Source organism: Vipera berus (assembly GCF_964194415.1).
Source record: "Vipera berus genome assembly, chromosome: 1".
NCBI lineage: Eukaryota > Metazoa > Chordata > Lepidosauria > Squamata > Viperidae > Vipera > Vipera berus.
Window position 1 is genome coordinate 77,010,719 of NC_138202.1, and position 144,179 is coordinate 77,154,897.

The following is a 144,179-nucleotide window of genomic DNA, read 5'->3' on the forward strand; positions in this document are numbered from 1 at the left end:
TTTTGTTTTTTTGATATTGTATGTCACTGAGAATCCTTTGGGATCGGGATGAATTCTAAGTACTGCCAAACATAAATTTATATACACAAACCAATGAGCAAAATACAGGTTCCACATTAATAAGCATGTCTGGTTTCTTAGTATATTTTGGGAGTGACTGTTGATTACAGAATCAAAATATTACTAGCTTTAGCCAGTGAAATAACAGCAAACAAGAGAGGAATATCTTGAACTTCAAGGGCATGGATCAGCTTGAAAGTTTAATGTTGCCATTCATGATTTGGATTGGAGATGCCATTTCAGTGCTCTTGAAATGTCAAGTTCACTTCTCTCCAATCCGCCCTCTAACTTCTAGATCTAAACTGAGTGGAAGTAAAAAACACAGATAAACTGCCTGGCAACCAGGACCCCATCACCATTTCAACTGGCATGTAAGTGGGAGGGAAATTGTTCCAGTGCTCCATCACAGTCACATTGCTTTTTAAAGAGGAAAATGAGTTAAAAATTAGAGGATTAGTCAAAAAAGATCAGAAATGGAATTGTTAGGAGGATTAGTTCTCTTCAACTGCAACAAAGATTTATTATACACTAGGGTTATGAATGTATTCTGAGTTAAAAGTTAAGGAAAGCAATTGCTTGAAGAGTGGAAAATTTACTTATTTGATTTCCCATTTGCTTTTTTAAAAAAGTTAGAAGAATAAAATACATGAATTGGGGTGGCGAGTTTGCTGGGTGACAGGAACCCAGTGATATCACAAATTATGTAGCCTGGCTCTGGCCAAAATGTTTAAAAACTAACAGAAACATCAAAAGGGGCTAATTCATCCTTTAAGCACCTCTTTTTCTTCTAATCTATCCTTCATTCTGCTGGTTGGGCACCAACATACGCCCTTTTCTTCTCTGTTCCCTCTTTTATTTATTGTACTATTCCAAAACATTAAATATGTACACCTGTTCCAAGCACACACCCCTCAAAGATTAAACACACATTTAAGAAAGTTTAATGAGGTAGAATGGTGGTGCCAAATAATCTTAGTTCTCCCACCCACCTTTAAGGTCAAACACAATCTATTGCTAAGTTTTGAAATGGAAGCTAAATTGCACAATGAATTCATCAGAGGTAAAGTGGGTTGGCTGTGCCCACCATGGGCAATAACATTTGAACTGTATTCAACACCTAAGAGCTGTGAGGTAAGGGATATGATTATCTGTTCCCAGCTTTCAGCATTCTGCAGCATATAAGAAGTCAGACAGAACAGGATTGTCAAGCACCATTCCAAAAAACTTAGGAAGCTAAGAATAAAAATGTCTTAATGCAACAAAAGAACAGTGCAAAGTGAAGGCGACAAGCCGAGTTATTGTGGAGCTAAGTAAGCACACAGAAAATTACTGCAGCTATATGATGTTCATTACCAAAAATTTTAAAAAAAATTGCCAACTGATCAAAAGAAAATCACCTGGCCTGCTTCTATGTCTTTAAGAGCAATATAATTTCTTTCTAGGGTAGGATGTGAAAATTTATCTGTGCTGATCCCTGAAAATTAAAGATACTGGAGCCAAATTCTTTTCAGTCAGTTGGTAATTCCTCTGCAGGAACCTAGCTGGAGTTGGAGGAGGAGCAGCAAAAAAAGTAAAGTATGATTTTGTGTGTTTTCATTTATTTATTTATTAATGGGATTTATATCCCGCCCTATCTCCTGAGGGACTCAGGGCGGCTAACAACAAAACATATAATAAGTACAGAAATTAAGATAAAAATAAAATTAAAATCATCTGTGCAATAAATTAAAATTAAAAATTAAAAATAAATTAAAAATTGTAAATATAATTAAAATGCCTGTCAGTCCAGGTCAGCCAGTTGGAAAAGGAGTGTTTTGAGGCCGCGGCGAAAGGACTGGAGATTTTGGGCCATCCGAAGTTCAGGGGGGAGCTGATTCCATAGGACTGGCGCTCCCACAGAGAAGGCTCTTCCCCTGGGGGTCGCCAGCCGACATTGCCTAGATGACGGTACCCTGAGGAGGCCTTCTCTGTTTTCATCCTGCAACCTTTATATTTCTCAGGAACGAGGAAGACAAAGTGGTGTCATGAGCAAAGAAGTTAAGCGTTGAGAGGGAAGTGAAATAAAACTGCCCTTCCATCTGCTCCCATAAGACAATGTAAACACAAATCTTTGGCAGGATGAGAAGCCCTGCTCAGAATGTGAAACTCCCAGCTGACAAGGCAGTCACCAGACAACCTTTGAGCCCTGCCCTCGTGACAGCTGAAATCCTAATTGGGGAGATAATCACCAGATCATTCACAGGTGTGGGAGTTTGGCTTTGAAGGAGAAGCTGGCAAAAAGATCTTCCAAATTTTCACTTGACTGCTGAAAATTGTTTCCCCCCCAAAGCCAGGTAATGTTTGCCCCGTGGCTTCTCCACAAGAAACCATATCTGCAAAATAGGATGGGTTTTCTTTTTACCACACTAAATATTGCAAGTATGAGGCACGTACTTCATATCTAGTAGGCGGTGCTAGAAACGTAATGATCGGTGGTCATGTATTTATGGGCAGCAGCTGATGCTAGGCTGTTGTGACTTTTCTTAGCCAGTTTTTGATTTGTGAATCGGGTGTATGCTAATTTTGTTCCTCTAGTATATTAGATGAAGGTTGAAAACCCCAAAACAGTTCTGTTCAGGAAACTAAGATTTAAGGCCCCTTCCTGCTATTTTCTCCTTGATCCTTTTTTTAAAAAAAATTGTGATCTACTTTTCACCTTTTTATCCATGGAATACTCATGGGGATGAACAATAAAGTAACATATAAACATTTAAACTCCCATATAAGGTTCATGTTAAAACAGATAGTTCTTTAGCTATTCTGACATAAAGTCCTTCCACATGCTCCAGTTTAAAGCCATAAATTATGTTCAATAAACAATTAGCAATAAGCGTAGTCCTTTCAACCTGGATACAACATGTTCCTAGTATCAAGCTTTGTTTGTTTTCTGGTGAACTTCATAAATCAACCTGATCCACAAACCAGCTTTTATTCTTCCTCTAGTAAATTTTGAGATGCCTGTAGAAACAATCCAACTTTGCCTATTGTGGAACTTTCCCTTAGCAGCACCTATAAATAAATGTGAGAATATTGCCTCTCCAAAACTCATTGTCTAGGTTTGTGTGACATAAATTGGCCAATCACAATTTGCATTGTGAAAATACAGCTTATGTAAATAATGTTCAGTGTGTCACATAAGCTTGAAGAATTGAGTTCATTAAACCACAGTTACTGTAAGCACATCATTCAACCACCAACACTATATGCAGCAGCACATGGAAACTGTAATGGCTCAAAAAACCCAACTCTGGATGAGGGTTTTTTTTAAAAAAAACAACCAAATAGCACTTGAATAGTGAATTGGAGCGTTTGCATGTGAATTCTAGGAATGAGAACTGTTTGGATCTAACATTTGGGTGCAGGTAATAAGGGAATTGTAATGTGGCCTAGTGTTGACATTTCTCTCTATATTACCTGAGATACTGGAGACTTTAACCAATGTAAATTTAAATTAATATGAGAGTGGTTAAGGTACCTGGCTAGAAATTGGAAAACCATAAGTTCTAATACCGCCTTAGCCATGAAAGCCAGCTGGGTGATCACCTCATAGGGTTGTTGTTGTGGGGACAATGAAAAGGAGGAGTATTATATATGTTCACTGTCTTGAGTTATTTATAAAAATAATAAAGGGATATAAAATAAATTTCTAGCAAGCAACTTAGCTAAACATATAAGACACAACTAAATAACAAATGGAGGACAATTGTACTTTAAAACTACAGGTACTATAACAACATTTGTAAATGGAATAGATTGCCTTCAGAGGTTGTGGGAGCTTCATTACTGGAAGCTTTCAAGAAGAGACTGGACTGGTGTAGAAATGGTGTAGGGTCTCCTGCTTGGGTGTGGGGGCAGGACTAGATGACTTACAAGGTCTATTCTATTCTATTTTGTTTTGTTCTGTTCTGTTCTGTTCTGTTCTGCTCTGCTCTGCTCTGCTTTGCTCTACTCTAAATATGAAAGTCTATGTTTAATTTTGGAATACCATTGGTGAAGTTTACAGTTTACACTAAACCATGGTTTTTTGAAGCACATTCCTGTTCATCCATTACACTAAAAAATAAATTTGTTTACAAACAATAAGGATTGAATTCACTGCAAACTTATCTATTGCCTGGCAGTTTGTGACTATAACCTGTGTTAGTATGGGTTTATAAGGGATATATTAACCGGTTGACACAGTGATTTGGTTCATCTGATAAATCATACTATAGTTTGGTTTTGTATTAGTATACAGTGGTACCTTAGTACTTGTCATTAATTGGTTCTGGGAGGTGTGACGAGTACCAAAACCAATAACTGCCAAACAATTTTTTCCCAGAAGAAATAACGTATTAATCACAAGGCAACTGACACTGACATGATCTAGCTTGCACATCAAATACCAAACGACAAGTATTAGGCCAAAATGTATATATAAATTAAATTTATATATATATTAAAGTACAGTGGCCTTTATCAATTCTTTGTTCTTGACAAAAACCTTCCCCAAAACTGTATATATTGCACTGAAATATGAATTAACATATGTCCAGCACATATGACCAGTACACCCTGTTTTCTGCAAGGTAAACTATGAATGTAACATCCCATAAAGATTGTACCTGCAGAGGTCTCAATGGTACAGAGCTAATAGAGGAAAGGGGCTCATCAGAAGGACAAATCCTCCTTAACAGTATTTAAATGCTGTAGTGCCACCTGATTTATACCTATTGTAGTAACTCTTCTGCTGAAAGCTCATGGTAATCAAACATTTATGAAGCCAAATTAAAAATGCAGAACAGATCTTATCAAAATGATTAGGGGGCTGGAAGCTAAAATGTATGAAAAGCGGTTGGCTATGTCTAGTCTATTGGTATGTCTAGTCTAATGAAAAGGACTAGGAGGGACATGATAGCACTGCTCCAATATTTGAGGGGCTCCTACAAAGACAAGGAGGTCAAACTACGGTACTTTCCAAAGCACCAATAAGCAAGACAAAAAACAATGGTTGGAAACTAACAAAGGAGAGAAGCAATCTAGAACTAAGGAGAAATTTCCTAATGGTGAGAACAATTAACCAATGGAATAACTTCCCTTCAGAAGTTGTGGATGCTCCATCACTGAAGGCTTTCAAAAAGAGACTGAAATGTTATTCTATTCTATTCTATTCTATTCTATTCTATTCTATTCTATTCTATTCTATTCTATTCTATTCTATTCTATTCTGTTCTGTTCTGTTCTGTTCTGTTCTGTTCTGTTCTGTTCTGTTCTGTTCTATTCCTACTCCTATTCTTACTCCTATTCCATTCTATATTGTTTCAAAAATGAAAGTGTCCCCAGTTTCCATGGCATGACCAAAGTTGATCTAAAGACATAAGAAAAAGTTACATTGTCCATGGGAAGCCAGCATGCTAAGTTCTCTCCCCAGTTTACACTTGCGTTTTGAGATGTGAAGAACATTTTCTATTTTAAGAGAGCAAAAATTCAAAATATTTCTGCTGGAGACTGAGGGCCAATGTAGCCCAGCATCTTGGATTAGATCTGGAATTCTGTGGGGTTTCAAATGAAAGTTTCTAATTACTTGTGGTTCTTAATTCTGTGTGTTTTCATATCCCCGCAGACAAAGGGCTCTGACATGTATGACTATGTGCAGTTCTGTGAATGTTGTTCATGTTAAAATTTATAAAGAGGAAGAGTGCCATTTAAAAAAAGAGTATTCATTATCATTACCAAAGCTTCCTTTTTCATTTGAGCTTGAAATGGAAGAAATTAAAAATATGAACACCAGGTTATCATGCAACTTGTGAAAACAATCTTCATATGTACTCTGATTGCAAGGATTTGCTCACATTTTATGATGGAAAAAGCTGGCAGCATCCTCGAGGCTGTGATATTTTTAGATTAGTGGGTGTTTGGTGCTGAAAGATTATTTGAATATTTTGAAGCAGAATCTGCAAGTCTTTATTTGCAGGCCGAGCTTCTTAATTCAATATTACTAAGATTGCTGTGGTGTTGTACCTTCAGAGAACAGCTCAAAAGATTTTCTAGTCTACTTTTCCACACTGAACTTTATAGAGCTATTAGACACATTTGATTTCTTGAGAGATAATCTGTTATTAGTTATACGCCCACTTCTTCCTCCCAGGTCATGCTGCTATCACCAATGGGAAGCCAGTATTAATTGGAATTGCTGGGACAATGGGGTGAAATCCTATTTATGGGCCTTGATAGAGCAGTTCCCAGAGGCAGTACCTGTTGACAACCCCTTTACCTCTTGTGACGTTTTCTAGACATAAAAAATGTTGTTTTTTTTAAAGCAAGCTACTCTGAAGTTTATACATATTATTATCTGTAGCTCAGAGTTGAATTGTGGAGTATTGTATAGTCCCCAAAAGAACAAAACAGAATCAAAACAAGATTTTGCCTTCTTCCATTGCAAAGCAGAGCTAGTGCCAAAAAGATTTTCTGTTGTTGTTGCTTTCCCAGTGACTAGAAAACATATTTTTGTTTGTTTTAGAAAGCAAATATCCTTTGAACATAAGACTGAAATTAAGTCCCCTGCAATATGACTTCTTCCATCCATTATATACAATATTATAGCTTATTATTACCAGGCTGTGGCTGCAGGACTGGAAAAACAGATTGAAGTGAGGAGCTGCTGTCATAATTTCTCAGTAATGCAAATTCTGTACAAGCCCCCAGAGAAGCCCTTTTAGCTCGGGTAGAAGACCTCTGCTCACGATGGGAGGGCATAGCTGTCACCATTCAGAGATAGATAGTGGGGCTACACAAACATTTACTAAACTAATAACCTCTCAGTTAAATAATGAACAATCTGAAAAACAGAGCTGATGCTGCATCTTTTTTTAATTTTGCTGCTTGAAAGCGATTGCAGAGCCAAGAGAAGAAGGAAAGAGTGATATATTAGAAACAAACAGGGCAAACATCAGTTGCCAGACTGAATGGAAACAGTATGTTGCAAAGAGAGGAAATCCACAGATGCAAAGCCCGCAATAACTCTTAATAAAATACAATACAGAAAATAGGACTTAAGGATCTCCAAAATACATTATCTTAAGAGTTGGCAATAATACAAAATAAAATTCATTATGTACAAACAATTTCTGCTTTTGGTCTCTGTACAACAATATGAATTTGAGGCACATGTGGACAATTCACAGAAGTTATGACTAATGGCAAGGATGTCAAAGATACACACTTTCTGAGAAGTGGTTCTTTATGCTGGTTTCAGATTTTTGAAGAAGTGGATACCTAGAAAGTTGTGGTGTTTGTCCTAGTGGACTTTAATGAAGAATTGCTGGGGAAAATTTCTGTATGTTGACTATTGAAATGGAAATCATTGTTGAACTATGCTGATCTATCTGTCCCAAATGCATATATATGTATACTGTGGGGGGTGGGAGACATTGAGATGCCCACTATCTTTGGTTGAGGAGAAACATTTGTAGACATGGTCAAACAAAATTTCTTAGTCAATATAGAGACTGGTCCAGATGGCAATCTCATTTTTTAAAGGGAACAGTGTAAGATAAAGAAGGAACTCATTGAAATGGGCTGCTATTGGACTATTTGAAAGAAAAGCCAAAATTTAAAAAAACATTTAAAAAATATTAAAGATCACAATGAATTTTTGAAAAGCTCCTTATTCTTATTCTTCAGACTGTGGTTCCAATCATCAGATAAAAAGACTGATTTTATTGATTATGATTTCTGTTCATGAGAAACATTTTTTAGAAGACTATTTTTTTTTCTTATCTGGACATAAATGTGATATGGTCATGTGGTAATGTCATATTTGATCAGCAAAAGAGTATCTTTTTGAAATATCCTCTTAATTGGATATTTAATTGTAAAGTACACAACTATGTAAAAAACTGAGCTAATCAGTAGCTAAACAGGAATGTTTCTGCTGACATAGAAACAAAAATGATTTGGGAACGATGCAATTGTGTGACAGACTTCAGTCCAGGCAAAAGTGGCTATGGGAATCACAAGTGAGAATACATTAGAGGGTTGAGGTGCTATCCCTGATTATGGAAAATGTTGTGAAGCCTGACAGAAAGATCAGTATTGATACCGGGGCCTAAGTATGAGGGAATAAGTGACTCAAGGCCAGCTTGGAGATGTCTAGGTAGGGCATCTCCTTCCACAGTGCAAGCCTGTTCATTTTACTCAGAAATAATTCCCACCAGGTTGTATTTATGAGTCTGTTAGTTTAGACCTGTAATGCAACCCCCCCCCAAAAAAATCTTGCAATCTTAGCCATGCTTACTTAGAATTAAGAATGATGCTTACTTCTAAGTAAGCATGCAGAGGATTGCAATGCCAGTCATATCACTAGAAAAGGATCCTGCATCCAGATGGAAGAGGCCCGGAGAATTTGCAGCTGCTACAAATATTCAGCTGTGTCACTGGAGGTTCCATCTCTGCAGAAAAATAAAACCAAAACATTAGCCATTTATTTTGTCAACTCTAATTCCCTCTTCACATCAGTCAAAGACCTTTGAGTGGATTTTCCCTCCGCCTTGGTTGGATTCTTTGGCAGATTCTTTCAGTTCCTCAGAATACCTTGATCTCTTCCTTATTTTCCATTGTCCTAGTCTCACATGTAGTGTCAGATATAATATTTGCTACAGTCTGTCACAAATTGAATAGCAAAGGTTGTCTTTCAGTGCTATAACTGAACATATGTGTCTGCAAGGAGCCCCTAGCTCAATTCCTGGCAATGGTTAAAAAAGGGATAATTAGCAGGTGGCAGGAATAATAGAGGCTAGAGTTGGCTAGTAATTCCAGAGATTCTTTGGAGAAGGCCAATCTAATCAATCTGACATATATTTAAATCATACACAACATGTGTCTATTCTGATTTTTAACATATTTTTGATAGACATTGAAAATTGTTCTCTGTTAATTGAGGTTTCCATACTCTATAGAGCTTCCTAGCCTGAGATTTTGGGGCGAATCAGATAATTTACAGTTGTAGAAAAAGAACAAAAAAGAAATCATTCATTCTAGTTTGAGATTTTGTGGTACAGAGCTTGCCATAATGCATGTACTCAAAGTACCACGCAACTCCTTAACTGTTTCCGCTGCGGCAGATCAATAGTGCTACCCTGCTGGAAATTGAGAGTGAGAAAGTCCAGCCTGTTCTTTATCTTTAATAGTAGACTGATTGGCAGAAGAAATAAGCAATGAAGGTTTTGATAAAAACAAGCATGATTAGCTGCTGGGGTTTGCAATCACTGCAATCACACATGCCTAAGTATAGGGATTGGTTAAAAATGAGACAAATGTATTTGAGGCCTAGATAGGAATGAAAGTCTTGATACAAACAATCCCAACATTGCTTACCTCTCATGGAAACCTTCCTTGGAAGGAGTAAGAGCTGAGCTGGTCTGGTTCTGATTTGGACCTGTAAGATGGGTTTTGTTCAGATACTTGACTGTTTCACGAGCCACAGCCAGGGCACTGTGCACATCCGCTTGTGGCTGTTTCTCTTCTTCCCCGTTTTTTTCAGCTTCCCACTCTTCAGGATGCTCCACAGAAATGAAGGAGCTGTAGGTCTCCTCTAAGGAGCCCCTGTGCTCATCATAGAACAGCAGGCTCCGTGATTGGACTGCAGAAAAGAAGAGCTTCATTAAGCAGGAAAAACATGTTGCCCGTTTATTTGCTATGTCTTTATACCAATAAATGTCACTCTTGTAATTTCTGCCTGTCATGAAACTATATAAGAGTCAAGCTGCCAAATAATTGCCTAAGATCTAATCCAGTTTGGCTTATTTCCATTTTCTACTATATTAACATAAGGCTGTTCTATGAGATCCCTTCATGGATTACTGCCGCCTTCATGGATTACTACCCCTTCATGGATTACTGCCTTGTCGTGGCGAAGGGGCTTGCGTAATTCAATGAAGCTATGAGCTATGCCGTGCAGGGCCACCCAAGACGGACAGGTCATAGCTGAGAGTTCTGACAAAACGTGATCCACTGGAGAAGGAAATGGCAACCCACTCTAGTATCTTTGCCATGAAAACCCCATGGACAGTACCAAAAGGAAAAACAATATGACGCTGGAAGATGAGCCCCTCAGGTCGGAAGGCGTCCAATATGCTACTGGGGAAGAGCAGAGGGCTAGTACTAGTAGCATCAGAAAGAACGAAGCGACTGGGCCAAAGCCGAAAGGACGCTCAGCTGTGGATGTGTCTGGTGTGAAAGGAAAGTCCGATGCTGTAAAGATTTTTTCTCCATAGGAACCTGGAATGTAAGATCAATGAATCAAGGAAAGCTGGACGTGGTCAAACAAGAGATGACAAGACTGAACATCGACATCTTAGGAATCAGCGAACTAAAATGGACAGGAATGGGTGAATTTAATTCAGATGACCATCAGGTATACTACTGAGGGCAAGAATCCCTCAGAAGAAATGGAGTAGCCTTCATAGTCAATAAAAGAGTAGGAAAAGCAATACTGGGATACAATCCCCAAAATGACAAAATGATGTCAATTCGAATCCAAGGCAAACCATTCAATATCACAGTAGTCCAGGTCTATGCCCCAACCACTGGTGCTGAAGAGGATGAAACTGACTGGTTCTATGAAGCCCTACAGCATCTTATAGAACTAACACCAAAAAACGATGTCCTTATCATCATGGGGGATTGAAATGCTAAAGTAGGAAGCCAAAAGATAACCGGAATAATAGGCAAGTTTGGCCTTGGAGTACAAAATGAAGCAGGGCACAGGTTGACAGAATTTTGTCAAGAGAATACGATGGTCATCGCAAACACTCTTTTTCAACAACCCAAGAGATGGCTCTATACATGGACATCACCAGATGCTCAAAACAGAAATCAGATTGACTATCTGCTCTGCAGCCAAAGATGGAGAAGCTCTATACAGTCAGTAAAAACAAGACCAGGAGCTGACTATGGCTCAGACCATGAGCTTCTTGTTGCAAAATTTAGGCTTAAACTGAAGAAAGTAGGGAAAAGCGCTAGGCCACTCAGATATGAACTAAATCATATCCCTGATAAATGCACAGTAGAGGTGATGAATAGATTTAAGGAATTAGATCTATAGACAGAGTGCTTGAAGAACTATGGACGGAGGTTTGCAACACTGTACAAGAGGTAGCAACTAAAGCCATCACAAAGAAAAAGAAATGCAAGAAAGCAAAATGGCTGTCTGGGGAAGCTTTGCAAATCGCTGAGGAAAGGAGGGAAGCGAAAGGCAAGGGAGAAAAAGAAAGATATGCCCAACTGAATGCAGAATTCCAGAGAATACTTAGAAGAGATAAGAATGCCTTCTTAAATGAACAGTGCAAAGAAATAGAAGAAAACAATAGAATAGGGAGGACCAGAGATCTTTTCAAGAAAATTGGAGAGATGAAGGGAACGTTTCATGCAAAAATGGGCATGATAAAGGACCAAAATGGCAGGGACCTAACAGAGGCAGAAGAGATTAAGAAGAGGTGGGAAAATTACACGGAAGAACTATACAGGAACGAACTTAACGTCCCTGATAACCACGATGAGGTGGTCACTGACCTCGAGCCAGACATCCTAGAATGTGAAGTGAAGTGGGCCTTAGGAAAGCTGAGCAACAACAAAGCTAGTGGAGGTGACAGTATTCCAGCTGAGCTATTCAAAATCTTAAAAGACGATGCAGTAAAAGTGCTACACTCAATTTGCCAGCAAATTTGGAAAACTCAACAGTGGCCACAGGATTGGAAAAGATCAGTTTACATTCCAATTCCAAAGAAAGGCAGTGCCAAAGAATGTTCAAACTATCGCACCATTGCACTCATTTCTCATGCTAGTAAAGTTATGCTTAAAATCCTACAAGCTAGACTCCAGCAGTATGTGGATCGAGAACTACCAGAAGTACAGGCAGGATTTCGAAGAGGCAGAGGAACCAGAGATCAAATTGCCAACATACGCTGGATCATGGAGAAAGCTAGGGAGTTCCAGAAAAACATCTACGTCTGCTTCATTGACTATGCTAAAGCATTTCATTGTGTCGATCACAACAAACTGCGGCAAATTCTTAAGGAGATGGGAGTACCAGACCATCTTATTTGTCTCTTGAGAAATCTATATGCGGGTCAAGAAGCAACAGTGAGAACTGGACACGGAACCACTGATTGGTTCAAAATTGGGAAAGGAGTCCAGCAAGGCTGTATACTATCGCCCTGCCTATTTAACATATATGCAGAGCACATTATGAGAAAGGCAGGGCTAGATGAATCAAAAGTTGGAATTAAGATTGCCGGGAGAAATATCAACAACCTAAGATATGCAGATGATACCACTCTAATGGCAGAAAGTGAAGAGGAACTAAAGAGCCTCTTGTTGCGGGTGAAGAAGGAGAGTGCAAAAGTTGGGTTGAAACTTAACATAAAGAAAACCAAGATCATGGCATCCGGCCCTCTCAATTCCTGGCAAATAGATGGGGAAGAAATGGAGGTAGTGACAGATTTTATTTTCCTGGGCTCCAAGATCACTGCAGATGGGGACTGCAGCCAAGAAATTAAAAGACGCTTGCTCCTGGGGAGGAAAGCAATGGCAAATCTAGACAGCACACTAAAAAGCAGAGACATCACCCTGCCAACAAAAGTGTGTATAGTCAAGGCTATGGTCTTCCCAGTTGCAATGTATGGCTGTGAAAGTTGGACCTAAGAAAGACTGAGTGCCAAAGAATTGAGACCTTTGAACTATGGTGCTGGAGAAGACTCCTGCGAGTTCCTTGGACTGCAAGGTGATCAAACCAGTCAGTCCTAGAGGAGATCAACCCTGACAGCTCTTTAGAAGGCCAGATACTGAAGTTGAAACTCAATTTTTTTTTAACAACAAAAATACTTTGGCCACCTAATGAGAAGGAAGGACTCACAGGAGAAGAGCCTAATGCTGGGAAAGACTGAGGGCAAGAGAAGAAGGGGACAACAGAGAATGAGGTGGCTGGATTGAGTCACTGAAGCAGTAGGCGTGAGCTTAAATGGACTCCAGAAGATGGTAGAGGACAGGAAGGCCTGGAGGAATGTTGTCCACATGGTCGCAATGGGTCGGACACGACTTCGCAACTAACAACAACAATGAGGTCTCATCATTTGGCTTCAAAAAGCAAACCGCAAAAAGCAAGTCTCTTCCCCAAACCCCTTATTCAGGTGCAAAGTTTAATTCTGACCGTTAGTCTTCAAAAGGCATAACTGATAGCACAATTTGTAATAAAATGCTTTTTCTTTTTCTTTTTTACAACCCTTTAATCCCTTAATTCAGGATAGAGTTGGGGTGACAAAATGCAACTGAGCATTTACTGGCCGGATATCCTTCCTGATGCCTACGTGGAGTTCACAGCAGGTATTTTCTCTTTACGTCCTGACAGAGAAACACCTGCCACTACCTAGCATTGAACTCTCAACTTCCGAGTGGAAGGTGAGCATCTTCACCACTAGGCCACCCCACTGCTTTATAATAAAATGCTTTATAATTATTTTTTAAAAATACAGATGATTTAATACAGTTTTCAGACAACTGATGGACTCAGTGCCAGTAGAAGTGGTGCCAGTGTACAGTGAAAATATATATGTATTAATTGCAGGTTTTACATTATATAATACTTACGTAAACAACATCCATGTTTTCAGATTATAGTCATAATCTGCAGTACTATATACACAAGGCTATTTGCTTGGTACTATAAGGAGAATATCTATACCAACATCAGAGGTTTCTAGCATCTGATAAAAGTTATGCCTATACTATGGAAGAGCTATTTATTTAGCTCAGCAATACAATCAACTTTAACAAGAGTGCATAAGACAGACAGGGCTGGCTCTGCTGCTTCCATTTCTGAGATTGATATATAAGATTAGAATGAGGGGTTTTATTTTCCTTTACTCAGTGGTGGGATTCAGCCGGTTCGCACCAGTTCGGCAGAACCAGTAGCTAATTTTTTGTTGCCCAGACCCAAAATGGACTTCTGGAAGTGGCATCCTTACAGAGAACCGGTTGTTCACATATTTGAAGCCCACCATTGCCTTTACTTAAACATGAGTTTTTATAGAATATAAATGTATAAATGAAATGGTCATGTACACTGTTAGTTCATTTTGGTTAATCATTAGTATTACGGTGAACCAGATTCTTGGAAGAAAGTTAAAGTTTGAAGATGTTAATATTTTATTTTATTATACCACCCAAATACGGAATTTGCCAATCAAGGACAATGAGCTCTGGACATAGCATGCCTCTGCCTCAGATTGATAAATTTTATGATAAAGTCCAATCTGACATTGACAGGACATGCCAGAAATGTGCTGCTTATGGTTAGAAACTAGAATACCAAAACTGGAAATATTGAAGAAAGTTTAATTGGACTGTATGGTCCCAGAAAATGAATGAAGTAAGACTTTCCAATTTCTGTCAATCCAGTAATAGGACATATATGGATATACATAGAAATCACTGGACAGAATACATACATAGAAACCAATGTACAAGGAGGTGGAAGAGTTGGGTTATAACAGCAGATACGTAGCCAGGGGCTGACTGCGTAAGAGATCACAAACTGCTCATGTTCGAGTTCCATGTCAACCTAAAGTAAAGTAAGAAAGCTAAACTAAAAGAAGCAAGCCAACCATTGTCCATGATAATGATCTTTTAAGGAAAACATCAGGAATTGCTTTGGAATCCTGAAACTCATTGATAGGGAACCAGAGAAAAACTGTGGAATTAGATCAATGTAATTGTTAAGGATGAAAAAGAAACTGCTGCAGCAGTTAGAACAGAGAAAATGCCAAGAAAACAAGCCAAAGGCAAGAAAGACAATAATCTCAGGAAGGTCCTTAGTTCTAACCAAACTGTGCCAGCAAACCTAGAATACAAACCAGTGTCTAGCAGATGGGAAGAGGTCTGTCTAAAAACCGATACTAAAGAAAAGAGGCTTCATAGAGTGTGAAAACAATCATAAATATCTTATGATGACATGCTAGCAAAATAATGCTTAAGATCATTCAGTGCAGATAAGAATTGTACATGGGAATGGAATTGCCAGAAATTCAAGCTAGCTTTAGAAGAGGCCAGGGAGCAAAAAGCATTATTGCTGATGCAGATTGAATAACTGAGACACAAAAACATTAAGAAGAAATTAATATATGCTTCACTGTATGTAGAAAGGCCTTCAATTGTGTCATCTATGTTAAGATCTGGAATGTGCTTTGGAGAATGTGAATCCCAACACATCTTGTGATCTTATGCAGAACCTGTACCCTTCCCCATAAGGCCAAACAGACTAGGTCTGGGTTGACAAAGGAGTAAGACAAGGCTATGTACTCTCCCTTTATTTATTCAGGTATATGCCAAATGTACTGTATATGGAGGGTAACTGAATTGGAAGACAATTAGAAAATTTAAAATTGGAGGAACGAATATCAATAAACTGCGTGATAAAGTTGTTCTGCAATATGCTCAACGTGTGGCTACCTTGAATAGAAATCACAACTGAGGCAAAATATGGCTACTATTTGGTATAGGTTATAGAGGTCATAGGTGTCTATACTGGAAAATCTGTACAAGATGTCAGTTGCCTGTCAGACACAATTTGAACCCCTGGTATTGATCTTTAAAATTCTAAAGAGCTTAAGATGGTATCTGTGTGTATCATCTCCATCTGCAAACCTCCTGAGTTGCTTACATCCACTGAAGAAGCCCTTCTGAAGATATCCTAGCTGCCAAAATTTAGCTGTCAGTTATGTTGGAGGGGGCCTTCTCTTGAGTGACTTCCAGGCCACAGAAAGTTCTCCCTTTCACACTCCCATTATTTAGGAAAATGTTAAGAATCCATCATTTAACTATTTGTTTTAATTGTTAATCTATTTTAATGATGCTAATTTTAACTCTACTGATTTTAGCATTCTGCATTTTGATTAATTGGTAGAAGCCACTTCAAGCACTACTATCTAATAGTAAGTAGAAAAGTAGATACGAATTTAATAATAAACAAAACAAGATAAGTTGATGTTTGAGAAAAATAAATGAAAAATTGGAACTTCATCACACACTCCAGACATGGATGAATGACTCTGAAAAAAATAATTTGGAACCAAAACCTCTGAAGGATAAGTTACCTCAAAATCTAATTATCCCAGTACTGGGCAAATTACAGTCCATTGGCCAGAAATGGCTCAGGATTTACATTTTTCCATTGTTCCCTGAAATCACACTGCTGAAATTTGGAGCACAATGGTCCACTTTGAGGGCTGCAATTCATGTGTGTAAGTTAAATAAGATTGGGAATAGGAATGGGAAGCTCTAGGACAGGGGTGTCAAACTGCCGGTCCGTGGGCTGGATGCGTCATCCTGAAGCCGTGCCCACCCCATTGCCGGCAATGGCAAAACCATCCCAATACGTTGCACGTTGTCATGTGACGTCGCGAGTTTGACATGTCTGCTCTAGGTTCCATATCTAATTCCCACTCCTAAACACCCCAAACCACCCAAAGTATTGGAATTGATGGAATGGCTGATGTTGATATGTTTTTCTGTAAAAAGTTAAAGGTCAGGTATGAGATCTGGGGGTGGGAGCAAACTGCTGTTATTCTTGCCCTCTTCAACACTGTCTCTAAATTGCCCTCCCCAATTATTTCAGGTGATTATTCAAGTTATAGATTTTTTAAGGGTTGAAATAGGGGTGCTTTGCCTTACAAAGGCTTCCCTTCCCATTTGTATCCTTAAACAAAGGAACAGGAAGCAAAAAAAGGCTTTACACTCTTAATAATATTGTTGGGCCACCAAATGTCCTTAGAAATTAGAAGAGCAAACTTATCCAAATTAAGTCTTATAATCATTTCATTTCAGTATATTTCTGTTTTCCCTGAATGTTTAATTCGCTGCTTCCGTCTATAGGAGGGTGGGGCAAAGATCCCCTTCCTTCTCACTTTTGGAGGCTTTTTGCTTCACCCCCCAGGAAATCAATTTTTAAGTAGAAGAGAGAAAATCACTGTTCTTACCCAGTTCCAAACACGTTGTTTACAGTCGGCTTAAAGTAGTGCTTTCGGGCTTCGGCTGCTTGTAGCTTGGGCTAGACTCTGATGGTAGCTAGCCTTTCTCCTGCCAGTTTCTGGAGGGCTTTTCCCAAACCGATCGGATTGACCACCATCTCTCACTTCCTTCCTTCTTTGCTACCTCTATGGGGCAACTTCAGGCCTATTTAGGGTCCCCTAGCAGGCAGAAATCAGCTGTAGGGTGCGGAGCCCCGTGATCCCTCAGCTGCTCACTACTGCGCAAAACCCTGGAGTGGGGGAGGCTCTGACAGGCCTAGTGCAGGAACAGGTCCACACTGCACCACTTCCCTAGCTCTCACATGACCTGTGGGGGAGGCATGGCACCAGGCAGCCTCTGGAGATCCAAAAATCATGTTGGGGAAGGAGAGCAGACCATTCTGCCCCTAAATCTGGATAAGTTTGAAATTGGTGGAATCTGTTAAGATTTTCCTTTTAAATCATGAAAATAGAAATAAACAATTGTCTATTACTGAAAAATGGAAAAAAAATGAACTGGTGCTGACATCTAGTGATGGATGAAAATATACAACAGCAGTTGCTCTATTACAGGGATTGGCAAAGCCCAGGAAGAGATACCTGGTTTCTGGTGACCTTCAATGTCTTAATAACAGAGAACAGCTGTGACAAAAAAAGAAAGAAAGGAAACATTTTGGGCTATCTACAAAGTGAGAATCATAAACTCTAAAAAAATTGACCTTTCTGGATTACAAATACTAACTCAACTGTGATTCTAAAGCTGTCTGCAGAGAAAGGAAAACCCTGACTTTTGGCTATCATGGAAAATCAGAGATCTGCAGAAAGAATGTACCAAGAAAAAACAAATACTTTCCAAAAGGAAATCTATGCTATATTGCAACTAATTCAAAAACAATGATCTCAAACCACGAGGAAATTAAAAATAACTATAAATAAATATAAATAAATATAAATGAACACATCTCTAATTTAACTTTACAACACAAAAATTCTCAGAAAATAAAAATAAAGAGTGAGCAGAAAAAACAGACAATTGAATATGAGACTCCTCTGTCTCGTATTCAATGAGATTTTAAGATGGAATTTAACAATAGAAGGAAGTATGATTTAACCCAGAAGGAAAAAAATTTACAGGAAGTACTGGACATGGAAAAGATGACTTACACTCTAAGACAGGGGTAGGGAACCTTGGCTCTTTTATGACTTGTGGACTTCAATACCCAGAATTCCTGAACCAGCCATGCTGAGTCAGGAATTATGGGAGCTGAAGTCCACAAGTCATAAAAGAGCCAAGGTTCCCTACCCCTGCTCTAAGATTACAAAATAAGTTTGAGGACAAGAAAAAAGGTTTGACAAAATGGATTCTTCCAGGAGAACTAGAGAGACAAAAAATGATAAATAAAATAAAGAAAGAAAAGAAAAGATTCTCAATGAATACGAAGGGGTGAAACCTTCCTATAAAAACCTCTTACATGTTTTGCCTTTTGTACTTGCAACATTCTCAAGATTACGGGAAGATTCTTTGATTCAGCGAAACATACTGATCAGGAAAGATGTTTGGCAAAAAAAAGGCTAAAGTGAAAATTTAGAAACTAGATGATGGGATTTACCAGAGGGAATATTTAAAAATTAAACATTTGTTTGAATATGGTTAAAGAAATAAAAAGATTTTAGATATAAATGAAGATTACTTTAAGAGGGATGAACCCCTCAAGTAACATAATATTTTTTCTTTCTTTTTTCTTTTGTGTTTTGTTTTTTGACATGAGAAATATAAAAATGTTGGGATGGTTTATATAAAAGAAATATTTTCTCTGTTTTTCTTTTTCTTTTTTTAAGATATGAGAAATGTAAAAGTGTTGGAATGAATTGTATGACAAAAAAGACTTAAATACTTAACTGTAACTAATTTTGAGAAAATCTTAACCAGTAAGAATGCTCTGAATATTGTGGGGGGAAACAAATTTAAATAAGAACTTTGTAAACAGGATCAATGATGAGGCTACCAAGATGATCAATTAGAAAAGAAAATTTATATTGCTGTGGTTATTATTTGCAGAAACATGAGCAAAATGTTTATATTTAATTGTCATTTATTCAAATAATAAGAACTGTATTAATTTAAGTTGGCAAAAGAAAATATTATTGGAAGAAGAGAAAACCAAGCAAAGCCATAATATGGACTATAGAATTATAGAAATTAATTGTCATTGATTGTTTTTTAAATACTAACCCAGACAACACACTGTTTACCAAATATTAAGGTGATTATGTTAAAAATCAATAAAACATTTTTTTAAAAAAAATTAGAAGAGCAGAGGGCCCATAGCTCAAACTTCCAAACTTTACCTGTTCCTGCAATACCATGATATATCTCTATGGACAAAATGAACCATGATCCCTGGAAAAGAAGGGTTAAAGAAGCTTTTAGTAATGAAGGAAATGTCCACATTTGACTCACTTTTACTTGTCGTGTAAATATCTGGCGTCGGAGCTGCTTTTACTGTTTGTGATGTTGAGAATTCTGGGAGACATGGCATCATGGAGCCCAAAACCAGAACAAAGCACAGCACCAGGACCTATGGGGAAAAGACATAGTAGAAGTATTGAGCACACTGACTAAATAGAAAGGACATTTGAAGAGATTAATATTAAGAAAGAGAAGAGCTGGAAATCATCAAAACAACTTTGTAATGGAGAAGTGACTATAACAAGGAAAACCCAGTCTCACCTCTCTATTGAGCCATAAAGCTTACTGATTATTTCCTATGGGAAAGATGAGCTATAGATCTAATAAATGAAATATATTTATGGAAATCGATAAATTTCCAGTTTATGGATACATTTTTAAAAATTTAGATATTTGTGTTTACAAGAATTCTAAGAACAGATTTAAATTTGTAATCATTCCAGTCTATTTATCATGTGTGTGTGTGTGTGTGTGTGTGTGTGTGTGTGTGTGTGTGTGTGTGTAAATACATTCATAGGCTTTTCAAAATCATACCAGGCTTCCAAGAATCCTTGGTCAGCATATACAGCATATTTTTCATCCAGCCCTATAAGCTACATGCTATAGGTCAGAGTTCAGGAATAGTCCACACTCAGCCTGCCACTAAGTAGGAACTGAACATTGCATCATTTGGTCCACGCTACAAACTCATCTTTAGGTAAGAATAGGAGGAATAGTATTAAAGACCTACTGAAAGCAATATTCTTTTTCTGCTCATCTAGAATTGATATTCTCTCACCAGCAAGTGATATAGAGATGAAAAAAGTTTCATCTACTGAATTTTTGCCTATCAGGAAGATGTTATTTACAAGCCCAGAAAAATTTAACAGAAAAAGGAGAAAACTTTAAAGTTGTATTGAAAGGGGGTGGGGGAAAAGTGGGAGGGGGATTTTGGTTCGATTCAACGAGCCATAATCTTTTATTTGGTCACTTTGAATCTGCAGCACAGAGTATGCTTATTTGAAGCTGCCTTTATTTTTTCCAGAATGGAACAAAAGTAAATGATATTTTAAGCTTATTCAACTTTCATTTAAAACTGATAGAAAAATTGTACCATTATGTCTTTTTTACAATTAAATTTTCCTGTGACAGCTATAAAATGGATGTCAGCTTTTGCTATTTTTATATCAGAGGTAAGAGCCCATTAGCATTCATTAGAAAAATTCCTTGGTTTGGAGTGGGAAGCGGGGAGGATGAACCACACATTTATCTGATGGTTACAGGAAGGAACATTACTCATTCTTTTTTTTTTATTAAAGACTTTTACAAAAACAAAGTTTTACAATATATCCCCAAATCCCCCCCACCCCAAACCCGCCCACTTCCCCCCCCCACTTCCCAGAGCTAAATACAGGATTATAGTTATAGTAATCATATTCTAAATAAAAATTATGCATAATATACAATTAACCAAATTCATAATGTGCTTTAACTCCCCTTTAACATAACTACAAACAAAGTACCAATAACAATATCCCACTAAAATCTACTCATAAGCTAAATGGAACTTTTTAGTCCCATATTTGTTCTGAATATAATCTATCCATCTCCTCCAAACTGAAATATATCTTTCCTGTGAATGATCTTTCAAATAAGCAGAAATCTTAGACATTTCTATGAAGTTTGCAATCTAACTCCACATATGCAGAAACACCATAATTCAAGCTACATTTGGGGATTCAAAAATAAATATATAAATTCTCCTGACGTCTAACAAAACTTTATTCAAAGTGAGGATTACAGGAAGAGGAAGCAGGTTGATCAGACTACCATCTAAACAAGTAAGCTCAAAATATTCATCCTTACTGTTCTCACACTATAATATTGACTTTACAATACTAAGGGCAATTTCACACTGCAGTCTATGTTGTTTGTCTCATGTAATGTCCTAGCTGTTTCTTAAGCCTTCGCAACGTGACTGAACTGATGCTTAGTCCAAATTGCAGCCAGGTGTTACCCTTTCAAGGCAATCCAAACACAAGAAGCACAACCATGAGTAGTAATTTTATCTTTATTGTAAGGTTGAATGAAAGGGCTTCCTGACTGAGCAGGGGATTGGATTAGATGACCTCCAAAGTCCCTTCCAACTTTATTTTTATTATTACTATAGCCTTCACCACCATCCCTTTCCCACATTATGCCCTTGGACACTAACCCTTTCCATTCTTTTTTCCCCTTCAGATACCAAGATTTATAACCTCGGGATTATAAAAATTAGTCATTATCAACCAGCAGAGGTCAGAATCTGAGAGCTTAGGAGGAAATGGCCACCCTGGACACCAACCAGCCACTGGGAAAGAGGGGGCATAATAGATATTGCAGCCAATCAGAGTGGAGGCTGTTACTAGAACGGAACAAACTTTCAGAAACCATCTACTCTGAAGGGCTTCAGATTCCCAGGTCAGAAAACAGCTGGTTTGATTTGAAGCTGGAAATATGGGTGAGGTGTACATTTGCAATGGACCAGGAATGGGAAGACAACATCCTTTTCTGCCTTCAGGAAGTGATGAACATCCTTTACTGCAATGGGCCAAACAGCAAGTGGGTAATCTGCCCTTAATTTTCCAAAATTTCAAAGACAAGATCACTGTGAATGAAAAATGATATGTCTACAAAGAAAGTTTAAAAAGGATACTATGTAGACCTTACCATCAGGCATGTTCCTGTCTGTGTAGAGGCCATTTTGTATGGCCTGGAAACCTTCCCTGCAACCAGAGATTGTAGCTTTTGTAACTGCTGCAGAAGAGTCCTAGAAATTAATTTTAAAAAATAACTTTTTCGTCATCAGAAGAAAACACATTAAAAAATTAAGAACTCTAAAAGTAGCATGTTTATGTCCTTCTGTAAGAAAATAATAATTATTTATTTATAATAATTATTATTTCTTTCTTTAATAGGTTTATATGGTTGTCTACCTCACAAAAGTGACTTTGGGAGACTAACAATGTGTTACAATAATTAAAAACTACTTAGTAATTAAAATAGTCTAAATACTTGAAATGAGCAATTAGTACAATAACCTATACAGCTGAAAACCATATATTATATATTTATTATTGAATACAGGAAAACCCTGGGTTACAGCTACTCATTTAGCAATTGTTCAAATTTACAAAGTTGCAGCATTGCAGTGTCCCTGCAATCATGTGACCATGATTTGGGCACTTGGAAACCAGCTTGCAATTATTATTATTATTATTATTATTATTATTATTATTATTATTATTATTATTATTATTATTATTATTATTATTATTATTATTATTTTTATTTATTTATTTATTTATTTATTTATTTATTTATTTATTTATTTATTTGACTTATATACCGCCCTATTCCCATAGGACTCAGGGCGGTTTACAGGGCAATTAAAACCATACATATGACAGTTGCAGTATCCTGCAGTCACATGATTGCCAATTAGGCTCTTCCCTGCCATTTTCAAATTCAGTGGAGAAGCTGGTAGGAGGTTACAAGTCACTCCCACAAGTCGCTCCCACTTCCACTGTTTTTTCCCCCAAGGCGACCCTGGGTGACATGGGCACCTCCACCCACACTCTCTACTCCCTGCCCATGGCATCCATTTGCATGTAGCTCTTGCCAATCCGCTATAGGTCTTGCCTGCCAGGCTGCTTGCCTTCAGTCCCTCTTAAGATGTTGTGATCACATGAGATCCTTGCTTAATGATCTGCATGGTCTTCATTTATCAACAGCAACTGGAATTGCTGGGATTGCCATCACTAAGTGATGTGGTTGCACAACATTGTGCTTTATGACCATATCTCTCAGCAACATAAATTCCAGTCCATACTGTGCTTTTGTTGTAGAAGAATCTACTAATAATTCACATAGATAGGCTATCTCTCTCTTTTGGTTCTTTTGAGTTAATGTTAATACCTGACAACTGCCTAGGCTATTCTCTGCAAGGTTATTGTTTTTTGGCTTTATTTTTTTCCTAGGACTGAGAGAGTGACTGGCCTAAAGTCAGCCAGTTGATTCTGTACCTATGGTGGGATTAGAACTCAAGGCCCCCTATTTTTTAGCCTTAACCACTATTTCAAATTGGCTCAACTAGATGGGGACTTTGGGAATTCCCAAAATGGAGACTTCTGGTCCAAATAGTTGATTTTTTTCCTGCCACAACTACCAATAGGAAGATTGGACTTGATTAAGGTTATGGTGTGCTCTTGGTAGAGAGATGTCTCCTTTGAGGTTTAATGATTAAATGATTTAAAAATGGTTTCACTGGCTGTAATCTGAATAATTCATCTAATAATGAATCATGGAATACAGTAATTTGAATGGGAAAGCTGGATACAATTTCAGAAGAATTACGCTGGGTCATGCAAAGAATATTCTAAGTGGAAGAAAAAATACAAGAGACAAAGATTTGGGATTCTGAATGGAGCAGAGAGAGAGTCCAGAATTGGTGGGAGAATCAGAGAAGGTAATTACTTGTCCAGTAGATGGCAGTCATCAGCTATCAACAAAGTTATCAAACCTACTGAAAAGCACAGAACCTTTGTAAAACAGAATATCCTTCAAGCTTCCAGAGTCCTAGTATACTGTATCTAACTATAAAGTAGGACCAGAACCTGTTGAGCATAAGAGAAAAGCATTTACAAGAGCCACTGAATGAGGGCAGAAAGCACAAATGGAGTGGAAAAGCTCAAGCACAAATCAAGATTATCAGAGGGGGCAGATTCTGGATAAAAAAGTCAGAGTGCATCTAAAATTGTATCTGTAGCACATTAAGCAAAACCAAGTTCACACTTGGTTTATTATTCACACTTTTATTTACTGATAGCATTTATATGGCCACTGAATCCAAACAATAAACTGACACAAACTCTGTGCAATGAGCAATTTTTTTCCCAACAACGCTATAAACAACAATTAATCAGTTATCAAAGACTTAAATTTATTGCACTCTTTCAGATAGGAACTCTCATCATCCTGACTCAAACACCTGAATAAGCCAAGATTACACAGCTTTTCTAAAGGCCTGCAGGACTGGACCATGTGTTAGGGAGGTGTATGTGTGGGTGGAAGAGATTGTTCCAGAGGGCAATTGAGGTATGAGATGGGTAGACAGCTTTTGAGTAAAGGTGCTCCTGTAAATAACCCACTCCTGTATCATGTAGGACTTTATATGGAATAACCAGCACCCTAAATTGCATCAGAAACCTTCAGGAAGCCAATGTAAGATCACAAGGTGGTGTGCCATTGCATTGGTCGCACTGGTGAATGATCTCTGGCGGGCTCGGGACAGGGGTTGCTCCTCTGTCCTAGTCCTATTAGACCTCTCAGCAGCTTTTGATACCATCGACCATGGTATCCTACTGCGGCGCCTCAGGGGGTTGGGAGTGGGTGGCACTGTCTTACAGTGGTTCTCCTCCTACCTCCTGGGTCGTTCGCAGTCAGTGTTGGCAGGGGGGCAGAGGTCGGCCTCGAGGCCTCTCGTTTGTGGAGTCCCTCAGGGGTGAGATCATTCGTGGTTTTGGGGTGGGTTATCATCAGTACGCTGATGATACCCAGCTTTTTATTTCCACCCCAGATCAACCCGGTGATGCCCTCGACGTGATGTCCCGTTGCCTGGAGGCGGTGAGGGTCTGGATGGGGAGGAACAGGCTTCGTCTAAATCCCGACAAGACCGAGTGGCTGTGCACACCAGCATCTCGGGTTGTCCATTCTATTCCATTTTTATCTATAGGGGGTGAGGTGTTACCCCCCGTAGATAGGGCTTGCAACTTGGGTGTCCTCCTTGACTCACAGCTCAGTTTAGAAGATCATATAGGAGCTGTGACCAGGGGGGCTTTTGCCCAGGTCCGCCTGGTGCGCCAGTTGCGGCCCTATTTGGACCGTGATGCCCTACGCACAGTCACTCATGCACTCGTGACCTCTCGGATAGACTACTGCAATGCTCTCTACATGGGGCTGCCCTTGAATACCACTCAGAGGCTCCAGCTGGTGCAGAATGCGGCCGCGCGAGTTGTGATGGGGGTCTCCCAATAACTCCCATGTAACATCTCTGCTCCGCGAGCTGCATTGGCTTCCAGTTGTCTTCCGGGTGAGATTCAAGGTGCTGGTGATGACCTATAAAGCCCTAAATGGCATGGGCCCAGATTATTTACGGGAGTACCTTTTGCCGGCGTTAACTTCCCATTGTCCTGTGCGCTCCCACAGAGAGGGCCTCCTCAGGGTGCCGTCGGTCAGGGAATGTCGACTGGCGGCCCCCAGGGGGAGAGCGTTCTCTGTGGGTGCGCCTGCCCTCTGGAGTCAGCTCCCTGTTGAGCTCCGGATGGCTCCCGACCTTTGTTCTTTCCGCCGCGACCTGAAGACTTGGCTATTCGAACTTGCCGGCCTGGACTGAGGGACTGGGATTTTAGATTTAAAATTTAAAATTTTACATTTTAGAATGTGTTTTATTGTTTAGGGCTACTTGGTTTAATTTATTTTAATTTTTGTATATTATGTGTTGTATATAGTGTTTTAATTGCCCTGTACACCGCCCGAGTCCTTCAGGAGAGGGGCGGTATATAAATCCAAATAATAAATAAATAAATAAATAAATAAATAAATAAACAAACAAACTGTAGATTCTGGATAGTCTCCAAGGGCAGCATCATGTAAAGTAAAAGTAAAGATAAAGATTTCCCCCGTCTAGTAGTCTGTCTGGAGTGGGTGGTGGTCATCTCCATTCTTAGGCAAGGGAGCCAGCATTGTCTAAAGACATTTATGTAGTCATGTGGCCAGTATGACTATATACTGAAGTGCCCAGAACACTGTTACCTTGCCACCGAAGTGGTACCTGTTTATCTACTCACATTTGCATACTTTTGAACTGCTAGGTAAGCAGGAGTTGGGGCAAGCAACAGGAGCTCACCCCACTGCGTACTGCCTAGGTCTCGAACCCGGGCTGTCAGCTTTCCAGCTGACAAGCTCAGCATCACATGGGTCCCCCACATAGGGTACATTACAATATCAAACTGGGAATGTCTACACTTTGAGTGACAGAGAACAGAGCTTACCAGTCCAAAAACAGATACAACTGATGCAAAAAAAATAGAATTCTGCAAATATTCCCTCTGAAGCAGGAGTTGTGAATCTAGGAAGACTCCCAAATTGTATTATACTCCCAAATGAAACTATATCACATTTACCTATTGTCAGTAGGAGATTGTGTAGATGTTTTTCTGTATTTTATAAGCTATTACATGGTTTCATTTTCACCTTTCATTGGTGGCTAAGCCAATTCTGAGGAATCTTGGTATTTCCCCCCATTTTTACATGAAGTAGATATCTGAGTTCCCTGCATGCCTCTTAGTCCAAGCAAATTCCTTGGGCTGAGATGTTGTTATGTAGGACACTGTGCCTGTGCAAGCAAAGACCAATTCTAGGGAAGATAAAGTACATAGATTTCTCCTTTCCAGTCCTTACGATTTGTAAGATGGATTGCACGGGCAAAAACAATAACCGGTGAGAGACACCCCCCACCAACACCTTGGGTTAAGAAAGATGACAAATTTATAAGGGGTCTCTCTTGATTCAGACTCAACTCCTGGCAACTAGATGGTCCCAACACTGTTATTTTTGTGGCAACACAAGTTCCTTGCCATTACCTTCTTCTGAAATGGCTTTCAACTTCCAATATAGTCTATAGTCCAGAGAACTTTGTGATCTCTCATCTAAGTACTAATCAGTTTTGATCTCACTTAGCTCTTTCAAACTTGCCAAGCTTGACTAGATGCTGTCATTTGCAGTGGCTTATCTTCTGCTAATATACATCTTCCCCCCAAAAAACCTGTCAGCAATTGATTCCCCAAATGGGACTATGCCCTTTTCTTGGCTGTCTGTGCTACGCAACCAGAGAACAAGTTCTCAACCAGCAGTCAGTTAACAAGGTCTAGGAAGGAATAGCACTTCCTCACAAGCCTCTAAATCTACAAGGATTTCTCTGTTTCCAGTGGACTCAGGATTCAACTGGTTGTCAACTCTCTCTTATTGACAACCTTTCCAAACTACTATTAAAGCAGAAGTTCAGACCCTAATAAGTAAAATGAATAATAAAGGAGGAGCCAGATGCAACAGGAGTGCCTTACCATATTTTAAACTAAGAAAAGAAACACTTCCCTCTAAGTAAACCACCACCCTCTCCTAATATGACAGTTAGGTCTGGAAACTAAAACTGCCTAATAGCTGTGCTGGACTCTTCCAAGAAATGAGCTTTAGCAAGGGAATCAGGGCACATTGCCTTCCTGACATTTTTTCCTGTGTCCTTCAAATCTTGTTCTCCTTATCTGTTTTGTGCTCTTGGCTATAAGTTATGTATAGGGTAGGAGCAGTAGTTCTGCAGGTACCACCAGGTGGCGCTGTGCTGTGGCTTGATTAGCTGTAGAGTTTCGGCGGGAGATTCGGATGGATGGATTGGCCGGAGTGATACCTGGCTAGGTATATAAGGGGTCTTGGTAACCCCCTTTGTTCAGTACGCGCCTACCACTAATAAAGAGCTGTCATGCGGTACTCATCTGTTCCTTCCTTGCCATGCGGTCCAGAACCCACTACACAATATAAGTGGAGGCTGCATAAGATTGCAGGTGTTGTGTGCACGTACATATGCAGTGTCTGACCACCAAACTATATTTCAATACTACTGGCAGAAGAGCATCCTCTGTATACCAAAGCCAGCTGGACAGTTTAAAGAGAGCAGAACAGTTCTGACTTTGGGTGCAATGCAGTAATGTGGCTTGGTGCAATGGAAGGCAGTCTCCTGCCTCAGTACTGAAATATGGTTGGACTCCTAATTATTTTGTGAATCTAGACTTGAGGAAGGAGCCACTTTGTCCTTCTGTTATGTAGAAAAAGGGGTTGAGTCAGTCTGACAGAGACAAATGCCTAAAGATGCACTTTCTACTTGGCCCATCACCAATAAGGGCCACTTACCACTTGCTGAGTACAGGAATTGTTGATGCCCTATATCTCCCACTCTCAGCCAATCATAAATAAATCTCACCCCCGTGTTTCCCAGTTTCAGTTCAAAACTGCTATATTCTGACCTAAGCCATCTTGAGCCATTCAGAATAGATGGTTTGCTTCTCTTTTCCATTCCACTAGCAGCCCCAGCTCAAGTTGGTGGCAGTGTCTGAGGTGCCTCTTTCTGCCCCACTGGCTGGTTGCTGCCTGGACAGCCATCTCATCTTAGGCTTTCAGTCTGCTCCGATCTTTGCTGGTTGGCAGTAGTTGAATTTTGATAATATTATGGTTGCTTCGCTGATTATTAAGTCAATGAGCTATCTTCCCCATTAGAAATTCCATTCAGGCCCTACATCTTCCAGTGAGTACTCTTTTACTCTCTGCCCAGGCTGGATGAAGCATGTTCCCCTTACTTACCTGATCCCTGTCCAGTGCTCTCAGTACAGCAAAACTTTGTTTTGCTTCACTTCTGTCTCCTTTACTTTTTTTTTAAAAAAAAACTTGTTTAAATGGCAGCATAGAAACAGGGCTTCCTTGCTTCTATGAAACTGGGGACTACCAGTTCTATCCTGGACCCACACAGGGGAAAGGAAGGGAAGAACAACCTGTGGCCCCTTGCTTTGGTTTTTATAGCAGCAGAGTTACGATGGTACCACAAAGGATTATTGTTGATGATGTTGTTTTAAAAAAGAGTCTGCTTTAGTATCAAGGGAGATAATGTGGAAAGAGAGATGAAGGCATCCATGGGTGCAATCATCTGGGTCTGGGAAAGCAAAGAGAAGGCACAGTAACTTGTGAGGAAGGAGTAATCACTAAAAGGAAGAGGCAGGTATTGTTAGACTGGTCCACACAGGTAGCCAGGTTTACCTTCCCTGCAAGGATGGTAAGAGCGACAGATGAGGTCTTGCCATAATTCCAATTCCAGTTCAGGCTGGAATTTCTGTAGTTGCCCTGAGAAAAGGCTGGAGGCAGCACACGTGAGAAACAGCGGCTGCAGGATATAATTGCCCTTAAGAGGAAACTGTCAGCTTAAGAATTGGTCTGGAAAGACATTTGTAGCAGAATTTCAGTACAGTATTAGGGTTGGAATACACTCAGGAAATGTGCCTATTTTTCTCTCCCCCTGCTCCAATTTTTCAAAAAAGCAAATAAACCACAAAAGTTCAGTCCTGGCTGTCTCAACACAAAAATTCCTAAAACTTACTAACCAAATGCAGCTGATTCATTGCTGGGGGAAAAGAAAACTAGAACAGAAGAAAACCAAAATCTGTTCCTGCAGCGTATTCTAATATCTGTCAAAAAGTAGATATGTAAAAGAAATATATATTGCAGATTCATCTGCTAGACAAATCAAAGAATGCATTAAATGGAATATCTTGTAGCAGGAGTGGGTAGTGAATCTTGTAATATTCAACTTGAAATACTTCTGGCCCTGCAAACTATGTGGCAGATATAAATGCAAGTATAGGAGAGGTTATATGGACATATGGCTATACTTGGTAAAACTGCATATCAACATGCATGTACAAGGAAAAATTAGATGTACATGTGTGAATATTTAAGAAAAGTAGGTAAAGACAATATGCAGATTTTAAGACTGCTGTTACAATTACTTTCAGAAAACCTGGATGCAAGCACTACTGGTGTGGATTTAAGATAATCTGTATATATCATGAAGAAAGTGGGGGAGCTAAGTGATCTTTCTTCTCCTTTCTTCTGCATTCTCCCAACCCTTTTTCTCAACAGGACCTTTTGGTAAAGATAGGAACATTTGGGTTCTCCTCACCTGTTTGCATTTTCTAATGTCTCCACCTTTTTCCACAATTCATTATTCTCAGATGTATACGTTTCAACTCTGGAGAAGTAAAACAAAATCATGAATATGATGTACACCCACTCTACTCCAGATTCTAGTTCCTAAGGACTCAAAACCAAATAGGATATTACTTGTGTGAAAGCAATTAAAGTGCACCCATTTTGTCCTGTAAATAGAAACTTTGGGAAAGCCTGAGCAGGCTAGAGATTGTGGTGGGTGCGCATGGAGAGAATGGAGGATTTTAACCTGTTCTTTTCTCTGCCACAATTCTGACAAAACTGGTCTTTCTATTTACAATTCAAGGAAAGCCTCTATCAGACATGTGGTAACGGTTGTACATATCAGACTGTCTCAAAAGACTCCGCAATAATTATTACATTTCACTTAGAAAACCCTGAAGAGAAAACATGCAATTTTTTTTAAAAGGGCAGTTTAAATAAAATTAATTCTAAATTACCAGTCTGCCTAGGCCCGGGCCCATTTTGGCCCCTGAAGAAATTACACAGCACAACCGCTGACATGAATTCCTCTTGCAAACCTGAAGGATTTTCTTCCAGGCCTTGCACATGGCCTGCTCATGGGAGGCCTTGTGGCTTACTTCTCAGCAAGACAACACCCACCATTTGCACCATTTGAAACTAAAACAGCAATTCTGGAGTGGTCATTTTGTTGGGAGTTTGGCAAACAGAGAAAAACCTAAACTTCTGTTCTACCCTCCCTCATAATCCCAAAGCTGTTCAGGCTTCCTTGGGACTCCTTGGGACTGCTAACATTTCTATAAAGAATTTGTGCGGATTAATTTCAACTGTGTGGGTAATATGATATCCAACTTGGTTTTAAGCATCTCTGTGATTGCTCCATGCCAGGAAACAGGCTCTATCTGATAAACGATTTGAAGCAGCTTAGCACTCTGACTAAAATACAGAAATCAGGGATGAGTAAGACCAAGTCATAAATCCTGGGTTTGTTCTAAGGACTGATACGTTGCCCTACAATTAGGAAACATTCAGGATGGTTAAAAATTGTATTAAAGATGACAATAAATAAAACAGCCAAAGATAAATGTAATTACACAAAGTCATGATGTCCCACTGTACACCATATGTAGAAAGAAAAGCAAAATTACTATTATTGACTGCAGTACATTTTTGACGCCTTCAAAATTATTCACAATGTTTATTATATTTATCTTTATTATACGTCAGAAAAGAGACAATAATGATTAGTCAAAAGCCATTCAAGGAGTAAATAACACTCCTCCAAAGCCTTTCACCAAGAGAAGCACCCAATAGTAGAATAAAATCAATTCAAAGGCTCAAAAATGAATTTAATTCATAGGAACAAAAAAAAGACATTCAGCAGAAACTTTCACTGAGGTAGAAACAGACTTGAGTATAAATAGAGATGTGCCTTTTGATTATCCCCCCCTTTTCTTTGTTCCATGTTATTAAATGAAGAAAGGGGAAAAGATTAAACATAACACAATAAACTAATGGCCATAGACTGTATTAACTTCTAGCTCTGTGTTAATCAGGCTGCATTTGGAAGGCTGTGTCCAGTTCTGGCTTCCCCATTTTAAAATGGACTTTAGAATGCATTCAGAGAAAATCAGTTATGATGGTGAATAGGCTGAAAACCAAATTCTATGAACTACAGCTAGTAGATTTGCACAGGTTTAGCTTGGAAAAGAAAACGTTTAAAGCAAAATATAATCGCAGACCTCAAATATCTGAATATCTGTCATGCAAAAGATGGAACAGATTATTTCTTTCTCCAGGCCTGGAACAAGTGAATAGAAATTCCAAGGAGGCAAATTTCAGTTAAGCTTTAGAATAAATTTACTGAAAGAGCTGTTTGGCAGCAGAAGTGGCTGACCTGGGAGGTGGTGGACTCTTCTTTGCTGGAAGGAATGAAATGGAGTCTGAATAGCCATCTGTTGGGGATGCAGCAATAGCATCTTGCACTGCTGACCTTGCATTGAGCAAGGAGTTGGATGACATGATGTTCAAGGTCTTTTCCAGCACTATGATTCCATGGATGTGAGCTGTAAACATCTTGGCTTCTTTCCCCCCTTTACTCAGCTATTTGTGTTGCTTGGGAAACTACATGCTAAATTCAAGGATTTTTGAAGAGGCCCAAGGAGAGTTCTTTATTCTCCATTTTCCTATCGATTCATTTGCATAATGTTACACAGTGAACTTACTGCTTTAAACTGTATTCTGAAACACACATCACATTGCTTTATTATTTATTAGATGCCTTTAATAAATAAAGCTGTTAAATTTATTAGTTTACGAAACTGGTGTACATTGTATATAACAATGACAACAAAGCAAACATGAATCATCACCAAAGAGGTAAAGGACAGAAAGGCTAGACATAATCTCAAGATGTTTATGTGACTAACCATAAATAAGTTCTGATTATTCCATGGCTGATGAGTTGCATAAATCATCGTTATGCTCTGATACAGCCTCTGAAATGTATGATACTTGGTAACATTGGGTGGGTGGCAGAATAGTTTCCAATCTTCAATGGAAGCAAAAAGAAAATAGAGATGTACAAATGAATAAATATGCTTGTGGGAAAATAAAATTATTTAAAATTATTTATTTTAAATAAAATAAAATTTATGAGGAGATTCAGAAAGGGTTTGAGCTTGAGATTTCTCAGACTGGGAATTATAACAAGAGTGAATATTTTCTAATAAGTTGCGGTAATCTTTTCATATTTTAACCTACAACTTATTGTTGCTTATTAAATTAAGAATTATAGAATCATAAGGCTGGAAGGGACCTCAGAAGTCTTCTAGTCCAACCCCATGCTTAAGGCAGGAGCCTTATGTTAGCCCAATCCAATGGTTGTCCAGTCTATTGTTGAAAACCTTCAGCGATGGAGCACCCACAACCCCAGGAAACAAGCTATTCCATCGCTTAATTGTTCTCACTGAAGAAAATTTCTTCTACCTTGGGGTCGGATCTCTCTTTGACAAGCTTTCACCCATTACTTCTTGTCCTGCTTTCTGATGCCTTAGAGAACAAGTCAATCCTTTTTTTTTTGTAACAGTCCATCAAGTACTCAGAGACAGTTATCATGACCCCCAGATCCTTCTCTTTGATAGGCTAGATCAGGGGTAGGCAACCTCGGCTCTTTTATGACTCATGGACTTCAACTCCCAGGATTCCTGAGCCAGCTACGCTGGCTCAGGAATTCTGGGAGTTGAAGTCCATGAGTCATAAAAGAGCCGAGGTTGCCTACCCCTGGGCTAGTTATACCTAGCTCCCTCAACCATTTGTCATAAAATTTAGCTTCCAGACCCTTTATCATCTTTGCTGCTCTTCTCTAAATACTTTGCAAGGCCTCAACATCTTTTTTGTATAATGGTGATCAGAACTGGACACAGTATTCCAAGTGTGGACTCACCAGTGTGGTGTAAAAGTGGCACTATCACTTCTTGTTGTCTTGATGCTATCCCTCTGTTGATGCAGCCTAGGAATGCATTGCCTTTTTTTGGCAGCTGCAGCACAATGCTGACTCATACTTAAGCAGTGGTCCACTAGGACACCTGGATGCCTCTCAAAGTTACTACTGTTGAGCAGTTTACTAATAGAATATTTTGGAAATCAATAAAGGGAGAGATGTCCTGAAGAGTTTTGCATTACAAGCTTGATTTGGAGGAGAAAATGAATACAAAGAAATTAATTAATGGGGAATAATATGGAGATGAAAGAAGATCTGCCCGCCGACATTTGTTCTGAGTCAACCTAATGTCTTTTGATGCCATCCCCTTTCTGAATTCACAAGACTGATTGCAGCCCTTCATTCAAATAAATTTGTGTATTTTAGAAAAACTAAATCCTAGCAACATTTATTTAGTTGAACTTCAATGGTCCTTAATCTGAAGTCTTTATCTGTTTTTAAAGGATCCAGGTTAATGCGATATGGGATCCATGATCAAGAACTCCTATACTTTTTGTGCTTTTGTTCATGGAATTCTTTGAAACGGGAGAAGTGCTAATAGATTGGAGGGGAGGAATTTCAGTGGAAAAAAATGACATTCAAGTAATGGCAGGCCAAGCCCAAGCAATGCTTCATTATTATTTTTAAATACCATGTGAGCTTTGTTAGATTTTTATCTTACCTTTATTTCTGGTGAAGTAAAGGTGTTGTACACACCTAATGCCCTGGCCTGCTTTTTTCTTCACAACAATCCTGTGAAGTGAGTTGGACTAAGAGAGAGTGGCCCCAAATCAACCAGCCAAGTCCTGTAGGAGTCCTATAACTACCGTAATGGTCTCCTGGTTTCTAGTCCAGTACCTTAGCTACCACACCAAACTGGCTCTCTAATTAGGCTTTCTAATTAGTCTCCCTTTTATTTTTATTCAGAAAGATTGATCACTCATGACACATTTGCTTTGGCTCAAAAAACTAATCTGTTTTTAGAAAGTTGTTTCTAATATATAATTTTAATCTTTTTGGCTCAAGTTTAAACCTATTACTTTTTACATCCAAACCAGAAAAAAACCCCATATCCTTTATTTTTTTTCTTAAGGCAAACTTTACATGGTGCATTAGGCACAACATATAATTTTGTCCCTGATTGCCAAACTGCCCTTTTAGTACACAGCTGGCTGCTATAGGTCATATAGCAATAGCACTTAGACTTATACACCATTTCATAGTGCTTTACAGCCCTCTCTAAGTGGTTTACAGAGTCAGCATATTGCCCCCAATAATCTGGGTCCTCATTTTATTCACCTTGGAAGGATGGAAGGCTGAGTCAACCTTGAGCCATTTAGAATCATATTCCTGGAGTGAGCAGAGAGTTAGGCTGCAGTACTGCATTCTAACCACTGCACCACCACGGCTCATGTAGTCTTTAAACATATTAGAGAAAATGTCTAGAGGACAAAAACAAAAGGAAATGACAGAAAAAAACACTAACAGGTCTTAAGGTTGCAAGATCCAATCTGAGTTGGTCACCGGGACCAGAGGCCAGCACAAGTCTGTAATCTCAGATCCTACTGACCAACTCAGATTGGATCCTGCGAAATAATCCTGGAACAAAAATATTTGTCTTCATTCACAGTCTTATGATTGCTACAGATGCAATAATGCAAGAAGAGGCAATTCTATTGGGCAGTAACTGAACCAAAACAAAGGCTTGTTTATCTATTAGATAATTATCATAGTAGAAATCCCAATCAAGTTCAAGAGAAACTAATGACATCACAAGCCTAGCATCAGCTTCCTGGGATCACCCAGAGAAAAGAATGGCTTACTTTTTCTCCAAGCACTCTACATATTCTTTCTTCTTTCTGCGACTCTCCTGTGCAGAAATCTAGAATAAAAAATAAAAATATTAGCTGCACTTACAAGAATAATTGCATATTCTGTAAATGTAGCAACCTATGGTCAAATTTCAGGCAACACAGGAAACTGTGAGAAGGATCACCCACAACTACACAGGAGTTCCCTTTGAATCAGGACTGCTGACCTTCCTCTTGTGATTTATGTTGCTGGAAAAAAGAGTTGCTTGATGAATATTCGTATGGTTGGCAGATTGTGGTTTTAGACCAGGAAATGGCATGAGTTCTTTCCCATCATTAATTTGGGGGAGAGGGGTATTCTAAATTAAGACACAGGACATCTGTTTGTGGGAACTGTCTCTGAGGAAGGCTTTTTTAAAGCAGCTGCCAGGATACGTTGTTTGTGATTTAAAGAGATGTCATCAGGTGCAAAGTACACCCCAAAGATGCTGCAAATCATCTTCTCCCTGTGCAGCAATCCAGATTGCTGCACAGATTTAAAATATAGACTGAAATGTTATGACTATGGTCAGGGCTGGCTCAGGATGTGTTGCCTGAGGCAAAACACAAAATTGTGTTCTCCCCAATACCACATATAGAAGCCAATCCAAATGATGATTGACTATTATTTCAGATTGGTAGTAGTCCAACATGCTCCACCATATCTGAGAATAACAATGACAATTTGGGGGTTATATACCAGATTGCAATTCACCTGGCTTGGGCTTTGGCTTCTCCTGTTTGAGGCAAGTGCCTGACTTTGTCTAATGACAGGACCAAGTCTGTCCGTCAAGCAGCAACATACTCTGCTGTTGATCACCCATAAATTGTCCCAATTGGCAGACAGTCTATTATATATGTTGTATGCATAAACGTCTAGGTTCAATCCCATTGTTAATTTAGCCTTTTTAAAAATACATTTAAAGATCTTGGAGATGTGCATTCAATCAGTACAAAGTGAGCTAGATGGACTAACAAAATTATAGAACTGTAGAGTTGAACGGGATTATAAGGATCATCTAGTCCAACCCTCTGCAGAGTTCAGGAGAATCAATTAATCCATGAAGTTGTTTGTCTATTCTTAAATACGTACCTCCAGATATGGACCACCCACAAATTCCTTAGGTAGTCTTCTGTGTACAGAATTTACTGTCAGGAAAATTTTCCTTATATTTAAATGAAATCTTGTTAGCTAGCTGCAGCTTGTATCTGTTATAGCTACACACAGGATTATTTTCTGTATAGAAGTGGTATGCCTCTCCATAGCATTCTGGCTGTTGCATTCTTGTACTGGTGACCATTAGCCTCTGGTTAAGCAATTTTAAGTCTGAACTCACATGACTTTTCTTATATGCATATGGTCAAGCTAAACATATGTTTTTATTTTATGCTTTTATATTATATGCAAGAATAAAAGTTCCTGGCATCTCTATTTTAAAAATTCTTTGAAACAGAGGTACTGAGGGAGAACTGGAAAGTAATTGCCAAACTGAATAGACAATAGTGTGATGGAGAGACCAATAGTTTGCTCAGCATATGCATATGTTATAGATTAAGTTGGATTGTCTACTCGCATTAAATTTCTCCATATTTGAATCATCTTCCTAATGCATTATTCTATGAAAGGATTGACTCTTTACTCCTAAAATTTGCTCTCAAGCTACATTGCCCAATCCAATATATAGATTTCTCATAATCTCTACACAGATCTACCTTGGGTGACATAAGTTGTAGTCAGCTCTAAGATATCTAACTAATACTGTGCAATATTTTGCCTGAGAGACATCTCATAAAGTTCCCACAATATTAGTATAGCACATTGCCTTCTGAGGTTGTGCCAGAACTTTATTTTAAATACCGGTACATATTTATAATCAAGTCTACGTTATATTCAGAATGCAAATCAGCCTGCAGACAAATGACTGTAGCTTAACTTCTTGGTGGATCAGAATTGCTAAAAGAAGCTGAATCATTCTTTCCAGATGGACTGTACCTTATCTTGGAGACTGTTTGATTCATAGAAAGTGACTAACACATGCTGTTGGTTCATGAAAACTCACATTTAGGAAGGAATCCACAATTATGGTTATGTGAATCAGTAAAAATCCTATCCAGTTTATTGTCTGATTTACTGACCACAATTGCAGTTTAATAAACATTTTTTTGCAATCTTTCAGGTTTTCCAGACATCCTTTCCCAAATTTAAATATTGCTAATAATGGTTCAAGAGTTGGGAAACTGAAATATTATTCTAGATGAAGACAATGGAAAACTACTCCCATACTGTTGATAAGACTGTTGGTAAGAAAATTAAATGTATGGGTCCAGATATTTGCCTGGAGTATCTTTACCTTTTTATTTCATTAGTACACTATTTTCAGCAATGCATTTTCTTTTCAAAAGTGTATTTTGTTTTTGCAGATTGCAGAAAAAAAGTTAAATGTTAACTAGATTTTTAAAATATTTTTAATTAATGCAGCATAGTGAAATGGAACATTCAACTTTGCAGGTTCATCCTTATTCAGAATCAGTATTGTAGACATTTGCTTCTAAATTCACTTGAGTAAAAAATATTTAACAGGCAACTAGCTGATGGAATTAAGTTTAAATGTTGCACATTATGAATGCAAAATAAAACAGTAATATGAGGTAAATATTTCTTGATATAGTTGTATATTTATACTCTCTCCAAGATAATGTAATATATGAGCATAAGAAAGAGGAAGAGGAAAGGGGGATATGAAAATAAAATTGTCTAGTTTCCAAAGCACATGGCAGTTCCTAGCAGATCTTTGTTGATTTCAGAATCTAAGTAGGGTTACCCCTGAATAATATTTAGATGCAGAACTCTCTGAGAATTCAGAACAATAAAAAATTCCAGAAGCAAACAGTGGCAAACTTTTTCTGTAATATTGCTATGAAAAGTGCATGAACACAGCCATAAGGAGTTGAGCTGGATTGGAAAGTGTCTTTTAGCATTTTAGAACAGTAGGGCACATAGGTGTTCAAATGTCATCAAACTGGTTATCTATGCCTTTTTTCCCAGTGTAACTCAGGAAATTCTATGAATATGTATATAAAATAGATGAATACACATCCAGAGTGAAGGAGCATAGATGTAGCATAGAAGGAGCATAGATGTAGCAGTGTTCTTAAAGCAACAATTTTTCCAGGGAACACCTGGTTGTCTTCCAGAGGTATACTGAAATCCCAGATAAAGGTGCATTTGAGTTAAGAAGTTGCAGTTAATGCCTGCTTGCTTCACTTAATGATCATGGTGATTCGCTTAACAACCACAGCAAAAAATGTCATAAGATCAGGTACAGTTCACTTAACAATTGCATCACTTAGTGTTGGAATTTTTAGTCTCAATTATGGTCATAAGACGATGGCTACCTGTATTGCTTTTGAACCCAGTTCCATGCAGCCATGTGGGTTTATACATGTAAGCAATGTTGCAGTGATGGCAGATGACTTGGGGAAGATGTGAATAAATCTTGTGGAGTAGCAATACATAAATAGAGTTGGATGGGAAAAGAGGAATGATGAGTGAGAAAGTCATTTTTTTTCAGGGTATAAGTGTAGTTCTCTGATTGTAATAAATACTTTCTATTTATGTAACTTTCTAGGAGTTCCTATCCATCTGAGGCTTTTCTCCTTAACCGTTAGAACTTTTTCTCTATTTAAAATAAAAGTACCTACCCAAGACAAGGAGAAGTAAGTTTATGGATATGAAGAAGCCTTATCTTGATATGTATACACATACTTTACAGTAATGTTAAGATTTTTCACTACTAAGTCCCTGTTAGCTACTTTATTGTTTCTCCAGTCTCCATTTATTTCAGCTTCCCCTATGTTGAATTTTAGATTACAATCTCCTGAGGGATATATTTTCTGCAAGCAGTTTGCCCACTGATGACAGAGAGAGCAGAGAAATAGTAAGTAAACTGGCAGGCCAGTAGATAGATGATTAAAAGTCAATTTATGTTGGAATTCCAAAAATTACTCCTTCATATTCTTGATTCCTTCCTAAATTAGTAAGGCGGCTTTGAAAAGGTCAATCATTGCATGATTAAATATTATTGGGTGAATAGAAATCAAAGAAATACCTGCATCTATATTTAGATTTATATTTAGATTTATATTTACATTTATATTTAGATATAAAGATATAAAGGGACGCGGTGGCTCAGTGGGTTAGGACGCTGAGCTTGTTGATCAGAAGGTCGGCAGTTTGGCGGGTCGATTCCCGAGTGCCGCGTAACAGAGTGAGCGCCTGTTACTCGTCCCAGCTTCTGCCAACCTAGCAGTTCGAAAGAACGTAAAAATGCAAGTAGAAAAATAGGAACCACTATGGTGGGAAGGTAACAGCGTTCTGTGCGCCTTTGGCGTCTAGTCATGCCGGCCACATGACCACGGAGACGTCCTCGGACAAGCGCTGGCTCTTCGGCTTTGAAACGGAGATGAGCACCGGCCCCTAGAGTTGGAAACGACTAGCACGCATGTGCGGGGGAACCTTTACCTTTACCTTATATTTAGATATACCTCACCCCTGCCTCTCTTAGCACTGCTCTTTAGTAGTCTTGTATAGTTGGAATAACAGACCTTGTTCTTGATCTTTCGCCTTACTCTCTTCAGTGCTTTCTCTTCTGCTTTAGTCAAAGGAAGCTTGGTTGGGATGGGGTAGCCCTCAGCAATCAGGGTGCGCTTTTCCTCTTCAGTTAGAAGCAGGGGCCCTGAAGTCCCTTGTAGTTTCTGGGAACAAAAGAGAGAGCAAAAACCAATTTCTCAAGATATACATTATAATCTTACCCCAGTTTTTCTGTGCAAAGTAATGCATTGTCCTGCACTGTCAACATGAGCACAAGGGCTATCAAGGGATGAGAAAACAAGGACAGGGGGAAGGTAATTCTTGCACATTCAAGTATAACAGTATTTAATCAATTTCCCAAAGAATATACAGTAGCATTAACATCACAACATTTTAAGCAACACGGTAGTTTTCAAGGAGAGATCGAACGGGTCTCCTGGACCAGAAGGTTCTTCAGCATAGACACTATAATCCTGTAGCTCAATAAATCCTGACTTTGAAGGCTTCCTCAACTAATCTTGTTTGCAGGTTAGGGTTTTTAGACTATCCCAGAACTATGGATAAATTACAGAATTTGGAATCAGTATTGATTCTGTGAAGCCAATGTGTAGTGCCAGCCTAGAAAAACAACAACAAAGCATAACAGGCAATTTGGAAAGCAGCAGCTGAGGTGACAGGAAAACCATACTTTGAATGCAGAGCAGAAAAATGCATCCAGAAGTTGTATTTGTACTCGGTGAGGGTGAATATAGAGCAACAGTTTCAAATCCTGCCCTCCTAAAATGATTGCTGGGTAATGCAGGTAATGGGACAACCTGGCACGGCAGTTAAGCCTAACTCTTTTCTCTTTGCTTACATGTGGTGCAGTGAGGAGAGGAGAAGAAGAGATTGCTGTAGAAGACCGAGCGGTGGGGCGGGCTGGGCTGGAGGGAGGCAGGGACCTTGGGCTCTGAGATCCATCACTGTCACTGCCATGGCTGCTGGGAGGGGTTGGTGGCATCTGCACCAAGTCATCTAAGTCAGAAAAATACAGAAAACAGGTTAACAACAGAGGTTGGTCATGGGTAACAGCAGAAAAAAGTTATTTGGTGAAAGAAGGCTACACATCTAACCAGTTCCAACTAGTTTGAACAGCAATCTGAACCTTCATTTGTGAGAAGCAGTATTCTTTTTGGGAAATGACAAGAAACAAAACAGGAGATCCACCTTCTCTTCATCATACACTAACATCTCATCATCGTTACTTACCAATGGGCTTTATTTTCTTGTTTTCATTTTATGTAAAAAAAAAAGCGGCCTACTTCAACTGCCTAACTAATGCTCCAGAACAAGTGGAAACTTTGAGAGAGGTGGGCAGTACGGAAATGTGAAAAACCACCATTGTCCAGATAGGCGGGAGTGAGTTCCTCCTCCTGAGATGTGGCCCTCGGGTTCAGATGGGCTTGTTGCTTACATACCTGGTGCCCAGCTGTGTGGCAGCAGCCCTGCCCGGGCTGCTCAACACCCTCTCAGGGTTGGTGGTGGAGTTCCCCAGGCTTATAGTTCTGGGTGACTTCAACCTGCCTTCCCTGGGAGGGTCGTCGGAGTTAGCTCGGGAGTTCATGGCTTCTATGACGGCCATGGACCTGACCCAAGTAATTCATGGCCTGACTCATGTGGGGGGGTCACACTCTCGACCTGGTGTTTTTATCTGGACAGTGGTTAGATGATCTGGGAGGGGGTTCGCCAGCTATTGTCCCCCTGTCATGGTCCAATCATTATCTCCTGCGGCTGGTCTTCTGTTATGCCACCCCCTGCCGCTGGGCTGCGGAACCGACCAGGTGGTTCCGCCCCAGGCGCCTAATGGACCCAGAACGGTTCCAGGTGGTGCTTGGGTCTATACCCATCGCCCTCATTCACAGCCCGGCCGATGCCTTGGTGGATGCCTGGGAAAGGGTGGCCACCAAGGCACTCGACCGTGTTGTACCCTTGCGATCCCTGACCCAGCGCAGATCCTGTTGGGCTCCATGGTTTTCTGTGGAGCTCCGGGAGATGAAGCGTTGGAGACGGGGTCTAGAGAGCGGTTGGAGGTCCAGCCGATCCGAATCTGACCGATTGCAGTTAAGAACCTTTATAAGGTCTTATCTCGCAGCGATGAGGACGGCGAAGGCTAATTACTTCGCTGCCCTCATCATGTCCACAGATAATCGCCCGGCCGCCCTGTTTAGGGTGACTCGCTCCCTTCTTAACCAGGAGGTGAGGGAGGATCCCTTACAGGGTTGGGCCGAGGAGTTTAGTCACCATCTGATGGACAAAATCGCTCAGATCCGGGCCGGTTTGGACTCTGACTGGGCAGAGTCTGACGTGGAGGAATCGGACGGTCTTGAGCATGTTATCTGGACTGAGTTCGATCTTGTTTCCCCTGATAATGTGGACAGGATTATGGGGAGGCTGAGCTCCACCACCTGTTTATTGGACCTGTGTCCCTCCTGGCTGATTTATGTGGCTCAGGAGGAGACACGAAGCTGGTTCCAGGCAGTAATAACTGCCTCTTTGAGGGAGGGTGTTTTCCCCACCGCCTTGAAGGAGGCGATGGTGAGGTCCCTTCTCAAGAAGCCTGCCCTGGACCCAGCGATTTTGAACAACTATTGTCCGGTCTCCAACCTTCGCTTTTTGGCGAAGGTTGAGAGTGTGGTGGCGCATCAGCTTCCTCTGTTCCTGGAGGAAACTGATTATCTTGACCCATACCAATCGGGTTTCAGGCCCGGGTACAGCACGGAGACGGCATTGGTCGCGCTGGTGAATGATCTCTGGCGGGCTCGGGACAGGGGTTGTTCCTCTGTCCTAGTCCTATTAGATCTCTCAGCGGCTTTTGACACCATCGACTATGGTATCCTACTGTGGCGTTTCAGGGGGTTGGGAGTGGGAGGCACTGTTTTACAGTGGTTCTCCTCCTATCTCCTGGGTCGCTCGCAGTCGGTGTTGATGGGAGGGCAGAGATCTGCCCCGAGGCCTCTTGTTTGTGGAGTTCCTCAGGGGTCAGTTCTCTCTCCCCTCCTGATCAACATCTATATGAAGCCGCTGGGCGAGATCATTCGTGGTTTCGGGGTGGGGTATCATCAGTATGCTGATGATACCCAACTTTTTTTCTCCACCCCGAACCAACCCAGTGATGCCCTCGCCGTGATGTCCCATTGCCTGGAGGCAGTCCGGGTCTGGATGGGGAGAAACAGGCTTCATCTCAATCCTGCCAAGACTGAGTGGCTGTGCATACCGGCATTTTGGGTTAACCAATCCATTCCATCTTTAACAATGGGGGGTGGGGTGTTACCGTGAATCCAGGTAGGGTAGCCTGAATCCAGGTAGGGCTCGCAACTTGGGCATCCTCCTGGATTCACGGCTCAGTTTTGAAGATCACATAGGAGCCGTGACCAGGGGGGCTTTTGCCCAGGTTCGCCTGATGCACCAGTTGCGACCCTACCTGGACCGAGATGCCCTACGCACAGTCACTCATGCGCTCATGACCTCTCGGTTAGACTACTGCAACGCTCTCTACATGGGGCTGCCCTTGAGGACCACTCGGAGGCTTCAGCTGGTGCAGAATGCAGCCGCGCGAGTTGTGATGGGGGTTTCCCGATACTCCTATGTAACACCTCTAGTCCGCGAGCTGCATTGGCTTCCGGTTGCCCTCCGGGTGAGATTCAAGGTGCTGGTGATGACCTATATAGCCCTAAATGGCTTGGGTCCGGGATATTTGAGGGAACACCTGCTGCCAGCATCAAGTTCCCTTCGTCCTGTGCGCTCCCACAGGGAGGGCCTTCTCAGGGTGCCGCCGGTAAAAGACTGCCGGCGGATAACACCCAGGGGGAGGACCTTCTCTATGGGTGCACCTGCCCTTTGGAACCAGCTACCCATGGAGCTTAGGACTGCCCCCGACCTTCGCTCATTTCGCCGGGACCTGAAGACCTGGCTCTTTGAGCTTTCCGGCCCAGGCTGAGAGTTTTAATTGGGGTTTTATATTTCTACTTCAGGGACTGAATTTAATCATTTTTAATTGTTTTTTAATTTTTGTATTGATGTTTTAAACACCTTGCAAACCGCCCTGAGTCCTACGGGAAAAGGGCGGTATATAAATCTAATAAAATCTAAATCTAAAATGAAATAAATAAAAATAAAAACTTGCCTCCAGGTTTAAGATATATCCAGATCTTGGAACTAAATATGCTCGGGGACAGGGTCTAAGGGACTTTTGGGGCTGTTCCTTGGCAGTACTTGGGCATCCCTAGGGAAGGGCTAAAAGAAATCAAATTGGCAGGCAGAAACGTGCATTTGACATCCTACCCCTTTTGAACAGTTATGTGTGTCACATATGCACAAAAAGAGGGCAGGGCTTCAACTACATGGTTACATCCACCATCTTCATTTTTTTTTATTCTCAGCCCCACAGATGTTACAGCTTTCCCAAGTGCTTTCTTTGATTTCCTTTACTGAGCTTTGATTATGGCTAAGATAAAATCAGTGAAATGAGGCTGATTTCCTTGTTTCTTCTTCTATCTTCTAAAAGAGGAAATTGTCTCAGAGGCACATCAGGAATTAGAGAGTTTGAAGCTTAAGTGGACTTTCCCTCACAATGGATAACGCCAATGGAGCTATCAATTACCTTTAATCAGTGCTTTTTTTGTAAAAGAAAAAGGTGCCGGAACTCACACGTCATACAACCCACCTTGCCTACCCTACAAGGTTCCATCCAAAAAAGGTGCCGGAACTCCGTTCTGAGCGTTCTATGACAAAAAAAGCCCTGCCTTTAATTCTTGCATTCATGAGGTATCTACAGTGTCTTTCAGGAAACCCTGTTCTAGGTCCAGTAGCATGTGACAGATATTGATGGCAAACTTGTATGTCTGTCTCCTTGCCCTGCTTCTTTTCTATCATCTACATCTCCACGTGGTCTCCACGGGGCTACCTCATGCACTTTCTTGAATTTATGCACAGGTGTATACGCAAAACTTTTCTACTGTTACATCTATTCTGTTCTGAATAAGTTATATCCTTCAGTTGCTAGATTCCAGTCATGGGAGTTGTCTCACAAGTCTTTTGGAACAAGTTCTGCTATGTCATTTGCCAGAACGTGGATTTGTTAACTGCTAGTTCTCCCACGAATCCTCTAAATTTCCTGCTGATAGAAGATGGTGCTCTTGCTAATGCTTATATTATTATTGTTATTATTTTTTTAAAAAAACACGCCTGTTTTGTTGGGATACATTGTGAGCCAAACATTTGAGAGAGTCTAATATTTTCTGTAAATTATTGTTTCCTTAATTGAATATGAATTTCCAGTACTTGGGTAGGACATTACATTTTTAAAGTAAATAAATAAATGTGTTCATTTGGCTAAACAGGTCCCTCTGTGCAGTGTTAGTGACTGCCAAGCAGAATTCTTGATATTGTTATCTTTCTGGAAATAAAGCTAAGATCTTTTTACCAGGCATATTAAAAACTGGCAGCGTTCATTATTATCCTTCCAATGACATGCAGCCAATATCTAATCCAAAAAAGCCAGAAAAATGCGGGCTGGGTTTCAAGTAAGACTACTGAAACTGGGCAAGCTTTTACTGACTTCATTTAAATCTCTGTCTTAAAACTTAACAAAGCGACTATGGTTTTTGTAAGGTGCTCAGCTATTGTAGTGATGGGAAGAATGTCATTTACGGAAAGACATTTCAACGTCTAATTACCACAGATTTCCACAGCTCTTTGCCTTCTAAAGAGATGATTATCTTCTGGTGGACTCAAGGAAAACCCTAACCTTTAAAAATTACAGGAAATGTTGACATTAAAAAAAATAACAACAATCTACTAATTTTCACACCAGAAAGGCTAGCAATTTGGGGTTTTGAGCTATCTTTCCATATCATGGAAAGAACACACAAGGCAGACCCAGAAAAAGATGGACAGGCACCATGAAAGACACACTACAACATCAATTAAAAATGTTAAAGCTTCCATAAGAGCAAGAGCCAGAACTTTGTGTCCCTCGACACCCAAAGCAGTAAAAGAGGAGAAGAAGAAAGAAGAAGAAGGAAAGAGAAGATGGGGAGGAAGGAGGAGGGGGAGGAAGAGGAAGAGGAGGAGCCAGCTTTCCAACATGGCTGATCCTGAAGGTTTGCACTTCACAGACTTAGGCCAGACATAACATTGCTGAAGGGAAAGAATATGATTTAAAGTTTGCACTTTAAAATTATATCCAGAAAATGGAAATTGCTCCAATCAAATTGCTATGAAAGTCAACTGTCTTAAAAATTGTTCTTGCATTCTCTCAATTAACTATATGTAATGACAGGGCAGATACATGCTCCTATTCAAATGAGAAAGTCTAATTTAATTACAATAATGCCTAATAGATAAGTTCATAAATTTTGATAGATGCAGTTGTATTGACCTGCATTTTATTTTCTAGAAATGCTGGCAAATGTTAGATAAAAGAAGATTAGAAGTAAATCTAATATTTCCATTGCTGATATGTCACGTCTTCGCAATGCCACATACTCACAATGCCCATCACACCCTAGTAGTAGCCTATTTCAAAGAGATAGATGTAGGTGCTGGTTGCTACCTATAAAGCCCTACATGGCTTAGGGACTGGTTATTTAAGGGTCTGCCTTTCTCCCATAGTAATTGCCCAGCCAGTTTAATTCCGCAGGGTTGATGCATTGTGGGTTCCTTTGATCAAATAGAGTCATCTATTAGGACCCCAGAAATTCTCCTTCTCAGTAGTGATTCCTGCCCTCTGGAATTAGGTTCCCCCTGAAATGGCCCCCACTTTCCTCTTGTTCAGAAGAGCCATGAAAATTCTTCACTCAGGCTTTTGTCAAAGGAGAGGGAGACTTCATATCATATCATCTGGTCTGTCACACCATATTTTATCATTGATCAAATTGACCAATTTCATGAAAATCAATCTTTGATTAAAATAATGCATTAAATTTGCACACTGCCAACTCTCTCCCAAAGATTGATTTAATCTTTGATTGATTTTATTGTAATTTTATGTTGTTTGATTGTTGTAAGCCACCCAGAGTTGTTGAGAGTTAGGCAACATGAAAATTTATCAATTATTTTAAGGTTGGTAGCGCAGTCAGCCAAATGTTTAAATTGGATTTGGCATTTTTTATCCACTACGGTATTGCATAGTCAGCCAGAAGTTTAGACTGAATTTGGAATTTTTTCCCACCAATCCAGTCCTTCCCAAAGACCTGGGATAAGTTTGTTTGATGGTGTTAAAGGTATTTTAACAGAATGTGCTTATATCATCATTATTATTATTTTGTCTGGAAGTTTATCCCAATAGCATAAAGGCAAGATGGTCTATAAAAATAATAATATGAGATTGGAGAGCACTGAAAGCTCATTGAGTTATCCAATTTTCTCACCGGTTGGCAGATTTAAAAATTGGTTCACTTCTGTAGGTTCAGCTTTGATTACAGGTTGGGTAGTCATTTCTATCGGTGCCTGTAAAAACAATTGAGAAAAGCATTGGGTTAGTGATTTTTTTGAATATCTTGCTTGGTAGAATCATAAATTTCCCTATGAGATCACATCATTTGCAAGGACTCAAAACATTGTTGCGTGAGGGAGATGGGCAGTGAAATTTAAACTCAAACAAACAAACAAAACATAAAACTGTGCTCTATCTTCTCATTTGCTTCTGGGGTCAGGCTACACACATCTCTCACGTCTCTTATTCTGAGACAATAGGGCTCCATACAAGGGTAGTGAGTCCATCGTCCTTCTAGAGATCACCTACACACTATTTTTACTATTCATCTTTATATTATGGTATGTGGAATGGTAATAATCTGCTCCTTGCACCAACTGAGCCTCCTGGTAAAGAAAAGTGAACATCATGCAGAATTGATATTCTGCATGATGAAAGAGTGCATTGCACAGATATTGTTCCATGACTGACAGTCATTTTCCTATTATCTCCTTCCTGTCTCTAAAACGTCCACTTTGGCGATACAGAATACCCTCTACTGTTCACTGGATTTTCTGCAGGGCTATTTAACAGCTGTTTTTGATTAAAGGAGATGAAGAATTAACATGAAGAGTCATTAGTTCCCAGCTACACCAATGTGATCTTCTCTTTCCAGCTTTCTTTTCCCACCAAATGCCAGAGGTTTTTTCTTCATTAAACAGATATATTTCACGCTGTCTCAGACTGTAAACATAGCCTGGCAAAGGAAGTTAATATGGTTTTCAAACACACACCACATAGATCTACATTTGGAAATCCAGGGAGTTTAAAGTTAAAGCAACAGAGGAAGTTTTGTGTACAAGTTTGATTTGAATGGTGTCCTTGTTATTCCCCTCCTACTTTTATCCATAGTAAGTGAAAGGAAGATAACCCACAACTGAGTACAAATGAAGGGAGTTCTCTTACTTCACAGGAAAAAAAAAAGAAGGCTGTAAAATATATATGAGAAACTGATTCTCTCACCTTTCAAAGGGCAGAATAAATGATTTTTATTGAATTGACACATAGTTCATTTTCTGAAACCTGTAGGCCCACATCTGATCAGACAAACCCTTTGAAATTAACTCATTGGCAGCGAAACACAGTGGGAGGAAGTTACTACCATATCTTTCAGGACATCCCTTGAAACACCACACTCTAATTTACACAAATTTAAATTGAAGTTACAATGAAGCATGTTGTATGATTGGGGAGGAAATAACAAGGAAAGGTATTTGGCGCTCCAGGTCAGAAGTTCTCAGATGCCTCTTGTTGACATTCCACACACGTTTATTGTTCCACTAGTCTTCTCAATAGGGATGGTCAATAGAAGGGGGGGGATGTTGTAAGCCACTTAGAGTAATCTAGAACCAAGAGATGAGTGGCATATAAATAAATGAACAAATGAACGAATGAACGAATGAACGAATAAATAAATAAATAAATAAATAAATAAATAAATAAATAAATAAATAAATAAATAAATAAATAAAAATGTTTGTTGTACCATGGCTACTGAAAGTACTCAGTATGTCTCTGACTATGATTCTGAAACTGATAGAAGAGACAAAAGCAACAAAAGAAGGGGGAAAACTGGGAAAGAATGGTTGAAAAGACATCATCTTGCAATATATACAGACCCTTTCCCAAAATTGGTATTTTCCAGATATCCTAGGCAAAAAGTTTCTAACTTTAGATTGCTATTCTAGGAGCTATAAAGGATTTTGCATTGACAAGGCTGCTGTGCTGTACAGTACAGTCTATACAGTAAGCTGGTGTACCTTAACAGTCCAACAGATGAAACGGCTTATAGGAAGATGATATAAGAAGGCCGATCCAATGTGTCTAAAATAAAATTTGATTTGTTTAAACTTTGACATCTCCATTTCAGCTTCTTGAATACTATCCTGGAATTATGCTCTTTGACAAGCATATTTGAAATATCAAGGAGTTGCTTCCTGAGGGGGAATGGCAGCCTCACATTCTCTGAAATGCAGAAAGCTGCTGCAGCTTTTGAAAACTGGATGGGAGATTTTTTGGTTGGCTTTTATCTCCCTGGATCAAAGGGAGATCAGAAGATTAACCACCTATGTTCCAGGCTGTTCCAGATGGCAGGGCCTTCTGATTAAACTGCAAATTCGGGTAGTTTTTTTGCAGCTAGATCCAGAAGCTGTGTTCTCAGGAGCCCTGGACATTCATCTACACCAGGGATCTGCAACTCTGACAACTTTAAGCTAGCCGAGGAATTCTGGGAGCTGAAGTCCACAAGTCTTAAAAGTTTTGAAGGTTGCAGACTCCTGATCTACACTCATAATGGCAGCAGAGTCATTACAAACATTACTGCTTTGCTCTCCCTTCTCTTAGTCACTTTAAGAAGTAATCAATTACAGCTGAAGAAAGATTTCCTTTCACAACAAAGATAAGATTCTTTGCAATGAGTTAAATCTTCTTTTGAGGCTACAAGTATACAATAGAAATTTTGGTTCATTGATCTTATTTAATTTTAATTGGCAAAAAAAATCAATTAAAAGAGAATCTACTAAAGTTTTCAATGATTAAGGCGATGGTCTTTATTTTTTATCCTGCTATTTTTATTTTTATTATTTTTACTTTTGATGAAAGTGCTTTATACAATTCATTACTAAGTTGGTTAAAGAGAGTAGTCCAGCATGGAATGTTTGTTAATTATCTCTAAAGTTCTCCGTAAACAAAAGACTCAGTAAAGACTCAGATGTGACTCAGATTGTGATGTTTAGTTACCATGGAAAGTGCTGTTGTTATATTTTACCAAAGACCTACTCAGATCATCATTCTGTGAAATTGGTTTATAAAAAAGATATCTAGTCTTTTCAAATGGAAATTAAATGAAGTTTGCTACAGAAAGAAGTTGTTGAGAATTGTAAAAGGAAATTAAAATATTTTTTTGAAAATAACTTAAAAAAGATACATATTTGAGAATGGCTTGGGATATACAAATAAAGCCTTTATTAGAGATTATGTGATACAACATAATTTTGAAATTAAAAGAGAAAATACAAAAATTTGGGGTTGAAATAAAAAGAAAAGGAGAAGGAACCCTTCAAGGAACAAGTATCTCCCAACAAAGTAAGATTTTATAGCAACAGTTATCTATGTTAACAATAAGAGAAATGGAAATAAAACTGAATTATGCAGAGCAAATAAAATTTGAATTTGCGAATAGACCAATGAGATGGTTACATTATAAACTGCGAAGGGAAAGAAAAAAGAAAATGTTAATGAAATTACAAGAGCAAGATACTCTACTAATGCAAAAAACCCCATTTTTTCGATATTATTTTAATTTGCATAAAGGGCATGATATTGTCTTGAAGAAAATAGATAAATGTCTTAGAGAACAAAATCTACCAGGGATTAGAAATGAACAAATACAAATGATGAATGGATCTATAATGATAACAAAAGCTTCAGAAGCAATTAAAAAGAGTAAGCCAGGAAAGATGCCTGAACCAGATGAACATACTAGAGTTTGCATTATAAGTGATTTGAGGATGAACTTTTACCACCTTTGCAAAATATAATGAATTATATTCTTCAGGGAGGCGATATACCAGAGACTTGGCAAGAGGCCAACGTAACATTAATACTTAAAGAGGAATAAAATTTGACCTGAGTAAGAAATTACAGTCCAATATCATTACTGAATAATGGTTATTAGTTGTTCACAATGATTTCAGCTGAAATATTTTTTCGTAAGGTTCTGAAAGATAAAAATTTTGGGAGGAATTTTATGCAATGGATGAAATCTATTTATGCTTCATAGATATAGCACAAAAATTATTAATGAGGATTTAACTAAAACACGTGAGTTTGCTGTTTAGTTTGGATGATAGATTGGGTTTAGTTAAGAAATAAAAGATTACTCGATTTAAAAGATAGAAGATTATAATTTGAGATTTGGGCGGCATGGATGCCTATGGGATGACAAATCTAAGGTGAATATAGACTAAAAATTGTTATGTTATATTCTGAGATTACGGAATAAATATAAACGAAAGTTTTACCTGAAAATACCTTTATAATTTTCAGCACAAGAAGCATTTTATAGATGAGAAATAAGCAAACATAAATGGCTAGCCTACTGAGATGTTGATTTTTTTTCAAAGGGATTGTAAAATGAAACCAACAGACCTGATAATAGAGGGACAACCTTGTCAATGGTTTTCTTATGTGTAATTGACAGAAAGGTTTAAAGTAGATAAAAACATAAACATGTTATTGTTAAAAAGTATAAATAGTTGTTGAAATAGAGTATTACACAGAAGACGAACAAGTGAAGGAATGTATAATGATAAAATAAGCTAAAACTTTTCGCTAGAGATTACAAATGGACCATTGAAAAAGTATGTGGTTGAAAGGATTGAAATTTACATTATGTTCTAGAATTAAAGGGAATTTTTATAAAATGACGTATCATTGGTATTTGTCACCAGAGAAACTGTCTAGAATATATACATGTATTTTGAATCTTTGTTAGAAATGTGAACAATATGAAGGGACATTTTATCATGTTTGGTGGACATGTAAAAAAGCCTAAATATTTTGTATACAAGTACATACATTAACTCAGAAGGTTTTAAAAGTTAAATTACAAATAAAACCAAATATATTTCTGTGGATATTAATGGACAAGCAACTAGAAAAAAAGTCATGGAACTTTGTTTTTGTATGTGACAACTGCAGCAAGATTATTATATGCTCAAAAGCAGAAAGGCTGACAAACAGAGGAATGTTGATGAAGATGATAGAACTTGCAGAGATGGCTAAATTAACCGCTTTGATCAGAGGAAAAAAATGACATTTATGTTCAACTTGTAATGATTTGTAGACTTTTTCATGAAATAGAAAAATGTACTTAAGATTTGTGGTTTTGATGATTAGAAAAAAAAGAACAATAAAAAAGTGAGGGGTTTTTTTTGTAATCACTGATTAAGAGATAATTTTGTAATTGTACTTATAGTTGCTGAAAAGGAAATGGGAAATTTCTTCCTATTTTTTCTTTACAACTCATTCCATACTTTTGCTTTTCTTTTTTTTCTTTTTCTTAATGCTTCTGTTGTCTGTGTTGTAAAACTTGAATAAAAAAAATATAAAAAAGAAAAGCATCTTTGAAACGTCACCAGCAGAAAGATTTGTATTTTTACAAAATAATAAAAATAAAGAGAAGTAGTTCAATAGAAAAATACCTCTTCTTTTGCAAAATCACTAGCAAATGATGAAAAGTTTGGTTCAGTCATCCAGATGTATTGAACAATGACTCTTAATGTCATTGGTGGTGATGGGAATTGATCAAATATATAATTGCAGCAGATTGGCATAGAACATTAGAAGTTGCCTCTCTTCTGAGAAATTGGCCATCTTGTAATTATTAAAATTATTCTATTTGAGAAGAGAAATAATTTGAATTCTATCTCAGATGTTGGCTTCATCCAGAAGGTTTGCATTATTTGTAGACAAAACTGTTCTAAGCTAGAAACAAATGGGCTAGTTAACCTCTAGAACTTCTGCAGAAGATTCACTTTATAGTTTTTATTTTGGGTGTATGTTTCCACTTACACTGATCATAACAATCCTGCCCACTGTTTGGACTAGCATCCCTAATAAAGGTAAGTATAGTTCCCATAAAATCTGCCATTTCTGAATCATTATCAAAAGCCCTCTATCTAATTATCCTTCAACTGCCCACTTTTCTCTCTGCTATGTCACTTTTTAAAATGTGGTTATTTCAAATCAGCAGTGATTAAAATAAAGGCTACCTAGGCACTTTTTTTAAATTTTATTTTCCATCTTGTAGTAGTATTTTCCACCTTTTTGTTTAGAATGAAAGATGAAGAAATCGTGAAAAATGCCACATTCTCAGGTCCAAATCATTCCAGATATTCGTGGTGCAACTCACCTCTTTGGGGGCTGGCAACCTTTGCAGTGGGTTAAGATTCATCATGGGAGCTGCGTGTGTTGGCAGCTGAGTTTCAGGTATTTCTGGCACCATGTTCTGCTCCTGCTTCACCATGATGGAACATAGCTTGTGCTGGAGTGTCCACATACCATTTTCCAATTCTGAGAAAAGAAGCACATGACAGTCAGGTCATATTACCGTTGTCTATGGGAAGCATTGTACCATATAGTGAGGTGTGTTCTGTTCCACGACAGAAATAAGCCTGAAGGAACAAGGATTACAGCTAAGAAGCACCACAATCAGCTTTTCTTTGTTTCAGAATAGAACATATAGTCTATTAAACTCTAATACAGGGATATGCTACAATTTCCAGGCCAAAGGCTACACTAAAGCCTTCCCAGCACAGCACATCCATTTTAGGCATTACGCCTCAGTTTAAATGATTTTAGAGGTTTTTTAAAAAGAAATGGAAAAATTCTGCAAGATCACCAAATCTTACCAGACTTCACCAGCCTCACCTGAAATGTCACAAGATCTCAAAGATTAAATCCAACCACATTTTGGCAATATTTAAACTTTTTTTAAAAAGACTAATATCACACAAGATGGTTGATCTCTCTTATATGAATCTGTTCTGTCAGGGTAGTCTGTCCTATACTGTTTATGAAAAAAGTATGTTAGTAGATTGACACAAGAAGTTTCTTTAAAAGAAGGATGGACAATGTTTTCTGGGTTAGATTCACCAGGTCTAACTTTTTTTAAAAAAATTTTTTGCATGATTCTAGCAAGCCAGGGTGGGGTATTAAGGGTGAAAACAACAGCATTTGACCTCCAAGAAGCATTTTGCTCCCAACACATCCTTATTGTCCTATTTTAAACTCAAAAACAGTTTCACAGAAATGTGTTTATTTTGCTTCCAAATTTCAGCAGTTAAGAGTTCAGCCCATTTGCAGCACTTTGTGAGTTTAAGGGCAGAAATGTGAACATTTCATTCTTCAGAAGACTTTTGATCCTATTTTCATTCTTTTTTATGATTTAAGTTGAATGTGCACAGCTCCAATTCAGTCATTTTTGCCATCATCTTAGGTAGCATGATCTCAGAGTATTCTAAGATTACAAATGGAATATATAAAGAGGTTCTTGTGGGTTTGAAGGGTTCACCACTGTATTAAGAGAGAAAAAGTGTAATGTTGCTATCAATCTAGAAATACTTTCCTCAAAAGAGTAGAAATCCATACAGCAACTCTTATATAAATAAGGAAGTTCTTCATTTTGGTATACAGTATATACCAGTGATGGCGAACCTTTTAGAGACCAAGTGCCCAAAAACCGCCCTGCCTCCTGACCCGCCCCCCCCACCCCCTGCCCTGCCTGCTCTGCCCCCACCCACCCACCTTGCCTCCGCCCACCCACCCACAGGGCCACTCACCGCCTCCACGGCCAGCCGCAGATCACCCAGGCAGCCCTGCAGCACCATGGCAGCCACGCCCTCTGCCCATGCCCGGCAGCATCATCTGTGCACAATGGGGAGCAAGGGTGGAGTTTTGACCCTGCTGCCCGGTTGCCATGTGCTTGGCTGAGCTGCTCTGCGCGGGCCACGCCTGGGGGCAACTCTCCTCCAGGGGGGCTGCTGGTGAGGAGGGGGCTGCAGGGGGAGGTGGGGCTGGGGCAACAGTGCACGTGCCCACAGAGAGGGCTCTAAGTGCTGCCTCTGGCACGCGTGCCATAGGTTCACCACCACTGGTATATACAGTACTGTTCTGGAAAGTATACTTTAAGAAAACTAAACAGGTTCAGAAGAAAGCATAAAGATAACTCAGTATTACATAGGACAAGAGCAATACAGGAAAAGATAAAATAATTGAGGTTAATTTGGAGAAAAGAGGAATGATAATAGCCCTCTTGAAATGCATGCATTAGTGTCACATACAGTCATGTGAAAAAGTAAGTACAGTACATCCTCTTTGATAGGTAAAGGTAAAGGTTCCCCCGCACATGCGTGCTAGTCGTTTCCAACTCCAGGGGCCGGTGCTCATCTCCGTTTCAAAGCCGAAGAGCCAGCGCTTGTCCGAGGACGTCTCCGTGGTCATGTGGCCGGCATGACTAGACACCAAAGGCGCACGGAACGCTGTTACCTTCTACTTGCATTTTTACGTGCTTTTGAACTGCTAGGTTGGCAGAAGCTGGGACGAGTAACAGGTGCTCACTCTGTTACATGGCACTCAGGATTTGACCCGCCAAACTGCCGACCTTCTGATCAACAAGCTCAGCGTCCTAACCCACTGAGCCACCGCGTCCCTCAATCCTCTTTGAACAATGTTGCAAAGAACAGCGGGCCAAAATTCCTTCACAACAATGTGAGAGACTGATAAAGTCATACTGAAAATGACTTTAAATTATTAAGTTATTGCTGCTAAAAAAATGGTTCTATAAGCTGTTGAATCATAGGGTGTACTTACTTTTTCACACATGGCTTCTTCATTTTGACTTTCTTTTTGTAAAATGAACGATGACATGGTGTAATATGTCATGTGATGTTATTCATCTGAAATTGTTTTTACCTACTTTAAGAACTGCTGAGGACCAGATGATTTTTACTATGTCCTGATGTGTAAAACCATATAACTCAAAGAGAGTGTACTTTATTTTCACATGACTGTAGAAGACTATATAGTTCTACCAAGCAGGTTAGAACAGGAGCAAGTGAATGATGAGAAGAGCAATGGAAACAAATGGTTATGGTTAGAATGTATTTTAGAAACTACATTCACCTACTTTGATTTTTATCCAAGAATCAGAGAATGCAAGATATATCAGGCAGAAGAAAATCTTCAACAGGGTTAAGTTGTAGGTATAAAGTCTGGAAAGTTATGGCAAGACAATACTCCGAGAAAGCCTTTTTAATAGATATGTGATCCTTATATAAGCTCAGAAAGGATTTCCCCCAAAAAATTATAGCTCCAAAGGGTTAAAAAATGACTGTCTGATCCTATGTTAGGGATGTCTAGAATTCTGGCTTGAGCAATTTCTTTTACACACACACACACACACACACACACACACACAGAGAGAGAGAGAGAGAGAGAGAGAGAGAGAGAGAGAGAGAGAGAGAGGGGAGAGAGAGATTTAAATTAAAAACATTTTGTGCCCAAAGAAGTTCAAAACAGATTGTTTCTACCATTCTGTTTTAAGCTTAAAACAGTCCCATTTCCAACTCAAAATGTCTATTTCAAATTTGAACCAGGACTCTTTCAAAATTCCAAATATTTCCAGGATGGTCAGAATAACCCTTTCCTAAGTTGAGAGACTTATTCTGAATTTGAAGCAGAATATATTGAGCTCATTTTTTTTTACTTCAAAACAGTTTGGTTATTCCTATTACATAGTTAAATATTTTGGGGATGGGAATGAGAGTTGTGAGTGCGCATGCAGTAAATGGTATCATTATAGCTATTAGAGAGCTGTTAATTCTCTCTGCAGACAGCTGCATAAGGTCATTGTAGAGAGAAGAACTGTCAGAGAAAGCTCCCTTTTATCATCTCTTCTTCCATGCTCCTCCTTCCCACATTTCTCAATCTCCATTCTTCTGTGCTGTTGCTCAGAGCCATGGTGTTCTTATCATGCTCTAAAGAATTGCATTCCACTATGAAGTAGCTGGCATGCTGCTTCTAAAAGATGCAAGGCTGCGTCCGTCTCCAGTTTTACTGGTAGTTCCACCTCCTTAGTTAACTCTTTGGCTTAGAAAAGGAAGGATTTGGGAGGGTTTTGCACTAAGCACACAGCCCTTTATATTATACGCATTTATATTAACATCTAGAACAGAGGTCCCCAACCTTTTCGGCACCAGGGACCGGTTACGTGGAGAGAGGTTTTTCCACGGACTGGAGGGGGCGTGGCTTTGTGTGCTGTCTGCATCCTGTGGATGGGGCTTTCCTTGTTTGTGCGGATTGATCAGTGGCGTAGCGTGGGTTGTCAGCACCCGGGGCAAGGCACGCCTGGCACCCCCCCCTCCACAGTGGGCGGCGACCCGGCGGCTCGGATCGGATTCACACAGCCAGCACTGCAGTGAGAGAGAGTGAGTGAGCCAGGCAGGGGCAGAGAGCTGCGAGTGCGAGCGCACCCCCCCAGATGTTGCGCCCGGTGCAGCCGGCCCCCCCTGCACCCCCCACGCTACGCCACTGGGATTGATAGCTGGCATGCCATGGTCCAGTACTGGTCCACGGACCTGGGGTTGGGGACCCCTGAGCTAGAAGACTTTATAACAGAACTCATAATTAGCACCTGGATATATAAATAGTATGCTGCATCATTTTCATTGCAAATAACCGTATTTACAGAATGTTAGATGTGAAGGAAAACCGTGAGCAGGAACAAGAGGGAAGAGGAAGGGGGGGGGAGGAGGAATAGAATGGAATATCCAGAAACAAGCAGCACGTGACAGTCTATGAACACTAGTGCTCCAGTGCTCCTTTTCCAGCAATCTTACTAAAATATATCTCTTCTAGATATTGAGGGGGTTTGGGAGAGTAACTGTCATCCCTCATCTATAGTCTGAGGTGAGATAGTTCGGTAACAGTTCTGCAAGGAGGCAGGATATTTCTTTGGAGCAGGACCAAGCAAGAATGACCTATGGAAAAAATTGTAGTGCTTTTGCCCCTTCTCTTCTTGATGTCTGGCAACATTCAGGCAGGATAATCTCTGACCGCTGTGGGGAAACATTCCCTGCTTTTATGGTTTTTTAGCTTTTTTTTTTTAAAAGAAAGGTCTTTTTTCTCTTGTATATACTGAATCTGTGCCATTTCCTTTTCGGGCTGACGGTTGTCCTTCAACCACTCGGACACCCACAGGGTCCCACAAATAACAGGATCCTCTGCTAAGATTGTTCTAAAAATATCCTGTCGTCATGAATCATCCTAAAATGAATTGTTTTAAAAATAGGTTTTGAAACGACTGTGCCTCTCCATCTCCTGCAGAGAAATCTGCTGGTAAAAAAGAAGCCCACTTAGGCCTCTACATGTGCCAATAAGCATTAACTGTAAGCAGTAGCTTTCATTCGGTCTACACCCAAGACAGAAGGATCAGGGACGGGGTGCTGATTTCTTTGTATGCACACCCAACAATCTCAGGGTCCGTCTCAGAGGCCGCCCAGAGCTTGGCAGTGGGGAAAAAGAGGGTAAGTTGACATATTTTATTTAACGTCCTTTCCAGTGTGAGTATTACAAAACTTTTCAGGGCACTATTATAACAACAACAACAACAACAACAACAATAATAATAATATAGCAAAACAGAAGAGAAAGAACTGGAGAAAATCAGAAATACAAAGACCTACAAATAGAAGTAGAATGATTGTAATGAAAGAAAGAAAAGTTAATAACAATAGTAATAGGCTCCTTGTGTGCAATCCAAAACATCTGGAGCACCACTTGAATGCCATCAGCATTCAAAATCACCACTAGCCAATTGCAAAAGGCAGCTTAGTTGGAAAACCTTACATCCTGCAACAATACTTTTAAGACCATCAAACAGTATCTGCCTATCCCAGGTCCTTGGAAAGGACTCAACAGGTGAGTAAAAATGCCAAATCCAGTCTAAACATCTGGCTGAATGTGCATTGAACCATAATAATAACCTCCATAGGTAAATTGCTCCATTCATATATAAATATTACTAGCATAAAGTTATTTCTTGTATTTAAACAAAATTTAGGTATTTTTTCCTAGTTTCTGTCTACAATGAACAACAACTCCTGACTATGGCACCCTTTTGTGAATATGGAGCACTTCTGCCACTGCAGGAACCTGCAGCTATGATTACAGCTATTAATAAAAATGCCTGATTGCAGCTTTGCTAGTAGCTGTAATTTTACCACCAGAGCTTACAGGAGGCTTTTAAATGCAGAAGGAGTGGTGGCTTTGCTGCAAGATTATTTCTCTCATGGCAAATATAGCAAAAGACCAAATGAATCTACACAGCATCATATACTGAAAATGTGAATTCAGGAAGAGAATACTAGCAACTTCTCTTTTGGATTTTTGTTGGTCTAGGACTTGTGACAGCTCACCTGGCTCGTGGTGTTTGTATGGGGGCAATCGTAGATCAGTTTCAAACTCTTCAGAGATTGAGGAATGGAAACAGTGGATAGAAGGAACCAGAAACAAATCAGAATTAGTTCCCCAAGGGAACTAATTTATTTAGCATTGTTCGGTAAAAAAAACAAACCTCTTTGGCAAAGAACACTGCTTTAAAATGTCTACAATAATGTTGTGTGAATAATGAGAGGTAGTGAGAGGTCAGTTTCTTGGACAACATCCAGGACTTAAATAGTCAGTTTTTATATTAAATGACAGTAAGCATTCTCCTCTCTTAAAACAGTGAGTTATTGGCTCTTGGCTATGACTCATGAGGCCAAAACCTGTGTTTTGTCTGTTTTTGAAGACCACAATGAGAAATTAAAGGTCAACTCTAGTATTTTTTATATCAGAGCCCTGCTTTATTTTTATTTTTTTAAGAAAAATCTTATTTCAATTTCCTCCATTATTGCTGTTTTCAACAAGGGAGACTATTAAAAAGTGAAGTTTAGTTTCTAATTTCAGCTTGTTGATATGTGTATCACTGTCCGATGCATATTTATTCAAAGGTATGTCTTACTGTATTCAATTGGACTCACTTCCTAATTACCATGTTTAAACAGTTTAGTATTCCATTATTCCCCCCTCCCCCTTTCTTGAACTATCCCTTATTTGGTTTAAGCACAACCACTCATCTTCCCCAGATAGCTTGTGGGGCTTCCTGATAATACATTCCAAAGAGAGAGAATGTAGCAGGCAGATAAAACCAATATATATCTTTCCGGTCTGGCTCAACTCTTTCTCTATTTCCAATAGCTAACCGAATAATGTCAGCTGTCTTATCATTAGATGATTCAAATCAGTTAAAAACATATTAGATTAATTGCCTGGAACCAATTTTAACTCTGGACCGCTCTTAATGACACAGGAAGCAGGGGCAGTTTGCTAACAGCAGATTGTCTGCTTTCAAGAGAAACAGCGCTTTGGAAGAAACACATATTGGACCTGCCTGTGTCAGTATCATCCTTTCTCTTTCACATCAGCAGAGGACATGATGCGGTTTGGGCATATACTTCTGGATCAAAGCCTTCAGGGTTCTTCTACTCACCGCTGGCATTTTCTTCTGTCTTGACAGGCATAAGAGGGCTCTGTGGAGCAGAGTCTCCACTCAGGGAATAGCTGTGCTCTGCCTGGATGCCAGGAGTGGGAGGATCCAGATCCATGTCCAGCAAAGGGTTCTTTTCCACCAGCATGGGGTCATCAAAGAAGCTGTTGAACAGTTCATTGGAAAAGTCCTCCATGTTCTCAGAGAAGTGGTCAAAGCTCTCGGAGAAATGCTGAGAAAGGAAAGAAAAGTGTGAACCACATCATCTCCATGAGAGACTAGAGGGCCTTCTACTGAAATGTATCCCAAGCAGACACACTGCAAGCCAAATCATTTGGATGAGAAAAAAACTATATTCATCTTTTATTGTTTCTGTTTTCACAGCTTCAGAAGAAACTAACCAGCCAAAATCCACAATGAAGTACAGGCCTGCCCATTTTCTTCACCTTCATTAAATACATTTTTATTCTCTCTGTATTCTGTCTGTTCCTACAACAAGCTCATGTTGTATTGAAATGCATTAATTGGAACACCAGAAATACAGGTTTGAAGTATATTACTTTCTTTTTACTTCGAAGCCTTTTAAACATATTTCCTTACAACTCTCATCAACTTCATTGGTATGTACACTGTGTTGGTGTTCATTTTTCAAACTATCAAAACATCTTTATTAGGTTTCTGTGTAGTGACAATGATCAAAGGCATAAATACCTAAATTATTTTTTATAAAATGCAGTTGGGGTATCATTTTGATGTTCTCATAAATATAACTGTGAAATTAAATTGTTATATAAACCATTTTGTAGTTTGAGGATGGAACATTATTCATCATGAAAAGAGATGTTAAGGATTACTATGAAACTTATCCCTTCACTGCCTTTTTTTTATACAGCATATCCATTTTTGGAACGATTTGTCATATAATACTTTGGAAAAACCTTGGCAGAAACTCATGCAGCATGATACTGATATTTATTCAAAATACTGTTTTTTTTGTTTTTTTTATTGAAAAGTTTTAAAATACATTTTACCTTTAACAATCCCCCCTCCCCCTCCCCTACCTATCCCTCCCTCCCCCTCCCCCCCCTTTCCCCCCTTCCCCCCCCCCCCCCCCGACTTCCCAGAGCTAAGTACAGGGTATAAAAACAAAGAACAATCATAAGCATCCATATGCTACCAACAATAAATTCTTAAATCTATCACTCTCTAGCTCATATAAGCTCATATAAGATAACTACAAGCAATACTAATATTTCATATAGAAAAAAAAGAAAATAGAAAGGAAGACTTATTCAAATGCTAAATGAAACTTTTTAGTCCCATATTTGTTCTGGATATATTCAATCCATTTTTTCCACTCCATAATATAACGTTCTTGCGAATGATCTTTCAAATAAGCCGAGATCTTTGCCATTTCTGCCAGGTCAGAAACCTTTAAAGTCCATTCTTCTATAGTCGGCAGTTCCTCCTTCTTCCAATATTGACCTATTAAAAGTCTTGCTGCTGTAATTAAATTCAACATCAACTTAGTGTCCACAACAGTAGCATCTGTAATTATACCCAACAAAAAGAATTGCGGACAAAACTTTATCCTTTGCTTGAAGATCTTCTGCATATTCCACCAAATTTTTATCCAAAAAGCCTTGACCTTTTTACAGGTCCACCATATATGAAAATATGTTGCATCTTCGCCACCACACCTCCAGCATTTTGGCTGATAATTCGGATACATACTTGCAAGCTTTTTAGGATCTAAATGCCATCTATAAAACATTTTATAAAAGTTCTCTCTTAGATTTTGAGCTTGTGTAAATTTTACGTTCCTCACCCAGATCTTTTCCCACGTGTCCATTGTAATAACTTCTTGGATATTCAAAATACTGTTCAGTATTAATACAGTACAAAGGTTTGTTTTATAATGTGATCCAATTCTATGTACCCTCAGTGCAGAGTGGTAACTTGAGAAGCAGACTGATCATTAAAGAGTCTTGAGCATCTTATTATACATGTTTACAACGAAATCACATGTCACAAGTCACAGTAAAGTAGTGATACTTATAGAAGACATAAGAAGTCATACCTCTGCTTCAAATCATACTTTTAAAAAAGTGCATCCATTTCATACACATCGTTTTAGCTATGTCGGACTGCAACTGCTGTGTCAGCAGTACAATTCTATTGAAATTCAGTGAATCATATTGTTTGCTTTTTAAACACACACACACACACACACACACACACACACACACACACACATCTATTGCATCTTCACTTTCATAAGTAATAAGAATCAAATTTAATTAAAAACTCTGTAATAATTCATAGCTGTGTGTCCACATAGATGCATCGTGAAAATACGTAGCCTTCAGGGAAATCTGTCAATTTTCTCTTGGCAAAATCCCTTTTCTCCAGATAAAAAATGAAGATGAATGAAAACACTTTAAAAATGATTTTAGACACGCCCACTAGTAAAATTTACATTTCTGCTAGATTGAAATATATATTAATTGGTAACACAAGAAAACTAGAGTCTTTGAAAAAGGTGGTATAGAAGTATAAAGTTTATGGAGATTCTCAATTCAGATCATGTCCCAAAGGTGCTTTTCCAAAAGGCAACTGGACTTCCTTGGTTTTTTTCCTTGAAAATGTTTCACTTCTCATCCAAGAAGCTTCTAACGTTTAAAAGAGAATACAGGAAAAGAAATAAATATTACCAGCTGAATGGGAAGGGGACAATATTGAAGGACCAAATTACAAGGAAAGAAAACCACTAGTGTAAATTAAGCCCCTCCCTACAATCTTCCTTGTTGGGAGGAATAAACATATTTTTCTGTTTCATGATCCTCGTATCTGAAAACAGTATTCCATACCATTTATTTAGTTATTTATTTATTATTATATTTGTATACCGCCCTTCTCCCGAAGGACTCAGGGCGGTGAACAGGGCACATATAAAAATACAGAATACAAAAATTAAAAAAGAATTAAATAAGAGCCCAAGCTAAAAACAGTAAAATAATATAAAAATCCACAATAAAACCCACACCATCCTGTGTGAATGATGTTTATTGCAGGAAACACTATTATAAACATTGTTATTTCTCTTAGCACTTATCAGTTATGGAAGTTATAGTTGTTTCAAAAGTTGTTTTCTTATCTTCCTTAGTTTTTTAAAAAATTATCTTACTAGGATATATTTCTTAGTCTTTTGCAATTTAAAATATGTTGCCATTATCTCTTCACTCAGTGACTAAGTTCTTCTGTTCCTCACATTCTGCTGAAAATTGTACCCCCTCCAATTCTGTTCACAGGACTTAGCTGTCATATAAAGAACAGGAACACTTTCACACTATGTCCAAAATCAATCCATCCATTAAACTTTGAATAATGCAAAACCTGAGGAACTTAGAAACAAATACTACATATTACAGACAGGGCCACAGAGATAACAAGAAGACACCTCTGGATGCATGTGAGTTCCAAGGACAGTTATTCCTGTTCATTTTTTAAATATAGCAATACATTTAAATGCCTGTAAAGAAATGTAACCAAATAAAAAGAGTGCTATTTTTTAAATCTAATAGTTGTTTGAGCACAAGGTTATCTAATATCTGCAAATATTTGGCTTGTTGGCAATGTTTAACTTGATTTGGTCATACCTCAATGATTGAATAACTCACATTCAATAAATCAGAACAATGGTTGAAATGTATATTAGAGGCTTCCAGTTCTGTTTTTGTTTTTTGTTTTTTTTGTAAAATCTAGTCTTCCAGATTTTTTAAAAAAACATCTTGAAGTAAACCTGAATCCCTATCTGGTAGATAGACTGGAAGCGCTACATTCTAAAGAATATTTGTCCCTTTGCAAAGGAAAGTAGATAATATTAAAATCCCCTCCATTGGGGAAAAATTCTGAAGAGCTAAAGGAATCACTCACCTACATTTTACTAGGACATAATTCATGTTTGGTAGGTAGTTTTGGCCAGAAAGTGACCACCAGCTGGAAGGAGACACAATAAGAAATCAAATGTGTTTTTCAAGTTACATTATTATTTATGATGATGATGGTGATTTATTTATTTGTATTTACAAATAACTCAAGGTAGCAAAGATATTCAACATACCTTCCTCCTCTTATTTTCCCCACAACCTTGTGAGGTGGGTGGGCTAAGAGAAAGTGATGGGAACATATAGACTCCCGGTTTCTATACCAGCATCTTAACCACTTAGATCAGACTGGTTCTCCTATTTTTTCAATGAGATTACTGAAAAGAATTCCCTTTCAGTTTGTTGTCTGCAAAACGAAAGGAACTAAACCAGGAGTAGGCAACCTCAGCTCTTTTATGACTCATGGACTTCAACTCCCAGAATTCCTGAGTCAGCATAGCTGGGAGTTGAAGTCCATGAGTCATAAAAGAGCTGAGGCTGCCTACCCCTGATACTAAACTGTCTTCTTGCATCTTTATGTTTCCTCTTCTCCTCCATATTCACAGAAGCTCCACTTTCATCAACATATCTATGAAATGCTAGTTATACTTCTAGATTAGAAGATGTCCTTGTGGGTTTGGATGTCATTCCTTATCTATGGTGCGGAGGGAGGCACTCTAGATAGCATTGACTTTCATCTCTAACTCCCATCTTTGTTTTTCCGTTCTCTTTTCTGTTATATACATACTTTTGCATACATACAAAACATAAGAAGAAAAGAGTTGGGATTCTTTCATTTTAGGATGTCTTTTAAATAATGTTAGGAGCTGTTCACTACAAACTTCTTTGGGACAGTGGTGGGATTCAGCCAGTTCACACCACTTCGGTAGCTAATTTTTTGTTGCCCAGGCCCAGAACGGACTTCTGGACGCATCATTCACACAGAGAACCGGTTGTTCACATATCTGAATCCTACCACTGCTTTGGGGGATACAGGAACAAGATCTTCTAAGTATGTTTAAGCAGCCAAATGAGGGAGGCTGTTCAAATTTATAGTACGGCATTGAAGGAGAAAATATTAAACATTTTCTCTGTGCTGTTTTTTAAGAAAACATAAATACACGCACAACATATGATTCCCTTTGGACAACAGTGAAAAGCTTCAGGGGCAATTTTCACAGATCAAATAACAAATTACTCTAATTCCATATCATCTGCAGATGATATCTAATGTGCATCAAATCTAAGATTGGGAGAGGCGTAGGTCCATTTAGTCCAATATTGTCTACACCAGTGGTTTTCAACCTTTTCTTCACCACAGACCCCCTTTAAATACTTTTTGTTGCCATGGACTCCCATGACTTAATTCAAGATTTAAATCATAACATTTCTTCAAGCCATTGCAGACCCCCTGTGAGGACATTGTGCCTCACCCCAGGGGTCCACAAACCACAGATTGAGAACCATTGGTCTACACTAAACAAGCAATAGTTCTTCACACTTCATATTGGTCTGATGGGTTTGGGTTTTATTACTGTTTTTATGTAATTTATTTATTGTATTTGGGCATTATGGTTTAATCTGTTCTTAATTTTTGTATTTTGGTATTTTAGTATTTATTGCCCTCTTCACCGCCCTGAGTCCTTCGGGAGAAGGGCGGTATACAAATTAAATTAAATAAAAAAAAATAAATATTACTGATCACATCCAATGCCTGTAGAAATTTGGGTTATATGCAAAAAATTAACTGTATTCTTACACCACACTTATCCAAGTCATGTAAATAGATGTTCACGCAGCATGCCTAGCTTTTTTCATGGCTTAGGATGAAACGCAAACCAAGCCTGTCCATTCCATTTACATTTACATGATTTAAATTGGTAACCTGATCATCTGAATGAAGTCATTATTTTCTGTAGCAGTGGATAACCTTGGAATTCTCTAGTGATGAAATCTGGAAGCTGTATGCTGAAATAGCAAAATACACCAGATGCTCCAGATATCATTCAACAACAGCATATTTATTTCAGATTTACTGTGCAAAAAATACATTTATCTTGAGTTGGTATTTAGAAAGGAAAAGCTGGTGTTAGAAAAGGAAATGCTTTAGATGATGACATAAAATGTTCGTAAGTGACAGATGGAAGGCCAAAGAAGGCTAACTAATCTTCATGTTGCGATACAGTATATGATCTTTTTATTAAGCTATTTTTTAAATCTATAGCCATAAAAAACTAGTTACACTGGGTTACAATGTATATAAAACTTTAAAAAATAATACTCCTTTTTCCAAGTTTCCTGACAGGTTGCAAGAAAGCTTTTCTGTGCGAAATGTAAGAAGTGAGAAACTTCACCTTCAACCCTACTGAGATTAAGCCTGATTGTTTCAGTTCACTCATTCTTGAGCTTTGGCAGCTGGTTAAGTAGCTGACTTCAAGCCAGTCATCCTCTCTCAACCCAATCTGTCCCACAAGGCTGTTGTGAGAAGGAGTGCTGTGTACAGCACCTTGGGATCCTGGAGAAAAGGCAGGATGTAAATCTGACTAGCTAAATATTTACATGAGAACAGTATAGACGTACTTAGATTCACACATTGTTTCTTCAATGAGTTGTAATGGCTGGATACATGCATTATACTAACTAGAAGATAAAATGTGTCTTAGAAACCCAGTGGCTGAATTAAGCTAAAACCAAAACAAAATTCATTGCAACTAACAGCCAGTTACTGGCTCAGAAGCAGGAAGACTAATGAGATAAAATACCATCACACCTAAGTTTTACTCAGAACTAATGCGCTTGTTTTAAAAAATATGTTTCCTGTATTACAATTATATTGCCTGCCTTTTTTAAAGATAGCATCTTCAAGGAAAAGATAGGTATGAATAAATATTTAAAGTGGTGGTTTATATAAACTGCCAACAGGGAAAAAAATGTACCCTTTTGCTGCTCTGATCTTACTTTTCTTCGGCACACACTAGTTCTTTGCTTTATCCCAGGGTGCCAAAATCCCTTCAGTCTTGCCAAGAAAAAGACAGAGGCAGGAGATGACCTGAACACCCCGGATACAGGCAAGCGTAAGTTCCTGTTCCAACATAAAGATCTGTTTGTTTTATTCAAAGACAATATCATTGTGTAAATAAATGCCAGGCAATAAGAAGGATGCAGAAATACTGGTATCAATGCCATTTACCAAACATCGGCCTCCAGCTTTGTTCTTAAAAGGATAAAGGGAGTGTAGTTAAAAGAAAACTCTAGTTTAATATATACTCAGTCAATGGGACTATGACAGAAACCTCAACATGGAAATATTTATGCTTTCAACTGCATCTCAGTTGTCAGCATTGTGAAATCTTTCAAAATGCACACAAGAGAGATACACACAATTATTCAAACAGACTGAGTAGCTATGAATCTCAAATGAAACTATATAGAATCTTTAGGTTGCTCAAAGAAATTATCTCTACAATGCTTACAAGGAAGGCGACATCTAATATCAATGTTCAATCATGTTACTGTTTCTGAACATCAAATGCCCAAATTTATAAGATAAACTTATCATTTCTACTAAAACAGTTGCTTACTTGTAAAAGGTTTATCTGTATTTTAGAAGTTATACATCTGATACAAGGCAATGGATTGTACCTGGGCATTTTTAAAAATTAATCTCTGCTAGTTAATCCACTGTAATGTGGTTTACTTAACATGATGTCATGAAAGTTGGAGAAGAGATAAAATGAAAATCTAAAAACAAAACAAAAATGAGAACATCTAGATTTGCTAACAATCTTTAATATATTTTATTTAGACTTTACCATCTTTCTATTTAGATGGATCAGGAACTCAAAAACCTGATTTGCAGATTTAAAGAGAATTCAGGAATGAGTTAAAGAATTTGGTCAGATAATTTGGATAGCTGTTTTGAGAAAAGTGTTCTTGTGAACTGGGAAAAGGTCTAATGGCAATTCCAATATAACATGTTGGCTGGGAATTATAGGAAATGAACTCCAAGATAATACTAAAGCACCACCTTGGGAAAGGCTGCTGTATACATTCTTTGTCTATATTTAATGAGGAAAACTGTGGGAGAATAACATTTCTTCTATTTAGCAATCTAAAATATTTACTTCCGTGGTGTATTGTTCATGGTTAAAACTGGAAAGATGGGCAGGGAATCTCTGCAACATTTTCATCAACCTCTGATGTTACTTTTACATGAAACTGCCTTCTATTATCTCTAGCCTACATGGTTGATATATGACTGGATGAAATGATAACAGCTGTAGTCCAATCAACACATTTGGAAGATGCTACACTGGGGAGACCTACCCTAAAATGTGAAAGAACATATAAACAGAAGGGTTTGATAGTATTTTTGATTGCTGTGACAGGGAGCCATGAAACTTAAAACCATACATTCGTTTTATACCTTGGCTTTTTTGTCATTTTATTTGTTTTGCCAAAGATAAAACTGAAGCTTGTTTGATTAACTTTAGAGCACGGGTGTCAAACTCGCCACATCATATGACGCATTGCGATGTATCACGACTCTTTTTGCATTGCCGGCAATTGGGGGGGGGGCTTCGGTATGATGAAACTGGCCCACGGGCTGGCAGTTTGACACCCCTGCTTTAGAGTAACACTAATGTTGTATTAAACTTATATACACTATAACTGATAGAGAACTAAGGAGGTAACCCTATATCCAAATACAAGATTCAGATGCCAGAAAGATGGCCAAATTTTTCATACCCATCATTGCTCTTTCTAATATTTCAGTGGGGAAAAGTTCCAATGCTGGCATATTCACTATTTTATGTAAATGGTACATTATTCTACAAAGGAATGCTATGTGGTAAATCCACACCTTTTGTCTTTTAGCGGAAAAAAATGTTGGCCCCAAATTAATTGCTTACTGGAGTACAGTAAATAGTTCCCAACTACCACCAATTTGTTGCTAGGACTAACACTTGTTGAGCCATTCAAACATTAATTTCCATAATTAACTAATATGATCCCCCATGAAACAGCTTTTTGTAGGGTGGGACAAACCTACAGTATATACATAAGAGAAATATGGATGCTAGTGATGATTCACAAATTGATGCTGGAAGGTAATAACATTAAATCTGTAATATCCCAAATGAGTGCTTCATAGAAGATGACAAGATTTGTTATCTCTTGTCTTAACAGACAGAACCAGGTCAAATAGGCTTAAATTACAAAATAATAAATTTAACTGAATATTAAGGAAAAATCCTTGTCAGAAAGCAGAATGGAACCAACAAGCTAACAGATATGAAATACCCTCAGAGAAGTCTTGAGAATGGAGGCTGGACAACCATATATTGGAATATTCTTACTTTAGATTTCCTGAGTGAAACAAATGCTAAAGCTTGCGACTATCCAGGACCTCATATGATTCAAAGAGTCTGTGTTGTTGTGTCTTGTGATGCGTCACCTTCCTCAACTATGCCTTTCCCTTTTATCTCTGACCAAGTCCTCATTTACCAGATTAGTACTAAAACCACATATTGGTTTTAGTTTCTTCCTGGGTCCCACTCCAACAAGTAGTTTGCGTGCTTATTGTAGTTTATGCTCTGACATAAGGCATAATTATGGCAATTGCCAAAGATAGTATAAGGAGAAGACACTCTTGAAGGGGGGAAAAACACTCCTGGCACACTTCAAATCTGAAAATTCCATTTAATTTCAGGCAAGGCAACAGATGCAGGGATGAATCACAGTTTATACATGGAGGGGGTGAATCAAGGTTAAAAAGAGTTGAAACCTATTAGGCACACCCCCAAGTGAGATTACAGATCCTCAGCTTTCCTTTTTTAAAAAGCTTGTTATCTCCAATGGGTGGAGTTCATATTTCCATGCAAAACCATAATGACCTGTCAGTGACTCAAAATAATCAGCAAGAGTGCAAATCTAAAGCAATAGCACCCACTTCTTTATTATTCCTTATCTTCCTAAATATTACTTTCTAAATGTATCAGACTGCAACCTAGAGTTTTCCAAACCCCAAGGATGGCAAGGGGAGAGGAGTTAAGACCGAAATGTTACAAGGACTCAAGGTTGGAAAAGGATGATCTAGTGGAAAAGAAAAGAAAATGCTTATTGAGCTTGTAGCCTAAAACCTTTTTGAAAGAGGATACTATGCAGGATCTTCTCTGTGGCTTGAAAATATATTTAATGCAAAGATGTTATGCTGATTTAGTGTATAAACGTGGTACGTAGTAGTTCTGCTTCATTACTGCTTAGGCAAATTTCCTAAATTTAAACCAGGAATTGCAAATTCTGGCCTCAGATGTGGCCAAGCTACAACTTCCAGCATCCCTCAGTATTCACCATTTAAATGTTTCATCACATTTTTGTTTCAATTGATAACATTTGGTTTTTTTTAATGTTTGAATCCATATGCATTTTTATGCTAGTTTCTCCTAATATGTAGGAGCTAGTTTTTTTTTTCTTTAGACATACACGTTTTGCCAGCAATTCTTCCAATATAATGCTTTTCATGTCTGCTTTTACTTCATGCCTCCATTTTATATGCAGTTTTGGGAGAGGCAAACTATCTAGATTTTTTTTAAGAGAGTTCCAGTTCACACTGGGAAACTGGCTGAGTTAGTATAAACATGTGAATTGTCCCAAGTAGAAAAATCTTTTGCCACAGGCTTCATAGAGCAACAACTTTTCTGAGACTACACCAGCTGGTAAAGTATCATCTAGGTAAAGGTAAAGGTTCCCCCGCACATGCGTGCTAGTCGTTTCCGACTCTAGGGGCCGGTGCTCATCTCCGTTTCAAAGCCGAAGAGCCAGCGCTTGTCCGAGGACGTCTCCGTGGTCATGTGGCCGGCATGACTAGACGCCAAAGGCGCACGGAACGCTGTTACCTTCCCACTGTAGTGGTCCCTATTTTTCTACTTGCATTTTTACGTGCTTTCGAACTGCTAGGTTGGCAGAAGCTGGGACGAGTAACAGGCGCTCACTCTGCTACGCGGCACTCGGGATTTGACCCGCCAACCTGCCGACCTTCTGATCGACAAGCTCAGCGTCCTAACACACTGAGCCACCGCGTCCCTTAAGTATCATCTACCATGAGACAAATACATGTTGAGAATCGAACACCCTCTCTTTGTGGAGAAGGTTGCTGATTTTAAAGGATGGGTGGGAAAATTAGAAACATAGTGTAGGAAGTCAGCACCTCCCCCCAGAGAAGGAAATATCGGGGGAAATATTAAAAAGGCATATTATATTTCCCCAAAGGAATAATAGAAAATTTTTAGGAGAGGCAGAAACAGCCCAGTCTCCCCCAGGCAGAAACTGAGCAGGCCAGCTCTGTAGAAATGCAGATTTGATAATCCTGGGCCACCTATTCATAAGCAAAATGCTTTCAGTCACAGCCCCAGTGAAGCAGGACATGACCTTTAGGATGTAATAACATTAACCCACCACCATTAGAATACCAAAAGCTCAGGTCAAAGTATGGGAACAGAAACAACCTCAAACAGGAACAACTCCAAACACAAAACTTCAAAAAGGTATAAACACCCACCCACTCCCAGCTCCATTTTGTCAACCACCCCAGAAACATGCTGTCTCACTGAAATTTCTGGTAACTCAATAAACAGAACCTTCCTTCCTAAGCAGTCTCAATTTTGTTTATTCCCGGCTTGGACTGGACCCTGATGATTTTTCTTTGAACAACAGATTCCACATCTTCTGTATCTCCTCACTTTCACCAGTGTTTTGTTTATCTTTCTCAAACTCTTCCTCACTCCTTCTTCACAGTCAAGAAAAGCCCCATATGTGTTCCCAAAGCAACATTACTGAGGAGCAGTCATGGTGGGGACAGCCAAAGTTCACTAGCCCCATTGTGGGACTATGGATTGTCCCTTTTCCAAGTCAAAATTTCAGACTGCTCCTTCCAGTCAGCTGTCTCCCATGCACTGACTGAGAGATACGAGGTGTATCCCTTGCTACGACAGGTGGGAACCATTCTCTAAGCATAAGCTACCTTTAAACTCCCTAGGAAAATCTGCTCCCGTTTAAGCTATCTCATTCCTGGAGCAAGCTTGAAAGACTGCCAAGTCACGGCTGTGGCACCCGTTTTCCTTCTGGGATGCATGCGGGATCGAAAGAGGCCTCCTAACATATTTCCACCACATGTTCTAATTATTGCACCCTCACAACACACACACACACACACACACACACACACACAGAGAGAGAGAGAGAGAGAGAGAGAGAGAGAGAGAGAGAGAGAGAGAGAGAGAGAGAGAGAGAGAGGTGTGTTTTATCTCAGGAGTCTGGGTGAAATATCACAAATATGAACTATTCTTCAACATCTTTTAGATACAGCTTCCCTCATCAACCTTCAGATACAGTCCTGATATTCCTACATTAAAATAAAAAGAGAGCAGCAAAAAACAGTATGGCTGGATGGGAGCCCACATCCAGAAGATTTAGCCTCTCTGCAACTCAGAGGTTCTCCTCATGCTATCCAACTGTGCCAAATCGGGAGGGAATTCTTATAAGTTTTCCCTTTTCTTTTTTGGAAATATATATATTTTCCTTTTCTGCCTGCCAAGATAAATCTTCATTTCCAGCTGTGACATCTGTGTTTCCCTTCTCTCCTTTCAATAAGGAATGAACCTTCCCCACCACACTCCAGCTTCACAGTTGAGGTTTCCATTACTCTACAACAAAAGAAACAGCTCTAACTTCCACCCATTCTTTACATGCTTTAAAAGAAAAATGCGATGGTAAATTTTAGTGCTCATTAAACTGACAACACTAATAAGAGACAGGCAGTGGTGGGATTCAAATATGTGAACAACCGGTTCTCTGTGTGGATGCCGCATCAGGAAGTCCATTCTGGGCCTGGGCAACCAAAAATTAGCTACCGGTTCTGCCAAAGTGGTGTGAACTGGCTGAATCCCACCACTGGAGACAGGCATCATGTGGAGTGGCTAAGCATAGTTTAGCCTGACAATGAGGTTTAATGTAGTTCAGCTCTTACTAGGAACTCCTCCCTATACTGTATTCACTCTTTCTTTTCTGGTTGTTTCATATTGTTTCTTCTTAATCAATATATATATCAATAATTCCACATAGCAATCACATTACAAACCATTCTAAAATTAACACTTATAATGCTAAAACTATGGGACATGGGTGAAAGTAATGGTCAATACTGCAGAAGGATAACGTAGGTCGTGATCATTTATGTTCTTCCCTGCAAGGAGATAAATATGACAGGCACAATACTCCATGAATGCATCATATAGATTTTCATGAATGTCCACTGAAATAAGATGATGATACTGTAGGTTGATTATCTAATGTTCTTAATTAGTGATGAGATATAGGAACTCAAAAGGCAGAGCACCCATGATCAGATCTAGGCAACAGTCCCAGCCCCATTCAATTCACAAGCATGGCTGTAATTTATAGATACGGCTGGCTAAACATTGTCAAATTTCCCACGAATTAAATATAAAACCTATTCTAAGTTATGAAGAAAAGACTTTTGCATATGGGCTGCTTGGAGGAAAGTCTGGATAAAAATGTAATAATAATAGTAAACTACAAACTAAATCAATTAATACAGTGTTTCTCAATTTGTGTGAACTTCAACTCCCAGAATTCCCCAGTCAGCATGCTGGGGGTGGGGGGGGAAGAGAGATCTTAAAGTTGCTGAGGATGAGAAACATCAGACTAATAAACAGCAACAGGCTAAATTCATGAGGAATACATGAGCCAAATGAATATTTTAGCCTTGAAACATGGGTGGTATTCAGTTGGTTACATACTAGATTTATTTTTAGGAAGTGTTAGCCAAATTAATCTGTTGCAGCTAAGCTCTTCCTCTGCAAAACCTAAGGTCATCTACACACTCATTTAGAGTAAGTCTCTCACTGTTGTGCTGCGGTTGACACCCAGATAAGCATAAAAGTATAAGAAGACTTGTTCTTTCTCATTCTGGAATACAAAATACAGTATGATGGATTTCCATTGCAGAAACGCAGATCCCAACTGAATATCTGGAGAAACATAAAAAGCTGTTTTACTGTGGAACCAATTACCGTCCTAGACAGATGTGGGTTCCCCTTCATTTGGTTTAAACAGAGATTAGATAGCTGCCAATCTAGGATATTTTAATTTGGGTTTCCACCTGAAGCAACATTTGGACTCAGCAGACTAAACACCCTCTTCCAACTTATTTGACCCACATTTCTGGACTTAAAAAATCTGGATGAATGAACCTTTATTGTCAAAGTACAAGCATGTATACATTGAGATTGGCTGAGCCTCCCTTCGTGCCCCCACCCCCAACTTACAGTGACACAAACCCTCCATCTTATTACACCATGTGAGCTAATTGCACAACGCACCGGCCTCGCAAGTCAATTATACATAAACGTTATAAAATTATTTCCCATTCAAAAGCCTAACAGCCCATGGATAAAAGCTGTTTTTCAGCCTGTTGGTACGGCTGGCTATACTCCTATATCTCCTACCCAATGGTAGGAGAGTAGAGAGATACTGTCCAGGGTGTGAGTCATCCCTGAGAATTTTCCTCACTCTTCCAAGGCAGCGAGCCCTGGCGATGTCATCTAGTGGTGTCAGGGGACAGCCCACAATGTCTTGTGCTGTGCTCACCACCCTCTGTAATACTTTCCTATCCGCGGTTGTCAGACCAGCATACCAAACCACAATGCCATACGAGAGGTAGTAGTAGTAGACCGGTAAAAGAGGGTCATAAGCCGTTGTTCTACCCTGTTCTTCCGCAAGACCCTGAGAAAGTGAAGTCTCTGTTGGGCCTTTCTGGCCACCTGGGTTGTATTAACTTTCCAGGTCAGATCTTCGCAGAGGTAGACTCCCAGAAATTTAAAGGAGGAAACTGTCTCCACACAGCCCTCCCCGATATAAAGTGGGGCAGGTTCCTCCTTTTTCCTCCGGAAGTCTAGCACCATCTCTTTCGTCTTGCCGATTTTCAGGTGCAATTTGTTGTTACAACACCATATGGATAGTTTTTGTACCTCTGCCCTGTATGCTGTCTCATCCTCACCTGTAATAAGACCCACCACGGTAGTATCATTTGCAAACTTAATTATCGCAGTAGATGGGTCAGATGATACACAGTCATATGTGTACAAAGAGTACAGGTAGGGGCTAAGCACACAGCCCTGTGGCGAGCCGATGCAAAGCTTCAGGGGGGCAGACAAAGCAGACCCGACCTTCACTGTTTGTAACCGGTCCCTAAGAAAGTCTTGAATCCAATCGCAGATGGAGGGGGAAAATTTCAAGTCAGTCAGCTTCTCGATGAGAGTGCTCGGCAAAATGGGGTTGAAAGCTGAGCTACAATCAACAAAAAGCATCCTGACATAGCTTCCAGGTTTCTCAAGATGACTTGCTACAGGGTGTAAAGCAGTAGCTATGGCATCGTCTGTCGACCTGTTCCCCCTGTAGGCAAATTGATGTTTATCAAAGTCCAGTGGGAGGCATGTCATAAGATGTTGGAGAACCAATCTTTCGAAGCATTTCATGACTACAGACATTAATGCAACAGGTCATTAATGCATTAAGTCATTCAGGCACTCAACTGCAGTTTTCTTGGGGACTGGGACAATGGTAGCTGCTTTCAAGCACGATGGTACACATGACCTCTTGATGGCAACATAAAGGTAGAATTTTAGGCACCTCATTCTCACTTTTTAGTGGCTATCCAGAAATAAAGCTCTAGATTCAGTATTATCCCAAAACACATGGGTTTTATCAAAAAGATATAATCCAATATCTGTTATACTGTCCACCTTTAAATTTCACTGCAGATCTACCAGAGGAAGCCCTATAAGTTAGGAATAGTTCAGTGTCTTCTTCTTTCATATCTCTTTTTCAAGGAAGTTGTATAAGAGAATAGTTATTTAAAAAATCCTGTCCAGTTCCTTGAAATCTGGAATCTCTGAGTGTCTAAAGACTCTGGGCTAACATTCCAACATTTCTGCCAGCAGCAAGAACAATGGGTAGGAAAGGGGGCATTTTTACATAATCAAAACCAATAGAGAAAAAGAAATATACTTCCCAGACAGCATTGAGAAGTATTGTTTTCCTATGTGTTAAAAGTTTTTGAGAACCAGCAGTGGAAGATATGTAAATTAGCCACATTCTTCATTCTTTTACAAAAGCCACAAGGAGAGCTCACCATTCGTTTTACTGTAAATCATTTCCCAGTAAAAGAACTTTACCAGATTTGGGTTATGCAAAATCTAATGCTGAATCCCACATGTGCTGCAGAGGGGATCATTGACACAAAACAAAACAAAAAGGGAAATATTCTGAAAGCTGCAACATTCTCAGGAGCAAGTTTGAACAATTGGGTACTTGCTTGGACTCCCACCAGTATCTGAGGAAGACTTACCAATCCTTGCTTATCTGCTTTGCTTTTTTGCTATGACAGGTCAATAACTACAAGTTGCCTTTTCAGTTATCTTTTGTTCCTCTTGATGACCATACAATCTGAGCCCAGAAGGCAAAACCTAGTAAAAGTGGGCATCACAAGATCTGAGAAACCGGCTTTCTTAATTTTGTCTTCATGCTATATTCTATTTGAGGTATAGATTTACTTCACCATTTTTGGGTTTATCAGTCCTATCCCAATATAAGTAGATATTCCTGGAAAGCATGCTGAATTGCAGTACCATCAAGCCCAATAGCTCAATTTTTCATTGAAAGATTGAGCGATAGACCTTAGAGATAAATTACAAGTACAAATAGCTTTTGATTATTAGAGTTTTTCTAATAGCCAGACATAAGAGCCATTCAGATGGATTGTCAAGAAAAATAGTAAGACAGAAGCTTCATCCTATTGAATAAAGGTATACTATATAGCACAAATATTTTTAAAATGCATACCTAGCCTGCCTTTCAAACGCAGGATTCCTAAGGTGTCACATATCAAATATAAATAACAAAAGTACAAAAATAGAGTGGTGTGATCTATAAAAAACATGGTAAATGAACATTTTATTAGAAAACAAAAGCTTGACCGAATAGGGCTTTAAACATTGTATGGTAGAGAATTCTCATAGAGGTTATTAATTCCTACTGGCTACAGATAATTCTTAAAATGTCAAACTCTATTCAGTCAAGTTTTTGTTTTCTGATAAAATGTTCATCTGCCACATTATTTGGGGACTGTGGCCTTTTGGGGGGAATAAGAGAAGCAATTCCAAGCTCTTGTCCTGAACACCTTACAGTTCAATTGTCTCCAAAGCTGGTAAGCGAAAAGAACAAAACTGGCTGACAAAAGTAGAAGCTGAAATTGCTTGAATCCCACAATAAAAGCCATGCCTGGAAGAAGCACAGACTACCATAAATTAATCTGGAACAGAAATGCAAATTTGAGAATCCCCATCTTGGCTAGGAATAGAGAACACAAGACTTTTTATGCTCAGAGGATAAATGAATTTTACATTCAAAAGGGAGGGGGGAAGAGACCAGAACTTTCGCTAGCGTTTCAAAACGACCCAGGAAAGGTTTTATTCTCCTTTGTGTGTGTAGTGAAGGGAGGAGCTACTTTGAATTTATTTATGTCTAGACAGTAGAGGGTGAAGATTGCTGTGAGGATCCAAAAGAAACAGGCCCGGGAGGAGTAAAACGGACAGCAGCAAACTAGGCGAGGAAAGGCCAGAGGGAACCAGAGAAAACAGAAATGAAGAGGTGAACTCCCTTAGCAGCCGGCCAATCCAAACGCCTGAAAAGGGTTAACTGACTCCCTAAAGAGACTTTCTAAAAGAAACAATAAGAAATCTATCAGCCTATTGGACAGTTCCTAGAATCCCTGAGCCAATGGGAAGGGCTGCCAGCTGAGAAAGATTTTTTGGTGAGCCGATCAAGAGGAGTGCAGGGTTAGAATGGAGCAGGCTCTGCTCCTGCGTTTTTCGGGGCCGAGGTAAGGACCCCAGCCAGCTTGCTTTGAAAGCAGATCGGTCTGCAGATAACAAAAAATAATCTGAATCGCTCCGTGGTTGCTCCTGAAAGGCAGGGGGGGGGGGCCGACACAAGAGTTGTAAGTGGCTTAGTAATGCTTTCTGCGTGTTCGGTCTGTTTGCTTTTACCGCAGTTACTTCTTGCTGCCTAGATTTTAATCTTATAATCAAGAGTGCGACTTGGAAGATGGAGAGAAAATGCACTCTTTTGTGCTACAGAATACAGGCCCTGCGGTGGGAGAGTGTTAGTAGATTCCATGCAGCATGGAGGCAAAAATGTCACAATTGGAAAAACGTAGTAGACAAAAGCCACTGTCAAGTGTTTCCAGCCCAGAGCCCTTCAGAAAACATTTTAGCCTGATCCACAATCTTTCATAACCCAGAGAAAACGCAAGAATCACTAGGAGACCATCAGTATTGTAACTGAAAAAGCAGCAGAATGAAAAATTTCAACACCTGAATATCCTGGATCTTCTGGTATAGCCGTCACTCCACCCCACTACACAAAAATAAATTGCTAGTATCTCCCATTCCATGTTTTTCAGGATACACGTTCCTGTGCATTTGCTGCTTTGCAAGAAAATCTTGAGGTTGCCATAATGGGAACGAATACGAGGAGAACTCTTTACTCTCCTATGATAGAGGAGTATAGCCAGCCAGCCAGCCGTACCAACAGGCTGAAGAACAGGTTCTATCCATGGGTTGTCAGGCTTTTGAACAGGAAATAATTCTACAATTTTATGTATGATTGACTTGCGAGGCTGGTGTGTTGTGCAATTAGCTCACATGGTGTAACAAGATGGTGGGTTTGTTGTCACTGTGAGTGTGGTGGTAGGGGCACGAAAAAGGGAGGCTCAGCCAATCTCAGTGTATACATGGTTGTACTTTGATAATAAAGGTTCATTCATTCATACAATCCTGCAAAGACTTCCTAGCCTCTTTGCCAAAATTCTTTTGTTGCATTTAAAACTCCTTAGAAAGGTGATATAGTATCATTGCACTGTGATCTGTTTTTTAGCCAGACACTTTTCCCGAAAGCTGTGACCATGATTGCAGGTTGCTACGGTAGCTGGACCAGCAGGGCAGAGAGAAGTTTTAAATACAATAATGCATATAGGAAAAGACAGGCTGCAAGAACAGGATACTGAACCTCAGAGTTAAAATGAGGCAAGAGTTCTCACCAATGGACCACCTACAAAGTCATCAGAACCACAGCAAATCAAAGGTGAATTGCATTTTTCAGCAGCTTCAAATAAATTGACCCAGAATTGGAAATAAATTGAACGAAGTAGGGAAAGCTGTTGAAATTCTTTTCAATCCCTTAAAAATAGCTCCATTCCGAACCACGTGACCCGCGAGAAAAAGGAAAGGAAACTTAGAACAGAGAAGCCATTAACTTTTTCTAAACTTTGCCCAGTTGCTTCTCCCATTTTGATGCATGGGAGTGGCTGGAATTTTTCTCCAACTCTTAGCAATGCCACTCTGGTCATGTGGCAGGGTCTCAAGAACAGAATAGTTGATTACTCCCAATCACCTTTCCCTTAGGAATGTCTTAGGGATTTTTTTTCCTCTGCAGCCTATTATCAAACTTGATTTGGGTTTGCTTTTGTTTTTTTGCAAGCTTCTCTCCACATACCAAATTTGGTCCTTATTTTCGTTTGAGGACCAACTGAAAAAAATGCTTATGCTTGACTGCTTGCTTTATATTCTGCCTTTGCTTCAAGCTGCATATAGTATCGTACTTTTCTCCCAACAACTCTGTGAGGTAGGTTGGGTTGAAAGATAGTGATGGACTGTAAATACCCCAGCAGATTTCATAGATGAGACTGGGCTTGAACCTGTTTTCTCCAAGCTTTTTCCAGCTCCTTAGTCACTAAGTTATGCTGGTTCTCAAGGTGTGATTGGTGGTTGTTTTCATTTCAGCCCCAAAAATGACTTATTTTCATACTTGAGGGCCTTGGCCTCCTGAGGCCCATAAATTTATCCTCTGAGTCATGTGGGGGTGGGGGTGAGAGTTACTGGGAATCAAGCCACACAATTAATACGGATCTACTAATCAGGATGTTGAATTTTTTTGCTGAATATTTTCAAACTTCCCCTCAAGTTCCTGAAGCTCTTAAGCTGAAAAGGTATCTATGTTATCACTTAGCTGATAAGCAGCTCACTACTAGAAGAACAAGTACAATAGTAAATCTGGCTTGTCGTAGGCATTCCAATTATTTTACTTCAAGTTAGAAACATTTTTCTGGCTTGTTCGCACCAGTAAATAAATGTTTAGTGTTAACACCAGTGAATGATACAAGCTGGCACTGCAGGGGGAAAGCATGTAGAGTTAAGCAACCAGGTCATAGTCTATAAACTTTCTCTAAAGATTATAATACTAGCCCAATCCCCAAGATTTCAATTGTCATTGAAACTATTTTGCAGTATTTTATGCTTTGAGTCATGTGCAAAAGAAAGCCAGATTAAAAATGCTTAAAGGTAAAGTTTCCCCCGCACATGCGTGCTAGTCGTTTCCGACTCTAGGGGCCGGTGCTCATGTCCGTTTCAAAGCCGAAGAGCCAGCGCTTGTCCGAGGACATCTCCGTGGTCATGTGGCCGGCATGACTAGACGCCAAAGGCGCACGGAACGCTGTTACCTTCCCACCGTAGTGGTCCCTATTTTTCTACTTGCATTTTTACGTGCTTTCGAACTGCTAGGTTGGCAGAAGCTGGGACGAGTAACAGGCGCTCACTCTGTTACGCGGCACTCGGGATTTGACCCGCCAAACTGCCGACCTTCTGATCGACAAGCTCAGCGTCCTAACCCACTGAGCCACCGCGTCCCTGTTAAAAATGCTTAGGCACAGCCTATTTTAGCTTAGAAGAACATCCCTTTTGTGCATAAATGCATGGCTTGTGACATCAGCAAAATAGAAGAGAACCACAGAGTCACAAAAATTTCTAATCTGATATTGGTAATCTGGATGGGCTGGATAGCAGCCTTTTAAAAACTGGATCCTGATCATCCTATTACTGGTAAAATATCCAGAGAGAGATGGAGTCTATTACTCAAAGAGAAAAATGGTCAAATCCAGGAAAGCCTCTGCTCTTGTATCTGTCTCTGCTTCCAGGGCTATAAAGATTTACTCTGTTGCCTCCTGCTATTAAGCAGTACTGAGGGCCACATTAGATATGAGTTTGGCAGAGTTGGAAGAAGCAATAGCTCTCCTGACTAAGGTTCAGCAACCAAGGAGGAGCAGTAGCTTTTTCAGCATGCCATTTTCTTGGTCTGGATTGTTTTCCTATTCCCAAAAGGTTACTATTTGCTCTGTATACTTTCTTCTTCAAAGCACATTAGGAACTTAGGGAGTGTTGAATTTCTATTTTGTATTATTCAGGGGCTATCTTTTGCATAATATCTGATTTGGAACCTCCGGATATTATATCTTATTTGGCAATATGGAGTTCAGTACTATTAATGAAAGACTACAAACTACCATATCTTCAATGTAATTCAGTTTAGTCATTTTTTTGAATTCTGTATAGTCCAAGCCCAGTGTGGTTATTTTGACTTTCTCATGGCTTACAAATTCTGAGTTCTGTAAACCCAAAGTGGTGGCTAGTCCAGGTTGAAAAACATGGTCTGCTTAGACTTTAGTTAAATATCTGTGGGTAGCTCGAGAGGTGAGGATTAACATAAGTAACTGGATAAATCTCAGTTGGCTGGGATTTGTTCAATAGGCTCAGCTATTAACCAGTTACTATGACTGGGTTTGTAAAATGAGCCAAGGTAATATCAGATACTTACTATTATGCCCTAGATTAGCGTTTCTCAATCTTAGGAACTTTAGGATGGGTGGACTTCAACTCTCAAAGTCCCCAACTAGCAGTTATTCAAGTTGCTTAGTACAATGTGCGAACTTGGCATGGAATATTATGCAGTGTTTTATTTTGGACACCAAAGGGAATGTACATTTATCTGGTTTTATGCTATCCTATCAACTTTTTTCTATTGCAATAACTGCGAATCTTCTTGGATTAGTCATGGATAACACCAGGAAGAACCTATTTTTGTAATGCAGCTCCATTCAAAAGGCAGCTGGGTTTTGTTAAGTATAATTTACTAATCTGCAGTACAGATTGTCAGGGAATTCCCTGTAAATTTATTTCAAGTCCTTCCTCTTTGAAAGGATTTTATATTAGATACTGTATATGTGATGTTAATAGTGCTCCAGTTCCCTCTGGCTCCTTTGAGAAAGTTTTTAAAAAAACCTTGTCCATTCTTAACAGCTTTCGCTATTTATAAATGTGTGTGGTTAATACCTACAAGACATTAATGTACGTAGTTCAAATTTCCCTCTTCAGGTTCTATCAAATATTTACCATACTCTGCCTTTTGCTTTTGAGGGGACTTTCACCCCAAACACTGGAAAGCTTAGCTCTCCTGTTCTACCACAATATACAGATCATGAAGAGTCTTGAGCCAAGAGTGAAGAGTTCTTAATATCTGGTTAATGTTCCCAATGCTCAGTGGACAAGCTGTGACTGACAGTTCCATTGCTCTCTCTGAGAAATTACAGGTAAAAGATGATAATCCTCTACGCTACCCCACCCCACCCCACCCCAGTAAAGAAGATTTTACTTTTCCCACTCCCTTGCCTAAAGTAGCATGGGGAGGGAAGAAGCAGGACATGATCTGCAAATTTCTGTGTTGCAGAGATTATTTTTTGGGAGATCCAGAAAGGCACAAGATAAGTTTTTGAGGTCTTTCTCTGGAATCCTAATGGGGGCTACTGGATTTACCTCTTCCTTATAGGAGTGTTATATTTATCCAGGTAATCCTTGATTCACAATCATTAGTTTAATGACTCTTCAGAGTTACAATGGCACTGAAAAAAGTGAGTTATGACTGGTCCTCACATTCACAGCCATTGCAGCAGCAGCAGCATGATCAGGCGATCAAACTTCTGGCATTTGGCAACTGCCATGATGGTTGCACCATTCCAGGATCATGTGATCCACATTTCCAACTTTCCCAGCTGGTTTCTAGTAGGCAAAGTCAATGGGGGAAACTGGATTAACTTATTGACCATGTGGTTCACTTAACAGCTTGCAATCATTCACTTAACAGTTGTGGCAAAAAAGGTAAAATAGAGCACAACTCAACTTGATTAGCGACTGTTTTCTCCTGGAAATAGAATCATAGTTAGTATTATCCATTGAATTCCTTTCTGCTCAAGAGACTTGAGGACTACATGCTAAGCCATGACATGGGATACTTGTTTCTATTTGTGTCTAGTGTTGTGTGAAACTAGTCCTTATGATCTGTTAGCCATAGTTTATAATGCTGTGTAAATTTGGCTAATTATGTTGGATCTATACCACCTTTGAGCAATCTACAGTTTAATGAGACATTGTGAGCATTAATACAATGATTGGAGTCACGCAATCACTAAGCCATTTGATTTCTTTTATTATAGTTTATTTACCAAGTTATAGACATGATTTATAAAGCAGAATGATTGGTTTCATGCAATGTGATAAACTAGAAATAAACATTACATTATGGCTTGGTGCAGTGTGTGAATGCAGTCTGTATGTAGTAACAGACCTAAGTCAAAGATTTGAGACTTGGCCCAGCAGTGGTATTTTTCCTATTTATACAATATATCTAACTCGGTTAGACACTAACCCACTCAAAACGTCCCAAGTAATTCTATCTGTAGATGGTCCCATTAAATTTAAAATTGATTGTGGTTTTCTTTTTGAAGAACAGTATGGGAGGGCAATGCACCCTTTAAAAGTAATTCAGCAGGAGGCCTTGCACATAGAATCCACTCATTCAAGTTAATACAATCTTAAAGCGATGGAGAGGGAAACAAACATCATCTCTACATTTGCTACTCAAAAAGCGCTCCCCTGTCATTTATTTAGGGCAGTATTAACTTCCCCTGTTTGTCAATAGGTTCTGAACAAAGCATCTTTCCAAGGTAAAAATAAGTTAGTCAGGAGACTTATTACACATATTGTCAGGTGCAAGAAATCAGGAACCAAGTCTGTTCAAATGAGTACAAGTTTACTTGATCCCTCCCTTGGGCTCAGCCTGGTTATCTCCTACACATATTCCTGTATGTAATGTAAATTGGGTCAGAAAAAATGTCTCATTAATATTTTTCAGCTTTATTTGTGGCAGATGTTGAATAGTTTTTATTCTCAGGGGAAACAGTCAGAATTAATAATGATAAAAATTATTCAAGATTATATCAAATCTTTGTGGCCACAATAACCAAGTCACAATCAAAAGGAAGGAAAAAAAACAAACCCCAATAGCTTAAAAAAGTGAAGGGCATCAGTGAAGGTGGCGGGCACATTTTTTTTTGCAAGCCTTAACTCAATTTCCCTTGGTGCAATTCATCATTGTTACATGGATACAGTGATCACACTGACAAATTTTATTAGAAGGTACAAACTACAGCTACAGCTCACTTCGGATGCAGACTTCATCAGCTGTGGCTCATGAAAGTCTGTGCCCTTTAACAAAATTTTGTAATCTGAAAAGATGGTACCACTTTTTGCCAGTATAAATTAACATGGTTCTTCTCCTACAATAACCACCTGGTAAAGCTCTATAGTGAAGCAGTAGGCGTGAGCCTAAATGGACTCCAAAAGATGGTAGAGGACAGGAAGGCCTGGAGGAACATTGTCCATGGAGTCGCAATGGGTCGGACACAACTTCGCAACTATCAACAACAAAGGTCTATAGACTTTCTTGTTCTTCGAATCTTTCACTGTTTTCTCCGCTGTCTCAACCCTAACCCATTATATGTTATAGGGACAATCACTCTCTCACAGCCTAATTGATTAACCCCTACAGCAGTTCCCCAACCTTTTCAGTTTTATGGACCAGTGGTGGTGGGGGGAGAGGTGATGGTTCCACATGAGTGGAAGGCAAGCACATGCGCACATTTCCATTTGCGTGGGCAGCAGTTAAGTGCACGAGCAAGCTCTCATCCACTGCTTGCGCAGGTGAAGATGTATGCTTGCCAACTACTTCCGTGACCTGGTTCAGAATGGCTCATGGCCCAATTGAGGACTGTGGCACAAGGGTTGGGGTCCCCTGCCCTACAGGATTTCTGTGTGTGGGGGGAAACTGGAAGGGGTGCGGTGTGTACCATCTTGAACTCTTGGAAGAAAGGCAGGATGTATATTTAACAAATAAAATGAACTACCTAGGTCCGACCTAGGACAACCTGGTCATACCTCCCAAGATAGAAATACTTACACAAATGGCACTGGGTGTGTGTGACAAGAATAGCCAGATGTTGCTAGCAGTAACTGCATCCTAGAATCTGGAGTAATGATTCATTATAATCGTGATTCATTAGAGTCACGGTGAGGGCAATTGAACCCAGAGAACAAATGAATTAGGTAGGCCCGGGATGGGGAATTCTGGCTTATGGGTCTATTTTCCCACTTCCACCAAAGTTTCTCCCTCTTTTGCCCCTGCTATCTTCTGTGGCAAAAGCTGCACCCCAGCCAAAGGGTTTGTTTGGCAAACATTGTTCTGATCCGGTTACCCCGTGCTTTCCCTGAAGATGTAAAGTATGGAATGCTCAAGACTGGATGTGGATGGGTGTTTGCAAGCATAACTGTTGAAGGAAAAAGAGGGTTCAAAGCATTTCTATGGCTTTGAAAGGATTCCTCCTGGTGCTACAAGATATCCTTCAGACTTTTGAATTTTGCCCCCCTTTCCCCCCCTCCACTGTGATTCTCTGAGCTGCTATAATCTCTGCAGGTGGATATGTATTCATTGAACCATTCAATTGCTCCCCCCACTAATTTGGCCTAGAAATGCTCTAGAATAATGTCACTATATATTACATAAGAAGATAAATCTCTAGAATTGTGATTATAGTTCGGAAATATTCTGCATTGGCTTGTCTTTTATATTTTCATGGCTTAACTGTCTTTTGAACTGGGTGTTTGTTATATATCTTCTTGAAAGGGAAGGTATGATAGTAAAATATCACATAACTTGCAGGAATTTTGCAGAAAGTAAAGATCAGGCCTCCTTAAGACATAATACCAAACAAGCTAAGTGTGTCCAAGCAGCTTAGTGTGACATGATAATTGCTGTCATCTGCCCAGAAGTCAGAGAACAAATCCATGAACAAAGTATATCAAATCCTGGCTTAATTCTTTGGTTTTTTTCTGATGCATGAAGTCAGAATGATTATATATAATGCTAAGCTTAGCTAACCAAGCAGCAAACAATTTATTAGCAGCACATTCTTGAAGGAGGAATCAGGATATATCTCCTGCTCAAAGACGCTCTGGTTGAACACCTAAATAAACACACTCAAAAGATTTTAAAAAGCTCACCTTTTCTTCATTTTTTCTATTCCTTTATTCGCTTTCTTTCTTTTTCATCTAAAGGCCCAGTCATCTCTTTGGCTAGTTTCTTGCTCTTCATAACTATATACATATTTTAAAATTTATTTTCATGTTTTAATCTACTTGTTTATCAGGATTATTTTTCTTTTGCCCTAATCTCAATTTACTTTTTCACTTTTAGAGGTGGGAACATATTGAATTATTTTTTGATTAGGAGATAAAAGTTGCTCCTTCAAAAACAATAAATTGCGCCTCTTGGACCCAATCCTTAACATCATGAATATTACTAATTTTCCAATTTCTCCAAATAAGAACAAATTGTTATTTTTATGTTATCTTCAAAGGTTTATTTAAATCAGCAGTTTCCAATTTCTATTAAATAATTGCCACTATTCAATTATTATCTGTATTCCATAATGTATTTGCATTTTATAATACAATTAAACAATTAACTTGGGAAAAAGTACTCTTGAGAATGAATAAAAATGCGTATTTTTCTGAGCAATTGATTACTTTTAGACATATTGAATCTAGTGATGAAGCTTTTTAAGTAGTTCAGTAATATCCAAGATCTTATTTTGGGGCACACCTCAAGATAAAGTCATGGGTCACTTTCTCTTCTTTGACTAACTATTCAGTCAATTATGAGATTATTGTAGGATTACGGTACCACAGTACCCTGGCCTTTGGCTACTTCCCTAACTTCTTAAATTGATAATCAGAATTTTGGACAGAGGAGCAACAGTTAGATTTCTAATATTAAATTACTTTTAATGAGCCATTGAAATTCCACAGCTCTGGAGAGGACATTTTAGGAGTCCTCCTGGACTCTTGGCTCCTGCTTACAGCTGGCGGGAACTCTAGTTGGGAGCAGAGCAGCTTTGCCTTGATTTGGCTGGTGCACCAGTTATAAATCTCCCTGGACCAGGATGCAATGGTGACAGTAACTCGCATCCTGTTCCCTATTTGGCTGGAGTACTAGAATGCATTTGAGATGGGGATGACTTTGGAAATGATTTAAAAGTTGCATCTGGTCCAAATGCTCTAGCTTGGTGTACACAGCTAGGCAGATGACTTTGGAGAAGAAATCAAAGACCATTAGGGAAACACCAGGTGCAAAAGAAAAAGTCCAGAATAGAGGAAGAACATTGCAAGGAGACTCAGACTACCACCCCCCCAACACACACACACAGAGACAATTCTGAGTCCGGAGTATAACAGGGAGGGTTTTGCTAAGCAAGTAGAATCTGTTTTGTTCCATTGAGTCTTTGGCCCAAAATGTAAGGGTGTCAGCCATAGATCCTGCTTGATGTATTATACAATTGTCCATTGTATGATCGTATTGTTCACTTACGGTTTGAGTTTGCTGTATATTTGTTTCAGATTTAACATTTGATATCCTGAGTCTATTAGGCTTATAGTGAGATCAAACTATTATATATTAAAAAACCCTATAAACAAACAAATTGAAACATTCAAGTTACTTTTGGACGTATGGGGAAGGCTGCATAGTACATCACTGTTTATTGTAGCATCTGCATGTTCCTTAAGAGAACAGTGCATGGATCCAAGCAAAACCTTCAAGACCTATAATGTGTCTCTCTAACTGCTCACAGTACTCATGAGTTTATCGTAGTAGTGGTCTTTGTGATACACACTGGGAGGAGAGGACGAGGGGAGACTTGACAGCCTCGACCAGCATCGCCATGGCAAGAGTCTTGTACATGAAATGACAACAGTGGTGGAGGAGTGCTTAGGAAAAAGTGATTAGGACAGCTGTTCTTGATTCACGAGGAACAAGGGTGATTGCCTCACTGTCTAATATTATAGAATTAGAACAATTCTGTTGACCTGGTCAGTCAACCAGAAGGGATTAGATTTAGCCCTAAACAGACCTAGTCTTGTTTGGAGTTTATGTCATATAAATATTTACCAGATAGTTAGTGGTTCCTTCCAACAACTGTACTAGAGATAAACTTCCAGAAAGCTCATTAAAACAGGATTTTTCCCCCCAGGCATTATTTCAGTTCTTGCTCTCTGCAGTCACACAGGGGATCAAGGTGTAGAAAAGTAACTGAAGCAGATAAGGGATAAATCCATCCCTCTGCCCATGGTGGCACCAACTGTGATCTTGCCAATATGCATTTTCTATTCCCTAGGCAAACACACACACACACACACACACCCAAAAAATGAAAAGCGACAGCCTCTTTTACTGGATCTGGGAGAATTTTGAGCACATCACTGATTGAGTCATTTTGTATCATTTGCTGGCAGCCACAACAGCCTGGGAAAGATGACAGCTGGGTTGTTGCAAATATAGCCTAGGGCAGGGGTCGGCAACCTCGGCTCTTTTATGACTCGTGGACTTCAACTTCCAGAATTCCTGAGCCAGCATAGCTGGCTCAGGAATTCTGGGAGTTGAAGTCCACGAGTCATAAAAGAGCCGAGGTTGCCGACCCCTGGCCTAGGGGTATTTGTAACTAGCCATGATGACAAAAGTGATGCAGTGTATGGTTGTCATGGTTCCGATACCAATTAAAAGAAAGCGAAAGGTAAAATGGCTATAGTTTCTCAATTGTCGCAGTGCTGACAGTGGCGTTTTGCTGTCACAGTAGAAGTTATGCTCTACTGTACTGTATTTGTGTGGTGGTGCTCCCTTATTTAATACCTTTTTCAATCATCCAATCTAAAAATCACCAGTTTAGCTCTTTCCATTTTCAGCAAGAAGTCCATAAAAGATTTAATACTCTGCAAAATTACTTCTTATTTTATCTTCCGTTGTGGGTACTTCGATTTATCTTCATTTTATACAACTATAATAATCTTGCTGGCCAACAAAATAGTATTCTTTTTTATGAATGTATCCATCATAAACAAATATATCCTTCCAGAATGGTTCAGCAGTCTTCTCCTCCCTTTTATAACTTTTCCCTTTAATAATAAATATTTTTCTTTATTTTAATTTTGTAATCCGTAAATAGGCATTAAAAAAATAAGAGGTTTTTTCATGACCATAGCCTGAAAAATTACTGCATACTTTTGTATGAACATGATCTTTCCAGATCTTCACATTTCCCTTCTTTTCCTACTTATCTCTTTGTTTAACACAGTCAGCCAATCAACTTCCCTAACAAATTTGAACATTTTTCTTTCCCACGGAGCTATATCATCTCTTTCTTTAATTTGAAAAACACTTTTAAATAAGGCAGTATTCCAAATTGAACTAGTCCACGTTTTAACTTTCTTGCTCCAAAATCCCAATAAACTTTTGCATTTAATTCTTTTTAAATCTTTGTAACTGGTTCCTACCTTTTTTTTTTACTTTTAATCTTTCCTGAATCAAAAGTACAGTCACCCAGGTGCCAGTAAGTGCTCTGCTGCTATGGAGGTCTTTTTACATTCTGAATTTGCTCCACTTAAACATACATTAGAAAGTGGATCGGGCAGACTCAGTGCCCTTTAAATAGGCTTTGCACAAGGCTGTGGACATAGTGTTTTCTTCCATAGCTCCTAGCGCTCTATTTGTAGGTCACTCACAGGGTAACTCCAGACGCTCTGGGCTTCCTTGCAAAAAACTGCTTCCTCGGAGCTCATGTGGGCAACCTCATGACTTCTCCTGTTCCAGAGAAGCTCTGTTAGCTCAGGCATATGACCCTGCTGTCATTCTTTGTCTCTGCATTATCCCTGCTGTTTTTGGAGATCTCCTGTTTTGCCATGTTTTCACCTGGAAGTTCAACTGTAATGGTTTACATCAGTAGAAGGACTATGGATACGAAATAAGGAAATTGGAAAATTTAACTTGGTTGGGGATTAGTTTGAGTTACTGATTCAAAATTACCTAGTGGAAAGGAAACTGCTTTCCCTTATTACTTATCGCAACAATAAATACAAATACTGAATATGCACATATACCCATAAAACCCAGTGACCTGAAACCATAGAAACTGTTTCAAAGAATAGTGGTGCTCTGACAACAATGCTAGCTTTATGCATGCCAAAAATATTGGAAGCATATGCAGTACAAATCTGTTTGCAATACAAATATTCTTTATATCTTTATAAGCCATTCCTTATTATACACCTTAATAAAATGTAGATTGAACTGTCCAACATCCACATTTGCAAAGATACAACAAGGTACCAGAGGTTTGTATATACATATACACATATATACATACATACATACATACATATACATATACATATATATTCTAGAGTTACTTGTCTTCAAGCTGTGGAGATATATACACACATGCACACACACACACACACACACCCCTTGAAGACAAGTGACTAGAATAGGGATGAGAAATATTTTGACTTTCTTTCATCTTGCATTTGTAGCTTATTTAATAGTGACACAGAACTCAAGCAGACATACACAATCTTTTTTCTGCCTACTTTTCCCCATGACAACAGTCCTGTGAGGCAAATTGAACTGTGTTTTCATGATTAAAAGTGGACTGGACTTAGAGAAATACGGTTAGTTGTAATAGGGTTAGGGTTAGGTTGAGACGAGTCTTTTTCAATTTGGTGCCCTCTGGTTACATTGGGAAAATAGGTCTGAATAGACTTAAATCTTAAAATAATAACTAAATGTGAATTCTCATAGAAAAATCAGATTGTGTGAGACATTCCTTATCTTATTTTGACTCGTATAAACTTAAAAGAAGCTTTGTAATACTTATTGTGGATAGATTTTTATCCTCTAGACCAATGCTTTATTTCCATTGAGCACAGTTTAAAATAGGTTTTAAATAATGTCCAATGGAATCCAGCAGGCTCTTTATTATGTTCACTTTTCCTTCTTTCTCCCGCTTCCAAAGATGTATACATAATTAACTGTACACCTTGGGTTCAATTTCTGGAGGTTTTGAATGGTATTTTGGAAAGCTAAATCTTGGACAGCAGATGGGAAAGTATTTTCAAGCAGCAGCTGACATGTCAAGCTGATGGGGTGTGGTTCTTGGTTTCATTATCACTTCTCTCTCTGGCCCCCAATCATTTCTGAACATCTCAGAAATTACTTTTAAAGGAATCTTACTTTTATTATTGCTGCTATTTCTGTCAGGGTTCTGCTTTCTCCTTTTTCTCTTCCATCCAGCTACAGAAGGGGGAAGGATGTGCATTTACCTCTATTAATATCAACCAAAGCAATGACTCAATCTCCTTGGCTCATTTTCAGCAGAAGGGCTTTTTAGCCAGAAGCTTTCAAAGAAGACTTTCCAAGGTTATTCTGCTTTAGATCCAACCATGTATTCTAGGTTAACAAGATCCAGTTGGCGAATCTCACATGTTGTCCTTCTGATTTGTATAATGGAAAAGGGTAATTCCATACCAAGTATGGGTTTTGTTTCTTGATGTTCATCCCAGTTTGCTAATTGAATTTTTTTCCCCTCCTGCTTCAGGTTGACAGGTCTTTGGATGGGTCTAGGAAGAAATAGTTTACCAGGCAATGTAAACAACTGAGAAGATACATCTTCTCTGCCACATGGATATGGCAAAATCTTATAATCTTCCATCAGGAATGAGATGGATGCATTTCTCTATTTATTAAGAAGTACTGTGAGTTGGCCTGAAGCCTGCCAGAGTCATGCCCATCTGTTCTATGTTCTTCCTGGAGAGTCAGAATTCTTCCTCTGAGTAAACATGTAACACTGGCAGTTACTATGGAGCAGTCAAGTAATCATCAACTGTATCAGCAAGAAATCAAAACATTCATTTCCCAATACACACGAGCCATCAAGGGTAAGGAAGAAGAGAAGGATTCCAAGTTGGATGATGGAGATTACATCATTATGGATAAACCCATGAGCCTGTCTGGCTGAAACCATGCCAATAGACCCAGATGATTCAAGAGATTACTACATGCATCTCCATCTGTTGACACTCTTTCTTCTCCAGTTGTTCTCTCATAGCCTCATTTGCCTCTTGCTTATGCTCCTTTTGAGAAATCATTTTAACAAAAAGATGGAGCTGAAACACACAGGGGGTGGCATCTGAAACAAACTGTAGTGGCAACACTGGCATGATATCATGCCACAGGGACACACTTGCATTCAGATATCTGATGCAAGTATATAAAGCTTCACATCTGTATCTGCCTATTTTGTCATTGTCCCCGACTTGTCCACTCGGTGGACACCCTCCTTAGGGTCAGACTGTTACTTTAAAAAGAGCATTGTTCTGGCAGATGTACATCCCAAAGCCAGGCATTGTAGGAAAAGCTATTTCTGATCTGCCATGGGTTAACCCGCTAAAATTTCAGAAGAACATTTTACTCCTCAGTATCCGGCTGCAGACAAGTTTAGATATTAATGTTAAATTTGTGGCGGGTTTGATGATGATGCCTGGAGAGTGCTACACATCTAGTTAACATACTGAACCGTGTGTGTGTGTGTGTGTGTGTGTGGTGGGGCAGAGCAGATTCAATTTTATCCTCGGCTATGAATAAAATAAAATAAAAGGGACACGGTGGCTCAGTGGGTTAGGACGCTGAGCTTCTCAATCAGAAGGTCGGCAGTTTGGCGGGTCGAATCCCGAGTGCTGCGTAGCAGAGTGAGCACCTGTTACTCGTCCCAGCTTCTGCCAACCTAGCAGTTCGAAAGCACGTAACAATGCAAGTAGAAAAATAGGGACCACTACGGTGGGAAGGTAACAGCGTTCTGTGTGCCTTTGGCGTCTAGTCATGCCAGCCACATGACCATGGAGACGTCCTCGGACAAGCGCTGGCTCTTCAGCTTTGAAACGGAGATGAGCACCGGCCCCTAGAGTCGGAAACGACTAGCACATATGTGCGGGGGAACCTTTACTTTTACCTTTATGAATGTTCATTGGACAAGTTATCCTAGCATCACAGCTTACCGTGGGGGAAATCTGCAGTATGAAGGGGTATTAAATACATGGAATTGAGCACCTCTTGGGAGTACAGATGAACTGTAGATATTATGGGTATTAGTTATAACAGGGATGCATTTCACCTGATGGGTGTACTTAGACCTCTATGTGTGGGAAAATTTAGATTTATAGGGACAGAACACAGACAGAAATCAAAGCACCTGAAACATTTCTGAATATCTGGGGCTGTAGGGGAAGGAGTGGCAGAGCCTGGAGGCAGGCTCAAAAGAGAGATCAGTCTAGAATCCTTATGTAGGATTCTAGAGCATACTAAGTTCAACCCACTGTGAATTCTGTTGACCCTTATGTAACTTCTAGCAAGTGCTAACCACTAGTTGAGAATATGCCTGTGCATAGGAGCGATTAGCAGAAAAACTGTTTAATTGGAACTTCAAATGTGGTCCTGTTTTTTTGCGCCTGAGGGGTGCAGAAGAGCATACCTGAAAAGAATGATCTAAGATAATTTATTATTATAAGATTGGTAAAGTTGAAAAAGATGGGAATTGCAATTCTTTTTTTCCCCAGACTCTTACCTTCTGATTAATAAACATATTTTGTTTAAAAATGTGAGGATGCAAGGGAAAAGAAGGAAGACTTCTACTGCTATGTCTTAAGTTTGTAGATTTTGCTAAAACGTAAACCACGTTTTACACAGCATGATGACTAGGTTCATTCATCACGCTGAGCTGTAATAGCATTTGGTTGGGTTTGCCTTGGCATAATGTGTGGTCTTGGCCACCGTGATTTGTAAATCAGATTTTATGACATAGTATTATGACTGAATTAGGCTGAAATGGCTTCTTCAATAAAACCTATTTGAAATAAAACTTGGCCTACTATGATGTGTAATCCCAGCCATTGTCTGGACCAGTCCTATTCATATTGTGCACTTCATTTTTATTTATTAAATTTGTTTGCCTCCCATCTCACCACTCTAAAGGAAACTCTCAAAGTTAATTAATTAACCTCTTTGAAAATATTTCCGACATTTTCACTCCTTACTGCTGGACTAACAAAGCTACAGTAATTTAATTTAATTTAATTTAATAATTTAATAATTTAATTTGTATACCGCCCTTCTCCCGAAGGACTCAGGGCGGTGAACAGGGCAATACATAATAAAAAACAGGATACAAAAATTAAAAAGTGATTAAACAACTATGCCCGTAGTAATTGATAGCCATTATTCAAAACGTTAATTTATTAAAGGATAAACTGTCAGCCATTTATAAAGTAGAAAATAGGGTATTTTCTATGTAGGCTAGAGAGTTGGGCTGACATAAGCACTGAAGACATCTCTGTACTTTTCAGAACATCTGGGAACGCTGAAGTCCCTCTGTGCCATGGAATCCAGCAAAAATGGAAATTACTCAGCGTGCCTGGCTAGTTTTTTTTAGTTCCAGCCTGGGAGAAGAGGGAATGTTCAAGTAGAATTAAATGCATATGGCTTTTTAAAATTAAGTTTTGCATCCATTGCAAAAATAGTAATTGCCATCTCTTTGTAGCAATGTTAAAAAGTTTACAAAGCCAAATGCAATCTGCTGTGCAAATTAACTGCTAAATGGTCATTTAATGATTACAGAGAAGGGTCATGTTTCTCTTGCTTCTTTCATCTTTCAGGTGATGTTAATTGTCACCTGAATTACCAGAGAACTTTTAAACCATTTTCTTTGATCTTCTTTTAGTCTCTCTGTAAAAGCTCCTCGCAGTATCTGTAGCATTTTTTTTCTCACCTTCAAAATTAATATGTTTTTTACAATAGTATATCATGTTAGTTTGATCTTTATTTGTAATTTCTTGTCTGCATACACACAGCTGTAGAAGCAGGCATTTCTACAGTGGAATGAAGCCTTGTTCAATCCCAACATAGAATAATAGCAGGAGCAATGCCACTTAGACTTATATACCACTTCATAGTGCTTTAAAGCCCTCTCCAAGCCGTTTACAGAGTCAGCATATTGCCCCCAACAATCTGGGTCCTCATTAGATCAGGGTTAGGCTAGCTGGTGCTTTTCAGATGTTTTGGATTTCAACTAACATAAGTCCCAGAAAGCATGGACAAGGAGTTGTAGAACAAACATCCAGAAGGTACCAGTCTATGTATCCATGACTGGTTGGTTTAGGCTGGTAGATAACCGGTACATTTCATAATGTAATTGTGCTCCGTGCAAAAATCTTACCTAGCCTTTTCTAGATTGCCCTTTGCTTAACTTCATTAGTTGACACCAGGTTCTACAAAAAAGGATGGCAAAGTTTTGAGGCCACTAGTGGATCATAATGATATAAAACTGTACAAGTGTTCTTGTTCCTTTGTATCCAGTTTCCAACAGAAGTAGTGAATGGATCCATCTATAAGGGTAGATTCAATATGTCAAACTGAAAGCTTTATATTACTTACCAATCTACCGAGACGTATTCCTCCAACGCAGTTACATGCCAGCTATTTTGTTAGGTGGCTTTTACTGGTTTCTCGCTCTAAAGCCATAATGAATCTACTTCTCTCAATGCCACTCCCCTGAAAAACTTATGTTTCTAAATGCCATGGGCAAAATTCCTTGTTAAAGAGAAGAGTAGAGTGGCTGTAATGCACGTTAGAAGCAACATTTCAGTTTTTCAGCACAGAATCAAGTCAGCCAAAAGCCTTCTTTGAACTCTGAGTTTTACTTCATTTGAAAGAACAGGACCTGCTACATTACAAATGTCTGGGAAATGTCCACTGTTAGCTTGACATGTCTAATTGGATAGTCAGGTAAGATGAAACGTAAAGTATGAAGGTAACATACTTTTCTTCACAGCACTGAACTAATGGCACACAACTCTCTTATTCTAAAAATCTTTTACTTTCTTTGCAATGCCATGGAATTCTATTGCTTTTATATTTTTTTTAGTTTTCTTTTTTTCCCCAGTATTTATGTATTTATTTATAAACATTAGAAAATAAAATCATTTGCTTACTAAATAATTAGCTATGTTGAATAACAGTGCTTTTCTCTATTTTGTCATTTGTTCTTAAGCCAACACATGAATTAAAAGTGGAGGTTTGAATACAGCAATTGGCTTACCATTGTTTCATGATTATTCAGATTTTGTTTTGGAAATATGTGTGCTTTTTTTTATTGAAAAGTTTTAAGGTACAATTTTCCTTTAAAAATCCCCCCTTCCCCCATCCTCCTCCCCCCCCTACCTCCCCCCCTCCCCCCCTCCCCCCCACTTCCCAAAGCTAAATACAAGGTATATATATAAAAAGCAATCATAAACAATCATATACTAACAACTATAAACTCTAAAATCCAACACTCTCTAGCTTATATAGGATAAAACAAGCCTTAATAATATTGAATATATATAAAAAGAAACTAAAATAAGAAAAGAGGGAAAAAAACTAAAGAAGACTTATTCAAATGCTACATAAAATTTCTTAACCCTATACTTGTTCTGGATAAACTCAATCCATTTTCTCCATTCCATAATATAGCGTTCTTGCGAGTGATCTTTCAAATAGGCCGAAATCTTCGCCATCTCTGCCAGGTCGGAAGAATTCTATTGCTTTATATTAAAGTATTTTGCAGTCTTGTGGACAGATCTATTTGCTCTGTCTTGAATGGAAGACCAGATAGGCTAGATTAGAAACTTGAAAAGTATCCTGGAAGAAGAAGTAAAATATCACTTCCAACTCCCAATTGTTGCTAAGAAAGATGCAAGATTATCTTTGTAGCCATTAGATGTCAAGCTCAACTTAAAGTCTTCTTTAGCTATTTATCATGATCTTTGGATCCTCCTAATGTTGGCTACCTCACTTTTCATCTCACCTACTATACCTCGTGGTGCTGATCTGCCATAAAACAGAATAGCTTATTGGTCAGATCCCACCTCCAATATTATGTCCATTTCTAGATACCACTTTCATGATTAGAGAAATTGGAGCTGGTTTGCAAGTATCAGTATGCAGGCTGCTGCATTTTGCATCTAATGCTGTTTCCAAGTCATCTTTAAGGGTATACCCAGGTAGACTGCATTACAGTAATCCAATCTGGTGATAATGGGGACATAAATGACTGTTGAAGAATTGAAGCAATGACTTTTGAAGGACTTCGGCTTTCCGAAGGACAACTTGAGGGGTTATGCTTGATTATGTGTTGATTCTTAGATACCAAATAAAGGTAGTCCTCAACCTATGACCACAGTTGGGACCAGAATTTCTGTCAGCAAGCAATGCAGCTGTAAAGTGCAACATTATGTGATCGCATCACTTAGTGACAGAAATCCTGGCAATCTTTGTTACTGTTCTGAACCAGCCCTCTTCTCACAACCCCTAATTAAAAGAAGAGTCTGGAAAGCGTCCAAGGCTAAAAGGCTTCTGCCAAGATTTAATTACGCAGTTAACAAAAACACAAGAGCTTGTCTTCTCAAGCGGAAAAGTTGCTTTCAGCAACCAGCCCCTCCCCAAACACTTCTTTTATAGAGAGCTCAGGGCGTGGTCTCCCTGTGCCTCCTCCCGAGGAGTCCCATAGTCTTTCTTTGTTTGTCCCTGCTCGTCTGCCTCCTGCGTCGGGCGTCCTTGAACAGGGCCAGCTGTGGGTCATCATCCTCCGCACTCTCGGGCTCACACAGCTGAGAAGAGGTCCCCGGCTGAGGACTCTGCAAAGCCTCCAAATCATCATCAGCCGGTTCGTTTCCCTCCTCCCCCACATCTGAGTCCTCCGATACATCGGAGCCGGCTGTCGGACCCACAGGCTGGCCCTGAGTCACAACACTATCCCGCACCGCAGGGCCCTTCCCCCGGGTCTGCCGATCCGGATGCGGTCGGGATGGGAACTGTTCGTGAAAAGCAGTCACCAACGCAGGGGCATGAACGGCGGTCGCGTCTTCCCATGTGAAGTCCTCCGGCCCGTACCCTTTCCACTCGATCAGGTACTGGAAGCGACCTTTCAGCCAGCGGGAATCCCTGATGCTGGCGACCTCGTACTCGGGGGTGCTGTCTCCATCACGAGTTCCTGATGGTGGAGGTTCCGCCTGGCGAAGTGGACAGGCCGGTCGTTCGGGGACCAGCAAGGACCGATGGAAGACGGGGTGCACGCGCAGGGAACGTGGCAGAGTTAAACGATAGGCGACCGGGTTGATGACGGCCTCGACTGGGAACGGTCCAAGGTAACGGTGGTCCAGCTTCCTCGCCGGCCGAGTGGATGGCAGGTTCCTGGTGGACAGCCAGACCCGATCCCCCACCGATAGTGGAGGCGTATCCCTTCTCGACCGATCGGCGAACCTCTTGTAGTCGGCCTTGGCCTTCTCCAGCTGCCGTCGCACCAACCGATGGATTGCCTGTAACTCCGCCATGAATTCGTTCGCTGCCGGCTCCGGTGAGTCCACGGGAGAAAGGGGGAAAAACCGGGGGTGATAACCCACGTTGGCCAAGAACGGTGTCATCTGCGTGGAGGTGTGCTGCGAGTTGTTAAAGGCAAACTCGGCTATGGCCAAGTAGTCCACCCAATTGTCCTGCTGCAGGTTAACGTAGCAGCGCAGATACTGCTCTAAAATGCCGATGACCTTCTCGGTACCCCCGTCGGTCTGAGGATGATGCGCGGACGAGAGGCAAACCTTAATGTCCAACGCCCGCATCAACTCCTGCCAGAAGCGGGCTGTAAACTGGGCCCCCCTATCGGAGACGACTCTATCGGGAAGGCCGTGCAGCCGGAACACCTGTTGGATGAACATGCGACTAGTGGCGCGAGCTGACGGTAAGCCGCGACAGGGGATGAAGTGCGCCATCTTGGTCAACATGTCCACCACCACAAACACTGTCGTGAAGCCGGAGGATGGGGGTAGATCCGTCAGAAAGTCCATGGACACAGCCCCCCAGGGTCTCTTGGGCGTTGGCAAAGGCTGCAGTAAACCAGGCGGGGCCCCTGTCGCTGACTTGGCCTGCCTGCATGGGACGCAGGAGGTGACATAAGACTGGACATCGTGTCGGACTCGGGGCCACCAGAAGGTACGGGAGACCAGGTTCAGAGTCTTGAACAGGCCAAAATGCCCCGCAGCCGGGTTATCATGACATTGGCTGAGGACGAGTCCCCTGAGTGGTCCTCCTGGAACATAGAGCCGGTCACGATAATACAGGAGTCCATCCGTGACCGACCAAGGCGAATCTGGCCCTACCTCTTCCTTCCACTGAGCCACCCATGCCTCCTGCTGCTGCGCCTCCCAGATCCGAGCCCGTATATCCACCGGCTCCCGCACCGCAGCAAAAGACTCGACGGGGATCACTGTCCTGGGCGGAAGCTTGTCTTCCACTCGGGTGTACTCGGGCTTCCTGGACAGAGCATCCGCTCTCTGGTTGTGCCCGCTTGGTATGTACCGCACCCGGAAGTCAAACCTCGCAAAGAAGAGGGACCACCGGATCTGGCGTTGGTTCAAATTCCGAGCGGTCTGCAGGCTTTCCAGATTCTTGTGGTCCGTCCGGACCTCGATCTGATGCCGCGCCCCCTCCAGATGATGCCTCCAAGCCTCGAACGCTGCCTTGATGGCCAGCAGCTCCTTCTCCCAGATGGTATAGTTGCGCTCCGAGGGGTTCAATTTCCGAGAGTGATACGCGCAAGGGAAAAGGGTACCGTTGGGCATCGCTGCCTGGAGTAACACGGCCCCAATGGCAATGTCGGAGGCGTCCGCCTCCACGACAAACGGCCGTTGCGGGTCAGGATGCTTCAAGATGGGCTCCTTCATGAAGGCGTCCTTCAAAGCTTGGAACGCCTGTTGTTCGGGGGCGTTCCACTGGAACCGAGTCTTCTTCTGCAGGAGCCGGGTGAGGGGGGCTGTCAAGGCAGCAAAGCCAGGGATGAATGTCCGATAGTAGTTGGCAAATCCAAGAAGTCGCTGAACATCCTTCACGCGACGCGGGGGTTGCCAACTCTGCAACGACTCAACTTTACTTGGATCCATGGCGATGCCCTCAGGAGAAATGCGGTGGCCCAAGAAATCAATGGTCACCTGGTAGAACTGGCACTTCTCCAACTTGGCAAACAGCCGATGTTTCCGGAGGCGCTGCAGGACCTGACGGAGATGCTGATGATGCACTTCACGCGACGGGGAGTAAATCAGGATGTCGTCCAGGTAAATCACAACAAACTGGTCCAACAGATCCCGAAAGATGTCGTTCATAAAATGCTGAAACACAGCGGGGGCGTTGGTCAGGCCAAACGGCATCACCGTGTACTCGAAATGTCCATAGCGAGTACCAAACGCCGTCTTCCACTCATCACCCGGCCGAACCCTGACGAGGTTGTAAGCTCCACGCAGGTCCAGTTTCGTGAAGATCTTAGCCTCCCGGAGTCGGTCCAAGAGCTCGGGGATGAGGGGCAGCGGGTAGCGGTTACGCACCGTGATGGCATTGAGTTTCCGGTAGTCACAGCAAAGCCGTAACTCGCCCGACTTCTTTTTGACGAAGAGCACGGGCGCAGACACTGGCGAGGACGAGGGCCGGATGAATCCACGAGCCAAGTTCTTTGTCAGGAAGTCCCGCAATGCAGCCAACTCGGGCTCCGACATGGAGTACAAACGCCCCACTGGGAGAGGCGCATCAGGGACTAGGTCAATGGAGCAGTCGTAGGGCCTGTGCGGGGGTAATTGGTCCGCCTCTGACTCGCTGAACACGTCAGCAAAGTCGGACAGTACGGGAGGCAAGGAAACCCCTGAGGAACCCTCCACCTGGCCGGCACAGATATGGCGGGTGTGGTCCACGCACTGCAAACTTGGGAAGGTGACCAAGTTCTGAGACCAATAGATCTGTGGATCATGCGCCCGGAGCCACGCCAGTCCCAAGACCACGGGGAAGTGCAGATCCGAAGTGACGTAAAACTGAATGGCCTCCACATGGGTACTGATGGCCATACACACGGGTTGCGTGGCGGCCGTGATAGGCCCGGACAGGAGCACTCGACCATCGATGGTCTCCACAAGCATGGGCGGATCCACTGGACACTGGGGAACAGCCCATTTGGCCACAAAGGCCGAATCCATAAAGTTAGTGGTAGCCCCAGAGTCAATTAAGGCATGGACCGGAATCCCCTCTGGCTTGCCAGGAAGGATCAGTCGTGCCTCCAAAATCAAATGCCGTGGAGGTTCACAGGCACCGTCGGAACGGCGTCGCTCGGCGTGGTCGTTGTGGGTCGCCCGATCTTTCACACCGTCTAGATCGGGCTCGGGCCGTTTCCCGATAGCAAAGCAGGGGACTTTCTCGGGGCAGGCTTGGTCACTGACGCCCGCTGACGCTTCTTCGGGCAAGAAGCAGCCAAATGTCCAGGGTCCCCACAGTAAAAACACAACCCCTCCGATCGTCGTCTGTCCATTTCCGTCACCGATAGACGGGACCTGGCGGCACCCAGCTCCATTGGCTCCTCCCTCTGGACTGGGGGCTCACGCACAACAGGGGCGGCAGGGGTCTGTGGGGTGGCACGGCGACTCTTACGCTGCTGCAGCCGGGCATCGATCCGCAGACAAAGATGGATCAGCCCATTCAGGTCTGAGGGAATGTCCACGCGGGCCAGCTCATCCAACATCTCCTCTGACAAGCCATCCTGAAAGGCATCCACGAGCGCAGCCTCATTCCAGGCGGAATCCTGGCTAAGCAGCCGGAAATCGCTGATATAGGCCTGTAGGGGGCGCAGACCCTGCCTCAAAGCTTTCAGACGTCGGGTGGCGGTCTGCGCCTTAATCGGGTCCTCGTACATGAGGCGCATATGGTCACAAAACCCCCCAAAGTTATCCAACAAAGGGCTAGGCTGTGCCAACAGAGGCGTGCCCCAACGAGCTGCATCTCCCGACAGAAGGCTCAACACGAATCCCACCTTATCTCGGTCAGTGGGGAAATCAGCTGCTCTCACGCTGATATAAAGCTGGCATTGTCCCAGGAAGGCAGGAAACAGTTCTGGTTTACCAGCAAATTTATCCGGCATAGCTATCTGACATTTCCTCCTGGGTGGGGGGGCAGCATGTACCTGAGCCTGCAGTTGTGCCACCTGAGTGGCCAACAAGGTGAGTTGCTGGTTGAGCTGGGCATTCTCGGCAAGAAGCTGCTCCATCGTAGTATTAAGGGGTGGGTGGCTGAAAGCAAACTGTTCTGAACCAGCCCTCTTCTCACAACCCCTAATTAAAAGAAGAGTCTGGAAAGCGTCCAAGGCTAAAAGGCTTCTGCCAAGATTTAATTACGCAGTTAACAAAAACACAAGAGCTTGTCTTCTCAAGCGGAAAAGTTGCTTTCAGCAACCAGCCCCTCCCCAAACACTTCTTTTATAGAGAGCTCAGGGCGTGGTCTCCCTGTGCCTCCTCCCGAGGAGTCCCATAGTCTTTCTTTGTTTGTCCCTGCTCGTCTGCCTCCTGCGTCGGGCGTCCTTGAACAGGGCCAGCTGTGGGTCATCATCCTCCGCACTCTCGGGCTCACACAGCTGAGAAGAGGTCCCCGGCTGAGGACTCTGCAAAGCCTCCAAATCATCATCAGCCGGTTCGTTTCCCTCCTCCCCCACATCTGAGTCCTCCGATACATCGGAGCCGGCTGTCGGACCCACAGGCTGGCCCTGAGTCACAACAGTTACTATTGTAACTCCAGACACGTGCATCATTAAACGGGAAACAGAAGGAGTTCCTTGTAAAGAGAGCAGGGATCTCCAGTAGGATGTGGGAGATCCTGGGAGACCCAATGCAGGCTGTGCATGAGTTGGGGGGGGATGGCGCAGTGTGGAACAAGGTCAGAGAGACCAAGGAAATTGGGTACGAGGTGTGCACATGTATACTGTACGCGAGCTTTCCCCAGGAAAGCTGGGGAAGGAATACACTGCAGCTCTGGGCTGTAAGAAGCCCCTGACCCACAGCGCAGAATGAAGTGGAGCCCATGATCAGCTCAGTGGCGCGATGCAAAGTGACTTCTTTCTGACCTGGGAAGCCACAGTTCCCACAGTCCAGTCCCATCTGCATTTGTCCTCATGCTAAACTCCATCACACTAGATAACCTTCACCTTTTTATTGCTCCTGCTGTTGTGCCTGGCCTGGTCCTTTTGCAAGGCAGCTACTGGCCACATGACACCATTTTCCCCAGTTCTTTTGAGGAAACCACTGGGCAGAAAACTGGGGAAGAAAGACTTGTGCAGCTAGCAACTGCCTTGTGAAGAGATAGCATGGGCATGCTTGGTCAGTAGTGGAAGCAAGAAGATGGCAAAGATCAGCTAGAGTGGCAGGGGCCATGGAGTGTAGGGCCAAAAGAGCATAGATAGATGGGTAGGGAAGTGGAAACTTCCTTGCAGTGAATAAATGCAGAAGGGCTGCCAACTGCCCAAATTTTAATCACGTAATCACAAGGATGCTGCAACAGCCATAACTTTGGAGACTGGTCATAAATCCCTTTATTCAGTGCCTCTGTACTTCTGAACAGTCACTGACTGACAGAATGATTGTAAGTCAAGGACTATCTATAGACAGGTTTTTGACATGATGATCTGTCCATAAACTGGTCCTCCAAATGGGATTATGATAGGACTTTTCAAATATTTGAAAGGATGCGACATTGAAAGCCAACAGCTAATTCCCAGCATAATCCAGACTGCAGGATATAAGTCATGGGAAAACAAAGTCAGATATAATATTAGGAAAAAAACTTCCTAACAATAAGAGTATTCCAATAGTGAAACCAACAATGCAGAGAGGTGGTGGGCAGAAGCAGAAGCTGGCCAGCCAGTTCATTGAGAAAGTTTGATTTGGGTTCCTGCCCTGGGTGGGGGCTTTACTCAATTGTCCACCTAAGTCATCATTTCCCAACCTTGGTAACTAAGAGATGTGGATTTTAACTCTCAGAATTCCCCAACTAGTCATGGCTAACCTGTTTTGAATATGGAATTGCTGAATTTTTTCAAGCAGATAATCATGAAGTAGTCTTCAAGTGTCTCACTGTTGTACAAAATATTTCCCAGATCAAAATATTGGTACTAAGGTAAAATTGGTTTCCCAGTTGCTAGGCTGTGTTATGCCAGAGTCAAATGTGTAGCTGGATCTAGTCTGAAATGCCTATTACTGATCCAAGCTCAACATGACCTGATTTAACAGTCCCAACAGCCATAGATTGCCTTTGTTATTTAACAAAATATTTAACCTGTAAAGTTGTTATTATTGGTTGGGGTTTTTTTAATCTATATTTGGAATTGTCAGAATCTTTCATAAGTTTCTTAGAACAGTCAAGGTATTGAGAACATACTGCCATTCACAGTATTGGTAGACACAGAAAGACTATTGTGGAGTTTTAAACATTCAGAAACAGCCAGGTTTAGTGACTTTCTGATGTCAGTGGCAGAGAGCCAAGAAGAAGAAGATGAACAAAGAAAAACTGTTAAGGTGACGGTAACATCTGAGAGGGACATCTAAGTTATACCATTAAGAAAAACAATGTATGAATAGAGCCCTTTTGGGGAAATTAAGCAATGGTACCAAAATCTAATGATGATGATAGAAAAAGTGCAAAAATATTTTTGAACAGTTCACTGCAATCTATAAGTAAATATCAAGGAAGATTAATTTTACTCATGGACTCTTTTCCAGTATGAAATTTGATTAAAGGTTCCCCAAAGTTCAAGATCATGTAATTGGTCAGAAACTAACATGATCCTGTTGCAATTTTTTTAAAGACCTGCAACTGTGTAATAGTAAAAGAAATACTGTATGTCCTGCCACAAAATACTCAGGATTCAATCCACATAGCCTACCCAACCATGCCCTTGGCCTTGGTGAAAACACCCTATTCAATACACCTGTCACTTTTCTATCAATTAGCCCTCTGTGCCTCTAAGCAAGTTCAGGCTAGGGTTAGCTCGGGATAAATTGGATAACCCTGACAAATTTTCTTCAATATATATTGCATTGCTATAAAAACTAGAGTTGCTGGCTGAATACTTTAGTCTAAGGCAGTGGTTCGCAATCTTTTCTTCACTATGGAACCCCCTTCCATACCTTTTGTGGCCACAGATCACTAAGACTTAACTCAAGATTTAAATCATAACACTTCTTCAAGCCTTCACAGCCCTCCTGTGATGACATCATGGTCCCCTGGGGTCCACAGACCACAGGTTAAGAACCACTGGTCTAAGGCAAAGCAAACAATCTGGGACATTCTAGATGTTGCCAAGCTTTAACCACTGACCACAGGGTATGTTTCCTCAAGATGATGGAAATCATAGTTCAGAAATATCTGGAGTGCCAATGATAATCTTGTCTAATCTAGGTTACAGATGATGCTATTTTGCATACACATCTTATATATCCAAGCAATTTAAGTAGTGGGGGGGGGGGTTTGGGAGATTTAAACCTCTTTTAAAGTATTCCAAATTCATTCCTAATCCTGGTCTTATAAATCAAAATGTTCTCCAGCTGTTTCATTACTCTTTTCAGAACTTAACCAGTTTTCCTTAAGGAAAATTACTTCTGATCAGCATTTAAATGGAAGTAACCACTTTTCCTGCTTCTCCAAGATTTTGAAAAGAAAGCAGTAGTCTGGGAACCACAGCCCAGATCTCTAGTTTAAAATAATGCTTTTAAGTACAATAGGTTAATTTAGTTCAGTTTTAATTTTTCATTGATGAAGTGGAACTAGTAACACTCAGTTTTCAGGACAACTGTATATGGGAAACAAGCTTGGTCAATCTAATTTTATCATACCCTAGCAAGCTGCTGCTATAGCACCTATAGAAGTTTATGCCCAATAGGCATCTAAATATATGACTAAACGTCTGACTCCTATCTTTTCTGCTATTGCATAGATGCATCACTTGTAAAGGCTTGTGATCAACTCATTTGGCTTTTGAATGAAGGAAAGCAGAAATGTTTTTAGAATTTTTATAAAGCTGTCTCTGGATAGAAGAATGGCACCTAAAATACAAGTGAAATGTCTATATTTTTGGTGATAACAATTAGCTTTTTTGGCAATTGCTGCATTAATGATCATTCTAAATCTAAATTCTTCACTAACTACCATTGCAAAGTAAGAGACCTCTTCCATGGCTCCTAACACTCCACGCTTGACAAATTAATTGTATTATTTCCTTGCTTCCCACTCAGACTGCAGGTAAAGGTAACACCGAGTATTGTCTATCATTGATTGCTCTCACCCTATCCTTCCAGCAGTTTCTAAAACAAAAAAAGGAGGGAATAGCAAACACACACACCCCTTCACAAAGACACATTAACCGTGATTACATACATGAACATTTGATTAGAATAGCATACTGGTGGAAGTTCCTTACAAACAGCCAACAATATGAGTTCACTAAGAAAAGTTTAAAACTGCGTTTATAAATAACATAAATAATATTTGTTGTGACTATATCGTCTGACACAGTCATTTACCTCAGTTCTCTGAAGGTTCTGCATACTTATGTAATTATGACAGGTTAGCAAACAATAGCCAAAGTAAGACAATTTACCATATTAATTACTAGTATAGGCATTGGTAAAAAAAAATTAAATGGTTGCCAATAAAACTCTCATAAGATAGGAGAAAACCTTTATTAAATTTATTAAATAGCTTTTCTCCTATAAAAAGGCCATAAAAAGTACAGTATAATTCTCACTGATTGAAAACAAAGCAGTAGTGCATTTTAATGCATATAAATCAAGTTAGACAAATTGTCCAGTCAACTCATCATGATCTACTCTGAGCAGTAGTAATTCTCAATGGTAACAATATATTACCTCACTTTTTCCCAGGACCTTTCTCCAACTAAAGCTGCCAAGTGCTGTGTTTGCATGGCACACTCACCCATAAACTAGATGCCCATATTTTAGCCTAGTACTTTATGCAATATTCTCATGGCATTGCTTTTTGCTTCTGCGTATCATGGAAACTCATAAAATTAATCAAACCATAGTATAGTTAAACACGGGTAAGTACAATCACAAATTGAATCTGACATCTTTTCTATATAGGTCATAGCTAAAGTCATTGTACTATGAAGTTTCCATTGGTTCCTTCATTTTTTTTTAAGAATATAGAATATCCACGGTACCTGAGAAAAGAACAAGAATGAAAGTAAAATACTTTACTGTACTTTCTTTTAAAGTAAAATTTGCAGTTCTATTATAACACTAGTGCTGCAAAAATGCATACATTCAGATGGCAACAAAGAATTAGTGCATTCTGTATCTCTCTGCTGCCATGTATTGGTCATATTATTTTATTTTTTATTTTTAATCCCATTTATATCCCGCCCTTCTCCGAAGACTCAGGGCGGCTTACAATCTAAGAAGCACAAACCAATGTGCTTAGCAATAGCCTTCATTCTATGTATATGCCTGCTTATTAGGGCTTTCGCCCCCCACAAGCGGCATTATTACAAAGTCAGCTTATTGCCCCCAACAATCTGGGTCCTCATTTTACCTACCTCGGAAGGATGGAAGGCTGAGTCAACCTTGGATTTTGCAGCCCTGATATAATGGCCTTAATTCCCATAGCTGAGAAAGAATGAGACATACTGAAGACTGCACACCCCATTCTAGGAGGGAAAACATGTTTCTGTGGAGAACATATGAGGCACAGAATAATTCAAAGCTTCTGTCGATATTAAATTGCAGCAAAGCAGTATATTTTAAGACAGTTTGCTCTTAAATACATGCTTTGTAAGAATAATCAAATGTGGTCTGAAATGCTAGGGAGGGGCAGGCATTCTTCCTGTCTAAATGAAATCTCAGTCCACAAATTACAAATTAAAAACATTGTAAAGAAATTGTATGTAATGCAAGAAATTCTGTCCTAAAATCACCTCAGGAACAGATGGTTGGTGCTCTTTAGACCACAGGTTTTGGTTTTTGTTTTTTGTTTTAAAATTCTGTGCTGTAAATTATTCTGTGCAATGTATTTTCAAGCTTTTCACTAAATACTGGCAATGCATATAAATAAAGCACAGAAATATATTAATTTCCTAAGTCTTTACACTACGGCTATGTTCTCATAATAAGCTTATGCATAGTTTACTAATTTTCTGGGTTACACAACATACTAAGGAAATAGATGATTATCAATTACTGAGTGTGAAGAGTATGTGCAGGGCCAATGACATTTGAGATTGTTGTTTCTTTAGTATTTCCATTTATATAATTTAGTTTTTAAAGCAAATACTCTTTTTAATTTCAAGTACATTTTTCACCTGTTTCCAAAAGACATATTTTTTTTTAGGAAAGAGACAGATTCAGATGAGTTTCCTCAAATTTCCACAAATAGTGCTTTTCACAATTTAAAACACAGGCAGTGAGTAACCCATCAAAGCACATTAATGTCTAGTAGATTGAATTCTATTTACATCTAAAAGAGTTGGTTGAGTTATTCCTTTTTGTTTGTTCATGTATCTTTTTTCCATTCTATCTTTTCCCCAGTCCTTATGCATTACTATTGTGGGGGATAAGTAACCTTTTTTCCCCTCTCCTCCATTATAGACCCTCTCTATAGTTCTGAAGAACTTGTATAATCCACAGACAATAGGATGAAACTAGAAAACACATTTTAACCTTAGATGAAAACTTCACTTTCTAATCAGACGTCACTAGAATTGGAGTGATTAGCAATTACAAACAAAAATGATTAACTAGTAATGAATTGTCATTTTTCTCACTCTTCTAACACAGTAACAGTGTGAATTGTCTAAAAAGTGCTGAAAATTAGAGTTCTACAAACAACTCAAGAAGGGGCTAGACAAATATAGAGAGTTAAGGATTAACACTCTAACAATGCTACTGCTGTGATCATCTCTTCTTTCAGTGAAAATGAGATCTAAATAGATCTTTTGCATTATGCTGCCCATTAAAGAGTGACATTTACATAATAAGCCCAAGCCACTAAGTTCTAGTATAAGTTTTAAGATTTGAAGAATTCTTGTGCAAATACAACCACAAAAAAGGCATGGAATATCCTATTTAACTATTGGGTGGGGGGAAAGAAAGAGTCACTTTTCAATCAATACAAATCTACAAGTGAACGCCACCAATTTTCCTAAGGTTTTGCATTGAGGTTACAAGGCAAATATGTCATCAATCCCAGCTCCCCAGCCATAACCCATGTTCACCTGCCCATTGACCACCCTTTGATGCTGTCTTTGGGCTGGTTCCTATCTGCACCCTTGAAGATGATGAGATCAAGCGATAGCAATATAAATCACTCAAATACTACTGAACAGATTCATTTTAATACTAGGTTAAACCCAGTGTTTTCAGTACAGCATCCTCCCACATCTGGCTGCTAGGTATCAGATGCTGAGCAATTATGCAGATCTATATAAATCAACCCACAGCTTTCCGTCTTGGCTGGCAGCCAAGAATGCAGTGGCAGAGCGGCAGAATTTCCAGCGGAAAACGGTCGCCGTGTGGATCAGTATGCAACACGTGTTATTTAGCCGGTCCTGCCGTTCAAACCAGTAAAGTGGCAAGCGGCAAAGCCCGATTTTAACACGAAGTAGCTGCCGACAGATCCAGGAGCATTTCGGCAAACACCTGGCTTGCTTCTGCCATGCAGGAAACCCTTTCCTTCTTCTTGCCTTGGCCAATAGCAGATCCACACATTCCCCCCCCCCCCTCAAAAAAAAACCCTCGGAGGGACTGCCTTACAAACGTCGCCTGCCCCCCACCCCCGCTTCCACTTACCACATTGTTCAGAAAATCCGCTTCGTTCAAATCGCCCAAATCCAGGAAGCTGGAGGCGCCCCCGGGAAAGGGCTCTAAGATGCCGTCCATAGTAGAAGAGTCGAGCCCGAGGAAGGCGCCGAAGAGGTGGGAAGGAGGAAAGCCGCTGTGCTCCCGGCCAGCGCTGCCGGATCCCGTCCTAAACGGACAGGCGGTGCGCCTCACTGCCGCGCAACCCGGCGGGGCACTTCCTCGGGCGCCGGGCACAGGAGGGCTGCGCCTCCCTCTCCCGAAGGCAACCTGTAATCCATGGGGAGAACCGGTTGGCGGGGGGATCGTTTGCCCAGAGGGAGCGGCGGACGCTCGCAATGGGGGGGCTTTGAGAGGGTGGGGCCGGTGGGGACCCCTCCAGTCGGGGGAAGAAGGGGGAGCCGGAACGGGGATGGGGGTGAAAGGAGCGGGCGAGGGCTGAGGCAGCCTCCTGGAAGGTTGGAAGGAGGAGCCCACCGGGATGGCTGCCCAGCTGTCACCGTCACACGCCTTTCCCTAGTTTCGGCCGTCTGACCGCGCCCCCCCCCCACGTGCCACGCCTCCTGCCCCTCCCTCGCCTCGCTCCGGGATATTTAGAAACGGGGCCGCCCTCCCCGGGCTCTGATGCAATCGAGGAACACGCCCACCCCGCCGCTTCCAATGGGAGATCGGGACCGACAGGAGGGGGGGGGAAGGCTGGCGGCGCGGCCTTACGACAACTTCCTAGCGGCGGAGGAAGCACCGGCGTGTTCTGAATGCAGGAAGGATGATGAGGATGATGAATGATGGATGATGATGATATAAGTGGCTAAGGTTGTCTAATAAAGCTTAGCGGGTTGCATTCTTCCGGAAAAACAATCGGCGCACTGCTCTTTCGTTTTATGGGAAGATTAAACAAAAGTGATGCCTGTTCAAGAGAGGAGGTGCTGATAATCAAGATAAATGGGATGGAAAAGGGCCAGTCGTGCTTAAATAAAGTTGCCTGATGGTCCTCAGAATGACGAACTCTGTTGGATGCTTGCGGTCTGCGTAGGTCATCAAGACTATGGCATAATAGAAGTGTTTTTAATTTTTAGCCCGGTGGTCCAGCATTGTGCATCCCACATAGGCCAATCAAATTCATTCAGGCAATCACTGTCTTTTGTTTTGCTTCTCAACGGGTGATTGTGAAAGTGTCTTTCCTGTTTTTCCCAAAGCATCAGTGAGCCATTATGACTATTGCCACTGGCAGCACAATAGTGGAATAACAAAAAACTTACCATTGCTTGCAGCCAAAACCCTTTTCTCAGTGAAGATACAACTCATTTAAATTTGGCATTTTCTCCAAATGCATACCTTTCTCATGATCTGATGGCCTTAAAACCAGGAGAAGAGATATAGTATAAATGTGTGCATGTAAAAGGACTACATTCACAAAGTAGAAAGGAAAGCGAAGCAGATCTGCTCATCAGTAATCCTGTAGTTCCAAGTTTACACTGCCAGTAGAAGTTAGTTCATTTCCTGCAGCCTCTTTAAATACTCTGAAATTAAGTATAAATTTTACCATTTAAAAGTTTAGGGAAGATTATAGGGCTTCCTATCAATGGGATTTGCTGAGGATCTATTGCTTCTTCTATCTGATAAATATCTAGATAAAATGCTTAGGAAAAAAGTTAGGAAACTTTTTAAACAACTTTAAGAATCTGTAATATTGCAGTTCAGTACAGTATACTCTTCAGATCACTGCATGTAGAGATTATTTTCTCCGCCATATTACAAGGTAAATAAATATAATACAAATTACAATGCTATCCCTGATTAGTACATGATGTGATTTAAAGTTTAGAATTAATTTAAACTAGAATGTGTTGGTAAGCTTTTTAGCAAAGCAACAACATGCAATTTCATGTAATGGTGCAGATACAAAATCAAACCCAAATCTTGATGTTTGAACTAAATTCTGGTAGAATTTTGGAATTCTCATCTAAAGTCTTACAAAAACATAATTTACATCAAAATGTAAAATTTGGCAATCTTGAGATTGTCTTTAAAGTGTAAAATATTTAACTTTGCAAATCCATTAATTCCACCTAAGAATGGCATCTACAAGTATAATACTGAATACAAGTTGTTCGCAAAGATTCTGAGTGAAAGACTAAAAATAAATTTGCAAGAATTTATTCATGAGGATCAATGTGGGTTTTTACCTAAAAGACACTTAAAATGTCTGTTGGACATTTTGGAATATTTGGAGCAATGTAATGAAAAACAACCTGCATCAATTTTCTTAGATACAGAGAAGGCCTTTGATAATTTGAATTGGACTTTCCTGTTCAAAGCTTTGGAAGATACGAATTTCAAAGAGAATTTTATAAAATAGGGAAAGCTCAATTTATACTTCACAGAAAGCACAATTATTATAGGAGATTTAGCAAACCCTGTGAGATACAAAAAGGAACAAATGAGGGATGCCCACTCTCCTCTCTCTTGTTTAAGTTCTTGAAATACTGAATAGAGATATAAAACAAGATGAGAGAATAAGGCATTTTGCAGATGACTTGGTATTGGTTTCGGAAGATTTTTTTTTTAAGGGAGTTGAAACATTAATGGGAAAACTAAAAGAATTTGGTGTGTTGCAGGTTTCAAGATCAACAACCGATGATGAAGATATTAATAAAAGAAATGAAAATAGAAGATCAAAAAGAATGATGAATAAAGTGGGTTTTAAAATTGAGAAGAAACTAAAATCAAAATCCTACTGGTACGACCAATAAGAAATGTATCTTATTTCAAAATAACTATGTTGAGACATGGAAAGTCATGTTAAGTTAGGAGAAGCTACCATTGTCATTCTTGAGCAGAATCCTGTCCTGTCTAGAATGATGTTTTGGTTCCAGACAGTATGTTTTGACAGCTGATGCATCATTTAAATAGTAGCAAAAAGATAAATCAAAATTTGTGAGGCAGGGAGAAAAAAAACATGAATTAAATATAAGATCTTACAGGATGCAAAGGAAAGAGGAGGATTGGGTCTACTTGAGTTGAAATTATATTTTGCAGCATGCTGTTGGGTTTGGATGAAAGAATGGGGGCTGCTGAGAAGGACATGACCTGAGACTTGAGTGGCATGGATATTTGTGGCACAACAAAGTCAAAGTCAAAGTCAATGTGGATTTTAAAAATCATTATGTTAGACATGCCATATTGAGAATATGGAATAGATACAAAACCAGGTTTGGCAAAGGGACATAGTTGGCCATGGTTTTCTTATTTACAGTTGTTAGAAAGATCTAAAGTAGACAAAAGAGATAAAGGTTTTGAACATTATAAGACTGTATTTGAAATGGAGTTATGCACAAAGGCTGGACATGGAATTGATAACATGGTGTTTGATTTTTTTTCCAAAAAATACTTTAAAAAAGTTTTTTCAGACTCAGAGCCAGATTCAAATCCTTTCCATTTCCTGCTTCCATGTTCATTTTATTCCTTTGCTAAGTAGACAAAACTCTTATTATCATAAGCCTGGAAGGAATTAAAGAGGGAAAAGAGAGCAATGTAGTATTGTGTTATACTTCCCTGTCAATAGAAAAGAGAGGCTATAGTTAAAAAGTTTACAAGTAGATAGTGTGTTTGCAAGAGGATGCACATACCTGCAAGGGAAAATATGTACACCATGTCTTAGTTTTTCACTCAGATCTCTGGGAATAGCTTGGGGAAATAGGGCAGTGAGGAAAGAAAACATTAATTGCTGTTTTCTTTAAGGAGAAATCCCACAAATCTTCTGTCTTAATGAACAACCAGAGGCTGTGCCAGAAATAAAACAAAACCACAAGTAGAGCTATGTGAAAGGGTTATATCTTGTTTAGTGTCTGATAACAGTCCAGATCAGAACATTGTAAACTGTTGAACTGTCAGAAACTGTAGAGGAATCTATGCACCAAATGGTCGGGGATGTAAGAAAGCAGGCACATAGCCTTCTCCTATATATATCAGCCTGTAAATGGAAGTTCATCATTAGAAAGTACCTCAAAAGTGTAACAATAGAGGATGTGCTGCCAGCATTCATGGGAAAATTGACAATGCTATGCTGTTTACCTGGCACACTGACTTGTAGACTAGCCAATAGGGCCGCAGATTCCTTTTGGATTCCATAAGGTCCTTCAGAACACAAAGAGTGCATTCAGGGGGAAAAGAAATAAACTTGGGGAGGGGGAAAGGAAATGAAGTTGAGAATCACAGCCAGTGGACAGCAGTGCAATCAAGTATCTAAAAGGGGCTTGGATTTCTGGGCTGGAGGATGTATTGGTTTAGTTCAGGGGTCTTCAAACTTGGCCCTTTTATGACTTGTGGACCAACTCCCAGAATTCCTCAGCCAGACATGCTGGTTGAGGTATTCTGGGAGTTGAAGTCCATAAGTCATAAAAGGGCAGTTTGAAGAACCCTGGTTTAGTTCGTCAGGCCTAAATAAAAGCTTCCATAACATTTTCCCCTTACCAATGTGGTTTGCTCAAACAAATGCAAGATTATGTGGCAAGTTACACTATCCTGATATCCATTTGGGGAACTGATTTCATTATTTCATTATTTATCATTTCATTATTTTTGTTGTGTTGAGTCTTTCAGCAGACACTCCTTTTCACTGGCTATCTTTGCTCTTTTTCTAGCTGACTTTCCTCACAGCTACTAATTTCCCCAAGGAATATGTTGAAAAAATGTCCCTGATTCTGATTAAATAGGTAACACGGTCATATCTCCGAAGGCTTAACTGTCCTTTCCTGGGAGGGCATGATGAGAATATTTTATCAGCCTTTTAGAAATTCAGATAATGTTTTGAAAATATGCTGGGTTTCTCCACAAAATTGTTCAGAGGGCAGTCTCCCTTTCTGTTTCATCATCTTCCCAGTTCAAATAACAATGTTTTAGTCTTCAGCAGCCTCACCCAATGATGGATAATTACAGACTTTCCCTTGGAGGAAACAGAGACAAAGTAAAGGAAACCTTCCTTAAAAACTCATCTTTCAAACAGACACCCCCACATGTAATGTCTGCGGCAGTGTGCCAGACCCATTCACCAGAGGAAAATGCATGCTTATGCAGTAATAATGGACAGAAGTGTTAAAGCAATTTCAAAGGAAACCTTACTCCCTACTAGCACTGATGATATTACCTAGTTTGGGTAATGAAATGTCTGCATGACACCACTGCCTTGGTGGAGCAGTGGGCTAATGCCTCCTTAAGTAACACCAGCTGCCTGCAATTAGTGCAGGTTCACATCCCACCAGGCTCAAGGTTGACTCAGCCTTCCATCCTTCCGAGGTAGGTAAAATGAGGACCCAGATTGTTGGGGGCAATAAGCTGACTTTGTAATAATGCCGCTTGGGTGTGTGTGTGTGTGTGAAAGCCCTAATAAGCAGGCATATACATAGAATGAAGGCTACTGCTAAGCTTGTAAGCCGCCCTGAGTCTTCGGAGAAGGGCAGGATATAAATGGGATTAAAAAAAATAAAACAGCCAAGCTCAGAGGGCACCAAGGATCCCTCCTTTCAACCATGAGCAACAATTATTGTCCTTCACTGATCATTTCTATATGAGTTCAGCTGCTTTATTCAGTTACGGGAGGACTTTGGGAGATTTGTAATTTTGTCATTTTTTTTAGTAATAAAAGAGTAGCTCCTTTTCACCTGCTCCAGATTTGTTCTTCCTATGGGCAGACATTCATACCTGCACGATACCAGGAGTGGAGTAGTATCAACAAAATGCTGCCTTGTGCAAGATGTATACAGTCTGGGAAGGAAACAATAAATAATACATATGAACATATAGAAAGACCATAATCTCACCCCCACTTTACTTAGGCCTTTATCCCCTTTCACCCGTTCTTTTTCATACCTAGGAGAAGTGCCTCTCTTGGCTCCATAAAATGATTTTTAATTCTACAACAGAAGAGCATATATTGTATTAAGTACATTATATAATATTTTTACTGATAGGTAGGCTGGCTGAGCAGGAGTTGCCACATGTCTCAGGTGCTAAAATAATTCGCTTTGCAGGCTACATCTCTTGGAATCGGGTGTGAAGTATGGCTTTTGCTATTATACCTTAAATATCACAATGTATTGGCTGATCCTTCTTCCAACAGCATAGAAAATACCATATTTTTATATACAGTACTTATTTTAAGTTTGAAAAACATCAAACACTGCAAACAATAACATCTCAAAATATCTCAAAATAAAATGAAACTATGTTGTAATAGAATATTCCATAACAGTAACTGTGAGAGGGACCGTGGAGTCCTAGTGGACGATCACTTGACTATGAGCCAGCAGTGTGCAACAGCAACCAAAGAAGCTAATACAATCCTGGGTTGTATAAACAGAGGCATAGAATCAAGATCACGTGAAGTACTAGTACTGCTTTACAAAGCCCTAGTAAGACCATACCTGGAATACTGCAGCCAGTTTTGGTCACCATATCACAAAAAAGATGTTGAGAGTTTGGAAAAAATTCAGAGAAGAGCAACTAAGATGATCAAAGGCCTGGAGGCTAAAACATATGACGTATGGCTGCAGGACTTGGGTTTGGCTAGTCTAAAGAAAAGAAAAAATAGGGGAGACATGATAGCAGTGTTCCAGTATCTGTGGGGCTGCCACAAGGCAGAAGGAGTCAGGTTGTTCACCAGAGCACCAGAGGGAAGGACGAGAAACAATGGTTGGAAACCGATCAAGGAGAGAAGCAACCTGGAATTAAGGAGAAACTTCCTGACAGTGAGGACAATCAACCAGTGGAACAGCTTATCCCCAGAAATCGTGGGTGCTCCACTGGAAATTTTAAAGAAGAGACTAGACAATCACCTGTCTGAGATGGTGTAGGCTCTCCTGCTTGAGCAGGGGCTGGACTAGAAGACCTCCAAGGTCCCTTCCAACTCTATTCTATTCTAAGGAACAAGTGATGGCCCAGCTACTTAGTAGCACTTAGTTGATGTTGAGTCAACCAGGATCAGATCTGATTTATACACTGGTGAAATCACAGGAAATATGGCTGTAGCCTATACTGGGAAATCAGAAATATTCTGAAAGATGAATGCAAACCATTATTGTTGCCATGAAAGCTACATGTACAGTTCATATTGATGTAAACATTTCAGATCAAGCTCAGATTGAAATAGACTTTACTTACAAGTTCTATAGAATATTATGTTTAAGAGTAAATTGTTACCATTACCAAAATTTCTATACTCTATTCAGCATATAAGCCTTGTTTTATTCCGTTAGTGGAATAGTTTAGAATTGCTCCTCTTGTTGGTGCTGTTTAGAACAGAGGTCCCCAACCTTTTGGGCACCAGGGACCAGTTCCATGGAGAAAGGTTTTTCCACGGACTGGAGAGTGCGTGGTTTTGTGTGCTGACTTGCATCCCACGGATGGGATAGTCCAGTGTTTTTTATTATTATGCTGGATATTTTTATTACTTTTTAACTATTAAATAATATACAATAAATAATAATACAATAGTAGTATATCTTTGACACCATCAAACAACATTTGCCTGACCCAGGCCCTTGGGAAGGACCTGATAGATGTATAAAAATGCCAAAGCCAGCCCAAACATCTGACTGACTTTGCAACCAACCAATATTACTGGCATAATATTATAATATAAAATAAAATAATACAATAAATAGCATATAAACTATGTTTATTATTTTTCAAATTTAGATATTTTGCCCGTATTTGTGTCAGAAGCAGCTACAAAGCTAAACCAAAGAGTGCTTCTGGATTGAAAGGATCTGCTGGTGATACCACCATTGTCCATGGGATGCCTGACTGGCAAAAATAATGCATTCCCCAAGGCTGCTCCTTTCATGTCCTCCAATTTAGGGACTGCCCAGATTTCATGACTGAAAAATGCTAAGAACTGGTTAAAACTACTCGTATGTAAAGTATATAGATAAACATGTATTGTTTAATAACTCAAGCAGCTAAACTGCTTACCCAAAGGAACCCAAATCTCTGTTGATGTTTGGAAAAATGACCAAAGTATAAACCTAATAATTCTGTTAACAAAATAGCAGAGTTGGAAGGGACCTTGGAGGTCATCTAGTCCAATTCCCTGCTCAGGCAGGAAACCCTATACCATTTCAGAAAAATGGTTGTCCAATCTCTTTCTGAAAATCTCCAGGGTTGGAGCACCCACAGCTTCTGGAGCCAAGCCGTTCCATTGTTCTCACCATTAGGAAATTTTTCCTTAGTTCTAGGTTGCTTCTCTCCCTGATAAGTTTCCATCCATTACTTCTTGTCTTGCCTTCAGGTGCAAGTCTGCTATTAGTCTGCTAATTAGGACTAATGTATGTTAAACAGTCTCTATTTAACATACATTAGTCCTAATTCATATCTATTTCTCCTGTACCATGATTTTCTGTTATTTCCTTGCTGGTATATCCTCTATGGCAGACATGTCAAACTTGCAATGTCACATGACATCGCGCAATGTATTGGGACGGTTTTGCCATTGCCGGCAATGGGGTGGGCGCGGCTTCCGCGTGACGCATCTGCCCCACAGGCCGGCAGTTTCACACCCCTGCTCTATGGCATCATATTGATTCTCTTTATCTCTTTAGAATTTTTACCTAGAATAATAGGAAGCAGAAATATATTCATTTGTATTCAATACACTTGCTGAACTTTAATCTTTTCCCCTCAATTCACCATGGAAGCAAAGCAAAAGGTTTACATGTTCTGCCTTTTCCATTCAGATAGGTTGATACTGTCACTTGGTCTTTTCTCTGCAGAGTTCTGCATCAGGTGGGATGGTTAATAGCTTGAAGTGTCTCTGACTCATTCAACACAGGGTGTGGGGTGAGATTTGTAATGTGTCCTTTGCTCTTTCAGATGGCTTCTTGGCATTTTATTTTTTAAAATATATACATATAACAATAATGTGAAACCTGTTTCATAACACAAGAGGCAGTGCCATTCAGTTTAGGCTTTAATAGGCATCTCCATGGCAACTGATTTTACAGGCATATTTGAAGTGTCACTATTATAGCAAGTTCTAATTATTGTCCCTTGCCAGTCAGCAAAAGCAGCTTATTATGTCTTTATGAACTTGTTTGCTGAATTAGATAGGCATGGAGAAGTTGTACTGTATTGCATCTGGATAGCAGCAGATGATTATGATTTAGCTAATCCAAGGATAGTTGTTAGTAGGTTCAAGATACACACCACACACACACACACACACACACACACACACACACACACACACACCATATATCTTCTCCTCATCAAAATCAACTGAGCTGGTTCCGTGCTCTATTTGTTAGCTGATAGATGGAATCTCCTATTTAATGCCTGTGGGCAGCAACACATCAATGTATGTACCAAAATCCCTTGCTTTATTTGGTTTTTATTATGTTTAGACTATTTTAACTTTGAAAAGATGGCATGCTTGCATGCTGTAAAACCAGGGCTTTTTTTCTCATAGAACGCTCAGAACGGAGTTCCGGCACCTTTTTTGGATGGAACCTTGTAGGGTAAGCAAGGCGGGTTGTATGACATGTGTGAGTTCCGGCACCTTTTTCTTTTACAAAAAAAGCACTGTGTAAAACAAAGTACCACCTTTCAGCTATATACAAGTGTATTTCCAATAATGCTAATCCAAGTTGGTTTTCAGTATAAATTGTAATTTAAAACCATCATACCATAACTGAAAATTTTGTGAATGGAAAATTGTTCTGCCAAAGCAATTGTTTTGAAGAGTTCTGACAATATATTTTCAAATTCAAAACATGACCACCAGCCGTGCCTAAAATCAATGACTTGGGTAAAACTTGTGAATAAGCTTTGTCTGGATGACGAAACAAAGTAGCCACCAATCCCTTCTCATATGGCCACAGTTATCAAATAGCACAATGTCCTGGATAACTCTCTTCCCAAGCTGTATTCGACAGATATGTTTGCACAGCACACTAAGCCTGGCTTATCAACAAGGATAACAGACATGCAAGTTGTTGGTTACTGTTTCTGATTTGAACTAACTGACTAGATAAACATTCCCTGTTTCTCCCCATTTTTATTTTTATTTTTGAAATGTAATAAATAAATAAGTTAACATACTGGGACTATAGGTAGTTCTTGAGTTATAACAGCAATTGGTACTGGAATTTCTGTCACTAAGCAAAACATCACATGACCTCATGGCTTAGTGATGGCAAACTCAGCTATTGTTGCTATTGTTAATCAGTTCTTGCTGCTTGTTAGGCAAGGATCCACCTAGCTCCAAGCGATTTTGGACTTGGTCTCTCCCAGCCCCAAGCCTCAGTAAGGTAAGTAACTGCTTCCTCTGCTTCTTCTTGAATTCCCTCCACCTGGCTATTACTGCCCCTTATCCAGTGGTGGGATTCAGCCAGTTCGCACCAATTCAACAGAACCGGTAGCTAAATTTTGCTGCATTCAGAGAACTGGCTAGCTTCCAGAAGTCCAGTCTAGGCCTGGGAGGTCTGGAGGAGACCTCCCAGGCCTAGAACAGCCCGCCAGAAGTGCATGGATGCCACTTCCGGAAGTCCATTCTAGGCCTCAAAGCCTCCTCCAGGCCTCCCAGGCCTTGAATGGCCCACCAGAAATGTGTGGATGCCACTTCCAGAACTTTGTTCTAGGCCTCGGAGGCCCAGGCCTGCATCAAATTAGAGAATGGTTGTTCAGGTATTTGAATTCCACCACTGCCCTTATCTGACCTTTTGGCTCTCTCACACAGCAGCAGCAGTATCAGCAGCACCAGTAGTGAGGCTTGGGGGCAATGGACGCCAGCTGGGAGTGCTAAAGGTTCAAGACCTCTACTACTGCTCCAGAGCCACCACTGAGGAATGCCACTGTGCAGGAGGGCCAAAGATCGAGAGAGGTGGGTAAGAAGATGGCGGTGGGGAAGTTGAAATGCGCCTGCAGTTGTAAATGGGTTGCCAAGCACCCGAATTTTGATCACATGACGGTGGGGGGGGTGTTACGTCAGCAGTATCTTTGAGGAGTGGATATAAGTACCATTTGTTCAGTCCTGCCATAACTTTGAATGGTCACTGAATGAATGGTTGTAACTTGAAATTACCTGTTCTGTACATTTTTATATGGCTTAGGATGTTTGTGTGAATTTGTCTAAGTGTGGGTTATTCCAGAAGCCATACTTAAGTAAATTATGGTTTGGGGCAATCAATGAGCACATCCTATTTTTTTTTCTTTCCCAATTGCTTAACTGAATTACATATGTGGTTGATGGGAAAATCAGTGCCAATGTCTGGATTATAGGCACCAGAATTTCTTAAACAGCAAAGGCACTTGGATTAACCTGTGGGAAAGCCCATCTAATACATTCATTCAGAACTTTGATTAGAGGAGAATAATTTTCTTTGCTAGAAGGGTCTTATAAACCTTATTTTATGTCACCCACTGGTGCAGCAAACCCCAGGTATTAATTATTGCATACTGATAGAAAGCTATTGCAGTTGCTGTTCAATGATAATTGGAGTTATTTGCACCACTTATACTATGTTGTATTGCAACTAATTTCAAAAAAATCAGGCTATTCTATAATGTAATGCTATAAAAGATCAAGGAATGCCATTTGCTTTATAATATTGAAGTAGAGCATTAATATTACTGAATACAAATAGTCTACTTTACATTTGAAATCTGCTATACAATAAATCAATCAACTTTTGCCATGACAAGTGTACTTTCTTAGCATAAGTTTCATTTTTACTTTTGAGCCATTAAATAAATATATATGTGTGTGTTTTTGAAGATCTTAGATATAGAGATGAGAAGCATTTCACACTGTACTGTCCTGAAATATTATTGTCATTGGGCAATTAAGTCTGCCAGTGATCTAGAATTATTGCTTAAATACCTTGGGCTGCCTGTATATATTGTAATTATACTCTCATTGGAGTTAGCTGTTCTAGAGGTTTCAAGAAAGGTAGCAGTAGAAATGCCTCCTGATTCTAGGGTCTTTTGTTTAGTTGGTAGAAAAGAGACAACAGTGCTGATAAAGTAAGATTGTTAAAAACATCTCTGGGCACTTGCTTAATCTTCAGTTGGGGAAAAACAACAGTTTTTTAAAAAGGAGGAAGAATAATGCTGAAACAGCCATGGTGAATAAAGACAAATAAGGAAAGCACAGCAGGATGGTTGGCTTTACTGGGAAGGCGAGAATGAGAGACCTCAACCATTTTTTAAGGCAAATAACATAGCTACTGGAATTTTTTAAAAAAAGTCTCCATTTCATTGAGTATTAGAGGAAGCAAATCATGCAGCTAAATTAAGAATTTAAGTGCCCTTTGCAATTCAACTTTGCTGAACTAATAAAAATAATTCAAGAATTTATTTGGTGCCAAAACCGCTACTGATTGCAGAACATTTCAGGATTCAGATAATTTCCCCCCCACAAGCACAGCTGAATCTAAACAGCTGTCCAAGCATTGTAAATTTGATGAGGGACTAAAGGGTGCCATGAGAGATTAGTTAGTCTAGGGCAGGGGTCTTCAAAGTTAGCCCTTTTATGACTTGTGGACTTCAACTCCCAGAATTCCTCAGCCAGGCATGCTGGCTGAGGAATGCTGGGAGTTGAAGTCCACAAGTCATAAAAGGGCCAAGTTTGAAGACCCCTGGTCTAGGGAATTTAGAAAGAAAACATTCAGAAAAAGACTCTTAACAGAGGCAGATATAATTTTTAAGGGAACATAAGACTCTTAACAGAGGCAGATATAATTTTAAGGGATCATTTGAAATTGCTGTCTCCATGGTAACTACTGCTAGAGATACTATAAAAAGCAACCCACTGCTAAAGATAAACAAGATATTATTTTGAAAAGAAGGGCACTAATGCAATGCTATAGAATAGATGACAAGTCTGATAGTGAAAGTGAAACAGGAATAGCTACTGAGGAACTCCATAGCATAAAATGGGAAATCAGACCAACAATGGCATGGCTCTGATGAAAAGTGAATAGCAAAGCCTTATCAAATGGAATTGGAAACCTCATTCTGCTGCATCAATTGTATTGCAGTGTGGATTTAAGCAGCATTTCAGAGATGTTAAATTAAAGATACAGAACTGTTTCTTTAAAAACCTATACTAATGAAAAGCTCATTCCAGTGGAGTGATAATTACAGGCAAACATTACATTAATAATGTATGTTGAAGGTATACAACCTGGGAACACAGATGGCCCAGCACTTTGAGGTGATAAAAGTACTCCTGAAACTAGGCCTAGATTAGAGTTCACTCACTAGCCTGTATGTTACACTTCCTTTTGTGGAGACCCACTGAGAATGAGTTGAAAAAGATAATAATAATAATAATAATAATAATAATAATAATAATAATAATAATAATAATAATAATAATAATAATAATAATAATAATGATGATGATGATGATGATGATGATGATGATGATGATGATGATGTACCTCTGTTCAGAGATGCCACTACACTGTTCAAGTCCATCAAAGGTAAAATACAGATACAGGAAAATGTCACACCAAGGTTTCACAAAGCATGGCAAGTTCTGTATACTGATTGTGTGTCATGAGGTCAGTGACCACACAGATAGGTCTTCAGGAGGATCTGTTCCCAGCTTAATCCTTCAGGTCTTCTAGCAGCAGTGGCGTAGCGTGGGTTGTCAGCACCCGGGGCAATTTGCGCCCCCTAACCCGGTGACGTCATGGCACCGCCGAAAAGACGCACCCCGCAGCGGCGTAGACTTTCCAAGAAGAGTCGCGCATGCAGGATGCTTCCGGGTCCCTCTCGAGGGTGGCTGGGCGGGGCTCCGACCTGCAAGAGCCGCTGCATTCAAGCTCGCACGTGAGCCCCGCTAAATAAAGCCACGCATGCGCACGAAGCTAGGCCAGCCGGCCGGCGGGTCCGTCTTCGCTCGGCCAAGCCTGCCGGGGCGCCTGTGGGGCGCTTGCGGTTGGCCTGAGCCTGGGCGGAGAGTTGGGCGCTTCTATTTATTTTATTCAGTTTATGTGGCCGCCCATCTCACCTGCCGGACTCGTTTCGCTTTGCAAGAAAGAGCAGCTCGAGAGCGGAGCCAAGCCGACTCTGTGCAGCCCTTGGGGCTCCCTGAGCAGCTCAGTGCGAGCGCGCCCCCCCCAGATGTTGCGACCGGTGCGGCCCGCCCCCCCTGCACCCCCCACGCTACGCCACTGTCTAGCAGTACATCCATAGCTGCTGTAATTGAGTTCATCCACCTTGCTGCTGATATTCCTCTTATTCTCTTTCCTTCCATCTTTCCCAGCATGATAAGCTTCTCTAAAGATCTTGGTATAATATATCCCAGGTATGATAATTTGAGCATATTCATTTATACTTTGGATGAAAACTCTGGGTTGATTTGTTCAATGATCCAGCTGTTTGCCTTTTTTTTTTGGTACTCATGGTATTCTCAAGAGTTTTCTCCAACACCCATCCTATAGGCCAAATAGGAAAAGGTAAAAACAGAACTAAATTGATGGAAGCTGAAGGAATCTTTTTGAAAGTTGTTCGGCATTCATGGGTTAAGCCGAACAACTTCCAATAGCTAAAAACTATCTGGATCTGTGGTACTTTTAAAGTAACTATTAATTCATTATTAATTATGGATAACGCTTATTTAGAATTGAGGACATTTTTACTAATCTTACAAGGTTGTTCTTTGGGCAGAAAACAGGAAGCAAGAACATCATCTTGAATGCCTCTATGAAATAAATATAAATCTGGCAAATGAATAAATAAATACATTGGTAGAGGGCAACTATTCAGTAAAATAGATATAGCCAGGGCTTTTTTTGTCATAGAACGCTCAGAACGCAGTTCCGGCACCTTTTTTGGATGGAACCTTGTAGGGTAGGCAAGGCAGGGTGTATGACATGTGTGAGTTCCGGCACCTTTTTCTTTTACAAAAAAAGCACTGGATATAGCAAAGGCTTATTTACAGATGAATATAGAAGAAATCCCAAGATATTTCTAATTATAAATAAACAAATGGTGTTATATCATTACCTTTTGCAATGCTTTAAAAGTCTGGCTTTGCTATCGAACCTGGGTTCCTGATAGTGTAGGGTAGCCCTTTTCATGTTTAGTTTGAGTGTTTATGAGAGTTCTCGGCTGCCATTTTTATGTTATTTCTGTTGTTTTTAATTCTGGTTGTTATTGTTTTTATGCTGTTTTCTTAGCTGCTAAAATTCATATATATGAGATGGGCAGCCTACACATTTATTAAAACAATAAATAACAAATCACAACCGACTTATTTTTGAAGTAAGCATCACTTTGGTGGAGAGCAGTGGACTACAGCTGTCCAGGCACCCACTGCTGATTTAGGTTGACAGTACTGTACCTGAAGAAAATAATAAAGTGTTCTGCAAAACCTCAGTAATACAGAAATCAGCAGACTGTGGCCTTTAGACAGATACAGTAAATATGAGTTTGTTTTGTCATTAAGACATTTTGTACCCACACCACGGCTGCACAAGGCTTACACAAGTGGAAAGGGGGGAAAACAGGCAATCATGAATAAGTCTAGGCTGTAAGATGTATCACAGCTGGAATCCTTTTCAGGGCTTATTGATTCTAGCAGTATCTGCCCAATATAGTTATCACACTATCCCCCTTAAGCACTTTACTTCAAGCATGGAAGATGGTGGAATAAAACTCAATACTTGTGCATTGATGAAATTCTGGCATAGTTGTGTAACTGAACAAGAAATATAGCAGGAAACACCAATACCTTTTGCATCATGCTTCAGAAAGGAATTACACCAAATGGACAAGGAACAGTGTTCGATTTGATTTAATGTTTCCATACAAGAAATGTTGAACTTGTATGGAAAGGAATTTATCTTCATCACGGATAATAGCCACTACTCTTAATTTTCAGTCCAAGTAAAGGAATTCTGCTTACAACAACTATTTGAATACAGAGCTTTGGAGGGCACAGATATAAAATAGAATTCAAAAGACACAAAACACCCAGATGTAGACAGATTGCCTCATTATCTCGATAGAGTAAGCAATATGAAAAATCCATATCAGATGAAGATTTCTTTGTTGAGTTTTTTCTTACAAGAGAGAGAATAACCAGGAAGGATTCAGCATTGGCTTAAGTCTATAGAGCAACCTAGACTGTTTTAGTATCACAGCAGAAATCTCAGTTTAGAGAGTTTCAACAAGGCTGTGATAGAACCTGAGATGAGAAGTCCTATCCCACATCACCAAACACTTGTAAATATAATTTGTTGTTAATTCTCAGAAGCCTTCCTCTATTCATGGCTTGTTTACCTTTGGCTGTCCATAAATATTTACATTCTTGCAACATTCTAGAAGTTTCAGGAAAGTAAGAGCAGAAAGTCCTATCTCTAGTATCTTTTCTTGAATCAGCAGAAAAGACATTATACACACAAGGCAGAAAGGGTGAGTCCACAATGATTTTAAATTTAAATTGCTCACCCTCCCAATGTGGTTTAGGCTCTGACTGACTCTGGCATCATGACTTTTTAAACTGTGTTTCAGGAGGGCAGGGGGAAAGGAAGGCCAAACAATACTTCTGAACTAGTGGCATTTGTGTGGGTAAGGGATAGTTTTGGGATGCCACAAGCAGAGGTCACTAAAACCCACTGTCTCTGCTAGAATCCAAATTGAAGGGTCCCAGAGTAAAAAAAACCTTTGTGACAAATGCTGGCATAAGTCTGAAAATAATTTACTTTTATCTGCAAAATATTGTTTTGATGAAGAGAAGTTCCAAAATGAAAGCAACTCTTCAGAGCAAAAACATGATGCCCTCTGGATGTATTGGATTTTACCTTCCTTTCTTTTTAGGATTATGAGAGCCAAAATCTAGCATAACTGGAGAATATGGGCATTGAGAAAACTCACCCTGATGCTCAAGACATGGGAATTGAATGGACTGAATATATGCATTTTACAGCAATCCCATAATCTCACCATGACTACTCTTTTTAAATTATAAACAACCCTATAAGATCGTAACATGCTGATCCTGATTTAGGAACAAAGTAAAAAGTATAGTATTTGTTGTTCCTCAAATACTGTTATCCTTCCTTCCCTCTTCTGTGAAAACTGATTTATGTCTGTCTATATCAGTCTATCAATCTAAATCACTCATTTGAGTGTGCATCATTTCCACCTTCCCTTCCCTATATTTTAACTTCATAATCATACTATGAGGGAGGTTAGGCTGAAATATTATCTTGCGAGCTTTACAGCTAATGGGGGAGGCACACTAGGTCTCCTCAGGCCTGCTCTGATGCCTTCTTCATACTTCCTTCTGACAGGATCCTTTACATTCTGTTATGCAGAGTTTTCCAACAGCTGCTTCTTAAGCTGCCACCATCAAAGAGTATATGGCATTGGTGAAGCCTCATTCTGTCAGTTATGCATACGATAATGTCAGCGTAAAGGCATTTGTGAAATTTAAACTAACAGGATGTATTTTTCTGATAATATAAAGGTAGGTGTGCCCAATGATTTGGTCTGGTTCTACTGCTTTCCTGGGTTAGAAATGGCTAGTAAAGTTCATAAATTCCCCAGTCAAATGAGAAGCAGCCATTCTGGCTGGTGCTAATTTTGGGAGAAGCATAAAATCTCCCTCAAGTTCAGCTTAACTTTCAATGACTTCATGGACATGTCCATGCAGTTGTCTTGCCGTGGTCTTCTGGGATGCTGTTATTCTTCCTAGTTTCAGCTTTCGCTGGCAATACAGTTTTCTGCTAACTCTCTCCTCTTTGTTCATACAACATGGCTGACTTGGAGAGTTAATTTATCTTACAAGGCAGCATAGCAATTGAATGATATTTTTGCACCATGCCATTACATTGCATTGATTTCAGCCAAGCATTTTTTAAATATATCATGTGCTTCTTGCATATATGAACTGTTTATCCTGTTTCTATCTCCCATTTTTGTTGAGGAATATTAGAACAATATTGTTGGATTTTGTAGTCTTAGTAAGAGTTCTATGAAATAATTCATAAAATCATAGGGTTAGAGGGACTTTGGAGGTCTTCCAGCCCAATTCCTTCTCTGGGGCAGGAATGCTCAGAGCACCCCAGACAAATGGCTGTACAACTTTCTTTGAAAACCTACAGTGATAGGATACCCATGCCTTCAAGTTGCAGTTTGTTCCACTGCTTAATAGCTCTCACAGTGAGAACAAATTTGAATCTCTCTGCATAAAACTTCCATCTACTGGTTCTTATTCCATCCTTATCCTACAGAGTATATGTCCACACTAGTTCTCTGAGACTGAAAGAATTTTGATAGTGAGCTTCATGTTAGAGCTGAAATCAAAATGATGTTTCTATGTCTAATATACAGTTACTAAATTTTTCCATGGCTCTCTGCTTTTGATCTACTGGTTATCCATGATACCTGTAAGTTATAAACAGATTCACCTGTGGATTTCTGTAGGTGAAGATGCTCTCCAAATCAGAGGAACAGGGCAAAACATTATTTCCTAATCAGTCTGCAGTCTCTGCCCAATATTGTTGTACTAAAAACATCTGGCCCCAGGAAAGGTTATTTATATGCTTCCAAGCAATTTTGAATATTAAGTGTTCAGTTTGATCATTTCTTACTCCACATACGTCATGAAACTTGCATGCAGAAATGCCAGGTATAAAATGTAGGACAACATTTGAGGCAGTCAAGAAAATATGATAGTTTCACAGAATTTTCTAGTTTTACAAGCATTCTAACAGTTCATTTTCCTCTCAGCTTGACTTCATTTTTCTTGAAGGTGGATGATCAGAACATAACTTCTATTTTTAAATAATCTTCACTGGTCCCTTATACGTGGATGTTAGGTATTCTCTGTTGCCATAAGCCACATATTGTCTAATATTTGCAGACAACAATATTGTATCTTTGGTTCACTGTTGTCCTGTCATCAAATAATATACTCAACCCTCTTCATTTTTTCCAGATGATAACAACAAAAACTGGTTCAAATTACATACTTTTTGTTCTTTTTCTAACCCTTTCAGAAGATATTATTTTTGCAAGCACATGCAAAAGAGAGAGAGAGAGAGAGAGAGAGAGAGAGATGGAAGAATATCATAGACAAATACATAGACAAAGAGAAAGCACTTTTCTTTCAGATGGACTGATATCCGGTTTCAAAGCTTGCCTAAGGAAAAGGTATTAACAGTCACCAAGGGAAATATTTGCAGAACAGAATTAATAAGTAGGGAGGCCCAGTCACAGCTTTATTTACAAGTTCTCTTACAAGGGCTCCCCATATCTCAAATTCTACATTACGAGTGAAACATTAACTGGAAACTAAGTTCTTCTCAGATCCTTTTCATCTTTCCCAACCTGGCACCTTCTGGGTATCTTATCTCCAATGATCAGCATCGTTTGTGGGTGACAGTGGCCAGTAGTTTTGGATAGGAACTTCATAAGTGAGAAATATGGGCTGCCACTTTTTTTACAGTGCTACGTGCCTAAACTCTACCACATTTATGGTATCAGTTTATTCTGTTGTGATTCAGGGTCAGCCTGTGGGTTCGGCAGTTGGGTCGGACGACTCAGAGGAGGAGGGGGGTGTTGAAGAGCTCGCTGATGAGAGCCCTCAGCCAGGCGCCTCCCACCTGGTCACGACGGAGACCCAGCTGTGTGAGCCTGACAGCGTGGATGAAGATGACCCACAGCTGGCCCTGTTCAAGGATGCCCGACGCAGGAGGCAGTCAATCAGGAGTAAACAGAGGAAGGCAATGGGGCACCTCGGAAGGAGGCAGAGAGAAGCCACGCCCTGAACTGTATAAAAGGGGAATGCGTGGGAAGGCTGGTTTGCTGAAGGCAACCACTTGAATAGTTCCTGTTTCCTAGCTCCTGTTTCATGGTTGGTGTCTTGTTTTGCTCTGTTTTATGTTAATAAATTTGGCAGGCTTAATTCCAGCCTCTTGCCGTTTGTAAAGGGGTTGTCCCTGCCTTTTCTGCAGGGCCGGTAGCAGGCTGGTACAGAACATATTCAGTCTTTTCCTTATCAATATGATTGACTCCGCTACCCTTTCTTTTCTTGCTTTTTAGGAAATCTTTCTTCCTTCTGTCTATGGATACGGCTTCAACAAGGCGTGGCAATGCCGAAAAGCCAAGGCAACCTAAGTAACTTAGAACTTAACTGATTCATATTTATGACGGTCGCAGTGTCCTTGTGATCATGTGGTCACATTTGCGGCCCTCTGACCAGCGAAGTCAATGGGGAAGCCAGATTTACTTAATAACCATGTTACTAACTTAACAACTGCAGTGATTCACTTAACAGCTGTGGCAAGAAAAGTCATAAAATGGGGCAGAATTCACTTATCAACATAAATTTTGGGCTCAATTGTGGTCGTACATCAAGGACTATCTGCATTGTATATCTTCTTTTCCTGTCCCACCTGAACAATCTCATATTGTTGAGTTTAGGATTTTTGTGTCCTTTCATACATATATTGCCCATCAGTGCATTTCCACATACTACCCTCCCTTTTCTTTAATGGTTACTTGGAGATAATTTCTGTCTTGGATCATAGAGTCCCAATGCTGCAATTTAGTCGCTGACCTCAAAGGCTCTGCAGTTCCAAATTACAATTCTTTAGAAAAGCCCCTGTCTAGTGGCTTGTGTGTCTGTGTGCCAGTATGTGTGTACTTTTTAAAAATTTTTATACATAAATGGTTAAATAGTGGGTGTGGATGAGAGGAACCAAAACAGAGGAACGCAGGGGAAGAAGGCTGATAGAGCCAGTGTAGGAGAGATACAGAAGAAAAAAAGGATCACTGTATTTTGGGCTGCAAGAGTTAGTCTGCTTCTTCTCTATTTATCACTGCCATAATTATTTTAATTGCACTGGATGGTTTATATTTAACCCTGTTTATGCGTACATGATCTTGTGAGGTTATGGTGACTCTGAATTCAAAGAAATCCAAGACCTGTAATTTAAATGTAGCTAACAAAATGAGGATGGAGGTCACTCAATTCTGAGCTTTTCCTAAATATAATAAAGGTACTGTACAACTTGGGACTCTGTCAAATTGCAGGCAATTCTGCCTTTCCTGCCCATCCTTTAAAGTTCTTAAGATGAGAATTTATTTTTCTGCAGTGACTGCTTAGAAAATAAGTAGTGTCAACCTGTTGCTCTCTGTCTGCATCAGTGTATCTTGGTTTGAGATGAAATATTTTCTGGCAATAGATTGTATACTGGAGATGAGTTCTATACAAATGGGTGTTTGTACACACATGTCTGTGTGCACTATATACAGCTGCACACAAAAGATAAAACTGATTGCTTTATGAGTTTCAATCTACATAACAATAATTCTGGGTTTTTTTCCCCAGAAAGTTATTTGAAACAAAACATAGGTTTGATTTTGTATTTATTTTTTTTAACAGACTCATATTTTTGCAATAACCATAAAAGAAAACAGGAAGACCTAACATGATCTCCTGACATTTCATGCTTTTACTAAATTTATTTGAAGTGCCATTTTCCACCTACTAGTATTTTCTGGATATTGGCATCTAAGACAGAAGCCAGAGGTGCAATGCCTGTAAATGCCGATTCAGGTTTTAAAATTAATTTTGATGGCTTTGTTCCTTTTCTGATTTTGAGGTCAATGAGCCATCTGTAGCCTTGGGAGAAGTTTAATTAAACTCAGATCGTACAGAAAAAGCTTCCAAGAATCTGCCTGCCTCATATTCTTCCCCACCCAGCATATCCATCCTTCATGCACATCTGGATAAAAGCTTGCATTCAAAGAGCAAAGAAAGCAATAGCTTTAGGCACTATTTCCTCGAGTCAGGCTGTGTTCCTGACAAGTATTGCAAATTCTTGCATCATATGACAGCTACAGAACACCAAAAATGATAACCTGGCAACAATTCCTGTTGTGCAGGTTATCAACTCAGAACAAAAGGGCATTTTATCATTTTTCTAATACAATGTTCCTTAAAGTGTGCTCCTAGGACCCCTAGGGGTCCCTTAAGACCCCCTCAGGAATCTGCAGAATCAAAATTATTTGTTGGCCTATGTTGAAAACTAATAGAATATTAAAATCCCTTCAGTCATGAGAAGTTGCAGTGGGAGCAAATGTGTCAATTTTAATTTTTAATATAGTAAATTTCAATAAATATAACCCATTTGAAGAAAAAACTCTTGGTTTACTCCGTAATTTTTTTATAATGGGAAGGGTCCCAGGAGAGAAAAAATTAAACCACCAATCTGTTTTTATTATATCAAGTATTCTTCTCTCAAGCCATTGAATGCTGATTCTGCAGGGTAGGATGACTGAATCACACATCCAGTATTTTGATTTTATTGATGGTATAGCCCAAAACGGGATAATGTCCAGAAGCACTGAAAGTGATATCTCCATGTTTCAGTTACAAGATGTGGAATATTTCTTAGGGTTTTCCCCCAAATTGATAACTGTGTCACAAATCTGAAACAACATTCTAATCTATGACATTCACTCTAAGAATGTATAAAAAGTGAATGCACCTGATTGCTTTCAGCTTCCATTGATGATGACAGCAGACCACAGAAAGCCCTGAAGAGAGTATCAATTGACAATGACTTCCTTGATGGAGTAAGTAATCAAGCCCTTTTACACTGCTCGAGTGTCATTTATTGGATAGGCAATCTGAAAGAGCACAGCTGCAATTATGTGACATTCATTCACCAGCTAACAACAAGATGCAGAAAGAGGTTAAGAGAACAAATGTAAATACAACATTTTCATGGCATCATATTCAAGTGGAAAGGACAAAAGAATCCATTCCTCATTTGCCTTTCGGAATCCACATCTTCTCAACAGCCTGTCCAGAGGACAATCCAGCTTTAGCAACTTCATATTGGACCAGAAGGGGGTTAACAACTGGAGCAATTGCTTGGAAAGACATTAGGAAAACCTCCTGCTCAGCCCTTGTAACTTACTCTTAGAAAGTGCAGCAAGGCTCAGCAATGGAAGGTATATATTCAACCTTTTGTAAGGTATCTGTGGCTTCTGGAATTATGAATGAATAAATTCACTATGCCAGTGTTGCACAACCTAGCACTAATTTCTATTTGGTCTTTCTGCATCCATCAGAACCTGCTTTGGGAGTTTTAATGCTGGTTTCTTTGAAAAAGTTCCCCAATTCTAGCCCTCTAGGCAAAATTTTGTGAAACAATGTGCCTGCTGCCAGCAGGGTTTTGTAAGAAAACTAGCAGAGCAATTAGCAGGATACACCAGGCTTTAAAAAGTTTAGCTAATTTGAAGTGCCATATGCAATGAATTAGTGATTAGTTTATGGTTTTGTACTGCCCCAATAATTAGGTTAATTGAGAAAGCCATGAATTCATATGATGTGTATATACAGTCCATAGTGAAATAAACTTTGCAGTGGCAATAAACTAGTCAGAAATCATGCTACCCTTTTTGTTACAAACAGTGGTGAAAAGTATGTGAATATGCAGAAGCTTAGGAACATATGGTATTGTAACTTATTTACCCTATAATTGCTTTTTCTCATTTTCTTCAAATCAAATTAGTAGAGAATAACTTAGTAATAAGTATAAAGTAAAACATAATAATGCTAAATTATGATCTATCTTGTTCCTTATATAACAAATGGTGACTATACTAAACACATGGCCAATAGCCATACTTTTTACAATTTATTATTCACAATTTATTATTTTTCACCTCCTCCTAGTTTAAAATGCAATTCTGGCTAACACATCACACATCTGATAAAGTTGATTCAATGGCATAAAAGCTTATGTTGTAATAAATTTAGCATTTTAAATAAATGTTTTCAGTTTTTTAATGTCTCTTCTTTAGGCATAGGAATCAGCTTAGTACTCCATAGTTACTCCACACTATCTCTTTAGCCTATATACCATAGGCTAAAGGCAAAATTGTTACTCTTAGACACTTATTAGAGAATAAGTCCTATTTGACCAATGCAACATATCTCTTATGAGATTATGTTGTTGTTGTTAGTTGCGAAGTCGTATCTGACCCATCGCGACCCTATGGACAACGTTCCTCCAGGCTTTCCTGTCCTCTACCATCTTCTGGAGTCCATTTAAGCTCACGCCTACTACTTCAGTGACTCCATCCAGCCACCTCATTCTCTATCGTCCCCTTCTTCTATTGCCCTCAACCTTTCCCAGCATTAGGCTCTTCTCCAGTGAGTCCTTCCTTCTCATTAGGTGGCCAAAGTATTTGAGTTTCAACTTCAGGATCTGGCCTTCTAAAGAGCAGTCAGGGTTGATCTCCTCTAGGACTGACCGGTTTGATCGCCTTGCAGTCCAAGGGATTTGCAGGAGTCTTCTCCAGCACCAGAGTTCAAAGGCCTCAATTCTTTGGCGCTCAGCCTTTCTTATGGTTCAACTTTCACTGCCATACATTGCAACTGGGAAGACCATAGCCTTGACTATACGCACTTTTGTTGACAGGGTGATGTCTCTGCTTTTTAGTGTGCTGTCTAGATTTGCCATGGCTTTCCTCCCGAGGAGCAAGCGTCTTTTAATTTCTTGGCTACAGTCCCCATCTGCAGTCCCCTATGAGATTATAGGTGAACAAAAGTCTATTGATTTCAAAGGATTTAAATACATAGTTGTATTTGTTTGACATCTTCTAGAGATCTTTGTAAGACCTGTTTGTGATATAATTCCAGTTTTGCCTTTATTGGCCATATGAAGAAGGAAGAAAACTATTCAAAGAAATTATACAAGTTTCACTTTCCTTGTGGCAATTTTTCTGTTGAAAATCTCTTCCCAGGAACTCTATCTTTTTTTCCAAGCAGAATTTTTATGGCTGTATTTGCAATGAGCAAAGCAAACAAAGACATTTGGGGGCAACCCAGTATCCAGTGTAGATTATAACTACCCTGCATTTCTAATCGTACTGTAGCATATTACTCAATGAGTAATATGCTACAGTGAAAGCACTTAAACATTCATACAAACCATGACAGATGATCTGGACAACTCATCTTTCTAAGAAGTTAGCTACAATTTTAAAGGGATCTGAAACTGAAAATAGCTTATTTATATTGCATAGATAAAATTGTTGGAACTTTTTTCAACCCAGAGTCCAGCATAAACATTGGACCACAACATTCCAAGTTCCCAGTTAGTTTGCCTTTAGCCATGGTGACTCAATACCTATGGAGGAGGTACCAACACTTCCATCCAGCCCAAAACAGCATGTTGGACTCCAGTGTTGCCAGAGGACTAACTAGACCAGGGGTGTCAAACTCAATTTCATTGAGGGCCACATCAGCATTGAGGTTGCCCTCAGGGGGCTGGGTGGGTATGGCCAGGGTGGGCGTGGCCTACTGGGTGGGCGTGGCTAGAGAGCGTATGGTCTACTGGGTGAGCATGGCCAGCTCTACATCGTTCGCATCAAGGGTGCCTATGGGGGCCTGGGCAGGAGTGGGACAGATCTGAGGGTCTCTGGCAGAAGGAGGGTCTCTGGGCCAGGGCCAAGGCAGTGGGGGGGGTGTTCCCTCACTGTTTCCAGGATGGATTCGTGGGCCACATGAAACCACTTCGTGGGCCGGATCTGGCCCCCGGGCCTTGTGTTTGACATGTCTGAACTAGACAGAATGATTAACCTAATAATTAACCTAAAGAAGCCTTTTAGGTTAGTGATGGGAATCTGTGATCCTAAAAATGTATTGAATATTGAAATCATATCTTTTTGTTATAGACCTTGTCCTTCTGCAATAGAAATTGTGTGTGTGTGTGTGTGTTACAGCTAGCTCGGAGTGTCTGGTTTCTTTTTTCAGAGTTGTGAAGATATATAAGCCACAGAAGTCTTTAAAATAAGGTACCTTCTGGCAATATCTGTCATCATCCAAATGAGGAGATGAAGTGAAGTTGTATGAATCTCATTTCATTCACTGCGTTGTCTTTTGAGAGCAAAGCAGCACCCCTGCCATACCCTCAGGCGCCCCAGTTCTGAATTTCTTACAGTATATATGCACTTCAGGAAGAAATGGAGCAGGGTGGGACTGGGGGAATCACTTTTAATTAGATTTCCTTTACATAAATCTATTGTTGCAAGGAAAAAGTCACTTTCTAGATTTCTATTTATGATAATAAAAGAGGAGCAATCTGCTTTTTTCATTCCTTAGATCAACCTTCTCCCAATATAGTGCTGAGCAGGTGTGTGTTGGGTCGCGACTTACATCATTCCCATCCACACAACCAGTGGCCAGACTGGCTGGCTTGAAATGATGGGTTTTAGAATTTCAATATCTCTGGAGGTAATCAGATTTAGGAAGGCTGCTTTTCATTACCTCTAAATTTCTTACTAAAGAGGAAATAAAAATTGCCTTTTCAGACCCAGCCAGTATAATAGCTTTCCTCACATTTACCTAGCCCTGTGCAGGCTAAAATTTCTGGGAACTGAAAGCCATCATGCTGAAAATTGCCAAGGGGGAGAAAATGGTTGTATTCTAACTGTTCTCATGGTTGCAGTATGAAACTGCCTTAGGTCTAGTATTAGACTAACCAGCCTAAGCTGTCTAATCATGTTCCCCACTTAAACGTCTATATACAGAAACCAGTTTGATTGTCCTTTGAACATTCCTTCAATATTTATTTATTTATTTATTTATTTATTTATTTATTTATTTATTTATTTATTTATTAATGGGACTTATATCCCGCCCTATCTCCCGAAGGACTCAGGGCGGCTAACAAAAATAACATATAACAGAAATTAAGATAAAATTAAAATTAAAGTCATCTGTGCAATAAATTAAAATTAAAAATTAAAAATAAATTAAAAATTGTAAACATAATTAAAATGTCTGTCAGTCCAGGTCAGCCAGGTGGAAAAGGAGTGTTTTGAGGCTGCGGCGAAAGGACCGGAGATCTTGGGCCATCCGAAGCTCAGGGGGGAGCTGATTCCATAGGACTGGCGCTCCCACAGAGAAGGCCGTTCCCCTGGGGTTCGCCAGCCGACATTGTCTAGCCGACGGTACCCTGAGGAGGCCTCTGTGTGAGCGTACTGGGCGATGGGAATTCGTTCCCGGTAGCAGATGGTCCTGCATGGTCCTTCAGGCCATCATCCCAAAGACACCAACAAAATATTGGTGTCAGGCTAATGTTTTCTTTTGTACCTGAGAGCAACAGGTAGGCTACACGGCAGACAAACCTCTGTCATCCCCACCAGCTTTTGTGGGACTCCTCTCCCCAGCACCTGCTGCTTACTGCTTTCATTTCATTCTGCCTAATCGTACAGCTGGCCCTGAGCTGAGTCCATCTGCTCTATATTGCTAACTGACTGGAAAAGGACCTCTACGTTCTCGGGCAGAGCTTCCTCCCAGTCTGGCAACTCGAATCTATTTGACTTCAGAAGATGGGAAAGAAAGCACGGGTCGTTTACTTGCAAAGCACATGCTATGACATAGAGGCATGGGGAATTTGTTTACCGTATTTGTTTTTTTTTCCTCCGGTGCAATGATTTTCAGAATAAGACAATCCTAGGTAAGAAAACAGCACCACCGAGAAGAAATAAATCTCAGGAACAAGATGCCTGCTTTCTTTAACGATGCCTGACATATTTGCCCCTTAACAAATGCTGAGCTGTAGGGACTCTTGGTCCTCCTTCAGTTGGGCCCAATGGCCATACTACTAGATGTGAGGATGCTAGTTGCAACACTCTAGGCAGGCACAGCTTATGCATTGACACTGTATTAGCTGTATCCCTGTTTGATTGCTAACATTTATTAATAAACCTTTAATAAACCTTTATTGTCAAAGTACAACATGTGTACATTGAGATTAGCTGAGCCTCCCCCTGTGCTCTCTCCCCCCAACACACAGTGATAACAAACCCTCCATCCCACCACACTATGTGAACCAACTACACCACACACCGGCCTCCCAAGTCAATTCTGCATAAGATTATGTCCCATTTAAAAGCCCATTTATTGCGGCCTCTTAAAGATTAACAGCTAAGCAGATTTTATGAAAGGATAGTACCCTTAGCTCCCACCTGGCTAATAATGTAATCTTTTTAAAGAAATTGTTTAACTTGTTAGAAACTACTAGATTCATCAATTTACTGATGACTCAATATAAGCATTCCACACAATGCTTGGATTCCGTTCTTCTAAATGCTAGCCCCCGGTAAGGTGCCTGGGTTTATGAGAGTGACACTTTTTCAGTAGAAGTATTTTTTTATGTTATTATATCACAGACTCAAGAACAAAGGTGTGTTGCTTTAGGTCAGACTTTCCTGGCCTATTGATCTCTTGTAATTGAATGTGGGAATGGCCTTGGGAGACAGGAGGAAGAGTGGTAGCCAGGGGGGCATGGTAAATGACTCAGAAGGGACCCTCCTTAGTTTCTTGGACTGTGAAGGGGGTAGAGATATATTTTCAGATTTGCAAGACTGTGTTAATGTAACCTTATAATAAAGTAAGAGCTAGTAGTTCTGGGTGTGCATCTTATTTGGACCACTGTGCCAACATCTTCACATTTAAATCTCCATCGTGACCATTCAGCATAATTTTGCCACCTTGGAGAACATTGTATGACAGTTAGTAGACAGTGCATACTATTTACTATTCTTGGTCCACAAGAATGGATTCCAAAACCCATGGTTCTGGGCTAAAGGTTGTCCTTTCATTGATAACATAAGCACTGTCTCCCATCTGTTTGTAGGGGAGAATAGGGGTCAAGCTATTCTCCAAAGCACCTGAAAGCAGGACAAGAAGCAATGGATGGGAACTAATCAAGAAGAGAAGCAACCTAGAAATAAGGAGAAATTTCCTGACAGTTAGAAGAATCAACCAGTGGAATGCCTTGCTTCCAGAAGTTGGGGTGCCCCATCATTGGAGGTTCTTAAGAAGAGATTGGACAACCATTTGTCTGGAATGGTATAGGGTCTCCTGCTTGAGCAGTGGGGTGGACTAGAAGACCTCAGATATCCCTCCCAAATCTTATTTTGTATAATAGCTACAGTTTCCCCAACAGTGACCATCAAATGTGGCCCTTGCCAAACCAGAATATCAGGAGCAAGATACAGGATTTAAAAAAAACCAAGCAGGATGTTCTTAATGGACAGACCAACCAAAACCAAGGATGATGCAAGCAGTATTTAAAATACGAAGCAATCTTAAAATATATCAAAGACTTCCAAGAGGTTGTACCTAGTTTTATTTTTCCCCTGCCCAATTTGGTAAGTGCTCCCAGTATAAGCACTCTGTAGTTTCTGATTGCCTTGGCTACTAGCACAAAATCTGGAGTAGGTTTGAGTTTTGAGAGTAAAATCTTCATTCATACTGGGAGCTGAAATTCAGTGGATACAGAAAGCATTAGGTAAAAAAAATCACCCTTGTTGTGTAAAATATCTTAGGTGGGGGTAGCTAGCTAAGTAAATGGAAGCCTATACACTTTTGGATTTAGGAAAAACATGAATTAGATTGTTTCAAACTCACCCTTCTTTAGGAAAGAAATTATATGTAATGAACAGCAAGAATAGGAACTTCAAAAATTTATTATTGTTAAAGATCTGTGTATAAATATTGCCACCAAAATCCATGTTTATGTAGAACTCATAGTTGCACACTTTCAACTTTCCACCTCCCAATTCACAATTAACTTATATTTGTGATGATAATGGTTTCTTGACAGACAATGGTATAATTAGATGGACTGTCTATCTAGTAAGTTCACGCAGTATAGGAAAATTGCCCTCTGCTGGCTGGACAATGCATGAATCAATCTGCTGATGTCCCTGATGAAAAGTACACAATGGGTTCCCCTTTGGCAGAATTTTGCCAAAGAAAACTCATCTTAGAATTTCAGCACAAAGATCAGTTTTGCAGAAGAACAAATGACAGATGGATGATATGCATAATGGTATTAAAAATTACTTTCCCTGTACTGGGATAGTCGGGCAGGAAAACATATAAAAAGGTAAAGGTTCCCCCGCACATGCGTGCTAGTCGTTTCCAACTCTAGGGGCCGGTGCTCATGTCCGTTTCAAAGCTGAAGAGCCAGCGCTTGTCTGAGGACATCTCCGTGGTCATGTGGCCGGCATGACTAGACACCAAAGGCGCACGGAACGCTGTTACCTTCCCACCGTAGTGGTCCCTATTTTTCTACTTGCATTTTTACGTGCTTTCGAACTGCTAGGTTGGCAGAAGCTGGGACGAGTAACAGGCGCTCACTCTGCTACGCGGCACTTGGGATTCGACCCGCCAAACTGCCGATCTTCTGATCGACAAGCTCAGCATCCTAACCCACTGAGCCACTGCGTCCCTTGCAGGAAAACATATAATGAGTGAAATATCCTTGATAGACCCCGGCCTAGTAATATATTTAAAGCAAAGAGAAGAGCTATCAATTTTGTAAACATTTTTTTTGCAAGTGTATCATACTGAAGGAATATGCTCTGCCATTAACAGTTACTGCTCCAGAAAGCTGTGATATTTAGGGAGCTAAAGCTCCTATATTATCATGCCAGTTTAAAAAAAAACTCAGGAGGATTTCCAAGGCTCAAAAGTGGAAGTATACAGATGAAGTAATGTATGGGCACTTTGACAATACAGCAACCTCCCCATTACATCACTGACTAAGGACTACTCAAGGAGTTGAAAATCCATCAGAGTGCCTCCCAAGAGCCTTTGTGGTATGCCTAAAATATGCAAGAAATGGTTATCATCATCATCTTTTTACAGTTTTGTAGCTCTACGAGCTTGGGGGAGACAGGTGACAAAGAAACATCACAGGGGTAGGCAACCTTGGCTCTTTTATGCTGGCTCAGGAATTCTGGGAGTTGAAGTCCACGAGTCATAAAAGAGCCAAGGTTGCCTACCCTTGATCTAGGAAGAACAGCAGGGGTGGGAGCGACCAACTTACCTATAGATAGTCTTGTTGTGGAGTTCTGGGGAAAAAAGCACAGTGCAAGCAAGCACACTTGTAGATGTTTACTTTTAAGGCTTTATAACATCCACTGAACAAACCTCAGGGGAACTTCACATTTTCCTGGCTCTGCTTGAAGACCTTTCCTTGGCTTGTATCGTCATGTTCTTCAAGTGCTAGAAATAGAGATACTAAAAACAAAAAAGGTTTTGTTTTTGTTTTTGTTTTTTTAAAAAAAAACCTGGTTTGGTCATGCATACATTGCTTGTTCTAGAATCAAAAAATCAAATTTGTTCAAATTAGGAACCCCTTAAAAAAATAAGAATTAGGATTTTTTAAAGGAGAGTTTAAAGAATAGACACTAAAAGAATTCTCAGCTACCAAGAAGTAAAATAACTAAAAAGTTGTAACAACATAAGACACATTGGAACTATTTTGTATCGGTTTAAGTTGGAAGCATCTGGCATTATTCTGCCTATTTTAATTGATAGAGGATGTTAATTAGAGGTCTTTCCCATCCGTTGCTGATTTTTTGCTTCATTAACCAAAAAAGCCAGGAACTAAAACTGGAATTTTTTCATATAATATTTATACTCCATTATGAGGGTAGTTTCCATGATGGCCATGATCCTTCTGATTCAGAGACATCAGGAACTAAGTTTTCTTCTGGCAACAAGTGGCAGCAGTTCAGAGAGAGAGAGAGAGAGAGAGAGAGAGAGAGAGAGAGAGAGAGAGAGAGAGAGAGAGAGAGAGAGAGAGAGAGAGAGAGAGAGAGAGAGAGAGAGAGAGAGAGATTTAAAAGGCAGCTTTTCAGTCAAGATAGGTAGTTTGGCTGGTGATTGAAGCATTCATTCGTAATATTGATTAATGCATTCATGGGATGTGTAATGTATTGGGTTTTGTCTTACTACAGAGTGTCACGTGGGGTTAATTGCTGGAAGGTTGTTTAAGCAGGAAAGCTGGCTAACGGCTCCCAGCTCCTCAGACAACCCATCTCCAGCGCCGCCATTGGCTGCTTCTAGGGTGGCAATAGGTTGCTTTAAACCTATTGGCCGCCACCTAGAGGCCAGGGTATAAATAGCTGCATTCACAGCCCTGTTTCTCAGTTCAGTTCCTGTAAGCAAATATAGAATGATTCTTGCTGAACTCACTTGCCTCGTCTCATCAATCAAGCAACAAACCCAGTATATAACAGGATGTATATCTCACCACAGGATTTGTGAGTTCACCCTTCTTTACCTTGGCTCAGACTGGAACTTTCCCTGTATTTATAAACCAAGTTATCCATTTTTGTACATGCTAATTAGAAGGGGAAAATTATGTCCTGATCAGCTGCTTTTTTTCAGAGAAAATTCTCATTCCTATGCTCACAATCATCCATACCATGACACAGCATCCATCTTTCTGCTTGTTTTGAAATTTAAATATGAAACCAAAATCTGCAGTAAGATCAGTACACTGAGGCCAGAACTAGACTAGGCTCACTCAACCTGACCTTTTCTGTCCCTGTATGGCAGATATGGGTCAGTTTCAATGTGTGAAAATTAAGTGGGCCCAGTAATGGAACAGCTCTTATGGGATTGTTGTAGGATCACAGCAGTAGGAAAAGAAGGTTAATGAATTATTTAATAATTTCATCCCTATTCATATGTTAAGGCTGTTTTGGACTAAATCTGTAATGTATACGTATAAATGTTATTAACAAGTTATAACCGTTAATACTGTGAGGTAAACACCGCTGACAGGAGAACATGCGGGAACTTTGACAGCTGTCAAAGTTCCCCGCCAGAGCGCAGGCACAGCCATTTGACAGCTCGCGGCTGTCAAAACACTGAAGCCGACTCACCACGCGGAGAGAGGAGCTGTCAAGACGCGATGGCGGTGGTTGGACCAACAAGACGCGGCGCCAAAAGAAAGGAACCTGATTGGCCTACACTGACAGCAGCCGGCTATAAAAGCCGGACAAGCTGTTCTGTTCTTTGCCTTGCTCTGAAATAAATCCTAGTTGGTTAACCTGTCGTCCGAGTGGTCCTTCAGCCACTTCACTGGCGACGAAGGTGGGATCGCTCCAGAGCTGAAGTCGCGGCCGAGGAAGGGAATTCCCGGCCAAAGAGCTGTCACTGGAAGTTTTAACTTCCGAACGGAGCGAGACCGGGACCGGATGACATGGCCAACTTTGGGCGTGTGAGGGAGTTCGACACCCGCCATCCGGAGAGATGGCAGTCACACCTGGTGCAGGTCGAGGGCTTCCTCCTTGTCAGTAAAATTACCGACGACCGAGCAAAGGCCGCCGCCCTCCTGTACATCAGTGGGCCCCCGGTATACGACGACGCCGTCGGGATGTTCAGCCCGGTGCCCATCACTGAAGTCTCCTACGCGAACCTGGTCGACCAGCTCAACAAACACTACATGCCAGCTCGCTCAGAGCTGTACTGGCGAGTTCAATTCGCCCAGAAGAAGCAGCGGCCGGACGAGCCCGCAAACGACTT

The 144,179-nt window shown here is 40.0% G+C and overlaps 1 protein-coding gene across 1 annotated transcript; it reads right to left on the reverse strand.

The window, feature by feature from the left end:
• Window positions 1-6,940: 6,940 nt before the first annotated feature.
• On the reverse strand, window positions 6,941-111,125 carry CREB3L1 (cAMP responsive element binding protein 3 like 1). Its single transcript, XM_081337356.1, has 12 exons — window positions 110,795-111,125; window positions 60,943-61,171; window positions 53,764-53,924; window positions 47,746-47,824; window positions 41,193-41,350; window positions 40,351-40,500; window positions 35,719-35,777; window positions 30,407-30,475; window positions 22,297-22,396; window positions 19,600-19,717; window positions 9,454-9,718; window positions 6,941-8,528 (listed from the first exon to the last, which is right to left on the reverse strand). The coding sequence occupies exons 1-12, from the start codon at window positions 110,882-110,884 to the stop codon at window positions 8,492-8,494; spliced, it is 1,515 nt and encodes a 504-aa protein (XP_081193482.1). The 5' UTR covers window positions 110,885-111,125; the 3' UTR covers window positions 6,941-8,491.
• Between the last annotated feature and the right edge of the window lie 33,054 nt (window positions 111,126-144,179).

Bases quoted from the DNA above. Each gene is read 5' to 3' on its own strand.
- CREB3L1 (XM_081337356.1), bottom strand. From the start codon at position 110,884: ATGGACGGCATCTTAGAGCCCTTTCCCGGGGGCGCCTCCAGCTTCCTG. The intron at 35,778-40,350 runs GTCTGTTATTCC...TTTTTATTCTAG, and splicing joins GGCGAAAGATCAAGAACAAG to ATTTCTGCACAGGAGAGTCG. The intron at 8,529-9,453 runs GTAAGCAATGTT...ATTTTTCTGCAG, and splicing joins AAGGAAGGTTTCCATGAGAG to AGATGGAACCTCCAGTGACA.